Raw genomic sequence first — 144179 nt, forward strand, 5'->3', positions numbered from 1 at the left:
GCTACATATACTTTAAGAATATATCATTAGATTTATAAAATTTATTTCGAGGACTGTTATATATCATAAATTTGAAAAATATCAAATTTTAATAATTTGTCATAAAATTTGTATTATATCGTGAATTTCAAAAATGAAAATTATTTGATATCAGAAAGACATGCTTCGTATTCAGAATGCAATTCGATACGTCTGAGGTGCTCTCATGTCCCACAAAAATACTGTCGACACGCCATAAACGCTCGTTCTAGATCCCTTTTAAGGGATCTTGAATTTGTTTGACTAATAATGAGGACAAAGAGTTAAATTGACCCTTGTGGACTTGAAATTTAAGGGGGTCACAGGATTCTTGAGAAATATGCTAGTAGTTAATGATGGCTTTTTTGTACGCTAGGTCAAAGGTCACGATGACGTCACTTCCGGGTCAAAGGTCAACCGAGGTCATGGGTCAAAGGTCACGATGACGTCACTTCCGGGTCAAAGGTCAGCCGAGGTCAAAGGTCATGGGTCAAAGGTCACGATGACGTCACTTCCATGTCAAAGGTCATCAGGGGGTCAAAGGTCGATTTGCATATTCATGAGATGGGCGTGGCTAATTTGAATATGCATGAGATGGGCGTGGCTAATTAGCATATATGAATATTCACGATGGGCGTGGCTAATTAGCATGTATGAATATTCACGAGATGGGCGTGGCTAATTAACACGAATATTCACGAGGTGGGCGTGGCGAAACGTGACGTCATGATGTTGACCAATATGATGAAAGAGTCGCTTTTATTTTAATTTATTTCATTTGAATCAATTGATTTTCATTTTAATTCATTTAATTTCGATGTAATTTATTTCAGTTTAATTTATTTCGTTTGAATTAATTCATTTCGTTTGAATTCATTTATATCAATTCGGTTTTTTTTCATTTCGTTTTAATTTATTTCATAACGATGCGTATATGTGCTAAAAATTTTTTTTAAACTCGCATGACGTCATGATCAAACTAATTTACATATTCATGAGGGGGCGTGTCGATGCATATTTTATGAGGGGTGCGAATGTTTCTAAAATGTTCTTTTCGCGTTTTAAAAATATTAACGAGACGCGACGTTTCAAATACGTGAACGGAGTGTATAAATAGGAGCGATCGAGTCTCGTTAACATCACTTTTCCTGAGATTTCAAGAGGATCGGATCGCAAGCCACGCCTGTTTACGGAGATCAGAGTAACGACTATCAACTGACTAAAATGACTTCGGAATGGGAAGAGGAGAGTGCCTTAGGAAAAGATATTAAAGCGTGGCGTAAACGGGAAAAAGCATCGCCGTATAAGAAGCCACACCCCATGGAACAGCGCCCGATGAGACCAACTGTATTATCCGATGAGATATTGAGGGTTCCCATTTCGGACAGCGATCGTTTCGTCGTCGTGCAATCTTTTAAAGGTAAAATGTACGTGAACATCCGAGATTACTCCAGACACCCCGTTACCCAAGAATGGACGGCCGGATTTCGACGAAAAGGGATAAATCTGACCCTGGATCAGTGGACGGCTTTGAAAGATGCCTCGCCCAAGATTGACGATGCCATACGGGCAATGGAGGATAAAGAAGGAGATAATAACGAATTAGAAACGATTCTTTAATAAAAAAAAATTAAAAATCAACACGGTTTTGTCTTCTTTGTTGTTTATTAACTATCTACAATGATTACACGCATGCATTTTAACTAAATTCTATTTCTTAAAAGGTCGTACAATCTGATTTACGATATAATCCCCGTCGAGTACGTGTTGATTATCATCGTACTGTAAATTCACAAACTCGTTGACCAGAACGTCGTTGATGTCCGCGTCTTTATGGAACATGCGGGTAATTTCGCGCATATCGTAACCGCGACATCGATGATATAGGTAAAAGAGGCAGAATTGTCCGCATACGGTACTGAAATCTCCCTGCAATCTTTTATCGTTGTAAGAATAATTTTTGACATTGTTTTGTAGAAAATCCTCAAATTCCGCGGCTAACGATGGGGGAGAATTACCGTAAGAGTCGAAAAAGTCCCCGTAATCTTCGTTTTGGAGGTAAAACACCACCCAATGGCTACCCTCTTCTCGGCTACTGTCCGTATTGACGATGAAGGAGACGGGAAATGTTTCGATACGGTCGGGTAGTTTGTCCCTGGGTAGGACCCCTCCGAAAGTTCGACGAACGACGTCGTCCGATTCGACGTTGCGAAGCAGTTCTACCGTATCCATCCTTAACGTTCAAAGTCGGCGATGACGTGTCTCGATTTGTTAATTTCCACCATGGAATCCCACTCGGCGTACACGATGAGATTGACGGTGTTGGGCAGCGGGTTCTGAAATTGTAGCTCTAGACGAATCGAACCGGTCTGTATAGGGTTCAAATGAGCTCCGTCGGAAGCGTCGGGCGAAAGGTCGAAGGCGAACAAACTGTATCCGTCGGCAAACTCTTCACGATCGATAGGTACTCCGTGGTCCTTGTGCAGGATGTTAGTACCCTGAAACAAGGTCTGGTCGCCATTATATGATCCTTAGCGTTGGGAGTGTCGAAACGAAGTCTGAGAGGTTTCCATGGGATCGTCTCGCCGTTGCAGTGCAATGCAGCGTAATTGAGGTCGAAATGTTTAAAGTGGTACGGGTTCTGGGGGTACGTTCCGTTGTAGGCGGTGTTATCGACCATACCGAAGACGATACTTCTCGGTAATTGTCCCGTAAAAAGGCTCTCTCTGACGAAAGACAAGTTCCCCTGAGGTATGGAGAAACTTTTGACATCTACCCTTCGTATAGGGTACTTGGCGGTGACTCCTCGTTCCAACTCTTTGGCGTGCTGCATCGTCAGGGTAGGATTAAGTTTGGCGGATCGAACCAGCAAGGTAGCGTCCATAATCTGAACCTTGTATTCGGGCTGGGCATCCAAGTCGTCGTCATTGGCGCGCAGGAGACAGAATGCGTTCTTGCTTCGGTGAAGTTTGAGTTTGAGTTCCACGCCGTTGAGCAGAAATTTTTCCTGACAGAAGATGTCGGCGTGCAGCATTCCAACCATGTCCACCACTCGACTTTGTTGAGTAAATTGGTATCGTTTCTTCAAACCCAAGTTGGCTTGATTATCGGCAGCGGTTGGATTTGCGACGTCCATCCGACCAGAGGTGTCCTTGTAGAAGAGCGAACTGGTCAGTTGAGATTTCATCGCGTCCGAACCGTACGTCAACAGCGTCTCGATCATGGCGCGGTAAGGGTACGTGTTGGAAGCGACGCTCACCATCCTATCGTTCAAGTAGACGTCCACTTGATTGAACAAAGAGTGGAGAAAAAGGTTGGCGGGTCCGCACAGGGCATTGGCGGGTAGATTGGTTCCATCGGGATTGACGATTTTCACTCGCAAGTACAGTTGAGTCTGGAAGAGATCCAAGTAGTTGTCCGGGGATCCGGGTACCGTAAATTCCAGGGGCCCGTCGCCGGTCACGGAATTGAGGGGTTTAAATTCCACAAACTGACTGCTCAAGATATCCATCTGCGTGGGTGGCACGCTGAACAGGTCCGTTTCGGACTTGGAACAGGGGCAAGAGTGATGATTAGCGACTGACATGTTGATTAACGGTCAAAGATATCCGGAGTTCTTTTAGATCTTTTCGCGATCCCGCCTCGCGAGGAAATGGTCGATTTTCCGTTCCGCTTGCGTTTTGTACCTTTTTGCCTCGATGGCTTCTTCCTGGCGATGTTCTTCACCGTTTCGAGACCTCGACGACGAGCCGCTTTTTAAAATTCTGTCCTCTCAATACGTCTTGACCGATGTTCACGCTAGTACGTAGGGCTTCTTTTCCCAACGCTTTGGCCCCGCTCTTCAGGAAAGGAATAGCCGTACGGAACATACCGGAAAGGATGCTTCCTAACCCGTATCCTCTTTGCATCCTGGAACCCCTAAACACCGGAATTTCGCTCCCTCCCCGAACGTAACCACCGTACTGCCTGCCCACCATGTCACCTTTTAAAGTATTTGGTCTTGACGGGTCTGAAACAAAGTTTGGCGACGATCTTTCCGCGTTGAAACCGGATCTTCTCACCTGTATCTCGTCTGACGCGTACGGTAATAGTATCGAAATGTTTCATTCGAACTTTTACGAAATGCGGGGATTGGTAGGTCCGCGTGACGACGTCTCCGGAACCTTTTTTATCCATGTGAACGATGCGTAAAAGAGGCGCGAACGCGTCGCCAATGATCTGGTCTTCGATGATGTCCGTGTACAGGTAGAGGGAGTACATACCGGCGTTTAAATCGATCGGTAGATTGGCCTCGTGAGTACGTAGGAGACGAAATGACAGTAAACCGTGACCCTTCTCCACGAATCCTAGCATGGCCGCGAGTTCCGGGTGAAATTGTATGAAGGCGTTGTTTTTAGTTTGACGCTGACTTTTGAGTGTTCTTGTCCAAAACCAGTTTAATGTTGGATTTTCCGAGCGAATTTAAAAGTTCGTGCACCGCTAAGGACAACTCATCCAGATCGTTGTAATAACCCGGCGGCACCCGTATCGTGTCGGAGTTTAATTCCGACCCATCCCCGCTGTAGAAGATTTCGTTGAAAGGTTCCGTGATGTTGTAGTAGGAAAGGGGAAAGCTGATTTCCGTCAAAGCTACTTCCCATTCGCCGGATAGATCGATGGGTTTGAATAGTTTGGTGGTAAAATCGCTGAGAGTGTTGGAGGGGTAATAGTCGAAGCTGCTGTTACTCGGCAACGTGACGTAAAACTCGTCGACCGCCATGTTATCGTGTTGAAATGTATTAGTCGATATCCTGAAGATCCACGACCCAACTGTTAAATTTATCAGGCCAACCTAACCACTTGACGAAGTATTCGGTCGTTCCGTTCCGTTTTCTCTTTCTGAGAACTTTTTCCACCTTGAATAAATCGCCTTTGGCTTTGATTACTTTTTGAATCTCCCAACCGTAAAATGTACCTTCGATTTCCTCCTCGTTAAAGTCTTTCAATACGTAAACGGGTATTTTTCTATCGATTCTCTCGGATACGACGAATAACTCTTCCGACCATTGAGGTAGATATCCTTTTCTGAATGGAAGTTTCTCCGTGGAAATACGTACGATATCGTCGGGATTGAACAATTTCTCCTTTTTACGTCTTCTTCGAAGCAAGTGTCCGTACATGGTCTTCCACACGGCGCTTTCGTTGTCCTTGTTGACGCTGGCTGGGGCTCTTCGGATAGTACTGTGATAGGCGTCGTTATACCCGCGCACCACATCTTGCAAGACGCGTTGATATTCGGATCCGTTCGTTTTCGTCAAGTGTCTAAAGATTCGACTTTTCAAAGTCCGATTAAACCTTTCCACGATGGAAGCTTTGGTATCGGGATTCTGAGTGGTGAAAAAATGTATTTTCTTTTCTTCGAACAATGCGCGCACGTGGGTGTTCAGGAATTCCTTCCCTTTATCGCTCTGAATTTGGGTGGGTTGTCTTCCGCGATCGAAAATTCTTTTCAACGCCGCGGCCACGGTCTGTCCTTTCTTGTCTTTCGGAGGTTCTACCCAGGCGTATTTGGAAAACACGTCGATACAGGTCAAAATGAATTTATAACCGCGATTAAACTTAGTCAGTCCGGGAAGCTCCACCAGATCCATCTGCCACGTCTGATCGATGCCGTCCGAAAAGTAACTATTTCTGGGAAATCGTCTTCTCGCCGGCTTGTGTAAAGTGTACGCGTCTTGAGCGAGGAGCCATTTCTCGACGTCCTTACGCGTTAAACCGACGCCATCTTCTTTAACCTTTCTGTACAATCTATCGATGCCCCCCAAACTACCGGAACTAGACGGGTCGTAGTATATTCGTTTCAAGTAGGCATCCATTGCGAATCGCTGAAAGACACATTTAAATTCTACTCTACGGATTATCGCTAATCTTACTACTACTTTAAATAAATATCGATTAATAAAGTTCCCACAATTCCTCGTGAGGGAAAGTCTGACGACGCTTCTTGGATTTTCTTAGCTTCCGTTTCGGGGTGCTTTCTTCGACGATCGATTTCCGTTCCCTCAAAAGATCGCGTCGTTTGGTATTGGCGATTAAAGATTCGGGGACGTTGTTGAGCGCTATAGCTTCGTTGAACGATTTCCACCCTACGGGATCTTCGTATCCTTTACGATTTCTCAGAGAGTCGTGGATGAGATCGACCAAGTTGGAGCCCTCGACTTTACTTCCCGACGCGATGATTTCTCCCGAAGGGGTCCAATCCAGATAGCCTTTGGACCGATTTCGTTTGAGATTGTTCATGAGAGACTTGGCTTTGGTCTTGAAGGAGGCCGGGACGGTTTCCAAAAGTTCCCTTTCCATCGCTTCGTCGACGTTCTTGACAGCTTCTTCCTTAATTTCCCCTTCTTCTTCTTTTTCTTCGTTCTTCATCGGTTTGACCGTAATGTTCAAAGGTTCTTTCGATCGACGTTTATCTTTTTTAAGGAACCGTTGCAACGTCTGGTGGTAGAGTCGCATCATATCGTGCGTGGAAAGATCGGTGCGGTCCAGTGTGCGCTTCATGTCCTTTTCCGTATCCCCTATTTTTTCATCGTCATTTTTTGGACGCGGTCATTGACCCTCTCCAGTTCCCGCGGATCGATCAGAATCATTTTCTTGGAGTATTTTAAAGTGGACATCTTTACTTGAGAAGCAGAGGTACGAGCGCTCTTAAAACGGGAGCGAGGAATGCTCCGACGAATCCGCCGTGTTGCGTGAGAATGCTCTTCTTCTTCTTGCGCGCGACCTTTTTATTAGTTAGAGCGCGCAGGCGTTTTTTGTGCGACGAGAGTTTCTTCTTTTGTTTCGGATTGAGTCTGACGTGTCCCTTCAGGAGATTCAACGCGCATTCGCACAAGGAATCGATGAGACCGTTGTCGGCGTGCTGTATGACGGCTTTCCTCTGACGAGGATTGCATATACTCAGAAACCGAAGAGCGTCGGCGTTTTGCTTCATTCTCTTCGACATGTTAATGCTCGAAGAGTTATTCTAATCGCGACCGTCACTTTTATACTCTGGGAATGTAGACTGTTTGTTTCAATCCTTCAAAGATGTCGGTACGTAGTCTTAAATCTTCGGGAGTCGTAGCTCTCAGATCGACCAGTAGATATCCGTACCGCTGTTTGGTAGCGTCCATGAAACTCTCCTGCACGTACTTGACGCGTCCGGGAAAGATCTGTTTGGCTAAGTGAATAATCTGCGAATTATCTCGGGGATTCTTGAAGAGAACCATGTAGTGCGCGTTGAGCGAGATGGTGCGGAATTGTTTGGACGCTAAGAATAGATTCTGTACGATAAAGATGACGGACATGTTACGATGATGACTCGTCTTGGTAAACATGTTCATCACCCTGGTATCTCCGGACAATTCGGCCATGAGATCGTCGATGACGACTAGATTCCTGAAGTTAGGGTCGATCAGAGATTCCATATCGGAGGGAAATCCTTCTATAAATTGAATGTTCTCGAAAGATTTTCGCATATCGTCGTACGCGGATTGGTATTCCCCGTAAAGCCATATAATTTTATCGGGCGGACCGTCTACCGTCCTATCCCCTTCCGCGATGAGTCGTTTGACGAATTGAGTTTTCCCAGAACCCGTAGGTCCAGAGACGATGGCCGTATAGGGATGGGCGAGTCTCGCGTCCATGATAGTTTCTCGATAGCAGAGTCTACGAAACTTACGTTCCTTTTCAACGCGTTCCACTGATCGATAGACAGGTAAATACCTCGTATAGTAGGAAGAATACCTTCCTTCTCCACGTCACCTACGAACCGTCTGATATCTACGCGCACACTGCCGCGGAAATGACACACGCTGAGGTATATATCTTCTCCAAGGTGAAGCGCGTGTTGAGGGAGACAGTGCGTCGACTCTTCTCGAAATTTAACTTTATCGACGTTAATCGATTGGTAAGACGCGAACGGTAGCGTCAAGTTGTGGCACAAATTAAAGGAAGTACCCTCTCGATGTTGAGTGACGGTCAATGCAGCGTTGGTGACGAGGAGTAGAGCCAGTCCAATCATGGGAAAGGTGGAGTATTTTTTCAGAGAATCTTTGCAGAGACATTGTTGCGAGCGTGCGTTCTCGACCTCCATCGTGACGCGAAACTAATCGCTTTTGACAGCCTCTTTATCTACCCCGTAACCGTAAGGTAAGGTGTCGAATCCGTCGGAGATCCACCTCTTGTCGAACACGACCCTGTAATCTTTCTTGAAGACGCGACTCTCGATGTTCTTGGTCTTGACGTTACGCACGATCTTGCGAGGATCCGTCACAGTCACTCTCTCCCCTTCACCGTGTAACGTTAATCCTTTGACCATTCGTTCCAACGTCGAGGCGTTGACCAGTTTTGAATTTCGCGCGTTGAGGGTGATACCTCTCACTTTCATGGTAGTTTTACCAGTATCCGTGGTATAATAATAATTTTTACAACCGCCGGACACGAAAGCGGTAATATGGTTCCCGTCGTGCGGGGCGACCTCGTCCGTCAATTGACCGAGATAATCGCCGGTCGGGGGCTCCCAATCTCCCGGGCGACTGAGGAATACGACGCTATCTGAAATGACGGAAACATGAGAGTAGTTAAGAAAAATATAATTTGAAAATACGGATCATAAACAAAATAAAAACTAGAAACTTACCCGTATCTTGGTACATGGCGCGATCGCCCAATTGTTCCAGAACTTCGTACAATTTGAGTCTGGCGTGGCAGGTCGTAAAGGCCGCGATAACGACGTTTGTTTTAGGGTTGATCTTGGCGAAAGCTCCTTCTTCTTTATACGTCACTTCCACAACCTCTTCGTTAACGAGTCTGATATTATCGACCGTGATGGTATCGTCCGTCAACAACTTGTACACTTCGGAAGGATCGTCGTGTATAACCGTCTTACTCAGGTTGGATCTTTGGGCAAATTTTCCCTGTAAAAACAATGGAAGAAAATCACGGTAAGAATTTGTTTTTATCTATTTAAAAAAAAAAGTCACATGCCTGATCAGCGATGATACTCACCCACATACCATTCAGACACAGCTTGGCCAGCGACCTCATGCCGGGATTCTTAGCGATGTTCTCGGGGTCCAGTTGGATCCCTTCGTTTTCGTAGTACTCTTCGACGTATCGCTCCTTGTCTTCCGGCGTCACGCACCAGTCGGGGTACCCGCTAGCTTCTTGTTTCAATCGGAGGAATCGGTCGATATACTCGGTAAACAAGCCCCCAGTTTTGTCTCTTTATCGTACACAGCGCGTCGTTCCCAGTGCCAAACCACCTCGGTACTCACGATCCGGTAGCCCATCTCCACGGCCTTCTGGACTTCCAAGGTTACCCACGTTCCTCGGATGATTCTCTCTTCGTCCGAATGAGGACAGTAGGCCCGCCGTTTCTCTTCCATACACGTACCGCACAGAGCGAATATCAACTTGCCGTGACATCGGGCGGGTAATACGGGATGAAACAACCATCGCGGCGGCAGGACCGTGCATCGAATCAGGCCGAAGTAAGACGATACGTCGTCGAAATCGTTGGTGTAGATCTTTGGGAAACCGACGATGTACTCGCTATATTTATTCGTCCATGGATAGAGGCTGATTCAAAGAACAAAAATAAGATCGATAAAATTAAATACATTAAAAAATTAAATGAATAAAAAACAAACAATTACAAAGGTTATTTTGAATCGATCGATCGACTTACCTCGTAAAGTCCAGGTATCTGATGATCTCTCCGTCCGCGACTTCGTGAAAGAGTTTGTTCGTCTCGGTCCTACCACCGTACAACGCTTCTCTACAATCCAAAGGTTCCAGATGGCGGGAAACGTCGATCCTTTTTCTCACGTCGTCGGGTAGATCTTTCCACGCCTTTTTCCAGTCGTGTTCAAAAATTTCGACGATCTCGTAATCGGGGTAATTGATCTCCAATTGTTTCCTACGTAACAGAGTCTTCCTGTACAGCTCGGCCATTGGTTTCCCCGAGATGGGATTGATGGTATCTTCGTCGAAACAGGACCTGCATCCGTGAAATAGGCAACCATGATAAGAATAGATCTTACGTTTTTCGAGATCAATACCATCGGCAGTCACTCTTGAGTATAGCCGGGCTTCCCCGCCATTCATGGCGTGTAGGATATAGCAGTCATCCTTCATCGCTTCGTAATTCAACCATACTATAGAATCCCTAGAAAAATTCTGGCCGGGTCCGTAACCGTGAGGAGGGATGATGGCGATGGTTTGGGGTTGTAAAAAGTTGCGGCGTAATACCAAGTTGCAGGCTGCTGCGATGGTGATGGGGTCTTTCAAAGGGTCTACCCCGGGATCTTCTATACAGGTCTTGGTCACCTCCATGAACATGGTCCGGAACTGCATGCAACATCTTCGAAGGATATCGACGTCGTTGATACAGTATTTCAATAACTCATCTTGCAGAACCCATTCCTTTCCTTTCTTCTTTTCGTCTTCGTACCATTTTACGAACTCTTTCTTCCCCGCTTCGGACATACCCTCCGGATCGAAATCTTCCATGTCCGGTAGCTTCCCTCTGTAATTCTCGTTGGCTTTCGTGTTCTTCAGATGCGGGTAAAATCCTTTACAAAGCTCTTGGATCCCGAAACTTTTCGGAAGCTTGGAAAGAGCCATGGGGAAGAAGTTTAAACTGTCCTTGAAGACGATGCCCGATTCGGGTACGGTGATGGACATGACTTTTGCCCCATTCATGATGACGTCGGGTTTGACGTTATTGTCGTACAAATACTGGAGGATAAAGTACCCGTCGTAGCCCTTTAAATTATGAGCCAGACATCTGGCGCCTTTATGGCGTTCATTCTTGAGAACCCATAGACAAAATTCTTCCATACAATCTTTTCCTCGGAAGACGACTTGCTTGTCATCGCCGCAGAAGTCGCAGGTATCTTCGATCGGTCGCTCGGCGCACGTTTCGCATACTTTTTGCGCGACGCAGAGGCATGGTTTGTGTATTCCCGTCTCCATCTGAGATTCCACGTCGAAAAAGATGTAACTGAACGGGTTCTCTTCTTTTTCCTTAACTTCCACTTTTTTGATAAAGCATCGGTGACCCACCTTAAAGTTTCCAATGCAGACGCGACACCAGATATCGGTACAGTCGTGTATTTTACCTTTTTGGAGGTATTTTTTGTTGACGACTCTTTCACACTTTTCGCATTTGTAGTACTGGATGCAAATCGTACCGAACTTCTTGATGCTGGAACCGTCCGCTTTATGATTCTCGTAACATTGGGGTGATTTGAAGTACCGATTACAGTCGTTACAATACGTCCAAGCCTCGATCTCATCGCTCGACTGACAATTTCCGGAGTGACATACCTTACAGGTTTTTTCACATTCGTGACGCGTCTTGTTACTGTATGCAACCTTGCACTCGTGGCACCAATAATTCCTGTTCAGATAAGCCGACATGGAGGTGATGAGATCGAAATGGTGGTTGTTGTACAACAAATAGATTCCTTTAGATTTATACGGCCCTTTCCATATAATTTTGTCGAACTGTTCTTTGGAAACGACCACGAGTTGATAGTCGGAGACGACTCGCTGGAAAGCTTCTACATGCTCTAATCCGCACGCTTCAAAAGGCATCTTGATTTCCTCGTGGAGAGCCGTAGCGCGTGTCGTTTGGTGGTGTCCACCTCTCCTAATATCTCTCCAAAGCCGTCCCGTTGATTTCAGTTCATGGTTCGCCTTACCGGTTACGATAGCTCGGGCCAAACACATGTTATCGCTCTGGTTGGAGATGGGTACGATACAGTACAATTTTTTCTTCTTCTCCTCCCAGGTCTGAAACATCGGTCTATCCGATCTCCCCCCTTCCGGCATTTCCATATGCACGAAATTAATGTCCATGTCGCTGTTCAATTTCACGTCCTTGTTCGATTGAAGCACGTGCTCTACCCTAGCCATGAATCTATCTATAGTGAGATCGTCTTTCTTGATGAAAGGTAGGGCTATAGGCTTATCTAAACCGGGAGCTTGCAGGATAATTCGCACCATATCTCTGGGACGGATACCGAGAGTCAGGTTCTGCAGTACATCGTCTATAATCCCAGACAACAGAGGTAAGGCATCCAGAGCTACTTCGTCTAAATTTCTCAGTCGCAGTCGGTAATCCGTTGCCGAGGCCTTGTATTTTTGACGCGTTTCGTGTTCACGGCCTCGATGTTGTAGTATCGGGACAGGTCATCCGACTCTTCTCGCTGTTCTTCAGTCTCACGCAAATCATCCACACTGTTTTCGGCGGGGCGTTTACGACTCCCGGTTACAACGATCTAATAAAAACAAAACAAAATAGTTGATTGCTTGAGTAATTGTCTTGGACTTTTTTAAACGTTGAACAACTCATTCATTTTACGATTAAACCGTTAAACGCGACTATGGGACCCACGATCCTATCAGAATCTTAATCAGTTGAATGGCACGCAAAACAACGACACGAATGACCCGTGCTAAATAATCATGAGGAAGTTTAAATAAAATGCCGAAATAATGTTCTTATGACATAAAAAAAAAGTAAAATCAATCGATTGGAAATAGAAATAAAGACCTATAGGCCTAGGCCTAATAGTAAAATAAAAGTAGGCCCCTAATAAAGCTATGATTTTAATCATAGAGGATGCGCTTTAATTAATAACAAATAACAAATGTGATCTGAAATCGTGAAGTGAGTGCTGAAAATAAGGATACTTTCAGAGTTAATCACGAATTTCGCGAATTTGAACTGTACGTACACGATAAGCAACATTACATCCATGTTTTCTCAAATTTTCTATGTGAAGTTGTTCTATCGATAAACTATAGTTACCGTTGAGTCACGCCGTGTGATAGTTACAACATTAAGTATAGTTCGTATAATGATCAAAAAATTTTACTTGTTAATCGAAAGCGAGCCCTCAATATATAGGCCTATTATTTATCCACTTGTAACGAAAGATGGCGCGCTATCATAGTCCATTAATTAGTCCATACGTGCATAGGGTAGGATACACGATGCACGCAGGGAGTGTGATTAATACAATAATCATAAGTTTACAACCTCTACTTGGTAAATAGGATATGTTATATCCTATTTAGCAAGATGAAACAATTAAGAGAAAATAGTAGACCTACAGTTAGGTCTAAATTAGTGTAGGACTATTTATCTTAGACCTAGTATTTAAAAGAAGTTGAATACACTTACAGTTTCATCCACATCAGGCAGTACAGGCACTGGGTTTTCACCACCCGCCATAGAGTCCATCGGAACATTCCCCACAGGGTCTGTGCCATCCCTTTCCATTTCCCTGAGTTGAAGAATTCTAGTATTATATGCCAAACGAGTAGCATCCGTTTGCCAATCATCCTCTTGTATGATAGCGTTCAGTATATCCACATTGTCAATCCTACTAATTTCGTCCTCAGTCATAGGGTCCATGGCCCGGGGGGTACTCAAGTTTGGTTTTGGTAGGGACGTGCCGCTGAGATTTTGGAAGTGGACCCATAAATATACCAATTTTTCAAGAAGTTTGGACCCATTGATATACCAAAAGTCAAAATTTTCAGCCGAATTTAACCAAAATTGTCTTAGTTTTTAAAAATTTTCCCAAAAGTTTGGGAAAATTTTGAAAATTTTGGCTAGATTATGGAAAAATTGAGCTGTTTTCCGAAAAAATTGAGAACATTTTGAAAAAGGACCCATTCATATACCAAAATAGGCTTTGAAAAAGGGGTCATTGATATACCAGAAGGCCGAAAATGCTACCCATGTTTGCGGCACGTCCCCGTATAGTCATTTGTACTGAGTACCCCCCCCCCCCCCGGGGTCCATGGTTCCGTCCATTCCACTGCACCGGTAAATCCAAGATCATAATGAAAAAATCTTTTGGTTCATGCCTTTATATAATGCAACACAAGCATCGGTTTTTGCAGATACGGACTTATCTTTACAAGCAAGCCACCTAAATTGTCATTGGTTTACGTTGAAAAGAAAAACCCGTGAATTAGAGTATCGATGAAGCGGCCAATTCGCGTGAAGCATGATGGTTAATAAACACTCAGATACGGACATGATTTACTCGCAATTCGTTAGGGGTGGTGCAATAATTATGTGTACCCCGGGGGTGAATTATAGGGGGGCAAAGATTTTTGGCAGGCCAAAAGGGGGGCAAGCATTTTTGGCAGGTCAAAAGGTGGGGTCAAGCGATTTTGGCAGGTCGAAAGGGGGGGCAAGCAATTTTGGCACAGATATTTTGGGCACCGTTTCTATATTACGCCCTAAAAGGCGTAGGAAAACGTTAGGAACACGTTCAAATATGCAAAATTTCCTGCTCGCTGCGCTCGCACTATATGATAAGACAATTTAAGGTTTTAAATTCGGGTTCCCAAAATCTTGCATGTGTAAAGAGGGGGGGCAAAGATTTTTTGGCACATCAAAAGGGGGGCAAAGGTTTTTGGCACGTCGAAAGGGGGGGCAAAGATTTTTGGCACGGTCAGAGGGGGGGGGCAAGCGATTTTTGGCAGACCATTTTGAGAATTCACCCCCCGGGGGTACACATAATTATTGCACCACCCCTTATTGGTTTACAGATTCGGACACGCTTCACTCGCAAGCCACCTAAATTGTCATTGGTTTACGTTGTTAAAATAAGAACCCGCGAATAAGAGTTCCGATGAAGCGACCAATTCACGTGGTGCATGATGGGTAATAATTGCATTGGTAGTTTGTAACACACTGGTATCACCATAGATGAACTCCTGGATGGGGCAGCTTTAATTAGCATGAGGCCGCATTGATATGTAAATAGCGTATTCTTATTTAAATTTGTGCCCAGACGTATTGAGGGCGACAGTCATGTTATCCAGGCGGAGAATGGCTGCATATATGCCGGGCATGTCAATTTGCTGAGTGAAGGCTGATAATCACCTTTCTGTATAGGTGATAAGCTAGTATATTTCGTGTACCAGTTGGTTATAACAAAAAATTAGTATCATATTAAATGTATAAACTTTGAAATTTACATGAATTTGAAGAGCAGAGCTTCGAAATCTAGCTAAGTCAGGTGATGTGAAATTCTGCTGCGTGACCCCCTCTGCGTGGTAGAATTATATTCATAAAACATTGAATTTAACAGATATCATGGGCAGCCAACCACGATTTATCAGCATTGAAAATATATGTTAATTAACAAAGATAAATAATAAAGAGTACAAATGGCAATTAACTAGTAAACAAGCCTGAAATCTTAAAATGTTGCCACGTGTTTTCCCGAACATGTGACATGCAACATGTGACCACTATTCAGATTTACCGTAAATATTTGGAGTATGCTTGCACATCATGCACATACACTGTGCATTTCTTTACCTCCGTATAAAATCAATAATTCATGCTGGGAGCCAAGTAACATTGTCTGCACAGTACAGATTGGTATTTTATTTTACTTGAGAGCATAATAGAAATACATCAGACAATTAAATCATGGCGCCATGATGGAAGGTCAGGTCGGGTATCAAAGGTTATTATAACTTAAATACTACTTGTATTTCCCACCTTGCCTCTGTCACATATTTCCTTCATATTATTGACAGCAAGTCCTAATTTTGACTTTGCTATTGCAAAATGTCATTTCATATCAAATTAGTAGACTTTCTTTGAAAAAACATACTGGTGCCTGATGGGAATACCCGTCCGCCATTTCATTAAACTGGATCGTTTTCGCGTGATTTGTGCCCAGATGTATTGGGGGCGCGCTATACTCTCATTGAACAGGCAAAGTTCGCAAAACTAACAACGTTGTCATTCGCCAAACTCAATTAACATGATCCAAGGGGTCGAACATGAATTATTCATAACGAGCTATAACGGATCGATAACTGGCCTCACTTTCTAGCTAGTAAACCAGCTGAATTTTTCATAGATTTTGCGTTGCTAATAGAACAACCGTGAATTTAGTGTCACCCCCTTGGTATCACTTCACAACTTCTGAAGACATCATCATGAGCAGCACGCATTGTACATAGTAGGCCTATATGCATGTACATACTATAGGATAAAGTGGACTGCGTTATATCATGGAAGTAATTTATGGTTATAATAAGCTTTAACTGATGGATTTGTACACGATTAATAGGTGGGATAGTACTGATGGTGAACATGCATGGATAATAATTATGGATAATTATTTCAATTCATCTTATTAGCAACTTTAATAGAGTTACAGGAATACCCGGGAGGAATACAATGTTTTGACGTCATTTTCTAGGGGACACACGGTATGTTAAACTAATTTTATATATCTTATCTATTATAGGCCTATAAATTATACTACTACTAAAAACAACAACAGCAACAAGTTGCGTTTGTTTTTTTCTTTTATTAAAAAAACAAACCTTTATTTGTATTATTAGGCCTAAGTGTCGGTAGACCTATACTGTATTTATGTGAAATGTGAAACTTAAAAATTGAGTTTGGTAAAGTTAAACTTTCTTGCTGGAGTTATATAAATGGTCTCTATGAGTTTCTATGCACGGAAAGATCGCCGATCATGCTGATATATCATATAGGTATACTTATAATTAAGTTAAATGAACCTAAATGTTTACATTACTTGTTGTTATATCAAACAAGTTGTGTTTGTTATATGTGACGTATGTACCTGCAGGTAATATGGGACCATTAAGGACGTTTAGCTTATTTGCATAAAAACTAAAGAAGATATGCCCACAAGAGATTGTTATGATGAACAACCTGTCCTTTAAGATTAATAAAACAGGCAATGTTACCTTGTTTTTATGTTTGTTTGGACGCTATGACGTCAAAATTACGTCATCGTCAAGTGTCCCATATTACCTGCATGTGCAGGTAATATGGGACACTGTGTTATCTCTATGGTGAAAATCAAAAAGTTCAGAAAATCACTCTTTTGTTCTAAAAACATTTTTGTTACATGATTTTGAATGTTAAATGCAAATTTCTACAAGAAAATTCAATTTTCTAAATAGTTTTGCTTTTTGCATTGACAATGCACACAATTTCCTATGTGTCCCATATTACCTGCACCCATTCAGTTGAAAATCAGAGAAAATAATCATTTATAAAAGGAAAGTGCCACTTGTCAGTGGAATTTTACCTGCTGATAAGCTTAACCCATCACCTAAAGATCATAAAAATGACAAATGCCCCTCAGTACCAGAGTTTTTGGATACACAATCATAAAATGTGACGTCATTGATTTTATATCAGGCCAAAAAAACGACATAATTTTTGGGCAATTTCACTCTTTTGGCATTGATTTCCAAGAGTTTGATACACAGACTCCAAAACTGCATTTCTAGAAGCACAATTGATGTCTCTAAACACTTAACAAATCAACTTAAAGTGTTTACCTTCTCTAAGCTACTTTTTGTTAAAATGAAAACAGGTGTCCCATATTACCTGCTGTCCCATATTACCTGCACCTACCCTACGTGACGTATGAGCTGTGTAAAGTTAGAGTTACGTAATGGTCACAGGAAACAGGAAACTGTCCAGCATTTGATATCATATAATGGTCAATAATTTTCGCATTAACATTTTATTTGTTTCATTCAGTTTAACTTAATTGTCTATTTTACTAGGCCTAGGCTTCGATTTATTTATATAATTATAAATTAACATATTAATATTTATTAACAATTTTATAAATTGAATTGGAATAAAATGCATTGAATGAACTGAAATGATTTAATTCGAATGGAATGAATTTTATTAAAATAAAATCAATTCATATGAAACGAAATAAAACGAATGAATTAATAAATTCAAACGAAGTGAATTCATTCAAATGAAATTAATCAAAACTGAATTAACTTACATTGAAATCAGATGAACTAAAATGAAATGAATTAGTTCCAGGGTTGACCGGTCAAAACCTGCTTTGTCCGGTTTAAACCAGATTTAAACCGGCCAAGACCGGACAAAACTGGTCAAATCTGGTCAAAACCTAATTTGTATGTTAGAGTTAAATGAAGTTGATGTATCATGTATAACTATAACATAACTATAACCGCTACTTGGATAATAATAGAATAATATGATTTATTTATCAATTAATTAATAAATAAATCATTAATTAAGAAAATATAGATAAAAAATGTCCCTTCAAACGCCAAGTACTTAAACAGCAAATGTTAATGAATGATATGAAAAATTACTAGTACCGTTCCTCTAATTAAATTAAACTATGAGGATTGTGAACAGTGGGGTATATTTTACATGAAACTTTGATAAGAAATATTTTGGAACTGTAAAAATTGAAACTTGTTCTGTAGTCCTTTGAAGAGATTTATGCCAAATAACTTAGTCTCAACATGGACATGTTAATAAGAAAACTAAAACCAACTGGGGGGTGACATTGCTTTTAAACTTTTTATAATTAGGCTAATGGATTTAAACTCTAGCATCGCCACTATATGGAGTATGCCTAACAGTGACATCAATTTGTTTGTTTGTTGCACTCGTATGATACTGGCACTTGTATTTTATGTCAAGTGGGGTAAAGTTTCCTTAGTTTAATTTGATTTTGTAGCATCAAAATGGTTTTGACCACTTTTTAACCGGCCAACCCTGATTAATTCAAATGAAATCAATTAAACTGAATTAAAATACATTGAAATCGAATGAATTAAAACGAAATGAATTAGTTCAAATGAAATAAATTTAACTGAATTAAAATACATTGAAATCGAATGAATTAAAACGAAATGAATTAATCCCAATGAAATAAATTAAAATGTAATGAATTAATTGAAAAGAAATAAATGATACTGAAACTAAATTACATTGAAATTAAATTAATTCAAACGAAATTAATTAATTAAAACGAAATGAAAAAAACCCGAATTGATATAAATTAATTCAAATGAAATGAATTAATTCAAACGAAATAAATTAAACTGAAATAAATTACATTGAAATTAAATTAAATAAAACAAAAGCGACTCTTTCGTCATATCTATCATATTCGTGACGTCACGTTTCTCCACGCCCACCTCGTGAATATTCATTCAAATTAGCATATGTGAATATTCATATATGCTAATTAGCCACGCCCAGCTCGTAAATATTCATATATGCTAATTAGCCACGCCCAGCTCATAAATATTCACATATGCTAATTAGCCACGCCCACCTCATGAATATGCAAATCGACCTTTGACCCTTGATGACCTTTGACACGGAAGTGACCTTTGACACGAAAGTGACGTCATCGTGACCTTTGACCCATGACCTCGGTTGACCTTTGACCCGGAAGTGACGTCATCGTGACCTTTGACCCATGACCTTTGACCTCGGTTGACCTTTGACCCGGAAGTGACGTCATCGTGACCTTTGACCTAGCGTACAAAAAAGCCATCATTAACTACTTATGCTGCATACATGACTGTGAGAAATAATTCTTGTTGCAGGGCATGTGTCAGGTGCAATGCGTTTGATGATAAAGAGCAGTAAACTGGGTTTTTGATTTGTTTGACTTGCTTAGGGTTCATTTTCAAAATATTTGTAAATTGAGTCTAACATCATCATCATCATCATCAGTCGGCTGCGGAGCAGGCGACTACAAGCTTTCTCCAACTAATGCGATCTTGGGCAAGTGAAACAATTTTGTTTGGCTGCAGCATCCCTTCAGTATCTCCCAGGAGGTGCTGGACATACTGTAAGTGTGCTAAAGTGTGCTAGCAGTGTGCGCGGCCGTCCCGGTTTCCTCTTCCCATGTGGTGGAATATAAAGCGCATATTCTTTCACAGGCTCGCCATCTTCAAGACGCAGTATATGGCCGAGAAATTTGAGTTGATGAATCTTGACTCTGGCAACCAGTGGAGTCTAACAAGGGAACATTATTTTAGCTAAAACCTTGTTTAATATCAATTTATTTGATAGGTTTTTAATTTAGAGCCAGGGATGTACATACAATGTTGTCTATGGTGTAAAAGGCTACCTATTTGAGAGTAATTTACATGAAAAAATATTAACGACAGCAATCTTATTGTAAACGCTTTCTGATGAAGATAGCAAAGCGTGGAGTGTTACCGAAGATAAGTTATTGCAAAATGGTAGCTACTGACGATAGCAAATTTCTATAAAATGCTATCTACTGAAGATAGCAAAGTTGAATCTTATCTACTATCTTCAGTAGATAAACATTTAATGCAAAATGTTATCTACTGAAGACAGCAAAGTTACTGTGAAATGCTATCCACTGACTGAAGACACTTACGTTATTGCAAAAGCTATCTACTGAAGATAGCAAAGATACTGCAAAATGCTATCTACTGAAGATAACAGTTAAATGCTATCTACTGAAGATAGTAAAGTTACTGAGAAATGCTAACTATTAATAATAGCAAATTTACTGCAAAATGCTATTTACTGAAGATAGCAAAGTTACTGCAAACTGCTATCAATTGAAGATAGCAATTTTACTGAAATGTGACCCGCTCTGACAAAACCAGGAACAAGTCGCATATTTGACATTTCATGGTTTGAATAATAATGTAAGCACTATAAAATGAGCTTTTAAATGATACCAAAATTATATAAAAATTATCAATACTTTTCAAGATATGGATAAATTTGATTTCCCACAGTCTAATATCATGAAATTAAGAATTTCAAAATTTGATTTTTTTTTATGGGAATGTCATCTTTAAAGGCCTAGAACTCAAAAACATGTCTAGGGACTTGTTCCGGGTTTTGTTGGAGCTGGTCACAAATGCTAACTACTAAAGATAGCAAAGTTACTGAAAACTGTTATCTACTGACTCAATATAGCAAAGTTATTGCAAAATGCTATCTACTAAGTTTCTGCAAATTGCTATCTGTTGAAGATAGCAAAGTTACAGAGAACTGTTATCTATTGAAAGTAACAAAGTTACTGTGAAATGTTATCTATTGAAGAAAGCTATTAGTTACACTGTGTATACTTTCAGTCATCTGGGATTTGATCAATTAGTAGATAATTAAATCTGGTCAACCAGAAAAACTCACTTTTGGTTAGATGGAATTAAGCTCCTTCAACAGGAGGGGGCGTTATAGTTAATGTCACATGGTTGGGATCGGGTCATCAAGCAACTTCCTCATCGATTGACCTCGGATGACCCTAAATCATCCACCCAGCTGAAGGCCAAAGGTTTTGGCCGAAACATCGGTGATTCCATCTAACCAAAAGTGAGTTTTCTGGTTGACCAGATTTAATTATCTACTAATTAAAAGCTATTAGTTACTATTATCTATTGAAGATAGCAAAGCTACTGTAAAATATTATCTACTGCAATGACAGTCTTGACAGAGTAACTGCAAATGCTATCTACTGTCTGAAGATGGCTAAGTTACTGCAAAATTTTATCTATTGCAAATTGCAAATTTACAGCAAAATGCTGATTGCTTGCTGTGAAATGCTCTCTATTGAAGATAGCTATTTACTGCAAAATGCTATATGTGACCCGTTCTGACAAAACCTGGAACAAATCACATTTTTTGACATTTCATGATTTGAATAAAAATATAAGCACTAGAAAATAAGCTTTAAAATGATACCAAAATTATATACATAGCATCAATACTTTTCAAAATATGGAAAATTTTGTAAATGATACCTTGATATTTTTGCCAAATTGCTATTCTGAGTAATGGGCTAATTAGTTTCCTACCTTACACATGATTGAAAAGGGATTATCATAGTTCAACTGTTAATTATTGATTTTACCTCTTACTATCAATGATTTGAAAGTCCACTTGGTTTCACAGTCAAATACCATGAAATTAAGAATTCCAAAATTTGATTTTTTTTTATGGGAATGTTATCTTTTCAAAAAACACTTGTTCCAGGTTTTGTTGGATCTGGTCACATATATGCCTTTGTATTGGGGCATGGAATAAGAATTCCCAGTTTCTCATTTTGCAACTCAAGGGCCAAATTGTACAGTTGATTTGATGGGAGCGGCCTTTCTTTTCTTTGCTCTTTTTCTTCACTTGGTTTCTTTCTAGCTTTCTCTTCATACGGGCAGGGCTAGAATGTTTATAGAAGCTTTTAAGCTTGGGTTGATCATTTTGCTTTAGCCTGGCCCCAGACTTACAGGAACTTGTTGATACGATTTACGTGGCATTATGATGGTAAGCAAATAAAACTTTCCAAAAATATTCTTACATAAATGTTTTGGGTCAGCTCCAGAAGTCAGTCATTTCAGAACAATTTTTTTGGGGCTTAAACCGTGATAAAATGGCAGCAAGTGCCAATGCTTGCAAATAAAACAGTGTACTACTTTACAATCTTTATTCATTTTTAAATTGGTCCTTTTATTTTACTTTGCAGTCAATGCAGTGATTGGAAATAAGTTTATTCACATTTAGATATTCTATTTCCGCATACATAGGCATATTTTCAGAAGCTATACACATTGTTATCCATACTAAAAATTACATAATAAGTTCCAAGTTCCCCTTTAATATTTTTTCAAATAAATCAAGAAGTTTTTAACAAAGTAAAACAATCATCACCGATTGGTAGCTTTTATGTTTTACACACCAGGGCCAAGTCACCCATCCTTGCATTCCGCCACAATGACTCGTTATGTAAGAAAACATGCACTTTTGAAAGAAGCTCACTCTGGTTCATACAGCCGTCAAACAATGCAGTAGGCCTGACTTATTATATTTCTGCATGCTTTGTGAGAGTTGAATAGACCAAAGTGTTACTTTTAAAACTGCAAAACAAAATAGGCCACTAAAATGCTTTCTCATTTTAGAATTTAATAGAGTATTTGCTGTAGAAGTGACATAAGGCTACCATAGCAATAGACAAATACAATTTTTGAATAGATCAGCACTACAACGTTCATGCGGTAGCTATGCATTGAACCATAGATGTCAAAGAAATGATAATCTCTCGCACCTGTAAGATAAGTATCTTTGAAAAGAGCAGTATTGTATTCAATCTATGATTGCAGACATACACAGGTGATGAATGCAACCTGCTTGTAGTGCAGGGCGATCTATTCAAAAATTGTATTCATCTATTGCTATAGTAGTTAATCCAATTATTATGTCACTTCTACAGCAAATAAAAGTATAAGGGGAACCTTGTGAGAGTTGAATGGACAAAAATGTAACTTTCGAAACTGCATGTTTTCCTACATAATGATTCATTGTGTCCTAACACAACAATGTGTGACACTGTAATTTGGACCAGCAGAAAACAAAATAGGTTACCATTATTTTGTCTGAATTTTTGATTTCATTACAAATTTTTTGATTTATTTCAAAAAGTATAAAGGGGGAACTTAGAACATGTGATGAGCCCTATATATTACTGTTCACATCAACAAATCATATTTTGTAGCCTCTAAATTACAAGTCATATGTGATGTAATCTAGCAAAATCAGTCTGAACTCAGAAATATTGATTTTAAGATATAGCCAAACAAAGGAAGTATTTCATTTTCTTTCCTATTGTTTTGGTACCTCTTTAAACTGCTCACATCTTTTGAAATGCTTGTCCAAATTCAACATGGGGTTTGTAGCTTTGTAAATGCTGTTTACAATCATAATAGTATCTGAAAATTGAATATGTCCAACGTCATGCCGGTACTGATTTTGCTTGATCACACCACATTTGTCCTGCTATATAGTAGTGGGTCAGTATAACATCCACACGTTGAGGCAGCAATTATGCACCTGCACCAATGTAGTTCCTGTAAACGTGTGTGTGTGTATACCAGTGTTTTGCGCAAACTCCCAGTATTTGAAATGTGCAAGTTGCTTTAATACGACTCACTGAGAGTAAAAAATACTATATTGAACATGAGTACAGTGCCAGCACTGGACAAAATGGTTGTTGAAGGTACCCTCAGCAGTCTACCATTAATAAGATCCAGTCCACACCAGCATATTTTCATCATCGTGTCGTAATTACCCGCTTCACGATTATGATAAATGAATGATGAGAGCGTCCACATGGTCATCACCTCATCATCGTGTCATAATAAATTAAATACACACGCTACGGTAATTATGAAGTCCATTGAGTAAACATAAATGCAACAAAAAGATGCGTACACACGGGTAGTTTTCATCGGCAATTACGACACGATCATGCTAGAAACCAGCCCAATGATGGAAATTCTCATCATTCGCAAATGATGACACGATTGTAGATTCCCGACAACATTGAGCAGATACACAATACTAATATCATAATACGATTTAAAATTAGTTTGTCTCAAATCTCCCATGGGCATTACTAAAATCATGGCGTTAGTCACACTTAAATTATCAAAAAGCCATTAAAGAACAAACTTTTATTATTTGCCTAAGGCACCAGAACCAAATTGTTTGATCAACAGTCTATGATGCTTCTATGCCTGTTATTAATGAACTATCACATTAATCAGAAATGATTGTAAAATTGTATAGGTCAATATCATTACATACATAGATTTATATCAAATCACAATATTAACAACAGTCAAATAATTAATTTCATAAATAATAAGATCCACCAAGCATCGAAGGTCGATAAAATGATCAAACTAATTTGGTTCTATTGCCTGATAAGCGCCATTTTTAAAGGCCTGACTTAAGCAACCTGGATGCTAATTAGGTTGATTACGGTACGTTCTTTTCACTATCCCTGAAGTACAAATGTATCACTAATATACCGCCACGTACATCATGCTGGGAATCGGACTTGGCAAGAATCAGAGGAGAGTTAATTTTTGCAAAGATTCTCAAACAACTTGGTTTTGCAAGAATCAAAATTGATTCTCCTACCTAAAATCAAGCCAATCTTGCATGCAGTAAGTTGCATCAATAGAGGTTATCCACTTTACTCATGTGTGACTTCTAACAAAAGGCACTGGTTCCCGTAGTATTCCTCATTCAAACCAATTCAATGCACGACCTCAGGGTTACCTGTATGACTTTGGCGGGCTACTTTGAAACAGTCATGGTTGCACATGCAGGTACTTCTTTTGAAGGTCCTAAACAAGGTATAGCAGTCGCTGATAGGATTATAGAACATGGATAACCTCTATCAGTTGATTCTCACTACATGTAGGTTTTTGTTGGATGACTTTGATGGAATCAGTTTTGATGCATCTCATTCTTCACCAACTCTCACACATGAGAATCAATGTTGAAATCCACACTACCCCTGAGGAAGATTTTGGAAATATCTTCCTCAGGGAGAATTTGTTTTTTCAAATGTAATTGGTCAGGATTAATTATTTTAAAACCCATGGCTTTACCTACATGTATATCTTCCACAACTGGAGTGAGTATTTCAAATGGAAGTTACCCAACTTTCAATTCTATTTGAAAAGTTATTCTCCCTCTGTAGAAGACTTAAGCTAAATCTTCCACAGGGGTAGTGTGGATTTTAAATGGAATAACCCAATTTAGCTTCAGGCAAACTGTGACAAAATCCAGCCTCTCTTGGCCATAATCTAGTTTTCATGACAGTAAAATCTTTCGTCATGACTTTGGCAATTCGCTATTTCTTCTAGTTCTCCTTATCGGGCTAGTAGTGCTGCGCCTGGTAGCACCATTCACATTAGCACCTTCAGTATCAGTTTTAGGTCCTTGCCACTGTGCTTGCAGTTTACGGTTGATATCAGCTAGAACTACCATGTAAACAAAGGCCTCGTCTGGTGGAATATTGGCATATACATCTACATCTTTCTCCTCAACTGTAGGAATGGAAACAAAATGATAGGTATCAGCTAATGATGAATAACATGTGAAAATAAGACTCTGGGTTGGCAGACCTTGGATTCAGCTGAAGAGCATCAAAATTCACACCCAAAAATGTATCTGTTGCACAAATGCGATGTAACGTTTTAAAGTATTCTATAAATTGCATTTCATAATCTCATTTTCAAATTTATGGCATTGCACCTCAACTTCAAAAGCATAGTACAATTTGAAAACACAAGTTAGAAAAGTTAATTTCAAGGCCTGATTTGGATGTGGGATCCCTTTTAGAAGTGTTCCCTTTGCTGTGTGTAGAGCCGGACGTGATCATATATCGGCTAAACTTTTGCACACACACATCAGGTATTCTAATGGAGTATTTCATTTGAAATCCATACATCCCTATGGAAGACATGACACAGGGAGTGTGAATTTGAAATGGGATTACATGAATGGGTGACTCCACTTGAAAGTTCCACCTTGTGTGGGAGATTCAAGTCATGTCTTCCATAGTGGGTGTGGATTTCAACTGGAATAACCCAATGTACCAAAGCATTAAAGTGTTTATAGCCACACAATTCTTCCAACAAATCCTTTCAAAACATATTTTTACCAATATTTTTGTTAAAAACAAATACAAGGAGTGCAATTGAAAGGAGTATTTCGTGATCCAAGCATCCTCTTTTTATGACATTTTTCCAATAGATATCCACGAAAAAAGCTTGTTCCCAAAATTTCAGTTGATTCCGATTTTGTGTTTGTGAGTTATGCATGATTATGTGTATTATGACTGCTCCAAGGGCCACTGTTGTAATTACGTTCTGGTACACCAGAGCGTAATTCAGCGTAGATATTTTTGCTAAACGAATTAATCTGCAAGAAATGTTTTGTACATAAACATTATGTTGCCAGCTACCAGAGGTTTCTAGTGGTATAAAAAAACCTTTTTTTGAAAAAAGTGGAGGCAATAGGCTGTATCACAATATACCCTTTCAAGCACTAATTGTTCACTTAATCCGCCAACATTTTCACGATTTGCCCAAAATTTTGGTAAAGACTCAGTGTGCCAAATTGCTTTTAAATTTTACAGAATATTTAACCCCCTTAGCACTACCTGCCGATCTAACATTGCCTTTGATTGGTCAATTACATGATATCTTCACTTTAAAAATCATGCACCAATCAGAATGGAGCTTTGCAAATAATTCACCTCAATTTTTTGCGTGGTGAAATTATTCTAACAATGTTGCTGATTGGTCCAATTGAAAGTGAAAACTTCTTTTTGGCCAATCGGCAGGTACATTGTAGTTCTTATAGTGTTAATGTATAAAACCAACCTCTTTCCTCTTGTGGTTTTTCCGCTTCTTTCTTGAGTGTTGATCTCCTAGCTGTGTTACCATGTTTCCTAGGTCGGCCACGTTTTTTCCTTGGTGACGGTAATTCCACACCTACTGCACCCTTCTCTGATGATACGGAAGCTCTTGATAGCTGTGAATTTGGGTGTGTGAAATATAATAATATGGTTCAATATTTATCTGTGATTTGATGAATTCCTTACATTTTTAGATGTAATTAAATGCATAGCCACAGTAATACCCGGAACAATTTTCTCGCTGGAAAATTGTGATACCCAGGTACAAAAACCAACTGCTTGATTATTTTGATATCTGAAGATCCTGACCCAGTTTGTGTGAAAACTTAAAGTTTGCCTAAAAAGTGAAATGACCCCATGAGTTGATTAAACTTGGTCCCTGTGGTCCTTATTACAGGCACAAAATCCAATTTATACATGAGGCCAGTGTTCAATGTCAAACAAAGCTGTTGTGTTTAACCTGTTTACCTTTTAAAAATATTTTGAACATAATATGATTTCAACAAATATAATTGCTACATACACACAACTGTTTGGAGACGATTTAGAAAAATATGGCCATTTGTACTGCGGTAGAACCATAGATTTCAAACGAGCCTATTTAGTGATTTGCTTATTCTGAAAATCATAAAACAAAAGCAGATAGCCGTGTATCAATTTCGACAAAATGGGACGTTTTAAATGAAATTATAATATCTACACATATTGAATACAACTTTGTCAATACTGTTGTTTCCCTAGTTTTTTTAAACCAAATTGTTCCTTTCAAAAATGCCTAATTCAATTATAATGACTTATCCTTCAAAAGCAATTAATGCATAATTAAATTTTTAGTAGGATCACATACCTGAATCGGATTATATAAAATGTTCGTAAACAAATCCAATAAAAGGTGATGTTAACATACCTCAATGACGCATATTTATGATCAGCTGCTAACAGCGCCACCTTCTTCTGCTACCAAGAAGCAACAGACGAGAAAGGTCAAAGTCGATCATTCAATTTGAGAAAGTGCTGTGATACAGCACGAAACGTCATTGTAACATCACCCTTTATTGGATTTGTTTACGAACATTTTATATAATTGTATTTGGACAATCCTGATGAATCTATTGGCGGATACCTGAATGGGCTTTTAAAAGAGGACAGCATGATAGAAAATGGTCACAAATATGAAACTAAATTTATAACAATACTGCATTTTTATGTTAGAGGGCAGTTTGGGAAACTTACTCTTCGAATCTGGTTTTCATATTCACTGGCACTGTAATAATCTGGTCTCTCACGCTTGGTTCTGCTTGTTCTACGGCTCTTTGTAGCGCTGGATCCACCTATGATGTTATCACTTGAGATTTGGCTCTTTGTATGGACCTCTGTGACAAGAAAAATGATAATGGAGTATTCTATTTGAAATCCATACACCCCTGTAGAAGATATGGGGTCATTGGGTGAGAACATGACCTTTTTTTTTTTTAATGGAACCTTTGGGTGAGAGCCGAAACAGCACCACAGGAACATCAATTGAATTTCTAGTTCTAAATGGCTTCAAATGTCTTTGTTTTTTCAAAATAAATAACAAAATCAGTGATAAATGAAAATTGCTGTTCAAATTGAAAAATAAGGGTCTTGGGTGACAGATCAAATGGAAAAATAGGGGGTCTCCGGGTGACAGAGCATGTGTTCTTAAAAAATATATGTGTGACAGCGATGCTGAAAAAGGGGGTCTTAACAGCCTTACATACACATCACCTCCAAAGTGGGAGTGCCCCTCCCCCCCGGGGGTATGGCAGACTTCAAATGGATTTTGTTTGCAGATATTTTTGCCCTTATCTCAATTTCAAATTTGCTGCCTTTGGCCCCCATGGACCAGCTTGTGTCACACATCAAGTACATGTACTGGTACCTAAAATATTCAGTACCCTGACTCACCTGCGCCACTAGTCTTATTATTTGGACTGGTCTTATTACTTGGGCTCACATTATCTGTACTTTTCTTTTTCTCAAAGAAACGAAAACCGCAATAACAAGCTTTGCATGCCACTGGAACCTGTAGGAAGGGGAAAAATGGTTTCAGAAGTATCAGTTAAACAGTTGAAAGAAGCAACAGTTGAGATTAAATGCTTTGAGAACAGTTTCAGAAGCATCAGTCAAACAGTTGAGATTTTAATGCTTTGAGAATGGTTTGAGAAGCATCAGTCTTTAACAGTTTAGATTAAATGCTTTGAGAACAGTTTCAGAAGCATCAGTCAAACAGTTGAGATTAAACTTGTACTATGAGAATATGGTTTCAGAAGAATCGTTTGAACAGTTGAGATTGAATGCTATAAGAGGTCGCATGTCAAAAGTTGGATGCAAAAAGGGTGGAAGGATTACACTTTTCTGAAAATTGCGATACAAATTTGATTGGTTTTCCATAACCCATATCCTACAGCAGTGGTTGATACCTCATTTTAAGCCTAATTTTATACTCTTTCAGTCTACTGAAGCATATACATGTAATTATACATTATTCAGTAAAAAAAATCATATCAGTTGAAATGAAAAATGCTAGGGGTGGAGAAACAGGTGGATGTGGAGTAGGCGGATGCGGGAGTGTGCAATAGGGCCTGGGCCTATGTGAAAATTCACATGTCAGCATGTCAAAACTACTGGTTACTCTTTCAAATCTAGTGAGGTACATGTACGATGTAGGCCTATTGACAGCTTTGAATGTTGAATGTGTACAACTAATTAATTACTGACTACTTAAGTTAAGGTACGTACGTACTACACCCCCTGATAAATTTTGTGACTAATTTTGCAGTTTTCTCAAAAAGTAAAGCACAATGAAAACAAAAGTTATGTATTTTATAGCACATAGATGTGATTATACAAAATGTAGGGGCAAGGAATCCAATTACTTCACTGAAATTTCAGTGATTCAAGACAAGAGGTTCATTATGTTCATTACGTTTTAGAAATGAGGTACATTAATCTAGCGGTCGATACCTCTTTTCTTATCATAAATAATGTACCGTTTGTCTTGAGTCACTGAAATTCCAGTACGGTACTTAATTGGATTCCTTACCCTATACATAAAACTTTTGTTACCAGTGTGTTATTATCTCCGATCAATCGATTCAAATCTCAACTTCACTGCGATATCGCTTGACACGTGAATGCGTCAACCAATCATATACAACCATCTGGTTATTCTGGATCTATTGTTTTGCTAATTAATTTACCTTTCTCGATTATTAATTTTTGGTGATGAATTAATTCAAAGCAATAATTATTGACAGCAACTGATGTTTTAAAAATGTATTTTGTGGTATTTAGAATATTTTAATTGTCGTCTGCAATCGCTATCGCCGTGATAAGTATAAATTATGCAAAAGCGACGAGCAAAATTCGGCGATTGCCCATCGCTTTTCAAAAGCGTTTAATCGCAATCGCTCGGCGATTGAGTATAAATTCAGCTTAAGTCTCATGACGATAGCAGCTTTTTTAATGGAACTGCTATCAAAATCCCTCTAAAATTCCATGTGCGAGTGTCGCATTGATCACCAAAAAAATCATATATTTGGGACTTGGGTCAAGTGAAGTATAGACATATTTATGTAGGTTTCCTTGAGCTAGCGGTTCTTTTAAATTTCTATGTAAATATACATTGCCGGTTTAGGCCATTTTGACTGACTAGCATATGTGTTAACTGAGGTTTCCCTCTCATACCTATTTGTAACATGGTATTGGTAAGCTTACCTGCTGATCACAATCGGGGCACGATTTATGAACCATGATTTATTGCCCCAAACGCCACGACAACGTCAAGAAATCACGGGACACAATTGTCACAACATCAGTTAATCGTTAAATGTCAAACAGAATATTTCTTATGTATGAAGACTATAAAAAAATCACCGAAATTTATGGACATTCACAAGACATTCAATTGTAAACATAACTGAGCTTCCGGTCGAGCCAGGTCAAATTTTTCGCTCCCGGATCCCTGTAGTTTATACTCCATTGCTGAAAGCGATGAGTGATTGATTCCTAGCCAATGAGATGGCGCCCTTTTTATTGCCTAGTGGAAAGTGCGCTAGTTTATTAGTTAAATACCAATCGCTGGTCACTTAGCGATAGACTATAAATTTAGCTTTACAAACTTTGACCTATCAATACTCGATATTTAATTGGATTACGACGTATCGATTTTTACTTTCACAATATAGGGTGTAATAATTATGTTCATGCATGTGTGAACGTTGCGTTTACAAAAAGCTGCAAAGATGACCTATCGATCATATGACTTGAACTGAAGATGAAGCTGTAAAGATGAAGTTGGGCCTATTTCTTTAGAGTTTGTGCAACTGCAATCATGAGCCTCACCGGGGAGTACCGGTAACATTTCCAGCTCGCCAAAAATCACTTGCCCCCTCGGCCCGCCAAAATTGCTTCCCCGGCCTGCCAAAATAAGGGCTGTGCAATAATTATGAGCTCCTGGGGGTAAATTTCAAACGGCTGGCCAAAATCGCTTGCCCCCTCTCGGCCCGCCAAAAATATTTGCCCACCTTGTAGGGTAGGTGCAGGTAATATGGGACAGCAGGTAATATGGGACACCTGTTTTCATTTTAACAAAAAGTAGCTTAGAGAAGGTACACACTTTAAGTTGATTTGTTAAGTGTTTAGAGACATCAATTGTGCTTCTAGAAATGCAGTTTTGGAGTCTGTGTATCAAACTCTTGGAAATCAATGCCAAAGAGTGAAATTGCCCAAAAATTTACGTCGTTTTTTTGGCCTGATATAAAATCAATGACGCCACATTTTATGATTGTGTATCCAAATACTCTGGTACTGAGGGTGCATTTGTCACTTTTTATGATCTTTAGGTTATGGGTTAAGGTTATCAGCAGGTAAAATTCCACTGAAAAGTGGCACTTTCCTTTTATAAATGATTATTTTCTCTGATTTTCAACTGAATGGGTGCAGGTAATATGGGACACATAGGAAATTGTGTGCATTGTCAATGCGAAAAGCAAAACTATTTAGAAAATTGAATTTTCTTGTTGAAATTTGCATTTAACATTCAAAATCATGTAACAAAAATGTTTTTAGAACAAAAGAGTGATTTTCTGAACATTTTGATTTTCACCATAGAGATAACACAGTGTCCCATATTACCTGCACATGCAGGTAATATGGGACACTTGACGATGACGTCATTTTGACGTCATAGCGTCCAAACAAACATAAAAACAAGATAACATTGCCTGTTTTATTAATCTTAAAGGACAGGTTGTTCATCATAACAATCTCTTTTGGGCATATCTTCTATAGTTTTTATGCACATAAGCTAAACGTCCTTAATGGTCCCATATTACCTGCAGGTACCCTACATGTTAAATTTTTGGGATCCCAATTTGCAAACCTACATAGGCCTACATGCGAGCGCAGTGAGCAGGAAAATTTGCATAGGCCTATTAAGCGTTTCCGTACGGTTTTCCTATTTAAAAGGCGCCCCAAGAATGTGTGCCAAAAATCACTTGCCCCCCTTCTCGGCTTGCCAAAAATTGCTTGCCCCCCCTTTCGGCTCGCCAAAAATTTCTTGCCCTCCCCAATTTTACCCTCCCCCAGGGCTTATAATTATTGCACAGCCCCTATATGAAAAAGTTTGGCCACAATATGAGCAGAAAAGTGGTAGGCCTAGCATTAAGAGCAACATTTTTTTACTGCATGACCTTGTATTAGGCAAACATGGGAAAACCCATTGTGCTCCCCATTGTTCACTCGTTATGGCTGATTGATTTCCATTGTTAGGAATCCCTGTGCACATCGAAAAAATGAGTTTTGGTGATATTTATTATAATTTTGGATCAAAAAGTGCCACCATTTGCTATCCACTAATAAACATGAATTTTATATCATCAGAAAGATAACTCTCTCATGTGTTTATTGCAATGCGAAGAAAAATGTTAGCATGTTCCAGTGAAATGTTCTGAAATTATTTATCAAATAATTTGCTCAAAAAACTTGAAAAAGAAAGAAAAATGTCTTATTTCCCATTGAAAATTGAAAAACGTACAACTCTCTGTGTAAAAAGTGCCACCTTTTCCCAAAACTCAATGGATTTATAATTTGTATTGTTTGAAAGTAGACATAGCAAAGTGTTTAATAGCGAGCGAAGATATTTAAAAACATTTTTCATTTTCCTGTAGTGGTTGAAGATCGATAGAAAAGTCAAAATTTTACTAGAATTTCCTGTGTTAAAAAGACCTTTTGAAAGTGGCGTGAGCAGATGCACCAAAGTTTTCCAAATCTTTTGCCCCCCCCCCCGGCCTTCCTGTGCCAAATTTTTTGCAAACCTTTAATGGTCCAGATACAGTGAGTGCACTAGCAGGAAAATTTGCATCAAGTTTAAAAGTTTCTGTAGCTACCGTAGTGTTTTCCTATAAAGCCTTTTTAATAGAGCGTTTTATTTAAAAGGCGCCCCATGAATACCTCCCTTGCATGAATGTCTTCAAAAATTGCTTGCCCCCAATGACCCCCCTCTCGGCTTGCCAAAATTGCTTGCCCCCCCCTTTCGGCTCACCAAAATGTCTTGCCCCCCCAATTTCAACCTCCTGCTACTCAAAAAAAAAAAATTAAATGTCCCCCCTCTCTCCATACATTCCCCCTCATCATTTGCATAGCCCCTAAAGCAGGCTTACTGCTCAGGCCCGGGGCTCAGGCTAGGCCTGCACAGTGACCAACAGCGCCGCAGGGCCGGGGCATGGCCATGGGGAAATGCCCCCAGGTCTCACCCCCCAAGGGCGGCGGAACGATTTTGAAACTGGGGGGGCCAGTCCGGGTGATGCAAAAAATCTAAATAATGGCCGCAAAGCGGCCATCTCGTCGCGCTTGCGCGACGCAGGGGGGTGTCTGAGGGGGATGTGCCCCCTCAGAAGTGAAAAACTTTTGCAAACTGAAGGCCCAATTGAAGCCATTTGGTGGACCATTCTGGCACTAGTCATTGTGTACAATTTTTGTTTGAAAAATCCGAAAATAAGTTTTCACTATAATTGTATAAATTATTGCTTTTAGTGTTGGGTGTCCTAATACAGGGGAGTTGGAAAATTTTGCAAAATGAAGGTCCAATTGAAGCCATTTCGTGCATCATTTTTACACTTTTTTAAGCATGTTAAGGGTCTAGAATAGAGATTTGATTTCACCAGGACATGTTACACACAGCACATTATGGGTTAAAAGTGGAGGGGCCACTGGCCCCTGGCCCCCCTGGTTCCGCTGCCCTTGCCACCCCCCAAGTTAAAATCCTGGCGCCCGCCACTGGACCTGCAGCTCAGGCAACTGCAGGCTGCAGCTTTTCCCACCCTGAATCAGGCCTGACCCTGAATGATTTATCGACAGGTGTCTGTCATCGGGATAGGTCACGTGTCAATAGTTCAAGGCCTTTTAGGACAAGTTCAGATTGTATGCCTTCGCTGGATTGTATTTGTAGACAGTCGTATTTCATAAACAAACCTAAATGTGCCTTTGATTGATTAATTATCTGCTTGCAGGATAATTACTTTTCCCCTTACTGTGTACTTTTTTATTCGGGGCATTTTTCGGGTTGAAATTAACTTTGGGACACCCTTTTATTTACCGCAAAGTTCGCTTCAAAAGTTCATCGCGCGAGGGCAATCTTTACCGTGGAGGAGGCCTCTGCGCAAGTTACACCAAGGATTCTCGAGTACTAATATACTATAGGATAAGCCACTCGTTTGCGCAAATGAAGTCAGTCATTCAGCCTATGCGCTATAATGCATGTAATGGCATAGAACCCCTGTACGTGTAGGAGTGTATTACCTTGTGGAAGAGATGATGCAATGTTTACGTCATATCGTCATCGTTTCCAAAAAAAATTAAATGGCGAAAAACGGCGAACATTTGGTCGAATCTTTCTATTACTATCATATCGTGAAAAACCAAATAGCTGAGGAGTTAGCTCAATATGCTAGGAAAATATTATAACCGAATACCCCATGACGAGACTGGCTAAATAAGCTGTATTTTTGCTGGAAAGGGTCCGAAAAATTGGCAGTCGATGGGCGCCATCTTGGAAAAATAGCTCGAAATAGACTTCCTCGACAGTCGTTCAAGATTGAGGAGATTTTAGCCTGACGATGTTAGACTTGATCAAGACGGACTGTCGTTTGTACTGTAGCGGTCTAAATGTGCATTTCATACATAAAATTAGCTCGAAAATCAATAAAACAAGTAACGAATGCGTCTAATTTTCTCTCTACTAACACAAAATGTAATGAAAAGGGTATATCTTTCCTAAAACAAATAAACGTACTTTCAAATTGCGTTACAATCGTATGTGTACTTGCACGTCTGGAACTAAGACTAATTTGCGCACTGAAATGCTCAAGAACTGTCAATCATTGACGAAGCTGTCAATGCAATACAGGTTAAGTTCCTTTGGCCGTACGCAAATTAAATACGTGCACAAGTACGTAAGTTTTAGGCTGCGCACTGGATTGCATAGCAACCGGCATAGCAACGTCAATCAATGTCAATCAAACTGCCGGCGAAGTGACTTCACTTTTTATACAGGGATTGAATACGAGTGTCACAGCCCTGTTACACAAAATGCAGTGTCTGAATCTTGCACGTACACATATAATCAGTCGGAGAAGTGCAGTTGACAGCATCCTTCGAAGCTATTCTTGGTCTAGCAGAAGTAGAAAATTCTTAGGAATCATGGAGAATTGTGCAAGTGAACAGAGGCAACCGAGAAGGAAATATGAGACCGTGCTTACGGTGGAGAATATGAACCCGCATATTGTCAAAATGGAATATGCAGTGAGAGGTCCAATTGTACAGAGAGCCATTGCTTTAGAAAAGGAATTAATACAGGTACCGGTATACATTGAATAACATTCAAGATATTTGTGCAAATATTATTTTGCTTTTATCAAGAACTTGTGTTTTGATAAATGCCTTAAATAGTACATGAGTAACTGGTTTGCTGTAAATTCCTGTATTTTCCACAGCTCAAAAATGGCAGAAAATTCGAAAAGTCCAAACTTAAAAATTGTTAAATTTGCAAAATGAAATGTTTTTTATAAAAGGGCATTTCATGAGACAGCTCTCACCCCCACTTTTCTCAAAAAAAGTTGAGATTTTTATACCACTGAAACCTCTGGCTACATAATGTTTATCACAAATGCAGAACACGATCATGTCAGAAATTAATATTTTGTTCTGGGTCTGATTATTCGGACTAATCTAATGTTTATGTACCAAATATTTCTTGCAGAATTTGAATTTCGTTCTGGTATTCACTCAGTTAGGTAGGCCTATGTCCACATAATTGCTTATTATAGGGCGACGTTCAACTCAAAAAGCTCAAAAAGTTGCGACAGATCCGCGAAATTCTTTTTTTTTTAAAAATTTTTTTCTGTGCATTTGGAGAGTCAGACATATTAACCCGAAATCTATTACGAAATTTCAATTGAATGAACACAGCCTTACATTTTGGTATTTTTATTCCAGATTCACTAAATTACACACAACTGTAAAATAATTTTGGCAAAACCTGTCATACAGTGCTAAGTAAAGAACGGCTCATAATTAAACTTTTTTCATGTTTTTTTTAAAGGAAAAAAATTGGTTTTAAAGATAGAATTTAGGGTTTTGAAGCTGTCCACATTGTTTTTGTTGGTGGCAGTGTATCACGATCAGGGTTGTAGCTAGGATATTTTTAGTGCTGGGTGGCATTTGATGAAAATCTTGCATATTTTGCAATTTGTTGTCAAAATTTATCAAATTCTTGACTAATTCAACAAAATTGTGCAATTTTGGACTCTTGGCCTGGGCTCCAATGCCAAAATTTGCAGCTGAGTGGTGGGCTCCAAATATGAGTGGTGAGCTCTGCCGCCCACCACCGCCCACTGTAGCTACAATCCTGATCGCGATAAAGAAAAAAAAAAAGCCAATCAAAGTGAACATGCCTGGCTGACATACATCTATATTGCTTGTACACTAGGCCTACACTGTGTGAGTGTGAGCGATCAAAGTGTGATCGATGTTCACTTGCGCAAGTTAACTGAGCAAGTATAATGTATACTGTTTTCTCTCATTTGGTGACAAAAAACTCATTTTAAATGTTCTAGGGGTGGCCTAAAGTTGGCTTTTCATGCTGCCCCACCCGGCCCCAACTCACCAAGGGGGGGGGGTGTTGACACCATTACATGTACATGGATCTTTAACATCTTTTACTAGATATCATTAAGAAATGAAAAACTTGTTTCATTTTCGCACAGCGTCAATTTAGGGGAAGTCAGCATGAAAAGCTTAAATTGTCGTGTGACATCGACAGTCCAACTTTTCTAGGACATTTCACCCAAACTACAGCCCCTAGAACATTTAAATACCGTACTCAAATCTGAACTCCAATCCAATCATATACATTTGTACGTTTATATGAAAAATATTTCCATTCAAAGGGATTTCAAAATACACATCAAAGTAATTTGTTGTTTTGTTTACCTGCAGGGTGCCAAGAAGCCATTCAAAGATGTCATCAGGTGTAACATAGGTGATGCTCATGCCATGGGACAAAAGCCACTCACATTCCTCAGACAGGTATACATGGAACAATTTCTTTTGTTTTGCTTTGTTTGTCTTATTCATTTTGTTTGTTGTTGTTCTGCTACACAAGCAATTCAAGGCTTCAAACCTTTGAAGAGAGTGTATACATTAGCCCGACACATCATGGCCCTATTATTGGTTCCTTCCTCGCCATAGGGCCATGACTTCCGTACTATAGCAAAAAGCGGGGCACCTGTGGAGGCAGCGGCCACCACTGAACTCATGTCACAGTTTATTTTTGACTTTTTATTCCTAGAAGTTATTTCATGGTAAATAATATTGTGATCTTAAAAGCTTATCTCTAATATTTTTAATGACAATCTTTGTCGACAATTAGTCCATGCTACTTCGACAATAGGGAAAATTGCTTTGTCAACAATATTGTCAATTTAACATCCTTGTCGAAAGCAGCCCTTCATGTATACTGGTATGGAAGCACTTCTCATAGTTAGTGCATTTTTGTTTGGCCTAGAATGCATTTTACTTAAATTACCGTACCGTAAAACGGGGTGAATCGGGACAGTTTGGGCATGGCTTTAATTGTATTTTTTTCTTTGTAGCTTCAATTGCCACAGTCATTGGTGCATTTTATGTCCACACATGAGATCTACATACTGGTAATGTTAGATTGAGTGGATTTCAAGTGCTTTACCTCTTTTAAAAAAAAAAAGTGATTGTCCCGATTCACCCCGAGTTTGGGGTGAATCGGGACAGCAGAGTAAATAGTATTTGATGAAGGTTTGAATTAGTTTTTGTACCCTTTATCCCCACAAATGAGGTGAATTGGGACATTAAACAAGTATTTAAATACTTCTCTAATAATTTAGAACAATTTAACAACAATTGATGTCATGTTTACTGCCATAACTTGGATGTTCTTTGGTACCCTCAACTGGACTGTACTTGTTACGGTAAAAAAAGTAATAAAACTTTTGACCTTCACATTTCATGTTAAAACTTAAGTTTTCATTGTTCTTTTCTTATCACTATTTACATAAGGTAATACTACAGTGTTTCTTACCAAATAAATACTGCATTTCTCCCTAAACATTAAAAAAAAAATACCGATAATCATGTGTCATTTTTAAAGGAAAAAATAACGAGCGAGCTGTGACTTTCAGTCAAAAATGGACAACTTCGCACATATTGCAGACAACTGTTAAATGTTCTTGCTACTTGCATGTGATTTTCCATCAATAACAATTGTCGGCTGTATTCCATAGTGGCGTATAGTGATTTTGGTCATTTTTTTGAAAATTGGCACATATGTTTTTAATGATGTTCTCTTTCATTTTTTCTAAGTCTCATCAGTCATAATTAGCTAATTAATTAGTAATTAATTACTTAAATGTGGCGTATAGTTACAAAGTGACATTTTTGTATTCCATAGTGGCGTATCGACCATACGCCACTTTTTATACACATTTTATAATTATGAAATATCGGCAAAATGAAAAACATCGTATGTCATAGTGGCGACAGCGTACAGATCGGACCTATACGCCACTATGGAATACTTAACGACATTTAAGAGTAACGCCATAGGGATTACACGGCGACCAAGGTGGCACTGTTAACGTAAGGTTAGGGTATTATGCGTTTTGTTCGTTTTCCATAGTGACGTATAGTTTTATTGTCAGTTTGCCAGCAATAGTATGTATTTATTTCTTTGGAAAAATATATAACAATAAAATCTATTTAGTTTACTACAGAAATTTCACATCATTTACAAAATATAATGAATGTCTGATTTACACAACTCGATTTTAAATTGGCATTTCTTCAAACCCGATTTTCTCGAAAAGTTGTTTATTCGCGGCGCCCCACTATACGCCACTATGGAATACGGACGACGAATTATCATGTACATACAGCCTAAAACAAAACAACCTTTGGCCAAACACATTATGGGCAATTTAGCAATACCATACTGGTACCAACTTGCAACCAGTGCCATTAAAAACAACTCACGAATGATTTCTATCAGTCCAACAAATTGAACATTGGCAAACATTTTCCAACTCTAACAGCAATATTCAAAGCATAATTAACTCAATAATTACTGGAACTTCAGGATAAGACTAACAACATTATAGTTCAAATGGTTGTCCTCCAAAACTTTTTTGGGTTAAGGGTGGGTGGCTTTCAAATTTGTTTTTCTAATTTTCTAATTCTAAGTCAAATTATAGAGCTACCCAATGACCTGTGCCCAATGAAGGTGCAAATAGGTCTGTTTTACCAATACATATCTTAATACAAGTTATACCATTAAAGATACAAACAAATTAATAACAATATTTTAAAAACAAAAAACGTATTTATTTAAAACCTGAAAATCCTGAATTCTGAAAATTAGGTGTGGTAAAATTTTGTACCGGGACAGTAAAAACTCACTTCCTGTTTTTAAAATTAGTGGTGGGTGGTACCGGGTAGAGGACAACTAACTATTACAGGCTTAAGGTGATGCCACATAGAGAATAATCCAAACTTAATACCATTAAAGCTACAGTACATTGTGTCCCAATTCACCCGTTCTCAAAAGTTCAAATCTGAAAAGTACAAAATCAACAAAATTAAAAATTTCTTTGGACTAACCAAATTTTCACTTTTACAGCGCATGTATGACACTTTTTGTGAGGTCCCTGTGCAATTCCAGCTCATTTCTTCCAATGGTTCCACTGGGAGGGATAAAGTTCTGACCACATCATTTTTTTGGAGCAATTGGAGGAAATTTTCATTTTAGTGTCCTGGGCTCCATATTTCCTGTATCGCATGTGCAAAGCCACCATTCTGATACTGACAGTCCATTTTTTAACATGGGAAGAGAAACACACAAAACAATCAATTAGGTTTCAAAATTTGGTGTCAAAAAACTTTTTGTGTTTTGTCCCGATTCACCCCGGTGTCCCGATTCACCCCGTTTTACGGTATTCACTCCATTAACCACCCACACCCCAACATGAATTTAGCGCCCACCCAGCGACTTTACTGCACATGATCCCCCATCATTATGTGCAGGAACCAACTAATGTACACATAAACATGGAACCATCTATACAATTAAAATCAATATTTTGGGCCATGTTTACATTTGCAAAATTTATGTAAACAATGTCAAAAATAAGCCGCCACCCAAAATGACTTTTTAAGCATCCTGGGCGTATTAAAATGGAATGAATGTGGTACATTTTTTCAAGCAACACAAACTAAACATTGGGGATGTATTCCAGGAGCTATATGGTCATTGATTTTTTGTTGCCCAATGTCAAATGTTGGTTGTCCCTGGCTGCCATCATAAGGCCTGTTTGGATTTATCTACGTGTGTAAACACCATCATGCTATCAAGCTGATATTCAATGTTATATGGCACAGTTTGCATTTGTACAGACAGAGGCCGACTCTAGGGTATCGTTTTCAATTGTGAGTGCAGGAGTTGATTCAAATTAAATTAATCTCATCTAGATACAAGTTAATATGAGCCACAGATAGAAACTCAACACCTGGCTGGGGAAAGTTGTTGAAGACAAATAAATTGTTTGATTGTCATAACCCGACCGACCCTAGGCCGAACCCTCCTAGATTTTTATTTTAAAAATAAAAAGTGTTTTTTTTTTAAAGTAAAAAGAGCATAGAGAACATAAGAGCATACATGTATGTACAAATGTAGAAGTCTTCCACAGGGCTCCTCCACTGGCATCCTCAGTATTTTTCTGAGGAAGCGAAGTTGATGCTACCTTACAAGGCCGATGAGAGGCTGGGTATCTGTCATATCCACGATACATTTGATAGTGACCAGTTAAGTGGTCAACACACTGACAGTTATGGTGTTGATACTAATTATTCCATAGTCTAAGCAAACCGGGAGGGGCAGGCAAGGGGGCTCAGTTCCCTCAATAATTTTGGTGCAGGGGCTCAAATACCCTTAATCCTGCCCCCCCCCCAATTATTCCAGGTGAAGTGAAAAACAAAACAAAAACGATTACATACATGTACATGTACAAGAAATTAGCATTTTTACCTTTATTTTTGCACAATTTCCTGATTTTTGAACAACTCACGTCTGGCGCGTTTGCATATATAGTTTACTTCGCTTCGGGCCCTCGCGAAGTAAACCACGACACGGCTGCCTCGTTGTTAAAGGGTGATGATGAACAACGGTGAAACATTGAATCCCAAAATGCAGGAAAAATGATCATGGTGATTGCAGGCAGTCAGGCATGCAGAAAGCCAAATCACAGTGTTGAGTTGCACAGTTACCAAGATAGAATTGCTTTATTCTGTGTGGTAGTAACTGGATAGCTGACCAAGATTCTGCTTGCTGCCTCAGACACCCATGTAGCTAGACTATTAAAAGTTGGGAGCTCTGCCAATGACCTCTATTCCAGGTGACCCAATTCAGCTAATTCATCAGGTATTGATACTTGACACAAGACTAGACTTCAGAAAAGTATCACTGAACTCTGACTCAGCAGAATGTAGATTTGAAATATTTCTCGCTGTACATCTATATAGGTAAAATATATAATTCTCGATCATGAGAGCCAGCTTGGGTATGCACAGTACAGATGTTTGCGTGGAGCGTACTACACAAAGACCGCATGCTTCCGGAGCAAGCTTTTAAAAATTTACCAATCACAGTCTTTGAATACGGTCGTTGCTAGGTAAGGTCAGGGTTCAGTCATGTACAGTAAGTCGCACGATCATATTATTCCATGAAAAGTACGCTGACGCAACAGTATGCAGAAGGTACGTCCTCTCATGATCGAGAATTAGATATTTTGCCTATTTTTCAGGGATGCCAGAGAATAAAATACTTTTTCTTAAATTTCACTAACTTTTGTAAAACATTTGATAAATAGCATCAACACTTTTCATGGATTACTTTGTAAATACCTTGATATTTTTGCCTTAGAATCAGTAATCATTATTCTGAGAAATGGGCCAATTAGTTTTTCGATTTACACAAGATTCAATAGGGATTATCCTAGTCCAACTGATAATCCTCTTTTCTGTATTAGTACTTTCAAGGATTTGAAAGTTTACTTTGTTTCTCAGTCAAATACCATGAAATTATAACAATTTCAAAATATGGGAATGTCATCTGTCTGGCAACTTGTTTTGGTTTTTTTGGGAGTGCAGGTTATACATGTAGGCCCTATAATTATGTTTGAACACAATGCAGTGGACCTTTTCATTTTGTTTGTTTGTTTGTTTGTTTGTCTGTCTGGGTACTGGAACATTGCAATGTGTACATTGTATGTACAAACAATATGTAGGGGACTTCTCTCTTGCTATTATTAGCCTGGATATCATAAATAATGGACTGACTCAACAATTTAAACACGAGGCTACATTTTGGTTTGTTGATCATTGATGGATTGATTGATTTCCTGATATACATTTTGTACATTGTACAATGTACTGATACAACAAACACACAATTATTTTTTATCCTGTAGGTTATTGCACTCTGCGCATACCCAGCTCTGCTGAATGAGTCCAACTTTCCTGAGGATGCCAAGGACAGAGCCAGACGTATTCTATCAGGGTGCAAGAATGGAAGCATAGGTCAGTACATGTATGTTGTATAGGCCTACTGGAAATGTCATATAATACATTTAGGTTCAACCTGCAAATGTTTCAACCAAAGTTTCTATTTGGAAGTGTGTGGTTAATTTAATGAACTGGGTCTAGGGTTTGAGGTTATTTGATGGGTAAAAGTTTGTTGAGTTACACTGGTCATTTCCATAAGGCTGAGTTCACATTTTATACTGTATACATACAGTATACGGTATTCGCTATATACGCTATTCGATCAGGCGAGTGTGGGTCACTTTCCTAATTTTAAAACTGAACCTTTGTCAAATCAAATGCTTGTAACTTTACTTCTTGAGGTCACATTGCATTCAATGAGCTATCATAATGTGCAGAATTAGATAATGCATCTACATGTATTAAAAATATAAATTTACCCATATGGTGTAGTTTGAAAATTAGGACTGTATACGCTGCACTAAAATCGAACGCGCACGATTCCCACTATACTATACTATACGCAGGTATACAGTCTATTCTTTTATGTGACCCGGTATTATGAAATTACCTTGTTTGATTTAAGCTATACGTGTGATCCTGCAAAACGTGCACCGTATGCCAGAATAGTATACTTCTACATGTGAACTCAGCCTTATGCACAAACATGGGTCATTGAGTTCCAGAACCAGATTGATTCCCTCAGGAATCCTATTTTGCCAAGTGAAACATATAGCAAAATCCTATATCCTTTTAGTTAATTCTATCTGACAATAAAAGTCCAGTTTTAATATTTGCAATTTGAGGGAAATGAGCCAAAACATGTAATTTTGCATGTTTTCTAATTGTAGTCACAAAATTCTAAGTCTTGGCACAAGTCTAACACAAGTCTAAACATTCTAAATCTTGAGTATAGGCTAAGAATTACATGTAGCTCATTAAAAATTATGTTGTTTTAATTGGTTATGAAAAAGATTAGATGTGTTTTCCAAAAATTACAGTGCATAATTAGAAATTAGTCTTCGCACAAGGCTTGATTGTCACAGTATACGAAAAACGCCCTTAAAACACATTACATCCAAAGTACATGGTATTGGCCATTATTTGCAAAAATTAACCCAAAATTAAAATTTGACTTTAGTTTCATTGCCAGTTAGAACTAACTAACTTAAAATGAATTAGGATTTAGGTATGTTTCATGTTTCAGGCAAAACCTGATAAAGTATATTTTTAATCCAAAAAATTTATGTTTCAGGAATTGTGAGTAGGCCTACACTTTCATTTCCAATGGCATAGTTCAATAAACCTCCGTTCAACAATTATAGCTCAAAAGTTTACCTCAAGTTTATGGGATATACTATGTACTACAATAGCCTCATCCAAATGGTATAGTCCAATAACCTTAATTACATAATCATAGTGCAAAATTAACCTCAAGTTGCAGAGTATGAGTTTTTGTACCCAAATCTTCAAATGTCATTCAGTGAATGTACATGTACAAATGTATTGGGGTTTAAGGGCTATTTCATTATAAATGACACGTTCACAAAAATGGCTTTTATCATATCTGGTTGATATAATTAGGGTGATAATGCAGTGTTATTAACTTAATTCTAAGTATGCCACAAACTACAAGCTACATGAGCATTTTTACAGAATTCTGTCTATTTTTGTATAAAAAAATTGCCAAAAGGTACATTTTAACCCAATTTTGGAGTCCCATTTCATTTTGCCCATGTATTCTGAATTAATTCTTTGAAAAATTAGGTACATTCTATGGCAATGTGCTTGTTGCAATGAAAATATGATATGTGTGGAACATCATGCAAGTTGAATGGTGAAAATTGGTGCAAAAATGTTAAAATTCCGTAGATTCTTGCAAAATTGGCATTTTGCGTTAAATAAAAAAAATGAGTGTCCTCTCCAATTCATGCCTCCATTTTTGTTTTAAAACATTAAAGAGGAAATATAAACCCTTACCCTACCTGTATAATCTGTGTTATATTACCAATTGATGGGACAGGGCACTGATTGAGGAATTCATTTATTTTACATACAGTAGACCACTTGTTCTTGATACCACAGTTCAGCGTTAAAAATTTGTCCTCTCCAGAACTGAAGTTAATTACTAATTGTTGAAATAAGAAGGATTATATCATAGAATGTGAAATTTGTAGAGGAAGAGTGGTCTTCCTTCTACCAAGGTGGCACATGATTTGGTATTTGTTGCATTTTTGCAAGCCTGTATCCACGATTCTGTTTGCAATTTAACAAATGTCCTCTCCAGCACAATTATGTCATTTCCATGAATTGGTAAACAAACTAAAAAATAAAAATTTCAAAGAGCCAAACCCACAAGAAATTTTTGCATTTTATTGCAAATTATGCTTACAAACCACTTTAGTGTTCAAATTATTGTCCAGTTGTTGAGAACACATATGATATTATTCTGCATTGAACTTCGGTTAGCTAAAAATTGCAAGATTCCTAATTTAACCAGAATATTAACCCTGTTTGTAGTGGATTTTAAATGCTGGGGATCTTTTATGCAATAATATTGATGCAATAATATTGATGCAGCTATTTCTAAAGTTAAAGTATGCTTTATTATGTGTTAAAAATGTGTCCTATCCAGAACAAATGACACAGGAGGGTCTTTTATTTTAGGTTTTCCATGACTAGTACAACAGATTGACGAGAATACTCACTTATGCATCAGTGTAGCTATTGGGCAGGACAAAATGACTATTTCATGAATTTTTCATGTGAAGATAAAGTTTATCCTTAAAATATGTAGTAATTTTGCACCATTTATCTGGATTAGTATCAATTTACTAATTGTTTTATATTGAAACTGGCATATTTAAGACACTGAAGTGTAAAGGAACATACCGTAAAACGGGGTGAATCGGGACACCGGGGTGAATCGGGACAAAACACAAAAAAGTTTTTTGACACCAAATTTTTCAAACCTAATTGATTGTTTTGTGTGTTTCTCTTCCCATGTTAAAAAATGGACTGTCAGTATCAGAATGGTGGCTTTGCACATGTGATACAGGAAATATGGAGCCCAGGACACTAAAATGAAAATTTCCTCCAATTGCTCCAAAAAAATGATGTGGTCAGAACTTTATCCCTCCCAGTGGAACCATTGGAGGAAATGAGCTGGAAATGCACAGGGACCTCACAAAAGTGTCATACATGTGCTGTAAAAGTGAAAATTTGGTTAGTCCAAAGAAATTTTTAATTTTGTTGATTTTTGTACTTTTCAGATTTGAACTTTTGAGAACGGGGTGAATTGGGACACAATGTACTGTAGCTTTAATGGTATTAAGTTTGGATTATTCTCTATGTGGCATCACCTTAAGCCTGTAATAGTTAGTTGTCCTCTACCCGGTACCACCCATCACTAATTTTAAAAACAGGAAGTGAGTTTTTACTGTCCCGGTACACAATTTTACCACACCTAATTTTCAGAATTCCAGAAATAATTTTTTGAAAGGATTTTCAGGTTTTAAATAATTACATACTTTGTTTTTAAAATATTGTTATTAATTTGTTTGTATCTTTAATGGTATAACTTGTATTAAGATATGTATTGGTAAAACAGACCTATTTGCACCTTCATTGGGCACAGGTCATTGGGTAGCTCTATAATTTGACTTAGAATTAGAAAATTAGAAAAACAAATTTGAAAGCCACCCACCCTTAACCCAAAAAAGTTTTGGAGGACAACCATTTGAACTATAATGTTGTTAGTCTTATCCTGAAGTTCCAGTAATTATTGAGTTAAAATTATGCTTTGAATATTGCTGTTAGAGTTGGAAAATGTTTGCCAATGTTCAATTTGTTGGACTGATAGAAATCATTCGTGAGTTGTTTTTAATGGCACTGGTTGCAAGTTGGTACCAGTATGGTATTGCTAAATTGCCCATAATGTGTTTGGCGAAAGGTTGTTTTGCTTTAGGCTGTATGTACATGATAATTGTTATTGATGGAAAATCACATGCAAGTAGCAAGAACATTTAACAGTTGTCTGCAATATGTGCGAGTTGTCCATTTTTGACTGAAAGTCACAGCTCACTCGTTATTTTTTCCTTTAAAAATGACACATGATTATCGGTATTTTTTTTTAATGTTTAGGGAGAAATGCAGTATTTATTTGGTAAGAAACACTGTAGTATTACCTTATGTAAGTAGTGATAAGAAAAGAACAATGAAAACTTAAGTTTTAACATGAAATGTGAAGGTCTAAAGTTTTATTACTTTTTTTACCGTAACAAGTCCAGTCCAGTTGAGGGTACCAAAGATACATCCAAGTTATGGCAGTAAACATGACATCAATTGTTGTTAAATTGTTCTAAATTATTAGAGAAGTATTTAAATACTTGTTTAATGTCCCAATTCACCTCATTTGTGGGGATAAAGGGTACAAAACGAAGTCAAACGTACATCAAATACTATTGACTCTGCTGTCCCGATTCACCCCAAACTCGGGGTGAATCGGGACAATCACCCCAAAAAAGAGGTAAAGCACTTGAAATCCACTCAATCTAACATTACCAGTATGTAGATCTCATGTGTGGACATAAAATGCACCAATGACTGTGGCAATTGAAGCTACAAAGAAAAAAATACAATTAAAGCCATGCCCAAACTGTCCCGATTCACCCCGTTTTACGGTACAACAATTATTACAGACTAAATATGAATAAGTATGAACCCAATGTTGGTTACATATACTCTTTCAAAGTTGTGTATTAAATTGTTAAAAAAAATGTCCCCTCCAGACGGCAGCTATGTTTTACACAGCAAAAATTCAATTTAATTTTTTTAATGGTTCCTGAGGGTTTGACGCTCTAATATTTTGAGAATTATTGACACACCATCTGAACTTTGAAATGATAATGAATTTGCATGAAATAAATGAGTTTGAATTTTGACCCCTTTTGGGACTCAATGTTGTCATTTATAATGAAATAGCCCTTAAGAACTGTTTGGATTGATATAGAACGGCGTACACCAGTGCTGTACGGTGCAAAACCTGATTGAGGAGCCAATGGCTCCTAACTTTATAAATTTGGGCGCCCATATAATTTGCTCCCAGGTAAAAAATCTGAGGTGCCAACTGAACAGCCATGTGCATTGAATGTTCATAGCTGCTGTATTCAATCTACATATTCCCATTGAACGCTACATACTCCATACAGCATGTAGCCTACAGTGTAGGCCTACATGTATATATGTTTTCCAGGAAGTCCCCATTGAGACATGATAAATGCATATATATTCATAGCAGGTCGCATGTCATAAGTTGGGTACAATTTCCATTACATGGTCAAAAATGACAAAAAATGAATTTTTGGATATGTTGTATATATTGACAACATCTAATAATTAACACCATTTTAACCTTATCACATGCTTAATTTGAGAGATAATGCTTAATTACTAATTAATTAATACACAGGTGTGTATGTAAATCTCAATTTTCAAATGCGTTTTTCTCAAATCGGACCTCAATTACAAAAATGACTGTAAAATTTTTATTTTATGCAAGAATGTCATCAGATTTGGAGGATATGGTCTCAATACATTAATGCTTCAAATGAACTATTTAAAATAATTTATGCGTATGCTAATTACATTGTGAAGGTCAATGACCTTTTTACGAGTAATTAGCGAGGCGGTTATTCTATTATTAAGGAAATGAATATCAAAAAGAAAAATGTACATTAGCATGTTGCTAAAAATACTGAAATTCAACTAGGATTTCATTAAAAATTTTAAAAAATGGAACATTATAACCATTTAAGGTGGTACTACACCCCTTGATGAATTTGTGACTATTTTTGCATTTCTCTCATTCTCTCAAAAAATAATAACACATTGGTAACAAAAGTTATGTAAATTAAATTATTATACTGGAATTTCAGTGACTCGAGACAAGCGGTATACTTTATTTATGATAAAAGAGGTACCCCTAGAATGTACCTAATTTTTAAACTTATATAATGAACCCCTTTGTCTTGAATCACTGAAATTTCGGTGAAGTATATTGGATTCCTTGCCCCAATAATATACATAACTTTTGTTACCAGTGTGTACACAAAATGTAGTAATTTTGTAGTTACTTTTTGAAAAAAATGCAAAATTAGTCACAAAATTTATCAGGGGGTGTAGTACCACCTTAAGTAGTCAGTAATTGTTTTAGTTGTACAAATTCAACATTCAAAGCTGTCAATACATCAAACCCTCACTAGATTTGAAAAAATAACCAGTAGTTATGACATGCTGACATGTGAAATTTCACATCTAGGCCCTTAATTGCACACTCCCGCATCCGCCTGCTCCACATCCGCCTGCTCCTCCACCCCTGGCATTTTTCATTTCAACTGATGTGCTTTTTTTACTGAATAATGTATAATTATATGCTTCAGTAGATTGAAAGAGTATAAAATTAGGCTTAAAATGAGGTATCAACCACTGCTGTAGGATATGGGGTTACGGAAAGCCAATCAAATTTGTATCACAATTTTCAGAAAAGTGTAATCCCTCCACCCTTTTTGCATACCCAACTTATGACATGCGACCAGCATATACATTCTACTCTTGAATGCTACATTACAGATACATGTTTTGCATTTGCTGGTGATTAAAAGCTTCAATAGTTGGTCGCCATTGGCGCCAGGGATTGAATATTTAGTCGCCATTAGAGAAAATCTAGTCGCCAATGCGCCTAAAATGGTCGCACCGTACAGCACTGGCGTACACACAGCTGGGCGCAGCAGTTACGCGAACTGCGCTTTGCGTTTTTGCGTGAAGACGTGTGCTTTTGTGAATTTACGCGTGCGTAAGTTGGAATTTTATTGACAGTCGCGCAGTACAAAAACCGAATAATTTCCACCTATTAAGAACTGATCATAGTATAGTGATATGAGTTTGTTTACACATGACATTCAAAGCTCATTTCAGTTATGTACAAATATTTTAAGGTTAAAGCACTATATGTACTGATGACAGATGATATGTTGAGATCCTAGTGTTACTAGAAATGTCATTACCACATGGGTTCCACTATGGAATCAATGTGTGATAGAATGGTTCAACCAAAAGTTCCTATGCTATGATAGCAGCTCATAGTACATTACAAGTTAGTCTCAAGTTACGCCTGCGCAAATTCACAATCAGTGCACCTCAGTCATATATATGCAAAGCACCATTCTAAATGATGGTATGATATGAGGCCTGCCTATTAAAGAGTTACATAGTAGAGTTGGAAGTGTGTGAGTTGTTTAAATTTGAGTTCACAAGGTGTGAGTTACCCATTGGATGCAGATCTAGTAAAATGTAGTCTTGGAGATACATCCTGGTGCAGAAATGTATGCATAGAAAGTGAAAAAGGTCAATAAAGTGTCTGTATGACAAGACCTGGTAACATTAGTCTGTTGTAAGTTACAAAAAACAACAACAAAAAAACCCAAAAAACAACAAACAAAAAAACACCAAAAAAAAACAAACAAAAAACACCCAGATAGGTCTTTGATTGATCCATATTAGTATTGCGTCCTCAGTAAGTTGATTTTAAACCCTTTCATGTATTTTTCATTGCAACACAAATTATGATGGATTTTGCAACTTAAAGAATTGCAACTCTTGTGATCTAGATCATACACTTAATTTTAAGATCGACATTCTGATTAAACTTGCCCTTGATCAATTGATATTTTGTAGGTTCTTACAGTGAGAGCACAGGTATAGATATCATTAGGGGAGATGCTGCCAAATACATAGAGAGGCGAGATGGGGGTATTCCGAGTAACCAAGCTGATATTATGCTGTGTGCTGGAGCCAGTGAAGGAATTAGGGTAAGTGACACCCCATGTTATTAGGGAAGATGTACCAAATACATAGAGGCGAGATTGTGCTATTCCCAGTAACCAAGCTGATTTGCTGTGTGCTGTATTGAAGCTGTTAACTGCTAAGAGAGGACTAGGTCAGGTTTAAATTTTGCTTCATTGATGAAATGATTGATCAATTGACTGATAGATTGATTGATTGATATCTCTATTCATTGATTGATATATCTATTAATCTCTTTACAGGCTGTACTGAAGCTGTTGACTGCTGGTGAAGGGAAGACTAGGTCCGGTATTATGATCCCAATCCCACAATATCCTCTCTACTCTGCAACAATAGCGGAAATTGATGCTATACCGGTAAGTAAGTTTACATGTAAGTCACCTCCTGATAAGCAGAACTGCCATGTCAGCTACAAAAAAATGTACAGGTATAATATTAGGCAGTGATAAAGGTCAGGGTGTGTACTATATGTATATGTTGCACAATAAATGTTGTACAGGTGCGCACTGAATTCAAGGGATTCATGGTATGAGTGATCTTGCCCACATTCATAACTCCATATGTGATGTGATCAAGCAAAATCAGTCGGGAACTCGCAAATATTAAATTTTCAGTTTCTTATTGGATAGTTAAAACATTTGCAAAGCTGCATTTTGCAGAAAACCCCATTGAAATTGAACAACCAGTTCCAAAGATATGAGCAATTAAAAGAGTTTCCAAAACAACAGGAAACAAAAGGAAATATTGCCTTTGTTTGGCTTTATCTCAAAATCAATATTTCCGAATTTCAACTGATTTTGCTTGATCGTATCACATTTTGAGCCTGCCCTCATCGTTGCTCACTTTGTGAATATTCTGTATCAAAAGAATTTGATCATTTCAATCATACCTGACAGGGTGAATAACATACCTGAATTGACCCCAATTACATTTTTATACACTTGTCATGTGAGCGTGATCAGTTTTGGTTAGGTAAAATTAATGGTCGATATAAACACAAGGCAAGCTGTGGTACCAAAATCAAACATCATCACCACCCCTCAAGATTGGGTGTCACAATGAATTTGGCTCTCAGTGATGATAACAGTGGAGTGGTACGTGTACATTTGAGCCCTTACAGTGTCATATTTCTGTAGAAACCTGAGAGAAATGTAACTACATTGTAAAGCAATACAAAACCCCAATCATTCATACATGTACCTTGTGCAGTGATCCGGGCTTCCACAGATATTGTAAATGCAAATTGCGCTAACTCTACCCTTGTCTGCTTACTGCGCACGCTCACAATCAATTACACAGCTTCACTTCCGGGTTTAATGCACTGGGGTGCATTCTCCGGCTGTGTCATCAGCTGCAGTGCTAGTTACATTCTTTGATATTTTCTAAATCAAGTGATCCAAATATGTTAAATTTCTAATTTGTTCACCGTTCCTATTAATGTGTTTCCTTTCATTATTGTTAATGATTATATAAAGGTTAGTTACTATATGCATGAAGAGAGTGGTTGGAGTCTACAGATCCCAGAGCTGAAGAGGGCGATAGATGAAGCAAGAAAACACTGTAAACCAGTTGCTATGGTAGTCATCAACCCTGGCAACCCCACTGGTTAGTACAGAGATACTACATTTCTGAATTTTTCCGGAAATCTGGATTTGTTAAAAAATGTAAAACTTGTTGGCTGCAAAACAAAATCATTCATTTCCAGAACAAGTCCACAATGGTTATAACAAAGGCTGGACCCTTACAAAACAACTAAAAATTATTAAAGAAAAGTGGAAAAAATATTTGAAAAGTGAACACTGTATTTTCACCAAACTGTCCATACTTAATAGTTTTTAAATTTTAATTAATGAAGACATTCATATATACACCCCCTCGTGTAATAATATACACCCCTCGTACACCATACCAGGGAAGCATCTTAAGTTTGGCTTCCTTACTAAGTGCTGCTTTTAGTTGCTATTACTTATTATAACTCTGAACTGTGTAATAATATTAACATGTCAGATGATATGAATATTGAATAATGTGTATGATTTTGTTCCACAGGTCAAGTACTAAGCAGGCAGAATATTGAAGATGTTATCAGATTTTGTCACAAGGAAGACTTGTTTCTAATGGCTGATGAGGTATGTTGGCAAGAGCTCACTGTGTGTCCGGCTGCCCAATTTGACATTCATAACAAGTAAAATACCAATGCCAGTGCAACTTGAAATGTCTAACTTAAAGCCTCCATTTCTCCGTTTTACAAAATCAAAATTCCGTTTTGCAATTTTGCCATTTTCCGTGATTTTCCGTTTTACTCATAAATCCCTATACTCATAAATCCCTATAAAAACACCTTACAAAGCAAAATGACAACATGAACATCTGACCGCCGTCAACGTAAAAATCCCCCTTGAACTGCGCTTCATCTGCTCTGTATTTTGCTGACAAAGTAGCACCTCCAAGTTTAGCACTACCCCGACCACTAGCCGCCATTTTCATACAGAATAAATTTAAAAATTCCTGATAAAAACTTCCTACCAATCAGCGAATTGACTAAGAACGTTACACAAACAAATCGCACATGGCATGCATTCAGTCAATCACTACTGAAAGCGCACACTCCGTGATCCAGTTTCAGCCAGTTCACTGCTAATTATATGCGCCACGAGGAGGTCATACGTAAAGCACGGTACGCTTGCACAGTAAACCAGTACAGCACATGTACAATGTACATGTACAGTGTAGTACACAGTGTAGTGTTTGCGGTCATGAGCTGTCATGATCGACCTGGCCCAGTTATTTTCCAACCATGTGATGCAACATCAACAGCGCACATGTACTGAGACAAGGGGTTGTATTGGGTGATTTAAAGTGAGTTGTTATGCTTGGAAATTGTATTTTCAGCTATTTCATGTTTGACAAATTGTTGGATAGTTTTAAATATTTTTTCAAGAAAATTCTTACTTTTCTGTCAATTTTAAGCTTACTTTTTCAGAATTTTTCATTTTCGATTTTCCGTGCTCAAATTCCAATTTCCGTGATTTTTTCCCGTTTTCCGTATCGCGGAGGAATGGAGGCTTTAGTCTAACTGTATGGATGTGGCTTAGGTTGAGTGTGGTGCACTATTAAGAAAAATACAACACTTTCTTTGCTAATAGCTTTTAATGTGTTCATATGCATGTTTTCATTTTCTCAAAGGTAGCCAGTTTTTCAAAAAAAGTTGGAAAGAGTCGAATGATAAGTTCTCTATTTTCGCTTTCCCTGCTTCTAAAATACTTTGAACTCTCTGCACACGCTGTTAAAATTCAATGCACAATTTTTTTTTCAATATTATTGAATTACTGTAGATCATGTTTAGGAATAAACAGGATATCTAAAATATGATATACCCTTCCCCTCTCCCCATCTATCAATTTTGGGAAAAGTGCTGAAGACATTGGCATTTTCTCAAGAGAAGAAGGGAAGAGGGGCTGTCAGTTTTCCATTCTTGACACAAAAGTGTGTTCTAAGACTTTTTTTTACAAGATCATAGGTTTTGATGAGTTCTCGACGTTTTTCATTTTATCACAGGTGTACCAAGACAATGTATATGCAGAAGGTAGTCAGTTCCACTCCTTCAAGAAGGTGTTGAGGGAATTAGGTGATGAGTTCTCTAATCAAGAGCTGGCCTCGTTTCATTCTACGTCCAAGGGATACATGGGAGAGTAAGTGGTTTGGATCATTCCAGTTGAAAAAACACCCTGAATTAAAAGACATGACCAATACTCTAACCCGTAAAAATCTTACAAAGGAAACCACTGCGCATGCATGCATTGCATGTGTCGGGCATGACATAATTGGCCTAAGTCATATACCCCAGGGAATCTCTGGCCGGGCCAGCCAAACCCCTGTAGCTACAAGTCTGTGATCTTGTGCGTGGCACAGAGGGGTCTAAGGTTCGAATCCCGAGGGTGCCAATTCAAAAATTTGTTCATCTTCTCTCCTTTTTCGTTCCCCCTTTCCTTTCCGATAGCCCAAAACCACGTTTAGCGTTAGGGTTAATCTTACACAAATATTTATAATCTACAGCTGTATGTGCATGTTTTCCGGGGATGTATGGATTTCAACTGGAATAGCCTATTCATTAACAAACGGTATAGTTCAAGGTTTTTGTTTGCGCAGCAGAAATTTTGCTTCTCTGCATTTTTTGTTTCTTTTCCGCAGTGACAAATGTGTTGAGAAGAACAAAGTTCTGAACAAAACTAATTGACTTTTGATCAATATCACAGCAGAAAAAGGAAAATTGCAAGCGAATTAAACCTTGCTGCGGAGCCAGAATTGCAATGTCTGTTGCATCCAAAAATGTCAGACTACAGCTAGGTTTTAGGGGGGAGCACAATGAGTGAAAAGTTTTTACCTAATTTTCATCACATACATGTATTATTGTCTAGGATGATAAGGCAGAAGACTATGTAATCACTTTTCCGTTTGGCTGTATGTTTGTGTGACTGTTCAACAACAGAGCTGTAACCAATTTATTTGTGTACACTCACTTGTACATCAAAATCCAGCGGGCACTCATGTATAAAAGTTGTGTAAGAATCCACATGAAAGAAAATGCAGATTTAGGGTGGTTTTGAAAAGCAAAACGAGGATCCGCGCGGATACGCGACTAGGGTATGAAAACACTCATTTTGCAAGAACGGGTGTTTTTTTAAGGACGATACTTGCTTAGGGTAGTTTTTTAAAATTACCCAATTAACAGCCATTATTATTTATCAAGTATTTTGGCACAAAAAAACTGTTTCCAAGAGATTTTACAAACCAGATTTTTAACAATTCGGAGCCGATTTCAACAGTCAATTTATTTTAAGCTTTATACCGATACCGCTGTCACTAAATGACACTCATACTGACACACGCAATGTCTATCCTTGTGTAGAGGCAAATTTCAAACTAAATCCTCGCTTAGGGTGTTTTTACAATGTCTATTCGTGTTTAGGGGTAAATTTCAATGCCTATGGTGTATTTATTTGAGTAAAATCCTTGTTAAGGGTTAGTTTCACAAATATTTTACAATTCTTACAACTTTTATACATGAGTCCCCCCCCCCCCCCGATCAAAATATGTTGCAACATGCCATGAATAGTTCAGTGTATATTTTGACTTAGAGGTACAGTCCATAGACATAGATCCCGGGGGAATGTTGACGCCTGTATGTGGGTTTCTGACCAAATTAACCTCATATTTGGCTAAAGCCATATTATAACATTTGCTGAGGAAGACGCCCTCACTAAATTTTTAAAATTCCTTTTTTTACACGATTAAATTGTACTTTATTAAACCAATATACCCTGCAAAAATCAAGACTCGAGGTGCTGTAGTTTTGTCAAAATCCGAGATTTTGAATAGAACGCCGGAACCGGCGCTTTATTATTACGATGGAATTATTAGTCGAACGCATACACAATGTTCATAACACACAGTACGTACACGGCATGCGGGACGGTGATATACACAACAAACATATTGGCGACATGTGCGCTGGTAGTAAATTCAATTTTCTTTGCTTTGCCGTAGTTGTTCGGCTCAAAAATAAAAGGGATATATCTGACAGTAAAAGCTAACATTTTATGGCAAAGAAATGCTAATCTATTTTGTTTGAAAATGTTATAATATGGCTTTAAGCCCCAAGAATGACAATTTGAATGACTTATCCTTCACTTTAAGCAATTTATACACAATTAAACTTTTACACTTGCGCTGAGATCACTGAAGGGGTCTTTAATTTTAACATGGATTACTACTCATTTACTGTCCTTACAGATGCGGCCAGAGAGGTGGTTATGCCGAGTTGGTCAATGTAGACAAAGGTGTGCAGGCCATGTTGTATAAGCTGATTTCAGCCAAGCTTTGCCCTACTGTCACTGGTCAGGTAAGCTTACAAAATACAATGTTGGGCTATTCCAATTGAAATCCATACACTCCATAAAGAAGACATGACCTTAATCTTTCAAATTTGAAATGGAATTTCCTGAATGGGTAACTCCATTTGGAATCTTAACCCATGCGTTGGAGATTCAAGGTCACATCTTCCATATAGGGGTAGATTTTAACTGCAATAACCCATGAATGCTGAGTATAGAGTAGATATGTGTACTAAATATGTGTACCAGTACATCCATAAGAATGCACTTGTAGGCTGCTACATATTTCTCTTTTTACTTAAGGTCGGATCGTCGGCTATCGTGTCATGCACCGAATCCCCTCAAAATTTCCTTAATTGTGCCCTATCCTGTAATATATATCATCCCCAAATTACAGATCGGGGCATCATTTAAATCGTTCAGAATCCGCAAAAAACGAAATGTCAATTTTCACTAACTTAGGCGTTTCATTGATATTGCGCAATCACAATAGTATCGTGCATGTATGAATAAAATAATAACATTGCGTAGCATAGTTTCATTGAACATTTTTGTCTGATTTTTCTGGGAAATTTTTAGAATGCTATAAGTTGTACAGTAAGAATATATGAAATTCTCAGTGCTTTATAACATTTAGCGAGCGACAAAATTCAACACACTTGTGCACAGCGGCTCCCCGGGCCCTTGAAATTCCCTTACCAAAGTGGAATACATTCCAGCTGTATTCCAAATTTGTATTCCATCTGTATTCCTGGACGTGCTGGAATACAGATGAGGAATACACAAAATAGAGGAATACAGTGCATGGTTCTTAACAAGTATATGGGCAGGAATACAATCAAGGAATACAGATCTGTATTCCGAATGCATTCCCACAAGCCTAATTATTTAAATGAGATGAGTATACACCCCAGGAATACACCCCAGGAATACACCTCAGGAATACACTCCATGAATGCATTCCATTCCAGGAATGCATTCCACTCCAGGAATACAGATCTGTATTCCGAATGCATTCCTGTGAGCCTAATTATTTAAATGAGATCAGAAAGAATACACCTTCAGGAATACACTCCAGGAATACAAATCTACATTCCTGAGAGCCTAAATATTTAAATGAGAATACACCTCAGGAATACATTCCATTCCAGGAATCATGCACCAGCATGACAAAGGGTCTATTGCCATTTGGTCTAATACCATTTGGTCTAATACCCATTTAGTCTATATCCATTTTGTCTATCACCAGAAAGGCTAATTACCATTTAGTCTAATTATCATATAGTCTAATATCCATTTAGTCTAATACTGTTTGGTCCATTGACCATTCGGTCTAAGAACCATTCAGTCTAATAACCATTTCGTCTAATATTTTTTAAATAACCATTTGGTCTAATAACCATTTGGTCTAATAACCATTTGGTCTAATAACGGTTGGGTCTAATTATCAGTTAGTCTAATATCATTTTGTCTATTTGCCGATTCGTCTAAAAAAATTGCCATTTCGTCTACTACTGGTTATGGGTTAAATTGATATTTTGCTGGGCTATTTGTCCTTCGGCAGTCTTTTCCATGTCTTTTCTATAGCTACATCAGCGGGTGCCATGGGTGGTACATGGGCCAGTATACCTATCAATTCAACAGAAATGTGTTTTCCTGTTTTTGCAAATTTAAATGCTAAATACTACATGTAGTAGGGCCTGGGATGGTAATATATGTCATGAAACCCCGACAGACGCCATCCTTTAGAACCACTGTGAGTCCCCCCGGAATATGACCTGTATGATTGTACTGAAGTTTTGAGCCGCACACAATGGTAGCCTTACATGTGCTATTAGACCAATCGGTTAGTAGACCAATCGGTTAGTAGACTAAATGGTTGTCGGACCAAATGGGTATTAGACGAAATGGTTATTAGACTAATTGGTTATTAGACCAAATGGAGGTAGACCGATTGGTTATTAGACTAAATGATTATTGGACTAAATGGGTTTAGACTTATCAGTTATTAGACTAAATGGGTATCGGACCAAATGGTTATCGGACCAAACGGTTAAAGGACTAAATGATTAGTGGACACAGTAGATATAGACCAAGTGGGTTTAGACGAAATAGGTTTGGACGAAACGGTTATTAGACGGAATGGTATTAGACCAAATGGCAATTCCCCTGACAAAGCACTTTTAGTAACTTGCTATATATACTACATCAAAAAAAAATTATCTACAAAATAAGAAATTATATAGCTGCATGATTTAATGCCAATGTACTCCTCCCTCCCCTTGTGCTAGACTACTCCCTACTGAGACACTACATGTCTATAATACACAATATTAACCAAAATACCTTAATTTGCAAGATGCAATCATATTTTTAAGCTTACCTTAAACAAGAATCTATATAGTTACATGGTTTACATACATTGTTAAGTAACATCCCAATTTTAGTGAAAAACAAGGCCTGTAATACAGCTGGAAAATGGTGAAATATCCCCAAACAATGACTCCACATCTTCTCTGTAGTCATGCCAATTTCAAAATGGCTGATTAGAGATATATTCCCATCATGCACCTTTTTGTCAATTGACCTTTTCGGTAAATCCCATAACCCTTTGCGAGTACACCTGAGAACTCGTCATTTGACGTCACGTCGACTTGCAATGCGCAGTAACGATGTTCGATAAACGATGTGCGCATCGGCGCTGAGCGGCGTGACGCAGAATGACGAGTTCTTAGGTGTACTCGCAAAGGCTTATGGGATTTACCGAAAAGGTCAATTAAAGCTGACCTCATATGACCTTGATTGCAAAGAATACAAATGAGGAATACAGGTTTCAGGAAGATGTATTCCAAAATGTTCTGAGGAATACAAATATTGTATTCCTTAGTTTCCAATAAGTGTATTCCTCATGAAGGAATACATTCCTACACCATAAATCCAGCAAAATTAGGCCAGGAATACAGATGGAATACAAGTGGAATAATAATTTGTATTCCACTTTGGTAAGGGTTGTCACCAGGAATTCAGCTGTGAGCATTCCCTTTACTCATACACACACCGCTTATACGGAGCTATTTGGCTCCCAAGTTTCACTAGTTTCCGTGCACAATTAACTTACCAGTCCATTTGGTAAATATCCAATACCTCAATGTCATAAATAAAGTGGAGATATGCATGTTTCTAAAACTGAACCATTATTATTGGGTTTTACATGTCGGGTATATTTCATGATTTCGCCATGGACCTGTTCCATTAAACGCTGTACAAACTACAACCAAAGGAGCCAATGCAGCGCTGGGCATCGCCTAAATATTTTTTTCCAATTGCGATAACACGCATCTCGTGAGCAAACAAAAAAGAAGATGGCATCAAGCAAAATTACAACAATATTTAATAAGACTCCCTGTTTAGTGGAAAAAAGTTTTGTTTACCCTTGAAGGATTTATCTGAATAGTGTTTTCCCACCCAGTGAAAGTATTAGTGTTTGGTCAGAGACTTTTGAAGTAGCAAAGATTAATTGTTATGAATAGATCTTTCTTTATGAATGAAATTTGCCACCTACTACGTAATATTTGGACACATACACACGCAAAAGTGTTTTCTGTAAAAAATGCCTAAAATAGGGGATTTTCAGAATTATTGTCACAAAAATTGACTTAATGTAGACATTTTTTTAAATTGAAAGTTAAATACAACAAGATTACCTAAATTCTCTCGCCAGCTTTTGTTACTTTTCAGCTTCTTTAAGCAGAAATAAATTTTTAACAACATCAATATTTTCACAGACTAGAAACATGTGCTATTACGTAATTAATGGACTTAGGCGAAAAAGCTGGCGAGAGATTTTAGATAATATTTATTTACAATTTTTCCGATAGTAAAAGTTGGAATCAGATAATTATTAGTCGTAAAATTAAGGTTGAACTAATTAATTGATATTTATTAATTAATGCAAATTAGCAACTCAAATATTTTGTGGTTTCAAGCATTGGGGTGTTTAGTTTACTCATAAAAATCAAGGGGTGTGCACTAGGAGGCGGAATATTTTTTATAATTTTTTCCTTGCCGACGTGTGAAAACCGAGTTTCCTACCTTAATACCTTGGAATAAATACCAGACTCATCTCAAATGGAGGTCACTTCAAATCAACTCCAAGTTGCATGGTTTAGGAATACAGAAAACATTCCTAAACCTTATAACTTGCAGATAATTTCAAGTGACTGCCACTTCAGATGAATCTGGTATTTATTCCTAGCTATTATGTAAAATGAGACATATAGCTTGCAACAAGTGCATTCTTTTGATATGGATGTACACAATTGTAACAAAATATACCCGGAGACCAAATGCAAAATAAATATGAATTTGTAATTAAAACTAAAAAATATCTTTTGGTTAATTCCGAGAGTGCAAAATATAAGAGAAGATAGTCCAATTGCTACAACGTATCAAGTGACAGTGCGTAGACATAAATTAAGCTAAGGAATACTGGTTTTGAGTTAACCTTGTATTTTTCAAATCTTTTCTAATTTTTATTTCAGGCTGTAATGGACGTAGTAGTGAATCCTCCAAGAGAAGGGGAACCATCTTATGAGAATCACATGGCAGTAAGTTTGTTTGTTTGTTCATACCAAGACTATAAGAGACACAGCCCTTTATTACAACAACTTTTATCTGGGGCACCCTCAGTTTAAGGCTAACTGATTTTAATTATGTAAGCTGAACCTATCTACAATATATTAACCTGCATTTGTAGCTTTTACATTTGCTATGTATTACGTATTCATGGCACTGTAGGTTAATCAAGAGCTGTAGGCATTCTTGTATTGTTTGTAAAATGTTTTGTCAAATAAAATACATTTTTAAAATATTATGTATTCATTTATCTTATTTTTGTCTCTTTCTGTTTGTTTAAAGTAATCAGAAAATATCATAAAAAAATATTCAATAAAGATCGAATCATCGTATCGTGTCCCTGCTGGTTTGATTAATTATTAATATAGCGCCACCACTTTTCCCGATCGAATGGTTCACAATCACTATTATATACTTCGACCTGACAAAGATGAAAGACGACCGAACTTCATTACGTATTCATGATATCTACTTAATATTCATATTGACATTTCGAGATAAATATTCATATTAACATTGCGGACCAATCAGAACACTTCAACGTAAATCAGTCTTACCAGTTCTGAATGCATAATTAGTGCTTGATCTCTTTAAAATGCGGAAATAAATACTATCTATGAATAATTCATCATTCATCGATCATGAATATGCATGTTATCGTCACGTTAAAATCATCCGATCGAATCGTATCATGTTTATGGCGCTTACTACTTGTATATAGTGTAGATTTGATCCACCAGTCCTTCAACTGCTTACGCACGGTTATCGGGTTGTGCTTTTCTCAGGGGAGCGGGGCAAGTAAATGAATACCATTTAAAATGATCATTTACTGTGTGGAATGAACAATATTTTGTGATATCTTCTAATTATAAATTTATTAAAACATCAGAAAGGGTAAAAAATCAGACAGATTCACACTATATATTTGTTAAAAACGCATTTTATTTCACACATTGTACAAATATCACAAATAATACAAGAATGCCTACAGCTCTTGGTTCAATCATAAAAATAAGTTCTGATAAATCTCGGGGATACTTAGTAGTGCCACTCACATTACCAAATGAAATAAGTGCAGCTTACGTAAAATCGTAAAATCAGCAAGCCTTAAATCGAGGACGCCCTAGGTGGTAAACATCCATGGAGAAGGTGGCCAGCCCCACTGCTTCAAAAGTGTGTTTCTTAATATTATTTCTAACCCATGGTATGATGTTGAAGATAAAGATATATTTAAGAATCATCATTATTACATCAAGGAAAGCCCTTTTTCATTATCAGTCCAATAACATTCCTTGGTGGAACAACTTTGCTACATAGATTTATAATAATTGCATGCCATGTCTGATAGACTGCAGATGTGCTGTATCAAGTTGAAAAATTATCAAGTTTCACATCGAGGACATAAAATAATTTTAAAAGTTCAAACTGACTTTCAATATACAAAATTCAACTTGCCTTAAACCTGAGAGATATGCAAGTACGGAAGCCAAACATTTTTGTCACCCCTCCCAAAATTTGATGTGCTTCATTCCCCCCCCCTCCTCCTCAGAATACTATTCGGGAATAGATAATGTAACACTACAGAGATCTCTAGGCTACCATTATGTCTCATTTTGTCAGGTCCATAATTCGTCGGTCGCAAAACATAGTGGCGTAGAGTGATTTTCCAAATTTTCCGTTTCACATAGTGGTGTATAGGTTTAGAGCCAGCTATTATCCTACATGTATAATATCCTATATATCATTCCTTGTTAACTATTAAGGGCAGAGTAATGGGAGAGAACATGGACATTTTCGAGCATCATTATTTTTTTAATTATATGTCCAAAGTATATAAAACTATACTTTTTTGGAAAGGAAATGAGTCAAGGAGTCTCATGGTGACGTCAGATTTGTTTAAAAATCACTAGTTTTTGAAAAAATCACAAAAACTCACTTTTTACCCCAATTTTTTTGTGACCACTTAGAAAAAAATCCGTTCGGAGTAAAAAAAATTCAGTTAGCTTTTCATGAAGAAGAGATATGAACTTAGGGATGGTTTTTTTATTTTTTAGAAATTTGTCTCTTTTTTCGAAATATTGAAAAAAAACATGTGAAAAAAGCAATTTTGTCACTCTATTAAGTTAAAAATTGCACGTAATGGTGTATATTTTTGTTTAAAATAAATATTTTGAAAAAATGAGAAAACCTTCCCTAGACTTTGATGTACTCTAAATGATAGTGCAAAAAGTTTTACCTTTTGCTTGCATATTTTTCGAGTTATCTTGTCACAAAAATCGTGCAATATTGTCAAAAGTGAACTCTGAGAAATCGATGTTTTTGTAAAAAAATGTCAAAATTATGCACAAAACGTCCTTATATTTTAAAACGGTAAGACTTTCACGCTTGTAAAAGCTGTAACTGGTGCATGGTCTAAATATGCATCTTTTGCACCAATGAATCTATAATGTCTGCTTTCAGTGCACCAAAATTCAAAATAATTAAAAAATCTAAGTGGCATTTTGACTCCAAATTTTTGTTTTGTTTACACCACATTTGCTGGCGTTAACAACATACTGAAAGCGCCTTGACTGCGTTGGACATACGCACAGAGTCGCGCCGCGTCACGCCACGCGAATCGCGCGCGTAATCACAATATTTTGCATTCGCGCATTTCTGACTCATTATTTCCCGCCAATTTACTAAGCTGTCTTGAGCCATGTGACTTTTTAGAGTTGAAACGAGTGAAATAAATCAAGCAAAAATACGAGTAAATATTAGCAAGTTGTATTTTATCAGTTTCAAGTGAAAGAATACATCTTAGTGTTGATAAATATCAAGAAATCTCAAATTCAGGCGTGGATGGATGTGTCTTCCATTACTCTGGCCTTTAAAAAGATACAGTTTAATAGTTTGAACCTTAAACTTCAATTTCAAATGGAATCAGGCCACTGAGAGATAACAGTGGGGGAGTATCAACTCAGTTACTAGTAGCATATCCTTCAAAAAGCGTGTAGCTCGGAAGCGTATTTTGTCCTTCACGTCACGCCACTATGTGTTGCGGCTGACAAATTGTAATATGCACAATATTGTTTTTACTATCCCATTTAGGAAAGGAAAGAGGTGCTTTCAAATCTGGCACTGAAGGCCAAATTAGTTGCTGATGGCTTCAATGCTGTGGAGGCGTGTCGTGCAATCCAGTGATGGGGCTATGTACTCCTTCCCTCAAATTCATCTGCCCAAGAAAGCTATTGCAATAGCCAAGGTAAGTTCCACCAATAATTCTATTGGTTATATATTTTTAACTCTTGATGGCGTTGGTATACTGCACCAAAAAAGTATCCTTACACTTGGAAAAATAATCACAATTTCAAATCTGAACTATATTGGGGTAAATTTGTTTTTGTAGTAGACGCACTATCTAATCCTACACATTATGACACCACATTGAATCCAATTTGACCTCAAGAAGTAAAGTTACAAGCAATTGAATAGATAAATGTCCAGTTTTAAAAGTGACAAACTGGCCTATGGTGCAAAAAGATTCCAACAAGCGCAACAAAGAGACAACACAGTTTCTATAATGAAGCTTTGTTTAAAGCAGTATGTTTCCATTTTTACTTCTCTGTACTTTTCATAATTTCCATTTTATTTGTCAGCTCTTTTGTTCCTTTTGTTTTAAATTAAAGGCACGCACAAATTAGCCATTTACCATACTCAAACCAGATGTGTAGTCTGTGGAGTTTTGAATAGGCCAGTTTGTCACTTTTAAAACTGGACCTTCGTCTAATCAAATGCTTGTAACTTTGCTTCTTAAAGTCACATTGGATTCAATGGGTTGTTATAATGTGCCGGATTAGATAGTGCATCTATTAAAAAAACCAAATTTACCCCAATATGGTTCAGTTGTGAAATTGTGATTATTTTTCCAAGTGTAAGGATATTTTTTGGAACAGTTTATTTTAAACGTTCTCCTTCCCTCTAATTCATATACCCAATCACAAAAACCAAGTTGAGTTCCACCAATAATTCTATTGTTAATTTGTTTATAGATTTTGTAACCCTGCTTATGGAGTATCTTCCAATTCTGTGATGGTAGTTGTGTTTATCGGCTGTTTATCATGGATATCAGAATCATTTCTCTTCTTCCAAATCATGTCTGTACTTAGATTGTGATTCTAAACAGCACTAAGATGGATTGAGACAGAGAGTATTACCCTACTCTTTTCAAACCTAGCTACAAGATACATGTACAAGTATGGCGTTCTGTACAAGCCCACAGGCTTAACACCCCCTCCAAAGGACGTAGTAATTTCATGGTTCATTTACCCAATTTTAAATGCACCATGGGGAAGTAGAAGTCTACATTAAAGCCATGATTTCTCCGTGTTACAAAATTTAAAATCTGTGTTACAAACTGGACGATTTCCGTGATTTTCCGTTTTCCACAATAAAGAACTCAAGAGTTAAAACAAATCATGAAATATGTTTTAAAAGTGTAATAGATTTTACTGTAGTATGGCCAGAATCTGGCATCGAAGGCCTAGAATTAATGCTAGAATGGATTGTTTAATGGTTGATTACTGCTAATCACTTTTCTTTGTTCTATTTTGCAAACCAACACAAAAGGTAGACATTTTGCACAGTTTTTCACTTCTTTGCTGCATTTCCAAATTTCTGTGAGCGCAACCCGAATTCCGTGAATTTTTCCGTTTTTCTGTATCACGGAGAAATCATGGCTTTAGTCTACATTTAATCTACAGATGGTGCTATTTTAATTAGACACTTTATTTTACATGTCTGATACATTGATATGCCTTTCAGTTCTTGGAGAAAGTTGGTGATGTGTGATGCGTTTTAATGATAGCCCCCTTAGTGGATTCATTTGTATCATGTGTATTTGAGAGCTGCTCCCACAAAACCTGGATAAGGTCGCCAAGGCTTATTTGAGATACAGTCCATGTCAAACATAAACATGTCAAAAATTGATAGATAACAAAGAAACTTTTTAAGCTAAAGATGTATTTTTGAAGGGCAAAGGATTAAGTAATATGTGATATTATTTTAAAGCTGTCAATGTGAGCATTTTAAATTTGGACATATCTCCAAATCATAAATTTTGTGACATTATCTGGGATTCTGGGTTTGGTGGGAGAAGTTGTCATTTACTAGCTGACATCCATCGCATACTATAGTCCGCTCACAAAAAGATAGCATGTGACCTTTGGAAACTACATGGGGTGCCCAGGGAAAACACAGATCAAATGGTATACAAAACTTTATGAAAATAAGTGGTAGCTTTAGTAAATGTTGGCCACAACTTTATAATATCGCTCTGTGATGTATAATTATAGTTATTTAAGTGGAAAAGAACAGGGTCATGTACCATCTTATACTGAATAGACTTAACTTATATTATGTCGCATATACATTGTGCAGTATTATTATAATGTTATTGTCCATAATTGTGTTTCTATAGCAAAAAGGTATGGCCCCTGATGCATTCTATGCCTTTGAGTTCTTGGAGAAAGCAGGTGTGTGTGTTGTCCCTGGCAGTGGATTCGGACAAGTAGAAGGCACATATCATTTTAGGTAAGTGTGATTTCATAGCCTGGGTGGGTTTCCACAGGAGCCGTCTCTACCTGTCATATCTGTAAGATGGATTGCAGTTAAAGTATGTTCGGCCAAAACAAGTATGTCTCCATGCAGAATGGGTTATTTTTCCCCACTTTTTAATTTTTATTCCGACTCTCACTGTGCCAAAATAAGCTTGAAATGCTGGATGAAAATTTCGCTTTTAAATCCCAGTTACCAATAAACCAGGGAAGTCCTATCAACACGACTTAGTTTTTTACATGAAAAAAACCCAAATCAGGCCAGGTCAGGCGATGATGTACTGCTTAGTTAACAAATGAGGTGTTCCATAGGTTTTCATGATGTGGTTCAATCAGCCAATCAGAAGCACACATCCTTGTTTATACAGTGTTTGTGCTACATTGGCCAAAAAGTGCCAAACCTGTCTGATAACTAGTGTATATCTTGCAAGCCTTGCAAGTAACATTTGACCAGAGTAGCCAACATCTGTTTTTGTGCAGCAACTATTACCAGCAGTTTAAATGTATGCTAGGATTTGGAAAGATGACCATGTCCTTATGGTCAGGACCCTGAGCAGTGACTTTAGACACTTCAATATAATGGATTATTTTTCAATTAAATGTTGAGCTTGTTGTAATATTTTATGAATAATCCAGATATGTTGTTTCTCTTTAACCCTGGTCTTTGTTCTCATTCTCTTTTGTTAGGATGACAATTCTACCGTCTGTAGAGAAGATCAAAGACGTCATGGAGAGGTTCACAGCTTTCCACACAAAGTTTATGGAGGAGTACAAAGATTAAACAAACCCAAATCACAAATATTTTATGATATATATGTAAAATAATTGCAACACTATTGCTGTTCGAATAATGGCCCCAATATTTTTGTAAAACCTGAAGAGGGGTAAAAATTGTTGCACAACATTTTTTTCACACACATCACTGTGATCTTCAGGCCTGGGGTTCAATCCCTGCTGAATCCTGCTTTTGTTTCTCTCGTCTCAACTTAATTATGTCAGTTTGCCCGAGTCTCATGAAGTCAAAATTAACTGTACAAAGTTCAAATTCACAACTTGAAAGACTACTGTATTTGGTCAGGAAGATAAAAAACATGACATAAAGCAAAAAAAAATTGCATGTTGTAAACTGTTGTGAATACTAAATACTAGATATTGGGGGTGGGTGCTACACTCCGTGGACTTTCAGCTGTAGAGACACCTAAACAAGATCAATGTTATGGTGTGAATTTATGAGTAGTGCCACTCATATTATCAAATGAAATAATTATAACCTGTAATTACTTATGGACTATAAAGGTGTATCCATATTTGGGCATTTTACATGGGAAAGTTTTTAAGTAGCAAAAACAATCACAAAAAGAGTTACACAACTTTTCTTTTTCTTTACCAGATCAACTGCCCCCTTTATTTTTGTACCAGCCAACAAAGTTTGGAAAGGGGACTAAAATGAACTCTGATGTATATGTCTAGGGGGTGGTCTGTATGTTAACCTGTTAACCACTTTGTTAACACATATACATGTACACTCATCAGGCCAAAAAAAAGAAAGTTTTGTCTCAGGTCTCACATTGGTCTCAGCTCAGGTTGGAAATGCAGTGCGGTATGCAGGGTTTTCTTTATGTCTGTTTTTTCCTGAATGGTCTTCAAATTATTTTTGGGATTTTTTTAAAGGATTTTGGTAGATACTTTCTTCAATTTTTTTAAAAATCCAAAATGTGTAAAAAAGATCACACACATATATCACACAGTCATCCAGAGACAAGCATTTATTTTTTGGCCTTATAAGAAAGGGGCTTATATATAAAGTTTGATCAAAATTTGTTCATTATTAATTACAACACTAATTGCATGTTATTTGTGTCTTGAATATTTTGTGCAAGAGTACAAGTCACTGTATAATAATTGCTGTGAATGATAAAAAAAAAGGAATTTCCTTATTAATTTAGAGTCTGAAACAATATATTAATATACCTCATACCTAGCATGGATCCAAAGTATTCTAAAACATCCAAATTGATTGCTACATTAGGTGTTCTGGGAACAAATGAAGAGTTGAGATGCTTATATCGCATTTTGCGCCCCGACTCTTCAAATATTTGAGCATGTTTTAGATACTTCTAAAAAGATGTAGTATATATTTTCTCCACAATGTAGTGCTATTTCATAGTGGCAGTACCAGATTACTATGTCCCAGTATTTTGAGCCAGGAGGATCCACTTATCCCTCGACCCCTATGTTGGTCTTATCTGGGCCAAGAAGCAAATTGATAAGGTGTCTGTGAAGACATTACACATGGTACCAAGCATAGGCAAAGGCAGTGTCAAAACAGGGTCTCACTTGACTACAAGCACAATATACAACGTTGCCTCTTTGTTTAAAATACAAACCAAGAAATTTATTGGTAATCTGGGATTGGACACTATGCAAAAACCATATACAGACCAAGTAGAGAAGGACCTCTCATTTCATGTTTATCATGATTATCACCTTGGTATGTTTTTAAGTCTTATCTTATTTAAGTCCAGATTTATTGTACATGTAGAACAGAAAGCAATATTTGTATAAAACCAGTTGCAGAATATAGTGTGACCTGTCAATGAATGATGATTCTTGATGAACCACCAATACTTTCATTTGATTAATATGGTCCAAGGAACATGTTGTAAACTTTTTGTGAAGAAATTGTTAATCCAATCGCAATTCCCACATAGGCTTCATGGTGTCTGTGCTGAGGTGATACCCGAATCTGTTTCACTCATGTGTAGCTGTCAATCACACAGGCTGTGTCAAAATGATAGCTCTCCATCCGTTTTTGAAATTCATGAGTCTTCCAAATGCCCCCACTGGATCCACTTGAAATACCAGACTTGTAAATTTGATGTATTCAGTAAAGTCTGGTGCATTTGGAAGAGACAGGCTGTATGAAAATGCCAAAAACTGAATGAAGAATGATCATTTTGATACACCCTGTATCAAGTGAGTAGCAATACATCAGCTATCAAATTGCACTGTTTTAAGTGTTAAAGATGAGGTTTGTCAATGTACAAAAAACTAATTTTATTTTGACACCTCTTTGTTGATAAGAACAGATCTCTACTCTCTAGTGGCTAGTGTAAATTGGATATATTGGTATAAATTATCTAGGTAAACCTTGCCTCTCTTTAAAATATAGTGAAAATAAAGTAGATTCAATCATTTATGATGTTTGTCTATGCACATGATGCATTTGAAACCAGATCTCTGTTATTTGGATCTACCATCTGAAGCATAGTGATTCAAATTGAATATATATGCAATGCAGACTGCACAAATGTGAACACATCAATGTCCAATTTGAATGAAATTTCATGAAAATTATTTCTAGATGTTGATTCACTTGTTGTATGAATAATGACTCTTGTGTAGACATCCCAGCTTCCTCAATGTAGATCACAATGATAAACAAATATGTTTAGGGTAATGCCATAAAATCAGATTTTTGTCTTCTTAGAACTAAAAAGTACTTAAAACAGTTGACAATCCAATTGTTTCAAAATGTGAAATTGTTAAAAAACTAATCCTTAGCTATATTTAGATCAAAAATGATAAACAGAATGCGCTATTCCAGTTGAAATCCTTCGGAGGACATGACCTTTATCTCCCACATAGGGGGAGTAGATTTCAAATGGAGTCCCCCATTCAGGTAATCCCACTTAAAATTCACACTCCCTGTGTGGAAGAGTAGTAAGCTCATGTCTTCCAATGTCCAATGCAGTTGTTAGATTGCTACATTTTAGGCTGCATATGAGAAATGGCAAAACAGATCATCACTGTCTTGTAACATCAACCCTCACCCAGATCTGAAATTAACCCTAACTGAACCAAACCTCACTAAAGCTCAATTCACAAACCCATCATGCTAACACATGGGCATGTAGAGCTTGGATGCCAAGGTAAACCCCCATGTAAGCAATCCATGTGCGTGTGTTTGGTACCCGAGGGATCCGTTGTTCAAAACCTGGTTCAGTTAAGGTTAAGGCATTTATTAAAGGGCTCTAAAATTTACCTTTATATTTGCCTTTGTGATATCAAAGTGAGAAGCATATTTGTAATACAACTTTGTCATTATTTTACCTATTTCTATTTCAAAACAGGTTTTTTGAAGGTAGAAAACAGTCTGACCGTAAAGTTCTCTGGTATTAAGGGATTGTTAAAGTACAGTCGTGATCCTTATGGATATACACAGTGATTACTTCCATCCAGTGCTAAGCAGCGATATAAAAATGCTTATTCTTTTTGATCAAAAATAGCTTTTCCTGTAGTGTTTCAAAAACAAAATATTTTTTTTCTTTATTTTGTAAATAATGGCAAAATTATTATGTCACCAATGAATGCATCTATGGTATAAAATATATTTGTGTGGTGTTTGAACTATTATAATCAAGGTACTTGAAAATGTACAGAAATATTACAATGAATAATAAATTCTTGATTAATTATGAATATTCGTGTTTATTTATTATTAAAGCATTGTATCACCAGTCCAGAAAAATGTCAAATGTGGAACATGGGTTTTATTATTCAGTTCCGCTTCCAAGCAAAGGCACGGAGGAGTTGGTCTGGTCATGTCCAAGCACATTCACAGATGTGTTGAAGCTGTTTCCGAGAGGATACTATTTGTAACATTCCATGGCAACCCTCAGCTTAACATCACTGTTGTATATGCACCCACTGAGTGCGCAACATCTTCTTACAAGGAGGAATTATATTCATCTCTATCTGACCACCTGGATGGTATGAAAAGGCACAACATCCATCTCATCCTCGGCGATTTTAATGCCAGAATAGGAACAGATAGTCATCTTTCCCATCCTTGGGTCATTGGTCCACATTGCTACCATGATTCAACAAATGACAATGGTGAGCGTCTGGTCAAAACCTGCCAGGAGTACAATCTCAGACCGGCCCAGATGAGATTCCCGCAACCCAGGAACCGTCTCTGGACTTGGACCCATCCAGCTGGATCAACCCATGCACAGTTAGATCACATACTAATAAACAGCAAGTGGGTAAATTCTCTCCGCAACTGTCGAGCATATGTAACTCAGTAGAAGTGGACTCCGATCATCGTATTGTGAGCATCCGTCTAGCTATCAGTCTGCGTACTAGCAAAGGAAAACCTTGCAAGAGACCAAAATTCAACTGGAAGAAGTTGCAAGATCCTGATACAAAGGAGGAATTTCAGCTGGAGCTATCAAACAGATTCCAGGTCTTGAGCATGGATGACACCACACCCATCTCTGATAGGTATGAGACCTTCGAAACAGCGGTTCATGAAGTTGCTGAGAAAGTTATTGGAAAGCAAGAGCCATGCGGACTACCAAGTTGGGTATCAGATGCAACCATCAGACTTAAACTTGAAAGGGATGAGGCCAAAAAGCGGTACTCCATTTCAAAGCCTCGTCAATCTAGAGAAAGATGGAGGAACTTGAACACCAGCCTTAACAACTCTTATAAACCTGATGAGCTTGCTACCCTCAATAAACAGATGGAAGACCTGAAGCTGGCTGATGAGATGGGGAATTATACCACCACCTGGAAAAGTATACACTCGCTTTCTGGGAAGAACTCAAAGAAAGGGGTGAAAGTCAAAAAGAGAGATGGATCAGCTCCAACCAGTGACCATGAACTGCTTGAGGAATGGAAGGAATATTTTAGCTCAATCCTTAACAACGACAGTGGCACAGCAGCTTCAGAACTTCCTGCACCAGCTGTTGAAGATCTTCCTATTATCACTGAGCCCCCAACTCGTGAAGAAGTAGCCGAAGCAATAGCAGCCATGAAGACCAACAAGGCAGCAGGATTGGACTGTGCTATAACTGCAGAAGCACTTCAGGGAGGAGGGGATAGCATGATTGATATGATTCTCGAATTCTGTATAGAAGTATTCTCAACGCTGACACCGCCACGTCAATGGGTTACGAATGTAATCATTCCTCTACCAAAGAAAGGTGACCTCTCTCTCATGACAAACTACCGTGGCTTATGTCCATTGCCGCAAAAGTGTACAAGATCCTTCTGAACAGGATCCGACCTCACATTGATCCTTTACTGAGAAGCAACCAGGCTGGCTTTAGATCGGGTCGCAGCTGTGCTCAGCAAATACACATTTTGAGGAGGATCATGGAAGGCTTCAAGGAGTACCAACTTCCCTTAACAGTCACTTTTGTGAACTAAAAAAAAGCCTTCGACTCCATCAACAGGTCCGTCATGTTTTCAGTGCTGCGGCATTATGGAATACCAAAGGTTGTGGTCAATGCCATCCAGGTGCTCTACAAAGACTCCAATAGTGCCGTTATGGTAGATGGCAGTATCTCAGAGCCTTTCCAAGTAACAACTGGAGTGCTTCAGGGTGATGTGTTGGCACCATTCCTGTTCATTATCCTGGTAGACTACCTTCTGATGAAATCAACTTCTGGAATTGACGCTGGAATTGTTACCTACCCACGTCGGTCAAGCAGGTATCCTGCCAAGATGTTGAATGACCTGGATTTTGCTGATGATATTGCCCTGCTGGAATCTTCCATAGCCCGGGCCCAGTCACAGCTTACTAGGACTGACCTCTCTGTGTGTGAGTGAGCATGGTATGTGCCATGAGATCATCCGCTTTTAGACTGCCTCCACGAGTGGCCTACGCTGCGCTATAGTTCTCACATATAAAATCAGAATTTTTGTCAGTTTTTGAGCTCAATACGCGAGGTTCTTTCGCAATACGCAAGCTAACGACTATCATATCCTTTCAACACATATATTCAAGTGCAAGGACAAAATATGGCTTCTTTAGAATAAAAAAATTACGGGAGATATTCATCATTTTCTACCCCGGTATCCAAAGATTTATCGTCTGAATATCAAATCGTGCATAGCACATTCACGTGTATCGATCCCGGGTATTGATTTTAGTGTCTCTGCTGTACCAAGTAATTATTAACCAGGTGATGTCGGTGTCAGTAAGGTTCTTTATTCCATGTAGTCCAAAGGTTCACTAGTCCTATGGTTCACATATATAGCTAGTTAAAATGTGACATTTAGTATGCCCAAACGACTTAAGCTAATCGTAGATCCATCCTGTGCACTCATAGTCGGATTGTACAAAGGGTATTGATGGGGATCACTATTTACATATATCTAAAATTTAATTAACCCAATAGTATGAGTTATTCCTTTTATTTTGTGATAAAAAGTAGTTTTCCTTGTTATATGTTACTCATTTTTATGATGTTTCAATGCCATTATACAAGTGTCTACCCCTTGTAAAAATGCAAACAAGGTTTGAGATAATAGCGCCATCAGTGTTCAACTTTGCTTAAAATGACTCCGTTTTACATGCCGTCAAACAACCTTCCTACAAAAAAATTTAGTTCCTTTAAGCTTAGACGGGCGACCATATTAGGAAATAGCGCCTAATGCGCGCGTACATGTTAATGTTTAAAAAATGGCAAAACATAACCAAACCCGTAGTAGCACATTTTACACTCGTAAATTAGCTTCACAACATGATATGTTAGCTTTGAAAGGCGGTGTCATTATATAGCTGTACTTCATGCTGTATGGTCAGCTGTGGATCTCATAATTATAAAGAAAGTTGAATTTGAAGGAGTATATTACTATTTTTTTAAATTTCAGTGGACTTATCAATAAATTATACAGACCATAGAAAATGTATGGATTGATGTTATATGCTGCCGTACTTATTATTTTATCAGCAACTTACAGCGATTTGTGTGATGCCACAGTATCGAATGAAGGTAAGTGATTTCTCGGCTATGACGATTAAAGTCTGAGATTTATTATTCAATGGGAGTGAACAGTGAATTACTAATCATAATCACATATGCTTGGATTTAAATGGTAACTTGATGAACCATCATTGCTTGGATTTAAATGGTATCTTGAGGAACCATCATTGCTTGGATTTAAATGGTAACTTGATGAACCATCATTGCTTGGATTTAAATGGTATCTTGAGGAACCATCATTGTTCCTATTTCAACCGGTGACCGGTATGGGTATTAAGCTAAAATTTGCAAAACTGAACAAGCTGGCTAGCTCAGGCGCAGTGTCATCGCCCCGATATCTTCATGGCAGAAATCGCCATGGTAGGTTAAATCCACCTCCACGCATGGCCATTTTGTATCGACCTGTTTAATAGTTTTGAGTCGCATAATAGGCCGAAGGACATCTGACTAAGGCTACTGACAATAGCCCCGATTAGCTCGGTGACTGACCTCGCTGTATGAGTCGAGCATGGATGCCATATGATATCCTTTCAGACTACCTCAACGATTGGCCTATACACTGCGCTATATAATTTGGCACATATAAATCAGAATTATTGCCCGAATTATTGTCAGTTTTTGACTCAAGACGCAAGCTACTGTCTCAAGACGCACGCTAACGACTATCATATCTGTTCAAAATACACTTATTCAAGGGCAAGGAACCACATCTGGTTTCTTTATACGAAATCATTTACGGGAGATATTCATCATTTTCTATCCCGATATCCAAAGATTTTCTTCTCATATCAAACTCGTGCATAGCAATGCCCCTTGTATCGATCCCGGTTATTTATTTTAGTATCTCTGCTGACAAAGTATTAACCAAACAATGTCGGTGTGCCGGGCTGTTGTACTTTTTCACATTTATCAAGAGCCCGCAAAATGTTACTAATATCATATACATACCTGTTGGAATTATCCAGTTTGCAAACCTGTGAGGTACTCTGAGAAAAAAACGGGACATTCTATTCTCGTTATTTACCAGTAATTGAAAAGTATGGACGCATTTTATTGGTTGTAATGTCATTCTGGCTAATCTGCAGCCTGGCATGTTAATCCATGACGTTGTTCATTTCGTAGAGAGATACGAGGTGACACGCACATAATAATGATAATGCTTAAAAAATCTCATGTTTATTTTGCGATTCAATTTCGTTATAGATAGGAAAAACACTGATAGGGAAAAGGCATTTGATAGTAATAACAGACCTCGGATGACAAACCATTATGAATTTGTTAAAATGTTGTTGCTTTTTTGTATTCAAAGTTGGTTCTTTTTGCCAGTTTTAGTATGAGTAGTAGTATTGTTGAGTTGAGTGCCAGTTGAGTAGTATTGTATTTATTGACCCTACATGTTGTGCTTCATTTATATTTATTACAATAGGCGCTGTTCAAGTATTTACCAATAAGCATTGTCATTGTCAAGAATCAGTCATTTCCGTTAACTGGTAAAGGTCAAAATCCCGAAGTCGAAATAGTCTTTATTATTGTGCACACTGGTGTAACCATTTCTTTTATAAGAACACTATTTTTGGAGTAACCTTTATTTTTGTATTATTATTAATTGACGCGCTCACTAACTCTATACTAATCAATTAGGAGGTGATCAATAATACTTAATTCCGTTACCTATTTCGGACAATAGTCGAGGTCCAATGCCCTTTAACCTTTTCCCAACGCTATGTATTATGGAATCTGATATACAAATCTAGAATCCCGCGTTGTATAGCTGCGTTGTCTTTAAAAGTTTATTCATCTCGGGTGTTTCCATAACCTGACCACCTTTTCTGACTCCCTTTTCTGACCAGCTTTTACAGTGAGCCCTGTGATATTTGATTCTTATTTTACACCATAATATTAAGTGCTGGGTGATAATTTGCAAGCTTTTCTCTGGGACTTGTTAATTCAGCATCGAAGTGGTTACGTAATTCTCTTGGTTACCGGATCACGCTATTTTGATATCCTTCGAGTACCATATACTTTGTGTGGTGATTGTTTCGATCATAGTTCATTACTCTGGCGCGTGATCCCGTTGGCATAGTAACATTACGTAACTTCGATACTGAATAGACAAACAACATTTTTAAGGGTACATGGTTGTGCTTGTCGAGTATCCTTTGATTTTGTTTTGTTTAATACAGTTTTGTTTATATATTTAATGTCTTGGATGCACCATCGGATCGAGTGCCACTGATGTAAAAGCAATTTCCAAATAAAAAATTGAAACTTAAAAACTACAACACTTTCATGGTAAATGAAATTATTTAAAACAAATAAAATAAAATTTTGCACACACATCCAATTTTCCTGACTTCATTCGAACGAGTGCTCCCTAGTGTTACCCTCAGCACTTCCCTGTTCTAGTCCTTCGAGAAAGACCTCGGCTATGGGGGGGTGTTCGAAGAACGAGGCAGAAGGCCGAGAAGTGAGGCCGAACCTCGCTATTAATAGATTTTAACCTAAGCCGATAGTCATTCTTGAAGGACTGCCCTGTTCAGACTTTGTCTGATGGACAATTAAGGGTATACGATGTATTGTTGGTCGAAGCACCCGCCAAAGCAGCAGAAAACAAAGTAGTTCACAGCACCTTGCAAATGGTAGTGATCGAGCTTTAATAGCAAAAATTGCATTGCTCAATAAGCCCAATCGGCATTGGAAGTTTGCAATGCATTGTGGGACACATTTTGCAGTTTTGGGACACTTTGTCCTTTGACCTATCGGGAAAATTCAGAAAAATTGGGGTTTTGTGCGTACAAAATATAATTTAAAACGTGTTACTAGAATAAGTAAAATAAGTAAAAAATTTGATTATTGTATAAATTAATTATTTTATTATTTACTAGCGGGAGACCCGCGCTTCGCGCGGGTCCCCGCTAGTTGAGTAAACGGGGCGGTTAGTACACGGGAGTGGTTAGTAAACTTGGTAAACGGTGATGATAATCATGGTGTCTTAGCTCCTGTCATATTAAAGAATTAAGCCAAATAACTCCAGACCTGTGATAATGTTGTTACTCACTCAATCCCTCAGATTTCTTTTGAAACAGCTCGTGACAAAATGGTTGATTTTAACTTTATCCCAACAAACATTAATGTTAGAAGAGGTTGCTATAGAAAACGTTTCAATTTCGGGTTATAATGGTATAAAACATGTAAGCAACATGTTTAAAAGTTGCAGCAAAACATTTTAAGCGAGCCCGTGTTAATAGCTAGGCCAACATTATAGCCAGGATTTATTTGCGGAGGTCGCAGAATTTCCAAAATGTGGACTTTCAAGTTCCACTAAAGTGGGCTCCCCTATCATTTAATCTTTTCGGGCTATACTGAACAGTTGAACGACTCTGTTTGGCTATATTTTAACATTCCATCTGAAAAGTGGACTTTTTCTTGCAAATCTGTCACCCAATAACCCCCCCCTTTTCATCAGCTTACACCCAATGATCCCCCGAAATGGCTTCAAGGCCTTTGCTTTGACCCAGTTTCCAATTCTGAGGGGACACAGCGGCTAGCCGGCTGCACGGCGGGCGACACAATGGTGCTTCGTGGCCATTCAAAAAGGTGGCGACAAAAAACTTCCTAGTGTGCCCCCACCCCTTCCCAAATTCCTGGATCCACCACTGTCTCAGAGAAGCAGTCAGTCACTTGCACACCCATGCAGACAAACATACGTAGGCCTACGCGCGGTAAGCCAACATTAAATGCGTCCATACCATGCGCCGCAATGCGCGTGAAACCACGGTGTCGTGTACTCGCAGGTGCGTGACTCGCCACTTACCGCGCGTGTTGGACACCGCTTGCATATGACGCGTTTGCTGTAATGACCTGACCCATAAGGTTATTGACCTCAACGGCCTAGCAACCGAACATTTTTTTTGTTATTTCCATAGTGACTGAATAGTTTTGTAAAAATGAACGTCAGATGGTTTAATGGCAATATGTACCCGATCAATGTACGAGTGTCCCAAAAAACCCGAAAGTTACAATGGCGATTGGGCTTATTCATAGCGAGCGTGTAGAATAATTCAAATATCACAGATATACTTTTGTAGGTCCTGTGGTTCTTGAGTTATATATGTTGTAGAGAGGGCTGAAACAACAACACTTTTGTAAAATGTAGCCTACATATTACTCATTAACAATAAATTAAGCAAGTTTTCCCAAGTATATGATTTGTATAATGAACTTCTGCAAAACACCAAAGTGTTTATTTTTCAATAATATATTGATTCAGATAATGAAAATCTGCTTAGACCAACAATACCTCGTATACCCTTAAACCCATATTCACATTCATGCTGCACCCTTAATATATCAGGGCATGTATGACAAATACCATGAATATGACCTTGTGAAGTGGCAAGTGTGTTTACTTTGTTGATTATTGACCCAGCACCTGAAATGATAATTGTCTCCTCTCTAAACTGATAAGTTAACTGCCCTGTGAAAAACAAAACAAATTTCACTTGATAAATTTCAATTTTATGTCACTTAACTTCCAGAATGGTACAACATTATTGTGCAAACGATAATAAAAATGAAGCAAACATCAAAATAATGTCAAATAAGATGGTCAAAAAAGATGGTCAGAAAAGGTAGTCAGAAAAGGTAGTCAGAAAAGGTGGTCAGGTTATGGAAATTCCCATTAATCTCAGTGGGATGTGAATTCCTTTACATTTTCCAAAGATTAGAAAAAACCCTGATCTGATATACTGTAATATTTTCGTTATAATTCAGTCACAATGGCAGTGAGTTTGTTACTTGTTACTATGAGCAGTGTACCTTCTTTCCTGTTTTTCTGTGCATTGTTTTCAAACATTACCTATAAAGTTACTAGTTCAATGTTTCGTCTTTTGAGAATCTAAGCGTGTTTCTACACAAATTAATACGGTATGCTCCGCGGGCATGTGTTTGTACAAAATACTTCAATGCCAGATAATGTTTATAACATCTGAACCAGGCTATTAGTAATGTTTATTCAAAAAAAAAAAAAAAAAAAAAAACCGGGCCAGAAAAATCAAATGTAAGTGAGTTGTTGCCCTCCCCAATTAACCCCAGACAAAACAATGAAATTGGAAGCAATGATTTGCGTCTTTGTCAGACGTTCAACAGACATATATGATTTATTTCCAATAAGTATGTAACAAAATAGATATCATGCATATAAGGAATCAGCACCCAAAACCTGGACTTATTAGCAAAACGATATTTAGATTTACAAAGGACCCTGATGAACTATCAAAAGTCACCACCCCAGTAACCTGCACAGTAAGGGCTTATAAATATCTTAAAATAGACAAGAATATTTTAGAGGACCTAGATGAAACCTATCTTAAGTCACCACCCTCGTGACCCCTAAAGAGGGAGCTGAATAATATCTTGTTAATATAAAATATAAATATAAAATAAGGAATATTTAATATAGCACCCCAGATGACCTATCTGAAATCACATCCCCAGTGAACTACAAAAGGGAGATTATAAATATCCAAACAAAGAGCACAGCCAGTAATATAAAATGATATGGGCTGAAACCTTTAACAATATTTGTGCATGCAAAATATATAATATATATTCCTGTCAGATGGTTTCCAGGAACCGTACATTCATATAGGGGAATTCCCTGACAAGTTAAATTGGATACTTGGTCCATACTAAAATGTCTACATACTTTAATTTGTGTGCATTTCTTATTCATACTTAAATAGATATATGTTTCAAATTAGAAAATCTCTACCAGCGGATTTTAAATTTGTTTAAATTGATGCTAATGCTTTAGCATTGCTCACTTCAAATGACATGGTTAGACATGTGTGCATTTTTAATCAACTACAGCTATCTCGTCCTTTTCTTTAAATTTGTTGTTTGAAAAGCTATAACATATGAGATAACATTTAACTACATACTTATTAGCCCAAGGAGAGAAATTCCACCGAGTTATACATTTTACATTTTACACACGATGAAGTTGAAGTATCAGCAGGAAGTTCTTGATTGATAGCAAAGGAAGGCACCTATCAAGAGTTTCATGATTTGAGCAATTTACCGCTCTCAAAAGGAATAATACGACTGCACCAAAACAATCTCCAAATCACAAATATCGTGACCCAATCTTTGCTCTATCAATTACGTTAGAATTGCTTCTTTAACTTTAAAATTGTCTTTATAAATTTTTCCGCACCACCACTACCATACTCTTAATATGAAAAATTGCAAAGGGAGTGGTGGGTGGGAAAGAAAATTGTTTAAACACAACCTAGTCTTGTTGAATCTGACAAGATAATGACAAAACAAGAAATGATCGGAATGCAAAACATCGCTTGTGTACCACGCCACTTAGCAACAGTACACAAACTCACACACTAGTCCTTACCAACGGGGACCACAGCATTAATTCTGCAGGGGTTAAATTGGTTTTCAATTGATGGGATTGAAAACATTATTAAAAGGGCATTCAGAGATCCATAATCTCAAAGTACACTATTACCAACACATGTCTTTTTGTCATTTTCAGAATATTTACCTTTGTTCTAACTAACCCCGACATTTAATTAGTAGTGTAGAAAAACAAAACACATGTCAATTTTTTATACAACCACTAATAAGGAATTTAGTGAAATAAGCGATCCCCTTAGAAGAAAATTTAACATTTTGTTGGTCCGCGACTGACATGACTGATAGTAATCATGGTAATTACTACGCTGGAGAGGCAGGTGTTATAAGAAATGTGACACGATCTGGTCCATGGAGGCCAAAGGCGGCGAACTTGAAATTGAGATATAGGCAAAAATATGACCAAACAACAAAATACATAGGAAAATGGACATCACCAAACTTCATAACTTTGAAACCTAGTATGCTAGACCTTTGGTGTTTTCAGTATAATGGCCTAATGTTTGTATAAGGTAATAATTAGGCCTATGGTAACTTTTTTTAGTAACTTCAAATTTCAAAAATGCCTCTTTTGGCCTCCACGGACCAGAACTAGTGTCACAAATGTGCGTGAAACGCAATGCTCTGCATTTTCAGGTTATTTATACAAATATTGGTATATTTGTTTTTAAACCAGTTATATTTTGGTCTATTTCCGATTTTAGGCATCATTTTGTGCAAATAGGCGTTTGTGAATTATAAAAAGTTCAATTTGATGCCTTATATGGTCAATCTCTCAAAAAATAAGGCCAATATCAAAAAAATAAAAAAACTGTTTTTGGAATGGAGCCTCAAGATTGAGCTAAAAACAAAATAAAATATTTTGGAAAGAGTGTTTTTTTGTTATGATGTACCTAACAAATATTGCCAAAAACTCACTTTTTTGTGATTTTCTTCATAATTGTTGTTTTTACCCCAAATCTGTATTTATATTAAGATTTATTGATGTCTTGCCTTCATAAAAATGTATAATTTTATATGTCTTGCGCGAATAATTACAAAGTTATTGCACTTTTACTACATGCATGTCTGAGAGTACACAGCCTCCTTAACTATTAATTTGTATATAAATAGTGGCGTATGGTGGATATGCCACTATATAAAACATAAAATTTAATTAATTAATCATTAATTGATTAGCTATTTTTGGTTACTGAGACTTTTGAAAGAGAACATCGTAGGCCCTATGTGCCAATTTTCAACAAAAAAAATCACCATACGCCACAATGGATACATGTTGTTGTTGTTTTGTTTTGTTTGTTTGTTTATTGCAGGTATTGTGTTGTATTGTCAACACAATTTACGTATTTGTAGTTTGTTTTCAGTGGTTTCAGCCGTGAAAGGTACATACTACAGTATTAACATGATTAATACGACTTAGTCGGTAACAATAATTGCAATTGAATGAGTCAAGTTCAGTGACCTATAGAAATTGATGATGATAATCAATAAAATGCATTTTTTTGTTAATATATAGGGGAAACGTTCAGTTTGTACTGTAACCATGGTAACTCGTAAAGAAGTAGTTCATAATGTCAGAATAAATACAGCAGGGAATTTTCAGTACGAAATATTTTGTACTAACTGTACCACCAGACGATCAACAATTTTGATTTAATTTGATTAAATTACATTTTTGAATTAAAGTTGGCCTACATATTTAAAAATATGTAGGCCAACTTTAATTTAATCAAAAATGTCATGCCTATTACATAAACATTCCAAATATTTTCCTGTGTAAGCAGGGGTATAGCCGGGGGATAGCAAACTGCCCCCACAGAAAATTCAGAATGTTTACACATAATAACAAAGGTGCATAATTCAGAATTTTGATGAATAGTATCAAAATCGCTAAATAGGCCTTTGAATAACAATGGGAAACGAAACGGCGATTCTATCTCAAACGTAATCTGGTCCCGGAAATCTGATATACCCCTGGGGTACGCTTTAAGAATTTGTTTGAACTGACCAAACTAAATAAGTTAGCAAGATTTAGACTGGCTGCTTTCGCTAGGCCTAAAATAAGTTTCGCTACAAAATAAAAAGCGTTCGCTGGTCCGAAAGTTACAGTATTGTTTAGCTTTAGGCATAAGGTTAGAGTACTAGCGGACCTTGGGTGGACATGCGACCCAATAAGACGAGCGGACCTTAATTAGGATTAGCAGGTGTCGACCACACTGATAGCCAGAATGGAGTCAAGTGACTCTATAAATGGAGTGCCCTCTCCAAAGGAGTCACCTGATTATCACAGGAGAGTCATCTGACTCTACCTGTGGGGTGAATTGACTCTACATTCAGAGTCGTCGACGGAGTCAAGAAATTTATGACTCTTCAAGGGAGTCTGTCATTGCCTGGCTCTTGACACTATGGAATGTATATTCTCCCATTCCAAGGGGGTGGTGGTCAAGCCAAATTTTCTCGTCTGACAAGCGCCTATGGCGTGAAACACAGAGTAAAGTCTCCTATTCCGATAGGTCTATATTTTGAAATTTTATCTTGATGTTATACATCTATGTGTATCATTATTTTGTCTTTTTACGGACTGTCGGAGTGACCCTGTAATGGAGTCAGGGTGGGTGACTCTATAAATAATGGAGTCTGGGTTACTCTAGGAGCAGAGCCCAGCCACTACGCGACTCTATGTCTTAAATGACTTTATAATGGGAGTCAAATGACTCCTGTGTAGATTAACATTGAAGGAAGGGAGTAGTATATATATCCTTGGTTGTGAGGTTTGTAGATTGAACAAACCAAGCATATGTGGTATTTTGGAGGGGAAATAGGGAGTGGTCTTAATCGAGGAACTCAAGACCTCAACCCTCACTTCTTTGAAAAGAAATCTGGTGTAGAACAGCTTAAGGGATCTGATATTAACGTTTAGCGACGTTTTCACGTATTTTTGTGGAAGCTTAGAGTACACCAGGCATATCGAATTGCATTCTGAATACGAGGAATGTCCCCCTTCTGATATCAATAATTTTGATTTTTTTGAAATTCGCGATGTAATACAAATTTTATGACAAATTATTAAAATTTGATATTTTTAAAATGTTTGATATTTAACAGTCCTCGGAGTAAACTTTATAAATCTAATGATTTATACTTAAAGTGTATGTAGCTGGGATGAAAAGCCGACGATCAATTGAAATTTTTGACCTTTCGTTTTGAAGATAAACGGGTTTTTTTCCAAAAGACCTAAATTTTGTTGGTGTTTTGGAGAAAAAATCCACATCTTCAATATGAAAGGTCAAAATTTTCAATTGATCGTCGGCTTTTCATCCCAGCTACGTACACGTTAACTACACATCACTAGATTTATAAAGTTTATTCCGAGAATGGTTAATCTAAAATATCAATTTTTAATCATTTGCCATAAAATATGTATTATATCGCGAATTTAAAAAAAAATCAAAAATATTTGATATCAGAAAGACATTCTTCGTATTCAGAATGCAATTCGATATGTCTGATGTGCTCTCATGTCCCACAAAAAATACTGCCCAAACGTTCATACCCCACCCCTTTAATGTACAATGAAAGAAAAAGTTCAAATTAGATAATGCAGCTCAATCCATATTGGAGTTGTTGCTCTTCAGTCAAAGATACTATTTTTTACTCAAACACGTTATTTTTAATCTATAAAGTTCAATACCCCAATCCTTTTATATAAAGACGATAAGACTAAAATAGCGGAAGAAGAAATTTAGTGTCAAGAAAAATGGTTCAATCTCTGAAAATTTTGAAAGGGTATTAACCAGTTATTTCAAACAAGCCAACATGAATGCCCGAAATGAAATGAAACTTATATTACTAGCATGAAAGTTCATCTGTGTTGGTAGACATCATAATTTATGATTTTAAACTTTTGATCTCAACAAAAGATTAGACATACCTCAAATTTTCGGTCGTAACTTCGACCTTCAGGGCGTAAACCACCAAATAACTTCTCCATTGAAAAGCACGTAGAAATCAACTTTTTTAAGCGGCGTTTTCTACCAGGCGTGACAATTTTTTTCACTTTTTAACGTCATCCCTGTATTAATTAAGGACTGAAATTTCATTTAAGCTTCAATTTTGGGGAACTTTACAGATTCAGTTTTTATTAAAAAATGTTGAAAAGCGACGCCGCTATTTCAACGCCAAAACTAGCATTAAAACTTGTTCCGTTAGCAGTAATTCGGACAGGGCCTACTTTTCTTGTGAAATCGATTTGTATAATTTCATATCTATTTTAGTCATTAATAGGTTAGCATCTTTCATTTAAATCAGAACATGCCAACCTCACGAAGAACATGGTCCCTAAGGACACCACATTGTCTCCAGTAGCCATATACTTTTAACCGGAACTCATCACCATTGCACCTTTCGCGCAGTGATTTGGTGTCATGCGCCCTTCATCGGGTCACTGATCCCAAACTTGGGTTGCCAGTCTCCCGATGAAGGTCGAAGTTACGACCGAAAATTTGAGGTATGTCTAATCTTGTGTTGAGATCAACAGTTTAAAATCATAAATTATGAAACTTATATTATTTCAAATGTAAGTAAATGAAACTTGCGACAGATCACAAAATGTATTCACCAGAAGAAGTCTTGCGGTGTAGTGGATCTTATTCTTACCTTTTTCAACAAATAACGTTTGATTGCAAAAATTATCAAGAATTTCTTTGAACTAAACTTGTACACTTTAAGCCTTCTTCCACAGAGAATTTTAAGGAAGCCTCAATGAAAAGAAGTTGTAGTCCAGTTCCCTTCCGGCAAAGGAATAAAACCAAAACCGCTAATCTCTGAAATTATTCACTGCTGCTCCACCCTTGTTATCAACATGGTGTGGAAGTCTTAAGGAAGCCTTAAAAAAGGACATTATAGTCCAGTTTCCCCTCCTGAAAATGAATAAAACCAAAGCACCAATCTTTCAATTATCCATTCTGGTCCCCAATTGATATCAACATATATGGTGTGAGAGTATCTCAACAGGTTTCATAATAACATTAATATTACATTACATTTTTTCTAACTATTGGTTTTATACACTGTGGTTTATCAGCTGTATGTAAAATTGGCCAGGGGGTAATTCCTAATTGTGCTTCGTTTTGTTATTTTTTTCGTAGCAAACTCCAACCATAATAAAACATTTTCTCATAAGTACGAATATACTCGGGGAGCTCGGACAATTTTCTGTGCACCCCACAGGACCAAACCAAACCAACTTTTTTAGGTTCCTAAGATGACCCTAAAACATAATCAGGATGTTCCCCAAAATATAGAGTGGCCCCAAGGGGGGAGGGATAAAAGGTCATCGAACTTTGCACAAGGTTAAATTTCAAAAACTTGCTCAAATTGTGTGAAAAACAATTAAAATGTATTCCTCGTCAAAAGGATTCAAAAATATATATAGTTTGACTATCTAGGACGTACCGTTCTCGAGTTATAACCAAAAAGGTCAAAGGTCACGTTTTTGCCGCTATGGGGTCGAAAACATCAAAGTGTTCCAATTTTGCCAAAAGAGGTGTCAAAATGTTCGTTTTGATGAAGCAAATCAAATAAGGATAGGATTCTACCATCTTGGATGTTCCGTTAACTAGGTAACACAGCAAAATAGGTCAAGGTCAATACCGGTAGGCCTCAATGGTACTTGACCTATTTTGCTGCGTTACCTAGGTAACGAAACATGATGGTACAATCCTATCCTTATTTGATTTGTTTGACCAAAACTAACATTTTGACACCTCTTCTGGCAAAATTGGATCATTTTGATGTTTATGACCATAGAGGCAAAAACGTGACCTTTGACCTTGTTGGTAATAACTCAAGAACGGTAAGTCCTAGATATGTCAAACTGTACATTTTGAGGATGTTTGAAATTTGACCCTGTGCAAAGTTCGATGACCTTTTACCCCCATTGGGGCCAGTTTATATTTTGGAGAACATCTTGATTTTGTTTTAGGGTCATCTCAGGCACCTAAACAAGTTGGTTTGGTTTGGTCCTGTGGGGTGCACAGAAAGTGGTCCTAGCTCCGGGAGTATACCAATTATGTGTAATTTAGTATAATAATCCTATGGTATAATAAACGGGTGCTTTTTGCTAGAGTAAATTTGTGGCGTTCTACAAAGATCGATATTTGGTCCAATACTTTCAATACTTTGTATAAATTATCAGTTTGATACGTCAAAATGCTTGATAGTATTGTGGTTTTCCACTCCTACGAACTAGTGAACTCGCTCCCATTCAGTGAAGACACAGCTTATTTTGCTCTGAGTTTGCTGTGTTGTTTGGTACTTAGTTCAATTTGAACTTGCCTTCAATTTTTGACTTTAATTTGTTTTAAACTACAGCATGTAGTTCTTGTTGTTTGCTTTATATTTTGTTGTCTGTCCCTGAAGAAGAGCAGTTTATCTGCTCGAAACGTCAGTTGTTTTATTTTGTCTGTTTGGTTTTGTTTAACTGCTATGTACTCAGTGATTTTCATCACTTCCAGTGTACTTTTGTACTGTTGCCCTGACACTCTGTGGGCTCTGGAATTGGCCATTTTTGGCCATCGAACTTTGCCTGTTTTTGTGCCTACACTGGTTGTTTGGTTTAGCGTGTCTGTTTATATGCACAGTGATTTTCATCACTCGTTCTAGTACACTTTTGTATTCCATTGAGCCTTGTTGTCTTTGCAGGTTTAGCACTTCCGTGGGCCTTGGAACTGGTAATTAACTGAATTTTTTGGCTATCGAACTTTGCCTACTTCTTATGCCTACATTTGTTATTTTTGTCCCTGCATACGGCCTAGACTGCATTTTACTTGTTTCCCCACATCAAGTTGGTGTACCATGCTTTTTTCTTTCCTACCAGTGTGTAGTTATTTTTTTGAGAAAAATGCTAAATTTGTCAAAAAAAATATCAGTTGGTGTAGTCCACCTTAATTGTACAGCATCATCATTAATTGTTATATATATTTAAAATCATATTGCAGTGGAAGATGGAAATTTCCAGTTGCAGTTGGTTGATAATTTAGTGGCTAAGTATGGTTCCGGCATTGTGAGACCTGTGTTCAACACATCAACAGTCACTACCGTCATCTTTAGAGCTAAGATACATGAGGTCATTGAATTGGTGAGAAATAGTTATTCGTTACTCTTTGTTATTAACCCTAACACACAACCCTGCTTTTTGCTATCGGAAGTTAAATAAGAAACGAAAAAGGAGAGAAGATGAAGAAAGAAGTCACTTGGCACCCCCGGGATTCGAACCTTAGACCCCCGCATTCCAAGCACACGATAACGGACCATCAGCGATTCCGTGACCATATAACACTTAGCGTGATTGTGTCATCGCAGACTCTGGGATTCACGCATGTGCAGTGGTTTCCATCGTGGTATTTTGTGGTATGTTAGGGTTAATGTACAGATATAGATCTTGTCAACTTCAGTCTTGTTCAGACTATTTTATATATACGATGCCGAACTTCTTGAACAAGTATTCTTCAACAAGAATTTGTTATTGCAACTGTTCCAAGTCATTTTAATTGTCTATGTTTGTTGATGAAAAAAGTTTATAATACACTTGATTTCATATTGACTTCCTTCATTTCCTCCTCTTCGCCTTCCTTTTTTCTACCTCTCGGAATGGACGCTTAACAAAGAACATATTCCGGATTTTCGGCCTTTCTTTCCTACATTCTTATTTTTCCTACATTCTTCTTTTCTTTCTTTCTTTCTTTCTTTCTTTCTTTCTTTCTTTCTTTCTTTCTTTTTCTTTCTTTCTTTCTTTCTTTCTTTCTTTCTTTCTTTCTTTCTTTCTTTCTTTCTCTTTCTTTCTTTCTTTCTTTCTTTCTTTCTTTCTTTCTTTCTTTCTTTCTTTCTTTCTTTCTTTCTTTCTTTCTTTCTTTCTTTCTTTCTTTCTTTCTTTCTTTCTTTCTTTCTTTCGTTCTTTCCTCTCTTCTTTCTTCGTTTCGTTTTTATTTCCCTCTCTTATGTTTATTTACTCCTTTATTTTTTATATTATATGACTTTCATTGGTTCAAATGTTTTTCCCTACCTTTATTACTAGGATGCTCGAAATCAACGAATAACTGTTAGTGCTTTGTTAAAGCAGGTAATTATTATTATTATTATTATTATTATTATTATTATTATTATTATTATTATTATTATTATTTATCATTATTATTATTATTATTATTATCATTATCATTATCATTATCATCATTATTATTATTATTATTATTGTTATTATTATTATTAATGAATTAAATTAGGTCAAGATTGATAAATCTATTTATTTTGTAAATATTAGAGATTAGAGAGGTTGTGATTTCCAAACGCCGTAATCGTACGCCCGTGTGCCTATACAAATCACTTTACTGTGACGAGCGAGGTCGATTATTAGCTAGAATGTAGATTCTGCAAGTATGAAACAAACGCACGGACAACGTAGAAAATGCACATATTATTACAATATAATCAACACCGGCCAGAATATTGAACATATGAAAGAAAGACTATTATGATCCATTTTGTTTGTAAGCAATATAAAGCAGCATTGAGGTGTACATTTGACTTCTGTCGGTTCATACGTCGTGCAGTATATCGTTGTAATGCGTTTGAGATAGGCAATATAAAAGGAGATTGCGATTTACATTTTTGATACAAACGCACGGATTAATGCGACAATTGACAATTTTGTATTGAGTCATGCGGGTCATGCAGAGCGCGACTAATTTTCCCAAATAAGAAATATCATTTGGAAAATAAAGCAATGATATGTATGTAGTTGTCTTTAATCTACCAAAATATTTGATTTTTTTTCTTTTTTTTTTTTTGCAACCATAATATTCGGGAAGCACTGAAAAAACAATTAATTTTAGGAAGCACGATAGTACCGTTTCAAAATTAAAATCAGGCAAAGTGTAAAATAGAGACCAAAGATAGTATCCAATTGTTTGTCGCTCCCTGTGGCCAGCACAAGCGTTTGTTTCGGAACTAAGACAAGCGGTATCATAAGTGCGTATGAACGCCCGTATAAATGCACGCACGTATGATACATCGCAATCTCTCTATTGTCAATAATTTAAACCTCCAATTTAGCTCAAACAGAAAGGCGTTGCGATGCGAGTTCGAGCCACGGCTCAGTTTCTGGTTGTTCTTGCAAGCTAAATTGAAATCCCCTGGGCAAGGAAGGTGCTGCTTATTTGGCTTGCTTACGCATGCGAGAACTCGGGGAGCTCATTCAGGCTAGACGCTTGCATAAAGGCATTAAAACATAAAAACAATGAGTAAAATATAGCAAGGAAATTTTTCAAACTACCTTTTATCACGAAATGAAAGGAATAGCTTATACTATTGGGCTAAATTGAATTTAAAATATAAATTTGCACACAGTTTATAGAATAATATTTCCATAAAAAGGTGAAAAAAAGAGGAAAGAGTTGATAAATAAAATAAAATATAAGTTAAAAATAGCTAAAAAAATATATATAATTAGTGTGATAGCTGTTTGTATTGTAAAGTTTCAGAATTAAAAAAAAATGTTAGAAACATTAATAAATGATCACATCAAACAACCGTGGGATGCGATGGTTTATTGTTGTATGAATAGGGTGTGTCGTGTGCGCTTCTTATATCTATGCAAGTCCCCGATTTTTTGTTTAATTAAGCTATAGTGTGTATTGTATTGGTCCACAGTGGTCAGCGAATTCCTGTATTGAGCCGAGGCGTCTGGGTTTATATCTAAGCGTAGCGCAATATAAATCACTGCTTAGCTAGCGCTGCAGCAAAGTTATATTGATTGTGCAGCATGCAAAGTTCGTATATCAATATACCAAATAAACCACCTTTTACGATCACTATACATCCAAATGTCCCAGAAAGTATTGAAGTGACTGGAACAGATGAGATAGCATGGAAGTGGTAATGTAGCGATAGACATGTAGTGTAGTCACAAACCTCAATTCCGTGACCATTCTCTGGCTAGTAAGGTTTGAAGATTGATTTGACTTCCAAGGACTATTAAGAAAAATATTAGCCCCATGTCCCTCGCGAAAATCCCGGCGTTTTTCGCTTGAGGCCAAAATCCAAAATGGCCGCCGCCACCATTTTGAAAAAATAAGTTTTGAACCTGAGCACCTATAATCATGTAGAAAGACACTTTTTCGGGTATATCGAGCATAAGGATTCCGATTCTGACATTAGTTTGACATTACATTATTTTCACCCAGAAATCCAAGATGGTGTCCGGCACCATCTTGAAAAATTTAGTTTTGAACCAGAGGACCTAAAATCGTGTACAAAGACACTTTTTTAACGTATTAGGGAACAACCCAAAAGTTCGATGAAGTCCTATAAACGAGAGTCCTTTCGTTAGAAGGCTAACCCCCTCCCCCTCCCCTCTAACGTAACTTACGTAAGTGTCAAATATAGAAAATTCCAACCCGGTTATAGGATACAGTGCCGTCGCTGTGGTGGATGGGGTGCGACAATGCTAGGATATTGATCACGTTTATGGAAGAAACAAATATTCTATTTTATTTTAAAATATTTTTCTTCATACTTATTGGCACGAAAAAAATAATTAGGACTTGCTGGATTTTCGAATAAAAAATAATCAAATTGCGGCACAGCTGCTTAAAATTAACTGATTCCGTAAGTTGCATTTTGCGATTACTGCACTCTATATTGATTTGAAATCATTTTGAAGTAAAAACTGTAAATGTCAATATCGTACTTCAGAAAATACTAAAATTCTAAAATTCTATATAAAAATGCTTAATAAAAAATCAACGTTGACCGATGTTTTAACTACTTTTTTACAAACGTAATCGGACTTTTCGATCCCCTCCCTCCCTAACGAAAAGACTTTCGTTTATAGGACGTCATCGAATTTTTATTTATCATCATTATTATAATTTATCATCGTTATTATTATTTACCATCATAATTATTATCATTATTATTTTTATCATCATCAACATAATCGAAGGTCTGGCGTGATGAGTTCTTGCAGTGGAATGCCAGTCAATATGGCGGTATCACCAAGATTCAACTCCCGTCGGACATGATTTGGGTTCCAGATATTACACTTCATAGAAAGTAAGTACTCTAAAGCTGAAATTATACTTGGGATAGGTATTTGACCAATGAGCTTTTCACAACGCGACAAAAAGCTTACTACCGTCATTGGCTGATACCAGTCGCTCGTCGCTAAGCGATAGGGTATAATTCAGTTTAAAACTGTCACACTCATACGCTTTCCCCGATTCCACCATCTCCCCTAAAAACTTACTTAGATCCATGCATTGATGTAGGAAGTGATTTCTGAAACTTACTTAGATCCATGCATTGATGTAGGAAGTGTTTTCTGAAATTTACTTAGATCCATGCATTGATGTAGGAAGTGATTACTTTTTCAGGAGCAGTTTTCTATTTTCGTTTTCTCCCTATCCATTTTCTCCGACATGGACTAATTTCCTCAATTTATAGTCATTTAGTTATTGCGTGGTACTCCCCACTACCCCACTTTTTGCATCTTTCCATATATGGGGCACGTTCACACACACCCATCCCGGCCCACAACACACCCACACACACACCCCACATACATGTACAAAAATAAAAGTTTTGTATATAACACCAAGGCTTATATAACATACTACTGACATTTTAATAGTTTGGAAGCAAAAGCCACTCAAAGTACGTTCACGTTAATTGTAAACCGACATGCTCATGAATACGATATGCATGTTTAATATGACCACAATACAGGGTGTCCCAGAAAAAATTACTGGGCGAATAAATGTGGACGTAAGTCGAGAAATAGACATCAAAATCCAAAAATCTAAACATCAACGTGTAGCCCATCTTTTTCTGCATCTTATACGCAAATTTTACTGGAATCGGTAGACTAATTGCGAAGAAATTAGCGATTACATAACGCATGCGTCAATTCACTTCATTCCAAGTTTGAAAGAAAGATCATTCAACACAATACGCACTATAGTGGTTAACTGTCAATGGGCTTCATATTTTGTTCTGTGAAATCCTTTTCGATCTTTTTAAACAATCTGTTTCTTGCAAAACATTTAATCAGGTTTTGTTCATATTTGAAAACCTGCACGATATTGACAATGCAAGCTTGCATGTAAGATGATGTTCGGTACTTGTAAATATCTGTTTTCATTAATATTGATATAAATTTTACATAAAGAATTATTGCATAAAGAGTTTCAGCTGGCTTAAAAAAATTCTCACATACATTAATGTTTTTGTAATATTTCCAAGAAATTGTAATTTTAAGTTTAAACTGTTAAAACTTTAACATTAATGTTGCATGGTATCAAAAATCACACGTAAAGTTGTAAGCACTTGATCATTGTCATTCTTGGCTAAAAATGTTCTTGGGAAAGTTGAAATATAACATATTTGCACAACCTAAAGAATTAAAGTTAGAAAGCTTCCAAGTGCAAAACTCAAAGTTTTCTCGGACAAACTGTTCATCTTCAGTGAAAGCATGAATAACATAACACCGTTGGATTATAAAATAGATAATGTGGACTAAAGTTAATGAGATACACAAACTGAGCGAGTATGAAAAAAGCGCCTGTTTATCAAACTTGGAATGAACTGCATTGATATGGGCATTATGTAATCGTTAATTTCTTCGCAACTAGTCCGCCGAATCAAATACAATTTTCGTATGTGATGCACAATAAAATGGGCTATGCGCTACGTTTTTAATTTTTTAATTTTGATGTCTATTTCTCGACTTACGTTCAATTTTATTCATTCGGTATTTTTTTCTGGGACACCCTGTATTACTAGAGGAGACATTGTATTTAAAACTACCAACGTGATTTATACCAATTTCTGCATTGATTGATATGCAGAAAGAAATAATGATATATTTTTGTTTACATACACGTGGCCTATATACTAAAATAGAGCTGTTAGTAATATGAGTAGGAGCATGAAATTCCCCTGGTTTACTTAGCACACTCTTGTTCCCGCACTCCTCTGAAAGCGTGTGCAGTAAATATGTGCTAACTATCGAGCGCTTTTGAAAACATGAAATTGTACCAAAGTCAGGCGTTTTATCAACTGAGCTAATGGGGTTGAGATACACATTTGCAGGTTTACATGTTCGTATACAACTATCTACCAAAAAAACGTTGACAACGTAAAGAAATCAGCAAGTTTAAAAACCCCACCTCGGCTCACTTTTTGAAACTTGGTCCCATTTGTAAAAGGTACTGATTTAAACATATTTATATAAATTTTAAACATATCCAGAAGTGTTATGTATCTTTAATGTGCAGATGCGATATTAATTTGTAAGCTTTCTGGAACAACCTGAAAGGTTATTATCTTGTTCTTGCATGGTAAGCCAATATCCTATTATTTATAATAATCATAATTAATGATTAAATTAAACGAATAACAAGTAGGCTTGTAATCTTGTTGGAAACGCCGTATTCTGTTGAAATGAAATAAAAACACTGATTTGCTGTTGGTGTTCAAAATGGGACCAAGTTTCAAAAAGTGAGCCGAGGTGGGTTTTTAAACTTGCTGATTTCTTTACGTTGTCAACGTTTTTTGGTAGATTTCTTTTCTTTTTATGAATGTAGCCAAGCAGCTCCAAACTTGGAAAGTCATCAGGTTACGAAGTGCTCCATAAAACGAAAAATAGATATTTGAAGTTGCTATTCTTGATTCATGACAATAAATAGGCCCTAATTAAACAAAACTTTATCAGTCGTTTATATTTTAAACTTGCTCGTCACGCGTGACTGTAATGTTAAGAGGCGTATACAATGATCAATATACATTTTAATACTATATAGTATACTTTAATTATTCAAGGCAACGTAAATATGTAAAGAAAATATAAATATGAACAACACACACCCAATGTTGACAATGCCTTAGAGACACAGAGAGTAAGTCTGATTTAGGTCTACTTCAAGTCGGAACTGGTAAATGCGCATATATTTAAGCCTATACTAAATGCCCCGACTAGGCAAGATAATCGTGTTTTAATGTTTGTGGTTCTTTGTAGCCCTGCGGGGCAATCTACTTGGCTATCCGAATTTCGCGGTTTGTGGTTCTTTGTAGCCCTTCGGGGCAACCTAGTTGGATATTCCTATTAAGCGGCGGTTGTCGGCGATCTTTCGTGGTTTGTGGTTTTTATCAAGCCCTGCCCTCTATCGGGAGGTAATTTATAGTTTAAGCTTGTTAGATATCCATATTTCGTGGTTTGTGGTTCTTTGTAGCCCTGTGGGGCAATCTAGTTGCATATCCAAATTTCGTGGTTTGTGGTTCTTTATAGCCCTGCGGATATTAATATTGAGCGGCAGTTGTTGGCGATCTTTCGCGGTTTGTGGTCTTGATTTGTTGGATATCCATATTTCGCGGTTTGTGGTTCTTTATAATCGATAGGCCTGTGGGCAATCTAGTTGGATATCCAAATTTCGCGGTTTGTGGTTCTTTGTAGCCCTGCGGATAGTTGGATATCTCTATTAAGCGGCGGTTGTCGGCGATCTTTCGCGGTTTGTGATTTTAATTTCCCTTATCAAGCCCTGTCCTCTATCGGGAGGTAATTTATAGTTTAAGCTTGTTAGATATCCATATTTCGTGGTTTGTGGTTCTTTGTAGCCCTGTGGGGCAATCTAGTTGCATATCCAAATTTAGCGGTTTGTGGTTCTTTATAGCCAAGTTGGATATCAATATTGAGCGGCAGTTGTTGGCGATCTTTCGCGGTTTGTGGTCTTAATTTGTTCGATATCCATATTTCGCGGTGCTTTATATTCGATAGGCCTGCGGGCAATCTAGTTGGCTATCCAAATTTCGCGGTTTGTGGTTCTTTGTAGCCCTGCGGGGCAATCTAGTTGGATATCCAAATTTCGCGGTTTGTGTTTCTTTATAGCCATGTGGGGCAATCTAGTTGCATATCCAAATTTCGCGGTTTGTGGTTCTTTTTATCCCTATTAAGCGGCGGTTGTCGGCGATCTTTCGCGGTTTGTGATTTTAATTTCCCTTATCAAGCCCTGCCCTCTATCGGGAGCTAATTTATAGCTTAAGCTTGTTGGCTATCCACATTTCGTGGTGTGTGATTCTTTGTAGCCCTGCGGGGAAAACTAGTTGGATATCCAAATTTCGCGGTTTGTGGTTCTTTACCCTGTGGGGAAATCTAGTTGGATATCAATATTCAGCGGCAGTTGTTGGCGATCTTTGACGGTTTGTGGTCTTAATTTGTTGGACATCCATATTTCGGGGTTTGTGGTTCTTTATAATCGATAGGCCTGCGGGCAATCTAGTTCGATATCCAAATTTCGCGGTTTGTGGTTCTTTGTAGCCCTAGTTGGATATCCCTATTAAGCGGCGGTTGTCGGCGATCTTTCGCGGTTTGTGATTTTCCCTTATCAAGCCCTGCCCTCTATCGGGAGCTAATTTATAGTTTAAGTTTGTTGGATATCCATATTGTGTGGTGTGTGATTCTTTGTAGCCCTGCGGGGCAATCTAGTTGGACATCCATATTTCACGGTTTGTGGTTCTTTATAGCCCTGTGGGGAAATCTAGTTGGATATCAATATTCAGCGGCAGTTGTTGGCGATCTTTCGCGGTTTGTGATTTTAATTTGTGAGAATTTATAATATTTATTCCAAATTTAATTTCAGTCTGAGCTGTGAACAGAGCCACTGATATATGTGTTTTAAATGACGAAGATGTCATGATAGTCAGGCATGGTGAAAGCATTTGGATGGTGAAAGTAGGCCCTAGGCCTAGGCCTAAATGTGTATAAAAATCAAACATGTTTGTTTGATGGAAAAAAAATATAATATCACAATAGCAATGGATGTTCAAAATGGTGTTATTCTTGATTTATAACAATAAATTGGTTAATAAAACATTAAAAAAAACAGTGGTGGGAAGTTTCGAACTTGAGCAAAAATTCACAAATGGATTAAAAGTCCATGGCCTTAACCGATTCACCACGGGGATGTCCCGATATAACGACGTGCGAAAGTGGAGTATTTATTAATATGAATGTATGCTGTGGTCCGGAAAGAATAAAATAATTGTGAAAAACTTGATTTTTTGGCGAATGGGATCCAGAATTTGTATGTAGGGTATCTAGGAAAATGCTAGGGTATATTTGAAAGTGAATCTCAAAAAGTAGTGCGCCAGTGACAGCCATGTATGGCTGTAGCAGTGACGAAAGATTCTGGATATCAGTATGATCAGCTATGATTTGCCACTAATTTTGGCTATGAAATACCGCGTGAAATGAAGCAAGAATGTTTGTTTATTATCAAACAATCGGATTGACTCTAAGATTGGTGTAACTTTTTGAATTAATGAGTTATTAAAATATTACACTTTGGACAGTAAATAAGATTTAGCATGGTTTTAGATATATTTTGTACCCAGCGAAAAATATCATAGAACAATAGCGTTTTGTTTCGTGTAAATATAGTCCCGCGGTGCATCTGTTTATTCTTCTTTTCAGTCGTTTTTAAAACTTGCTGGTCATGCTACCGCGTGACTCTAATAGTCCCGCGGTGCATCTGTTTATTCTTCTTTTTCAGTCGTTTTTTAAAACTTGCTGGTCATGCTACCGCGTGACTCTAATGTGTATCGAGGATTTGCTCAAAACCCTTTACACCTTTGTGGATGGGGCTCTTCATGTTTACATGTTTTAAAAGCGCTCGATAGTAAGCACATGAAGTAGGTCACCCTATATGCCAATGGAAAATGATAATATTCAAACATTCAACGTTTGTGTCATTTACCAAAATTGTATTAATATTAAAAAATTGTTGCCCTAAGGTAAGGGGAAGGGTACTTATGTATATCAATTAGAACCTTAAAGTTCCTTTATCGATTAAAATATCCAAAAAATTGGAAACGCAACACTTCAGTTCAGCATTGAAAATCATGCTTTGTTTACTTGTTCGACTGAGTTGATTAAAGAGTTCAAATGCACCATTTTTATGCATGTGTCAAATGTACCATTAGTATGTATGTGAAATGAGAAACTTACTTCTGAATCATACGTAAATAGTATTCAACAATTTATTTTTCTTGAAAATAAAAAGCAATGAATAATATTGTCTCCACATTCATTTTTATTAGCATTGACAGCGATTTTGAGAGGATCAAAAACACTAGGGTTGCCATACAGAGCGACGGCAAAGTCACGTGGTACGCGCCCGCCATTTTATGAGCTCATGTCGGATAAAGGTCCAATATTTCCCCTTTGATACACAAGTCTGCATACTACAATACTCGTCCTGGGCATACAATGGATTTGAAGTGGATTTATTTCCCGACAAAAGCAACGATTCCGTTCAGGATAGGTAAGTTTCACTGGAAATATCAAAACCGCCCCACAATTCCTTGCGAGCAACGAACATAAGAATATAATATCCCATGATGCTAAATTTGCTCAATGGCGTGAAAAATTTCTTGCGCTACGTGCGCAGACATTGTAGTAAAATTGGGCCGAAAAAATGCTCAATGCTCAAAGTTTTCCTCCCCTGACAAAAAGTTCAGGCACGCGTTGATCCCCTGTTTGTTCATGCAATACGAAAGATATCACTGGTTTGAGGTAATAACTAACTAACTAACTAACTAACTAAATAAATAAATAAATAACATCACAATTCTAAAATAATCAAGTTTTACTCCAAACTCTCACATGCATGGTTTTACAGTTTCCCGTCATACGACTACCGCCTGACCATGCAATACGGCGCGCTATTGCCAACGCGCGACGCACAATTATCGCGTGACGCGAGGCAGCGCGTAATTGCAGTCTCTACCGCATATATGCGATTAGCACGGTTACAATACTCCGCGATTATGCAGACCCGCTAGTTTGCGGTGCTGATTAAGAGCTGATTAATATGGCTATATTGTAGGGTAATTTATGAAAACTAAACGATACGGAATTATATTATTTGGCTATTAACCAATGAAATGCCGTTCATAGTGCAGTTTTGTCCACGGCAAATTCACCGTGACCTTTTCAGCCATAAACCCGCTTAGTGAAGATTAAACCGAAATATGCAGTACTAAACCATTATAGTAATCGATTGTCCAATGCACATTTCTTACCACGTGATAATATTAATCCAATGAGCGATCGAATTGTCCGCTACGGTCGACTAATCCAATCGATAATGACGCTATTGACATGCACGGGCGGAGCTCCACTGACTGAGTTTGGGGGATTCTTCACTGGTTTGCTATCATTTACTCATCAAGGCGCTCCACCGTTATTATAAGGACTATGCTAATATTTTAAAGATTGACATGCAGAAAATAAACAGAAAGTACTAAATTTGTATCTATTACGGTTTGGTGGTACCCCTCTCCCAAACGCGACCAAGTCGGGCGGCCCGGTGAAGCAAAATGTGCACTGGATTAACACGGGAGTTTGGATAAGATGGTAGATTTCCTTTCTCATATAAATGCATGCTCCCCCGTTATTAAAGCTTGTACCGGATTACAAATGCAGATATTTTGAAAAGAATAAGTAATTGAAACATAGGGCAAGTACTAAAATCAGAGCTTTTATACTTTTTGATATATGACGCTAACTAGTTCATCTCATATGTCTACAACACAGCGCTACCAGTAGGGCTCAATTGCCTATTGTGAGTGCCCCTTTGTTGTGTGCATACATGTAGTTAACAATAACTGCATGATGTTTTCATGTCTACTGAATGATAAAGTGTTGTACATAAAAACTTGGGCATTAATTTCGACTCCATTGATATGCAAAAATATCGACTACTCAGAGCCAGAAGGTGGTAAGTACAATAGCTACCCTATAAACATTTGGCAATTAATTCGATATTCTGTCGGTCCAGCTTCTAGTCTTGTAATCAACACGGCTGTTTGATGTGATCATTTATTAGTTTTTCAAACAAAACATCATGCACAACCCAATTTTAGGCTTAAACAGCTAAAAGCGATGTCATGCTAATGTATACAGATGCTTTTGAGTCATTTTATGTTATGTTATGTTCAACTTTTAATTTCTCCTTTTTTACAAAATTATTCACTTTTACAGCATTTTTTTAAAGCTTTTTGGATATAAAATGTATCTGTTTATGACAAAATTGGTGGCGCTATTTAGTTAGAAAAGTGAGAAACCGGCTGTGAAGGAGAATATCGATGTTGTCACTCCAGACTGGAGTGACAACATCGTCAATTTCGGAAAAACCAACACTCGACCATGGAATTTAATTGTCGGTTTGTCATTATATAAAACGATAAATCAAGTAAGTAACTTCCATTGTGAAAACTTAGAAACTTGTTTGATTCCACTGACTATTTGCGATCGAAATATACGCAACACAAATGACAGAAATCACCAACACAAATCGAACCAAGGACTTGTTTTTCAAAAATTTTGAGTCCCATCATCAACCGGAAGTGACGTGACACGGACCGACAGAATAGTTGATATAGGCTTTTCCTAATTTTGCAGGTTTTCAAGAGAACGTCAATAGGAAAATAAATGTCCATATAAATGTCCGGGAAAGTCCATAATCTAGAACTAGCTGAGTAAATGGTTTGCTCTGCACAAACGGATCTGATTCATTTTGTATGAACAAATGCTTTAAAACTAGTTGGAGATAATTCAAAAAATTTTGAACAAAAACATTTTTGCTGATATTGTCTCTGATCGATCCTTTTGATAAAAGAAATGTGTGTATAATATTAAAACATTCATTTTATAGCCAGAACCATAAGCGGTACTTGAAAATCATGGTAATTGGCTTAATTTAAAATGTATAGTGTAGAAAATTTGGGTCAACTAATGTTAACTAATTCGCTACTTACCTCTACGCCCCAGGATAGGATTTCCCACACAACAACAAAATAGGTATTTGTAAAGTTTCGACAACTTGTTTCTGACTCAATTATATCTTTAGTGGTTAGTTTGGAATATACCGGGTGTCCCAAAAAAGTTACATGGGATTTTTGAAAATAATCTAAGTTAATGTTAACAAATATAAATATTCTTTTCATGACATAATCTATGTACCCTCTGCTAGTACCCCTGTGAATGTCAAATTCACAACTTATGTACATGTTCTAAATCCGCATTCCTGAGCAAGCTCTGTACGTGACATAATGCAACACGAGGTTCATTATACCACCGTCACAGCCACCGTACATTTGGCTGGGCACTTGAATAGGCCCAGCCATATCATGGCAGATTTTATTCTGATAAACAAAGAAAAAAACTTCTTCAGTTTTATTTCAAGAGTTCCGTCAGAAATGTAAAAACAAACAGCAGCGATTTCAAGTCAACAAAACCCAAACAAGGCCTAAATGCAAAAGATTGTTATTCATTTCACCATGTTAATGATATGAGAAGCAGCGTGCAGAACTGATTTCACCAAAAACGTGTTCTTCTCTAATGACCACCTCCTTTATTTGTAACCAACAAGAGTCAAGAAGTTCTAAAACTGATTTATTTTCAGTGTACAATATTCTACTTCTTTTGTTCAATAAGTTCAACAATGAAAAATAAGAGAAACATAATTATATAAAAGGTAATAGAGACCAAATGGGAAAACAAAGGTGTGCGTGTGTTAAACTTTCTTTGTGCGATATTTTGATGGTTAGCCACTCTTGACAACCCTGTCATCTTGCGCTCATAAGTTAAGTTGCTTTTAAGATACAGAATTGACACTTGGCAAACCGTTACAAGAAGGATCAATAAAAAAATCTGAAAAAATGACATTGTTTTGTTGTACCATCACAAAATGCGCTTCATTTTCTACATGTAACCTTTTTATGGGACACCTTGTATAATGCTTCAAAAATGAAATAATCTACAAGTTAAGTAACTGTTACAAATGTACAGTGCAAAAATGTTCCGAACATTTTAAACAAAAGTGATTTTTGGAAAAATTAATTACAAAATAAAGTGGTTGATACTTATTTTGTTCTGCGTGGCATGAATTCATACCTAATGATTTTTTTACGTCAAGACATATCAAGGCATTAACAGCTAATATCGTTGCGATAAAACTGACGGGTTGGCGCCTAGATAGCTATTAACCTCCTTTTTGAAGCTGCTCCGTTTCGCATTCCAGGAATGTGAGGCGGGAGTGCATTCCATGTGCGGGCTGTCGCGGGATTTGGCACGATATGACTTTATTTCCCCCAACTTATAGTAATTTGAATGAAAAAGAGAGTTTTCAAAAGTGACAAATTTACATTTACTTTTTCCTCGAAGCACACAGATTATATCCTAGCACGCTGTAATGATCCCGTACGTAATAAAAGTCATTAGTCTGTGCACTCATAGAAATTGTTCGTTGGCATTACTCAGTAAGTTGATGTAAGTCGTAAAATGAAACTAGGTTAGCATAATTTTCTAGAGGTGTGCTATAGTATACAAAATTTTGCACTGATTACAAAAATAAATATTTGAATACTGCTAATTGTGCAGAAAATGATCAAATTACGTGAATTAAGTAACAAAGTACCAAATTGGAATAACTCAAAACAATAAGTACAAGTAACTTAATATGAACGAGTTACATCAACTTACATGTTGAGTTACAATAACTCAACTAATTGGTTCTTTGAACCTTGTCTATTTTTCTAAGTTCCCTGAACTTGAATTCAGAAGTTGGCATTACTTAAAAAGTTGACGCAACAACTTACATCAACTTTTTAAGTAATGCCAACAAAGTTGATTAGTTGACGAACGTTTTGAGCTTTTTCAGCATTTTTAAATTCGGATAACTAAAATGAATTTTGTTTTGGCAACTTTTACAATATTTTTGAGTTGTCCAAACTTACTCCTTTTGAATTGTGCCAACAAGGCGAACAAATCATTTCTATGAGTGTGGAAATCGCCTTGAAGGAGGAAATATCCAAATTTGTCACTTTCGATACTCTATTTCTTGTCATTCAACTGCGTATAGCTTGGGGAATAAAGTCGCATTATGTGGGATGTGATGCTGTAGTCAAGGAGACAGAATATCCAGGTCTCCCATGTCCCTGATCCCATGTTTTCTACCATAGTGTTATAATAATTATGTATTATTCTCCCTCTGTATGTAGCTATTTAGAAAACGGCGTATGGGATCTTCTAATGGTACACGCAGATAGGATGATTAACGAGTATGCATGTTGTCCAGAACCCTACCCAGAGCTAGCCTACAAATTGGTATTAAAACGACGATCGAAATACTATATTTCGTACCTCATTCTACCGTGTTTATTTCTGTCAGCGCTGTCAGTCTTAGTGTTTTACCTCCCTGCGGAATGTGGTGAAAAGTTAACATTAGCTATTACAAATTTGTTAGCCCTGGTGGTGTTTCAGCAGTTGGTTGCAGAGTCTATGCCACCAAGTGGAGAAGACCCACCTCTGATCGGTAAGTGCAATGTTAGAATCACTTGTCCAAATTCTTGGATAGATCCCAGCAATTTCTGACCAAATATTTACAAATGTATGGTTTCCAATGAGGGATCTGATTATGCACGGTTAAAGGAATAAAAATCAAGTGTTTTTCAGTTGGCTATGACTGCTCATATGTTCGAAAAGTTAAAATAACCAAAAAAATTTCAACGGAAACTGAAGGCTATATAAATAAATATTTATTTGCTAATAATCGATAATAATCGTTACAATCCTCATTTTAGTAATGACTGACTGATGATTTAGGTGTTTTAGAACGCCCTCTTGAAAAATAAGACAATACAATACAATACAATAAACGGAATTTATATAGCGCCTTAGCATAAGTATGAACAAAGCGCTTTACAATGGTCTTAAAAGTACAACTTACACTACATCTTAGGCTACACTTAATGTACAACTTAATTAAAAATAAAAAAACTTAGTTAGGAAACAAATAGGTTTTCAGGTTAGATTTAAAAGTGGCCAGACTATGTGAAGTACGAAGTTTTAAAGGTAATTTGTTCCAGAGAGCTGGCACAGAATTGCAGAAGGCATTATTCCCATATGTTGTGTGAGTTCTTTTACATTCAAGCAGACTGCCATCAGCATGTGATCGTAGGAACATACCATCAGAAAATGTGTGAGATTTTAGGAGCTTTTGTATGTACAGTGGTGTTGTTTCATGTCTACTTTTATAAGCGAAAGACAATAATTTTGAGAAGATCCCGGCCCCCATCTTTGTTTAGATTGCCTCGTTTCTCCTGTCTGTTGGCTCTCAATTATTCATCCAAACATCCAGTAATCTACACATTTTTATATGCTATACTCATTAAACACAATACCTTTAACAAAATACTTTTAAATGTCAGGTTAAAAAAAGGAACACATATGGAAAGGTTTCTATATAAAAACGATTCTCTTATAAACCATCATGCGCACAGTTTCCACCTCGATACGCCTGAGCACACATTTTCGTGCAAGAGCTCTCAAAAAAGCAGTGATTGTCTCCACTACGGTCTTTGATTACACTACACGGTTGAGTGCGTAGCTTCGAAGAGCTGCAGAGCTTCTAGCTGAAAAATGGGCCTCTTTGATTGATGTTTGTAGAAACCTCAAGTGTTCCCTTCATCCAATCAGATTTTTTTAAAAATCAAACAAAAGCTAACACTTCCCCCTAAAAACACTTTTCGTCACTAGGTCAACAGATAACGCAATTTAATGTTATAGCAAGGCGAATTTGGTAAATCTGTTAAAAACTTCCTATCGAAGCACATTTTTTGACCAAAATGTAGGTTTTAAAAGTCAAAACCTAAAGTGTTCCTTACAATATTTAAATTTTATGTCATTAAATGAAAAAGTACACTTATACTGTCCATATGCTAGCTTCACTAGAATGAGCAATGGCCAATTCTCTTTAAATTGCAAATCTTGAGCAAAAAGTTACTATTTTCGTGTGTTTTGTCATACGGTTGTAAATTCAATGAACTGTGAATTTGCTATAAGAGCGCTTACAAATTGATGTGTATACAACTTTTTAATTACATTCAGAAAACTTCCTGCAAAACATTCCATAACATTACGTTATTAAGCGTTGACAAAATATTTTGCACAAAAGTTTGCCAAAAACATGTTTTTGTAGTGTTTGTTCATAGAAAAGGTTTAAAAATGTTTTCATAACCCAACATTTAAATCAGGCGGCGAATGGCATGATCGAGCCGGCGACTTGTGAAACCGCCCGGCCGTATTGCATCTTCCATATACTTGGTTTGTTTTGTGGGGTTCATTATCGAACCCCAACGGTTTTAGCTTGCATTTATATTATTTATTAACATAGGCCTATTTGTTTGTGAGCGTTTTAAAATTTCAAAATAATCCTATTCAATTACACGGTTGACGATGAAAATTTACTGAATTTAGAGAATGCACGGCGACCACCACCTGATTTAAATGTTATTAAAACGAAACCATAACGAGTTTATAACACGATTATAACTTTTTAGAAAAAAGAAATTGAGGATAAAGTTCCGTGAACGTAACAGTAGTATTTACTATATGCAATGACGTATAGCAATACAAATTCCTTGTTTATCCTTATTTATGCGAGTTCGACGATGTGATAATTTTCGAAATGCATGTTGGGATTTTATTATTTCTGTCATATTTACCAGCTCTGCAAACCTTTTTATCCTGTAACATGTAGAAATCGCTATTATATTTTTTAATTATTTAATTCAATAACAGTATTTTGTTGACGTTTTTTCAGGTGATTATTTCCTCGCTATGATAACGATGGTGTGCGTGTCTGTAGTCACGACAGTTTTTGTTCTCCACGTCAGCTCGAAAAGCGGATCCGTTCCTTATTGGGCACAACTATTATTCCTTCGATATCTCGCGAGATTTACGTGTATGTACCACGAAGAATACGACCATCCGCCATCAAAGTTGAAGCCCCGCGATTCGTCAACTGCAGAAATTTCTTTCAAACTACTCAATGCGGATAATAAACCAGATGCTAAAGGAATCCCGGATACAAATGACGTCAATCAAAATGGCTGCCAAATACCAACTGCAATGGCGGATGACTTGCATTTTATACGAAACGATCTTGAGGATAAAATCATGGAGGATAATACAATGTCGCAGTGGAAACACATTGGACGAATTGTGGATAGATGTTTGCTCGTTGTGTTTTTGGTCTTTAACACAATAACATCACTTATTTTGATTATAAGGGCAATGGGACCTGCAGAACAATCGCACGCAGTGGCGTAGATAGGGGTAGAGGATACATAATGGTGCCCCTTCCCCAAATCTTGAAACAAGTGCCCGAAAATTTACACAAATAGGGCCTATCACGCATTCATTTTGGTTACAATGAAAGTTCCATATCGGTCTTAAATTTATCTTTCAAATGATTTTGTGCTAAATGCGCACGAAGCGCGCGACAGTTTTGACTTTCAACCCTAGGTGGGGGCGCAGAATCGATACTGTATTCGTGCCCCCTCTGCCTCCACTGCTAAAGCTGAATAATTTAAGATCGCTTTTGTAAACCGCTTCTTCTTATTAAAAATTAATGGTCGTCAGCTGCATGAAATCTCGGTATAAAATATCGCCATATAAAAGTTGCCATCGAAGCACGGTTGTTTGATGCGATCATTTATTAATATTTCTAGCAAAACATTACATAATTTGCAATTCTAGACCTTTTACAATACCAACTGCTATCACACAAATATAGATGAGTTGACATGTGTTTACATTTGATACGCCCTCTGTTGATATGAGAAGAAAACTGCCAGGCAAAAAACACTATAGTTTACATGGAAAAAGTTTATTTTTCTTCATAAACTTTGGTTTCAAATCAAATACTACTAAAAATGTGATCCAACTTGTTTACAAATGCATCAAGCTAATACATAGTATCACACAAAACTTCAAAGGTTTTTAAAAGTTGGGTTTTGAAGAGATTTATGTGGTCTGCCATAGAATGTAAACATGTGACTTCATAGGTCAACTCATCTATACACATAAATTATTTAGCCATTGTATATGCGTGTGTAAATTGAGGGCGCTATTTACACATATTTTAAATTTAATATAGCCCAATAACATGAGTTATTTCTTCCATTTTATGATATAAAGTAGTTTGAAAATTTCCTTGCTATAATTTGTTACTAATGTTACTAATTTTTATGACATTTTAACAACCATTGTACGACTGTCTACCCCTTGTAAAGATGCAAACAAGATTTAAGGTAAACAGCGCCATCAGTGTTCAACTTAATACAGTTCTACATGCCATCCAACAACCGTGGAAGATGATTGTCTTATTGACAACCTCGTCCCACGCTTTGGTACCAGTTGAAATTTCCATTTTTAACCTGTGTAATTTAAGGACTGAAATATATTTAGCCTAGATTCTGTAGCGAAAATGCCCGGCCAAAATGTGTCAAAACTGGATCAACTTGCTATTTGCACGGTGTTATATGGGCCTCAAAATTCACATCTTGGCTTAGGGGTCTTTTTATCTTTTCAGTTTCCGTAACTCTATTGTTCAGATACGAAAACGCAAGGGATTCAGTAAGTTTACTGTAATCTGACTTCATTGTTAACTCTGAAGTACCAATCAGCTTATTTCAATAGAGGTAATTGCCTGTGTCAATAAAGCCCATAAAGGCTGGAGATAAAATAGTATTGAACACCGGTGTCCGACCGCTGTTTTAATGGTCTAGCGCCCTCTCGTGTTTGACAGTGATAAATTGATTCACATTATTATGACAAAATGCCAATCCGAATGAAAAGGTCCACTTTTTTCTGTAAAAACGTTGGAAATAAGCCCTTCAATCACAAAAGGTCCGCTTATGAGCCTGTCGCGCCCCATTGCACTTGTGCAGGGCCACAGTGTCGCCCTTCCCTCGTATCAATGTCTATCTCCCTATTTTGCTTCCTCCCCCCATGATCAGTCTCCCCACTCCCTCCCGTCCCCGGTCCCTACTCTCTCCTCTCGAGTTCTTCTCTTTCTAGTCTTTCCGTCTCTCCCTCTCCTCTCTTTCTTCCTCACCCCTCCCACTCTCGCTTGTTCAGTCTCAACTTAAGTATCTCCCTCCCTCCCTCCCCCTCGCGAAATTTATCAGTATGATCCATGACTGAAAATAAGCTCTGCAAAAATAAACATTTAAAATAAACCCGAGTCTTGCATATAGGCCCAACCAATTATCAGATTAGCTTGCCGTGAATGGAATACATTATCTTTGCTCCAATGCAAATTCTTTTGTATTGCATTTCAATATAAAACATGATTACCAAATCACCACTTGTACGCGCCTCATTGGGAGATATTTGACTATTTTAGACGCTCGTTTCATCGCCAATATGAAAGACTCATTGCTTATAACTTGGCAACATGGTTAGTATATATTTCAATGCAATACTTTTTTTACGACCCACTGACGTCTAGGCGTAAGTACATATACACCAAACACAAGTCAATTGAAGCCGTACAATTTACCGCGAATTTAGGACCGTAAAATTTAGACTCTTCTTTTGTCTAGATTGGCACCCAACCGCACATCTCAAGGTTTTATGTAAAAAATCAATATAACTTACCAAAACGAAAACTGAAATTCACGAGCTTCAAATTTTCAGTAACTAACAAAGGGCTAGAATAAAAGATTGGTCATACCTGGGAGACTACCACTTCAGAATAACAATGACTTACAAAAACTATTACGGATACGGAAACAGAAACTGAAAAGATAAAACGACGGTAGGTACATAAATTCCTTATCTTTTACATAATTTTCTAAATCACCAAAACATAAAAATAAATTAAGAATATCTAAAGTGCATGACACTGTACTTCAGAAACAAAACCCACCCTTAAATTGGTAAGTCAAGTTAGTCACCGCTCGAGAAACTTTACGCTATACGTTTGCATTGCCATGGTATATAGCTCAGCAAGAGTAAACAATATTGCACTCACGCACGCGGAGGGCAATAGGGTTATTGCAGCTACCCGCTTAAAATCGCAATTGGCCAAACAAATGACAAGATTTTCGTAAGCCTGAAATGGTTAATGCAATCAGGTAATCACTGTTAGAAAGAGTCGGGTTGTTCAGTCGATCTATAGTCCGAACGCCCTCCTGAAAAATAAGACAATAATGCTAAAAAGCATGCGAAAAATGTGCTTTGAACTACGAATGCAATCTCAGTACGAATTTATTTATTCTGGTACTTATTGTTTGTAAACGCTATACGTATATTTACATAAATACGAAAGTGTATAGGTATAGATTATTTTAATACAAACAAAGGATAAATTTAAACGTGATATTAATATACTAGTATATGTTATTTATATTACACATTTTATATTAGAAACGAACAGTGGTGGAAAATATAAAGGAGCAGCTAAGTTATATATAGGGACCTGTTTTAAAATAAAATGAAAACACGCAGAAAATTATTGCTTATTGTGTCAATGCACGTGTTTCTTTGAGGGCGTTGTGGGTGTGTGTAGAGGTGAGATGGGGTGCCTTTTGTAACGACCTATAAGGACCTAAATCTGACTTTTTACCGTCTAAATGAGGACATCTACGGCTGTTGGAGTCAATGGAATGTTAAAGGGGCATTGAGAGATATCGCGCACAGAACGCCCTCAATTTCGGTCAAACTAGCTCAAAGTCTGGTTTTTTACATATACGTAATGGTTATACATATACAAATCTTAATCTTAAAATTCCCGTTGATTTTAGGTTAATGCGTGCATTGCATCATGGGAATGAGCCATAACATTTACGTTACGTTGTTGATGTTGATGTTGGCACTTGGCAGATGATGAGTTGGCGAGCGAGTGAAACAGTGTTGTGCATGTTGTACATGGTGCGATACACCCAGGACGATATGTAACTATTCGTTTCTTTAGCTTCAAGGGTCAGTTTGCTTGCGCTTCAGTTTAGTCATCCTCAGGAACCAACTGAAGTTGGAAAACTTTACATTTCAACCGTTGCGTGTGATGACGATGTATGTACTGTGTTCAGTCTGATATACCGGTAGGCCTACCTACGCACGAGTGCAGAATTCGACAGCATGCACTTCTTCTCTCTGTTCAGCAACTGGATGCATGTTCAATATGCATTGCAATTTCATTATTTGCAACATCAACTACTAGTACCATGTATGTATGTAGCCGATCCTGTGTAAGTGAGGACGCGATAAACATTCTGATGAGCCTATTAATGGTGAAGTACATCAATACTAGACTAGTCAGTGCTATACCGTAACTATTGCACATGAATTAGTAGTGATCAAAGCATTGCTTCACATGCTGGGCAAATAGGAGCAAATGCATGAATGGGGTGCAAATGTACATGATAAAAACATGAAAAGGGGGGAACATCATGGAAAATCAACGGAGCATTCAAGAATGATTTACTCGAGTCTAACTCTAGCTTCCATGGCATGGGATGGCGATAAACTGGAAATGACTTGATGGCAGCTGCCAGCCATGCCAGCAGGGACTCAATTCAAGAAGAAATGCCATTGCATGATCGATAGCTCTTTTTTGCGATGTGACCCCGGGGATGTGACACCTGATATGAGACCTTTGACTGACATTCAAAGTTGATGAAATGTCATCGTATTGTTATGTAGTTGATCATGTACTACATACAACAAGTAGTCTAGTAAATGGTGTTCATTAAGGTGGTACTACACACCCCTGATAAATTTTGTTACTAATTTTGCATTTTAAAAAAATAGCTATGCATTGGTATAAAAAAATAGCTATGCATTGGTAACAAAAGTTATGTATATCATAGGGGCAAGGAATCCAATTACTTCATTGAAATTTCAGTGATTCAAGACAAGTGGTTCATTTACATTAAGAAATTAGGTACATTCTAGCGGTACCTCTTTTCTTATCATAAATAACGTACCGTTTGTCTAGAGTCACTGAAATAATTATTCCAGTGTAGTAACTGGATTCCTTGCCCCTATAATATACATAAATTTTGTTACCAGTGTCAGTGTGTTATTATTTTTTGAGAAAAATAGTCACAAATTTATCTAGGGGTGTAGTACCACCTTAAGCCATGGATTTTCAGGTAATAAATTTGTGCCCGGGTACCCGACTCATTTTTCGGGCTGGTAATATGGTACCCAAAATTTTTTAACAAATATTTTATTCCTTTTTCGGTTGTCTCTGGACCTACACGTAGAGCTATTTTTTATAAATGCTAGGATCATTCATGGGACTTACAAAAAAAAAAAAAAAAAAAAAAAGGTTTATGTTTTTAATATACAAATTGATAATTTGTATTCATGTTCCATTGTTCATACTCTATTAAGGGGGTACTACACCCCTGTGGTAAATTTGTGATCATTTTTTGCATTTTTTTCAAAAAATAATAACACACTGGTAACAAAAGTTATGTATATTATTAAAGGAATCCAATTACTACACTGAAATTTAATTGACTCAAGACAAGTGGTTCAGTATATGGCCATGCGTTTTGAACTGAACACCCAAAAAGGGTGGTGGTGTCACACTTTTCGTCATGATCGTTTTGTTTTTTAAGCATATCTTTGAAAATAAAGAAGCTATGGCAATAAATTTGGTACCAAATGAAAGCTAATTTATTAATGATGAACTATGGAAAGTTACATGCAGGTATCTTGAACAGAAGCAGAATGGCATTCAATCCAATGACCGAAGTCAGGGGTGGTGGAGGCAGCGGCTCACGAGGCAGCGGCTCACTATGTACAAACTCAATGGGAAATTTCATTTTTGGTGCCTCGCAGTGCAAAAATGTTGACATTTTCTTTAAAAACTAGTGTATATCAACAAATTTGGTATCAAAAGAAAGCTGAAATTGTTATCTGAACTTATATTCTGTAAAATAGTTGAAACAATAAACTGCTTTGAGCTATTGATAGGGGCATGTGCTTTGAACTTGACATCTAAAATGGGTGAGTGATATCACATTTTTCACTGTGGTCAATTAGTTTTTTTAATGTATCATTGGAATAAAAATACATTTGATAGTAAATTTGGTATCAAATGACAGCTAAAACACCAATTATTAAATATGGAAAGGTATCTTGAACATCTATAGAATGGGACTCAATCCAATTGGCCAAGGCAGGGGTGGTGGAGGTAGCGGGACACTCTGTACAAAACTGTAAGCCAAGTTTTCATTTTGGGAGCCTCATAGTCGGTGTGCAAATATGTTGCTATTTTCCTTTAAAATGAGTGTTTATCAATAAATTTGGTATCAAAAGAAAGCTGACATTATTATCCACACTTTTATTTTGTACAAAGTTAAAATAGTTAGCTGCTTTAGGGTATATGATAGACCAATGTTCTCCAAGACAATAAGAAAAATTATTTCTATTTCGGTCACTTTTTGAAGGGTTGTATCATTTTATGAAAGTGATAACCCCCATACATTTATATATTGCAGGAAGGCCCTCACTCTGATCTATTAGAAAATGACATAAAATAAGATGCAAGGGTAACACAGAAAAGTTAGTGACATTATACCCCTGTACCACTGTCAGTTGATGTTTTTTCTCATTCACATAAATGTAGCATTAGAACCTTACATCTGACAGTGTTTCTGAGCCTCTTATTGGATTCCTTGTTCAATTTCCTTTCAGGAAATGTATACTTTTATCATGTTGGGGGGTATGGTTTGAAAAATATGGGCATTTGAAGGTGAAAGAGTGTCGCAAATGTCAAAAATCAGTGTGTGACGAAAAGTCGGCGAGGTTAAAACGCATGGCCATATATGATCGGATACGAGGTACATCCCAGCGGTACCTCATTTCTTATCCTAAATAACGAACCGCTTGTCTTGTGTCACTGAAATTCCAGTGTAGGAACTGGATTCATTGCCCCTATATTATACATAACTTTTTTTACCAGTGTGTTATAAGTTTTTGAGAAAAAGCAAAAATAGTCACAAATTTACCACAGGGGTGTAGTACCCCCTTAATGATTTCAAAATGCATTGAATTTGTATACAGCCTGTCTCAAAAAAAATTGTGCAAGTGAAAAGCGCCCTCTATGGTAATTAGAAAATACCATTGTGACGTGATGCTTTCATTAACGTCAAGGGCACAGTCTTAGCTCTCGAATGCCATTTGTTCTGTTCAATTAGCTTGTTCTAATCTCGAGATATGTTTAGTTAACAACGAAAGGGTAAAATCACAATTGTGCCACTTTTACTAGGGAAGCGGGCTGCACATGTAAATCAATGATAGCTGATGTTGATGCGTCTAATGCACTCCCTCTTCGGAGCTCGTGCATAAGACGCATCATTTTGATGATGATAAGATGCATTATTTTGTCTAATTTCTCTCTTAACAAATAATACGTGTTCATTAACCTAGTTTGCAATATAGTGACAAAGAAAACAGTATTTACCATGATAAAATCATTGACATGCACATGTATTTAATTTTACAGCAGAATGTGAAATACTAAGTATCTATTTCTCTTTTAATCTGTTTTTAGTGGGAAAAGAGAATCATATAATACATGCAAGTATCATGATAAAACAGTAAAAACAGTAAAAACTATTTTTATTGTTGTATAACTGATGCATTCTTTTGATTTCACGAAGGAACTCTTGATAAACTTGATGCTATCATTGATTTACATGTACTGTCCTCTTGATCTTCCCTAGTAAAAGTGGCACAATTGTGATTTTACCCTTTCGTTGTTAACTAAACATATCTCGAGATTAAAACAAGCAATTTGAACTGAACAAACGGTATTTGAGAGCTAAGACGACGCCCCTGACGTTGATGTAAGCATCATGACACAACGGTATTTTCGAATTGCCATAGAGGGCGCTTTTCACTTGCACAATTTTTTTTGAGACAGGCTGTATATTGAAATCGAGTACCGGTATAACATGAACACAAATATCACTTTGCATAAAAAAAAAAACACAACAACCATGAATGATCCCAGCATTTAGCTCTAGGTCCAGGGACACACTCCAATACTGGAAAAATAATTTTTTGTTGACATTTCGGGTACCTGGGCAGGGAATTTCCTGCCTGGGTAATGTAATCTTGGGCGGGAACCCGTGAGCAGTGTTCATAAGCATAAAGTTTTAAATTATGAAAAGTTTAACATAAGTTATTATTTGTAGGCCTATTCATGTCATTGGTCTATTGACATATTTCAAAATGGATACAAATCCAATGCATTTTGAAGTGCCAATTATAACTTTGCATATTGAAAACACAAAATGTAACTTTTTTAATTTTTTGAAAAGTCAACCACGGCTGATCCTAGCATTTAGCTCTTTGGTCCAGGGACACTCCAAATCCAAAAAATAAAATCCAATTTTTTGGACAATTTGTCAAAAAACTAGGGGTGGAACTTTACTCAAACATGGGATTTACTATACTATACTATACTATACTATACTATACTATACTATACTATACTATACTATACTATACTATACTATACTATACTATAATACTATACCCATGTTCTGGGAAAAGTGAGGTGTTTTTGTATAATTATTGTAATTTACAATGTTATATATTAAAAGAAAAGGAGCAGAATAAAATAAAAGAGTAATTAAATTTATTTCCATAAAAGACTTCAATTTCTTCAATACTGTGTCCACTTTCCATGTTCTTATATGTTTGTAGCTGTACCAGTGGTTTGATCCTGGATCATCAACACATAGTGTTCATACAGTACATGGCCCATTCACTCTGTGAGTGGTCCAAGAGAGAAATTATTTTTGGCATACACATGCCCTGTGTCTTACATGTAGTTGTACGCATTGACTGACTGGCTATATAATATGGGGATATTATAGTGTGCATGCAGTGAAGGGCCTGTGGGGCTATTTTCTTTGGAAAGGAATGGGGGGGGCTATCAGTGACCAGATTGCATTGTTTTTTGTCACCTACATGTATCTGAAGTGAAGTTGATAATATTTATGACCACCCCCCCTCCCCTTATCCATATCAGCAAATATAAAGTTATATGGGCACTGTCAGTTAGAAGGGACAGAACCCTGTCCCTGAAATTTGAAAGTAAACAAGGTTTTTAAGCATTGAATAGGTTGGAGGGCCATGATGATACCTCATTGACAATCTTTTTCATTTTTCAATTTCAATTGTAAAAAAAACCCTCCATGTTCCACACATTTAGTGGAAAACAATTTGACCCCTTTAGTAGCCTATGCCAAACCCATCATGATCCTCCACTTATTTGGGACCCCTCCTAAGAACTGGCAGCACCCTGATGACATTGTTGAGTTAAAAAAGCTTACCCAAGCACTGAATACCAGTATGAATGTTGAGTCCACCCCAGACCCCAGTTATAACAAGTCACCAAAAATTCAGGGCAAGTCAAGTCATTTCAAGTCACTTGATTGAAGCGTAAATGTAAAAAGCAAAAGTCAGAAGTGTAAAAAGCATGTCAGAATTTTAGAAAATTATATTTGCAAGTGATTTATGGATACTTTTGTGTGTGGGTATGCACTTGTGTTTCTAGGTGTTTGTGCTTTGTGAAATTGTTTAACCAACAAATGCAATTTGTATAAGTTGAAACAAAATTCTGACTTAGTTTACACTTCTGGCTTTTGATTGTGTTTATTGGTTAGGGTTAGGATGTGGGTTTGAATACAGTATCTGTGGTTTGCATAAAGGGTCAATGTGTTACTATGATCCTGATTGGATTTTCTCTAGGGTTTTCTGATATCGTATGACCCCGCATTAGGGAGCTGTCACTTTCTTCGGAAGGGGGTCCCAAATATACGTGGGGGGGGTGGTCATAAATTTCCGGACCAAGAAAAATAAGGGGTCATAAAATTTTTGATGACCAAAATGTAGGAAGTCACAAGATGTCCACAGATAGTGTATTTATGTTATTCAAAAAGACAGATTTCAATACAATTTTAGCCTGCCGGGGGTAAGATGTATTGGTGGTGGACTGTGGTGGTGGGGGGGTGTTTGGGTCATAAAATTGTTGTCGAAATAGGGGGGTCGAAATTTTATTGATGCTGACTTTTTGTAAATTTGGGACTGGGGGGGCAAGGGGGTATTTCTCTTGCCCCCCCATTTTTTAGGCAACTTGACTCCCCCAAAAAAAAAAAAATCACACATTTCCAATTTTTGCTGCAACTTTTGCTACAAAATTGGTTGATCCCCCTGAAATTCACTTCCCCAAGTCCCCCTCCCGAAAAAAATCCTGGGTCTGCCACTGATTACACGTAATCGTCATGCACTGAGGGAAATTGTATACATAAGCTTACTGGAATACTTCCTTTACATGTACGTGCATGGTTCTTCATGTATAAGCTGTTCTTATTTGAATTTTATAGTGGGAAATTAAACACGATAGTGGACAATATATTGCCGGGATATATTGACAAGAAATCATTGGGCGAACTTCGCTATTCCGAAGGTTCGCTATTCCGAAGGTTCGCTATTCCGCAGGTTCTCTATTCCGAAAATTAAAAGGTTCTCTATTACGAAGGTTCTCTATTCCGAAAACAGAAAAGGTTCTCTATTCCGAATATGAAAAAGGGTTCTCTATTCCGAATATGAAAAAATGGGTTCGCTATTCCGAAAACGAAAGAAGGTTCTTTATTCCGATATAAGCCACCGTGTTCTCTACTCCGAAAATGAAAAAAGGTTCTCTATTCCGAATATGAAAAAAGGGTTCTTCATTCCCAAATCTGGGGCCCGTGACCTTTGATCTCTGGGGCCAAGATGGGCAAAGGATAAATCTACGGGATAGGGCCCGTTAGTGTACCACATATGGGCTCTGGGGTCTTTGTAGTTTTAGCGCTAGCCTTGACAAAATGATGTGTTCGATGACAGAGGAAAAGGCCCTAAAGGAAACCAAGTAAAGTTGTTCGGTTAGCCATGATGTTACGAATTCCACTGCATTAAACATATTCGGAATAGAGAACCTTTTTTCATATTCGGAGTAGAGAACACGGTGACTTGTTTCGGAATAAAGAACCTTTATTCGTTTTCGGAACACAGAACCCATATTTGAATATTCGGAATAGAGAACCTCTTTTCATATTCGGAATAGAGAACCTTTCTGTTTTCGGAATAAAGAACCTGTTTGTGTTTTGGGAATTTTCGGAATAGAGAACCTTCGGAATAGAGAACCGTTTTTTCGGAATAGCGAACCTTTAATTACATTCGGAATAGCGAATGGTAAAATTACACGATCGGAAAAGCGAACCTTCGGAATAGCGAATCTTCGGAATGGCGGACCTTCGGAATAGCGAGAGGACGCCAAATCATTTATCTTTTCAAAAGAAAATGAATATAATTAATAGTACGGCGTAATTTGCTGTTTACATAGTTTGTACACATGTCCATGTGCGGATGTGCCCGATCGACGGTCAATTGTTTACGTATCGCGAGTTGTCACCACAGCTGTCAAATCGTTACCGATTGCCTTGGCTCAATCCCATAATGCAACGCGAGTGCAAAACTCAAGATCTAGGCACGCTAAACGAAACGCTCATAAAATGTCGTTTATTTTACTATTTACTGTTTTTTTTCTTGAAATTACCACTGCGGTAGGTTTCTCTGGATCCCTTTTATCAATATAAAGTGAAATGTTCTCATTCAATTTTCCTACGAAATCTCTCACTGCCCCTTTAAAGCAGCGTTAAGCTAAATCCACGAATGTTAGTGGGTACCCTCTTGGTATGTAAACACTCTGGTGTCTTTTGGGGTCGGTTGGGTGGTTAATTTCGGTCCGTGGGAGTCAGTTGGTTTGTCAACAGTCCGGTGTATGCGGTGGGTGTTTTGGTTGGGTGGTTAATATTTGGCCGTAGTTGCGTATTGTCCATGGTTGCAGGCTTTACAAGTATGAATGCATCAGTAGGTTAGGGGTGTCGTGTTCTTATATACACTCTTAAATTTTGAATAGAAATTTGTCAAATTTTACAAGAGGTTCTATTCCGATGACGATATAAAAGATTTTTTTCTTCAAATAAACAGATTTCTCCTCAAAAGGAGTTCGACATTCTCATCAAAATGACAAGAAACTCATCAAATTGTATGATTACGATTATTTTACAAAAATGTGAAAATTGAATAGTGTATATCTGCACAATTTTATGAATTCGCAGTCATCCAGAGACAAACATTTATTTTTTTTGGTACTTATAAGAAAGGGGCTAATATATAAGGTTTGATCGAAATTTGTTTATTATTAATCCCAACACTAATTGCATGTTATCCCAGCAAACACAAAAACGTTTTTAAAACGTTTTAAATAAGTTATATTTTGGGTTTTGGTTTAGGTAAAAACGTTTTAATAACATTAAAATGTCGGGTTATATAAAGGTCATGGAATCGTTTTTTTAAACGTTTTGTATGAAAACACACTACGACAATATTTTTAAAATGTTTTCGAAATGTCATTGTAAACTATTTTTGCAAACATTTTTTGCCAAATATTTTGTCAACACTTAAATAACATTATGTTAAAATATTTCCATCCAGCAAACATAGAAATGTTCTTAAAATGTTTTTTACTAAACGTTTTGATAACATTTAAATGTCCGGTTATATAAAGGTCGTGAAAACATTTTAAAAACGTTATTGTAAATATTTTGGGCAAACATTTTTTGCAAAATATTTTTTCAACCTAAAAATAACATTCTGTTTAGAATGATTTGTACCAAGTTTTCAAAAATGTTTTTGGAATGTTACTAAAACGTTTTTATACCCTTTATATAACCCGACATATAAATGTTTTCTGTAAAACATTTGTGTTTGCTGTGCAGTAAATTACCAACAACGTGCTAGCCATGCGCTCCAATAGAAAAATTTCAAGTTTTGAAATATTTTCTCAAAATATCAAGAGCTATCTTAAGAACTACTGAAACAATACAAGGCTTGTTTGTACTCATTTTAATGCATTTTTCATGCTGATTCCAAATATGGTCATGAAAATTTACATTTTTGAAATTTTTGAATTTTGAATTTTTTAAAAACTTGTCGTCTGCAGTCGACACCCGCGTGAAGAGAGTTAATGTTATGAAAACGTTTTATACCATTAATGTACCCTTTATATAACCCGACATTTAAACGTTTTCTGACAACCTTTTATAACCTTTTGCGAATGACGTTGAAAACGTTCTGTGTCTTGAATATTTTATGCAAAAGTACAAGTCACTGTATAATAATTGCTGTGAATGATAACAAAAATAAGATTTTCCTCAAAGATTTAGAGTCTGAAACAATATATTAATATATCTCATACCCAGCAAGGATCCAAAGTATTCTAAAACATCCAAATTCATAAAATTGATTGATACATTAGGTGTTCTGGGAACAGATGAAGAGTTGAGATGCTTATATCGCATTTTGCGCCTCGACTCTTCAAATATTTGAGCATGTTTTAGATACTTCCAAAAAGTTGTAGTATATATTTTCTTCACAATGTTGTGATATTTCATAGTGGCAGTACCAGATTACTATGTTCCAGTATTTTGAGCCAGGAGGAGCCACTTATTTCTTGACCCCTCAAGTCAGTATGCCTATGTTTGTCTAATCTGGGCAAAGAAGCAAAGCAATAAGGTGTCCGTGGTACCAAGCATGGGCAGAGACAGTGTCAAAACAGGGTTTCACTTGACTACAAGCACAATAATGTTGCCACTTTGTTTGTTATATATAATACAAACAATACAGTTATTGGTAATCTGCGATTGGGCACTATGCAAAAACCACATGATACAGACCAAGTAGAGCAGGACCTCTCATTTCATGTTTATCATGATTATCACCTTGTATGTTGTAAGTCTTATCTTATTTAAGTCCAGATTTATTGTACATGTACAAAACCAGTTGCAAATTACATTCTGACCTGGCAATGAATGATGAACCACCATTATTTTAGTTTGAGTAATATGGTCCAAGAAACATGTTGTAAATTATTTGTGAAGAAATTGTCAATCCCATCGCAATTGCCACATAGCTTCATGGTGTCTGTGATACCCGAATCTGTTTCACTCATGTGTAACTGTCAATCACACAGGCTGTGTCAAAATGATTGCTCTCCAACCGTTTTTTTGGTGTTTCTGAAATTCATGAGTCTTCCAAATGCCATGGATCCACTTGAAATTCGATGTATTCATTAAAGCCTGGTGCATTTTGAAGAGCCAAGTTGTTTGAAAATGCCGAAAGCCGAATGGAGAATACACCCTGTATCAAGTGTAGCAATACATCAGCTATCAAATTAAAAAACAAATTTTATTTTCACAACCTTTTATTGATAAGAACAGATCTCTACTCTCTAGTGGCTAGTGTTAATTGGATATATTGGTATAAATTATTTAGGTAAACCTTGCCTCTCTTTAAAATATAGTGAAAATAATGTGGATTGAATCACTTATGATGTTTGTCTATGCACATGATGCATTTGAAACCAGATCTCTGTTATTTGGATCTACCATCTGAAGCATAGTGATTCAAATTGAATATATATGCAATGCAGATTGCACAAATGTGAACACATCAATGCCCAATCTGAATGAAATTTCATGAGAATTAATTCTAGATGTTGATTCACTTGTTGTATGAATAACCCTTATGACTCTTGTGTAGACATCCCAGCTTCCTCAATGTAGATCACAATGATAAACAAATATATTTAGGGTAATGCCGTTCAAAAAAAAATTTTTGTCTTCTTAAAACTAAAAAGTACTTAAAACAGTTGACAATTGTTTCAAAATGTGAAATTGTTAAAAAACTAATCCTTAGCTATATTTAGATCAAAAGTGTGGAAGAGTATTCCAATGCCCAATGCAGTTGTTAGATTGCTACATTTTAGGCTGCATATGAGAAATGGGAAAACAGATCATCACTGTCTTGTAACATCAACCCTTACCCAGATCTGAAATTAACGCTAACTGAACCAAACTGCACTAAAGCTCAATTCACAAACCATATGTAAGTGCAGGTATCCCGTCATGCAATGTAAACCCCCATGCAAGCAATCCCTGTGCGTGTGATTGGTACCGGAGGGATCCGTTGTTCAAAACCTGGTTCAGTTGGGGTTAAGGCATTTATTGAAGGGCTCTAAAATTTACCTTTGTTATACAAGTGAGAAGCATATTTGTAATTTAACTTTGTCATTATTTTACATATTTCTATTTCAAAACAGTTTTTTTGAAGGTAGAAAACAGTTTGACGGTAAAGTTCTCTGGTATAATAATATTATATTAGATAATGTAATCCTGGAAAGGTTGAATAAGACCAAATTTCTTGGAGTGACAATTGATGAGAATCTAACTTGGAAATTTCATATTACCAACATCTCAAAGAATATATCTAGAGGTGTTGGTGTAATAAACCAACTGAAACATTTTGTTCCCGAGCGAATAATGTATTCACTATATTGTACTTTAATACTTCCTTACATAAACTACGGTATCTTAGCATGGGGAAATACTTGTCAAAAATATTTGGAAAAGATTTTCAAACTTCAAAAAAAGCCCTTAGAATGATATCGAATAGTCACTTTTTAAGTCACTCAGCCCCTATTTTCAAGAATTACAATTTGCTTAATGTTTATGATAGTTATGATCTCGAACTAAGCACTTTCATGTACAAGTATAATACCAATCTGTTACCAAAGGCCTTCAAACAACATTTATTTTCATTTTAGACGTTTTTATAGTCTATATTTTCTTCATTTCAGCTTAATTTAGCAGTAAGTTGTCATGGTTGTGTGCAAATTCCTATTACTATTAGATACGTTGTAATAAAACATGATTTTAAACATTTGTATATTACTTTTCTCTGAGGGCTTGCAGCAAAATTGATATTTTATTTTCCTTGGTATGGGTTTGTGGCTAGTAGTCAGGTAATGATGATGATATGATGATGATGACGACGACGACGACGACGACGATGATGATGATAATGATGACGATGATGATGATGATGATGATGATGATGATGATGATGATGATGATGATGATGATGATGATGATGGATAATACAACTGATGTCAGATGATTATTAGAGTCGTGATGGTGACGATGATGGCAGTGATGCAGGATTTAACTTAGTATGAGATTGTCACCCCCCCTCCCGCACCCACCAGTCAATGTTGTTTTGATACTGAGACAGGAACGGACAATTGGTCTAGTATTGGCTCCAACATTGCTTGGGAAGTGTTGCAAAGCAATATGAAACATTAATGTTTGCCTCTCATGTTACTTGCAATGTTTAAACAAAGAGCACGTTTCTATGGTATCAGTTACAGCAGAGAAGATGTAACCTGTTTACTTCTCATATATATGTTTTTGCTTAACACGTGTGCTATGACCCAAAACATACATCATCTCCAAATACACAGTTCAGTGACCTCGAGGCCTCCATTCAACAAGAAAGTTAACCAGTTGTTATAGAAGATCATGCATTTATACCAAATACACTCAGAGGTCAATTTATGAGTGCACAAACATTATAGGGTCAACAAACTGTGTCTTTATAATCCGAACAACATGTGACATATTTTTTAAGGCCAAATCGACTTTTACAATGTTTATTGAAGAGATAACATATGCATAATCTCAGTTTGCGAGTAGATAAGAGGTCAAATTTTTCCATGTTAAAAATAGAATTACATGCTAGACATGTTTGTTCCTCTTTTTCGTTTGTGTATTCATCATCATCATCATCATCATCATCATCATCATCATCGTCATCGTCATCATTATCATCTTTGCTTTGATTTGATTTGATTTGTTCATCATCATCATTATCATCATCATTATCATCATCATCATCATCATCATCATCATCATCATCGTCATCGTCATCATTATCATCATCGTCGTCGTCGTCGTCATCATCATCATATCATCATCATTACCGGACTACTAACCACAAACCCATACCAAGGAAAATAAAATATCAATTTTGCTGCAAGCCCTCAGAGAAAAGTAATATACAAATGTTTAAAATCATGTTTTATTACAACGTATCTAATAGTAATAGGAATTTGCACACAACCATGACAACTGCTAAATTAAGCTGAAATGAAGAAAATATAGACTATAAAAAGTCTAAAATGAAAATAAATGTTGTTTTCAATAGTTATTTCGTTGAGCAGAGGAATCACCTCAGGTATCACACAAGAAACGCTGAAGATTACAAGATATGTCTTACAAAAACAGAGTTTGCTAACAAAACAATAAGAACCGCCGGGCCAAGAAAATGGCATTCGATTGACAGATGCGCCAAAACGGCTACATCAGTAAAACTCTTTAGATCCCAAATTAAAACAAACCTTATGGAAATGTACACTTAATATCTCTTAGTTTTGATTTACTTATTTTTATTTTTATCCCTTTTAAAACAAAAAATCGATTAAAATTAACTGATCTCCTATATTCACAAAATGTCAGCTTTCTTTTGCGATATACGTGAACATATGTTATGAAATCCTAATTTGTCTTACACTTATATTCTGCATGTTCTTTATTCATCATTTTTTTTCCTGCTTAGTTCGTTCTACATGAATGTATGAAAGATGGTGGGGATGGTCTTTATGGATATACACAGTGATATACTTCCATCCAGTGCTAAGCAGTGATATAAAAATGCTTAATTCTTTTTGATCAAAAATAGCTTTTCCTGTGTTGTTTCAAAAACTTTTTTTTTTCTTTATTTTGTAAATAATGCCAAAATTATTATGTTACCAATGAATGCATCTATGGTATAAAATATATTTGTGTGGTGTTTGAACTATTATAATCAAGGTACTTGAAAATGTACAGAAATATTACAATGAATAATAAATTCTTGATTAATTATGAATATTCGTGTTTATTTATTATTCAACAACTCCTCCTATACCTTTGTACAGGAGCCAACCGTTGTTAATCCGTGATGAATCCACACTTTTACTGTATACGCGACGCGAGCGAGACTACGCGTTACGCGAGAGCGCGTAAAATTCGTCATGCCTGGAAGATTTTGCGTTTTGGGAGACTTTTTAAAATTTTAATTTACTCAAATCATTTAAAATCAGCTGTTATTGCCCAAAATGAATTGATTTGGACTGAATTTTTTCTGAAAACATTCAGAACATTAAATGTTTGCAAAAAATCATCAAATTTTTTTCAAGATTTCTGATTATGATTTGGGGTCATTTTAGCCTCCAAAAAAAAAGAAAGAAAAAAAATCCAGACCGACCGACCGACCCTTTTTGAAAGTTTTTCAGCCCGTAAATTCTCAAGCTTGTGGATCAAAACAATACTGGCTTTTGCCTTTCTGATAAAAATGCATTTTTCTTGATGTGTGCAGTTTGCTACTAGATCACTATATTTCAAGCATACACTGCATAAAATTAACTTGCAGGATTATGCAAAGTGCCTCGTTACTTTTCAGAAGGTAAAGGGTCATCAGTAATATTAGTTTAGGTTTAAACGCTATGTCCGATTTATTTTAATCACTCAAGTTGGGTCACTTTTACCATGTTGTTCGCACATCACTTTATACCGCCTGAAATGAACTCTTATGCGTATTGTCAAAGATTTCGGAACATAAACAAAGGATTTTTTACACAATATTATTGACATTAGCAATAAATATGATAGTTCTTTCAAATATAAAAATTTAAATACCACTTCAAATGCCCCATTGTTTAAAATTACCCATCTTTAAGGTTTGGAAAAGTTTAGGCGGTACTGCCCGAAAATTTTTCTGATAAAATTATTTTTTTTAATCGCAATTTAACAATTAGAATTCATGCCTTTTAGACACTTTGAAAGTCTGGATTCCCAGTAATCATAACCAATAAGTCAGGAATTCTTTTTTAAAGACAGTTTTTGTTGGTATTTTATTTCAAGTAGCGCAAAATCTTGTTCAAAGTCCATGTTTATCAAAGCTTTAATATCAAGTTAAAGATGTTTGTCGAGGTTAAATCATCGTTAAATAATCTTGGTCATCGGCTTTTGTAAATTATCCGCTATGGTAAATAAACTTTAACATGACTAGGTAAGAAAATGAGGTAATCACATAAATATTAAAGCAAGTTATTAGAATTACGAAAGGAAACGTGTGAGCATCCACTCATCTATTTTATTATCTCGACTTACATGACTTAATGCACTTCATGGGGACTGAAAGAAAATGAATTCTTCGGCAGCATGGCTTTTCAAAAGGATGTCAAACTTGGTCGCAACACAGACAATGTCAGAGACAATAGCAATAACAGAATTTACGATACAGCTCTAAGGTAGCAGAAAGCTGCTGAATAGTTTTCAAAATACAGTGGAATCATATAATGTTGTAGGTAAGTCTTAAACATGTTAAAGGAGGATTTCGTGATCTTAGCATCCTCTTTTTAGGACCCCTTTTCAGTAGATATCGACGAAAAAAGCTTATTCCCAAAATTTCAATTGATTCCGATGTTGCGTTTGCGAGTTATGCATGATTATGTGTATCACACTGCTCCATAGTCCACTGTTGTAATTTCGTTCTGATATAGCAGAACGAAATTCAAATTTGACAATATTTGCTGAACGAATTAATCTGCAAGAAATTTTTGGTACATGAACATTATGTAGCCAGAGGTTTTCGGTGGTATAAAAATCTCAACGTTTTTTGAGAAAAGTGGGGGAATGAGGCTGTGGATCACGAAATGCTCTTTTAAGGGCCTGGAGTGCTTCCTTTTTTTTTCTTTGTTACTTGGGATTCCTTAAAGCAACACCCCGGCAATCACATCATTATGCCGGACTGTTCCTTTAAGTTAGGATTAGATGAATAATTTGATTATGATTTATCATATTGATCACATATTTTGTGTAGGATGAAAGTTAGGAATATTTTTTCATGAAGTACCAAGACTAGTCTGAAAGGGTTTTGTATAAAGTACGTACAGGAACATTTATTGGGGTTTGCCGTGCAAGCTTGTGCTAAATTACTGTTTGGGTAGAAAATGTACTTACATGAATTAACATATTAAAAAGTACAACACAAAAAGAAAGTCCGCACTTATGAAACCCGTCCTACACACAACCTGATCTTGTTATGACAATTTGATGTACACAATCTCGTTAGCTCCAACATGTCCAATTTGATACCACATTTGTTACCAAACACTAATTGACAAAGATCGATACCGCCACCAGTATATGGAATTTGGTGCATTTGTAAAAATTGCAAATTAAAAAAGAGCACATAGACCTGTAGAGGTGAATTGCTGAGCGGAGTGAGCGCGACCATTGACATAACCCGAAACAACAGCTAGGTTATATCGATCAAACCATGCCCGCGTTTACAACAGCAAAGCATTGTTACAATACGTTTCAAATGAACAATTCGCCGTAGAAGTAGTGATGTAACAGGATTGATTACCACAGCAATGAGTTTACACTATTTTTGAATGTATTACCCCGCACTATAAGCACTGAGGATGCATTCATCACCTGTATATGTGTGCAATGATATATTGAATTGCCCCAGAGGCGTACATTTCTGTTTGACATTCGGGGGATGAGACTGGTGAAAAGTTCTTGAAGTAGATAGAATCCATCATAATGGTACAAATGCGGAAAAATGAGGCATTTTGAAGCCTACGTGGTGGAATATTAGACTGGCCCCCAGTCTCGGTTCGGTTCCATCTCTGGATAATGTACATGTAACAATAAATAATTGAAAATAATGAAAAAAATGCCAAAGTCCTGTAACCCCCCTTATACTCCTCAATGCCAAAAATCCATTCCTCTTCATCCACAAATCGACGCCACTGATTACACACACAGTCAACCATGCAGCAATATAGAAATATACTCGTATTATAAAGTGAACGCGAAAGTCCATTGAGCGCTGATTCCTCGACTGGTCCAATCTGTTGGAGATCTCCCTTCCAAATAATCGTTCAACGAAGCAGGTGATTCCGATGTCAATTATGAACGCCCTGCCTCAGTTTCCATTCAAATATGGTAGCACAAAGCTATGCCGCGGGATGTGACGCAAGATCGGATGGGACACTTGTCAACAACTGAGAGGTATTGAGCTCAACTGGCACGCGTCTGATAGACCCATGGTACGCGCAATAATAAAAGGCAACCACTCGACTCCGACTTAGGCATATTGTCCATATTGCGTATATTATCGCGTGCGGTTTGCAAATGTTTGCACATTATTTAGCTAGGGAAGCCTCTTCAAATATCCCCGCGCTGCCAAGTTGCGTTGATTGGTCGGATACAATATCGTTGTTTTAGTTGCTTACACAAACGTTAATGTAGTGCCCGGTGTAGTGAGAACACGGACGTGGTATGTAGAAAATGCGCCTGACCCAGAATGGGTAAGGGGTGGTGCAATAATTATGTGTACCCCGAGGGGGGGTGAATTATAGGGGGGCAAAGATTTTTGGCAGGCCAAAAGGGGGGGCAAGCATTTTTGGCAGGTCGAAGGGGGGGTCAAGCGATTTTGGCAGGTCGAAAGGGGGGGGGCAAGCAATTTTTGGCACAGATATTTTGGGCACTGTTTCTATATTACGCCCTAAAAGGCGTAGGAAAACGTTACGAACACGTTCAAATATGCAAAATTTCCTGCTCGCTGCGCTCGCATTATATGTTAAGACAATTTAAGGTTTTAAATTTTAAATTCAAAAAGGGGGGGCAAAGGTTTTTTGGCACGTCGAAAGGGGGGGCAAAGGGTTTTTGGCACGGCCAAAGGGGGGCAAGCGATTTTTGGCAGACCATTTTGAGAATTCACCCCTGGGTACAACTAATTATTGCACCACCCCTAAGTAAACTCCCACAAAATGCTGGGAGCTGGAAGGCAAATTGCTTACAGACTGGGAGGGTCCATGTATTGAGTTGATTTTTAATGCTATGTAATCTACATTACCAGTCGTTCTCCATGGACCCGAGGGAGGGTCTATGTGGAATATATGACTCTAATTGGAACAAATTCGGGCGAACTTTGAGAAAATTGGCACTTTTTAAAGCTAAAGGCTCAAATATCGGCTTAATTTTGTTACCCCCCCCCAAAAAAAAAACACGCGCGGGCGTCAACATGGGGAGGGATTATAGAGATGATTGCATGGACTATACCTCGCCATCAAAACGTTGAGGGATGTTATCCCAGATTTACACCTATAAATTGCCTCCTTCCAGAAAGACATAAGGTTGCTACACTGGGGAACTGGTGCTCAATTTCTGAATTAATGAACGCGTTTTAATTAATCACTTCGTGCGGGCTAATCAAAAGTGTCATGTCCATAAACCATTTAATTTAGGCCAGTCTACGCTATGTTATTTGAAGTAAACACTGACTGACCACGCTTTATCGTCGGCGATGACCCAACTACACCGGTTTAATTTGTGGTCACCCTTGTTGGTTTTTACATTGAACATGATTTAATTTTCAGTTTTAGTCTTGGCACAGGGGAGGCACTAGGGGGAGGGCAAACGGACATATCCCACCCCCCAAAAAATATAGTTTTCCTTTTCTCCCAAGTTTCCCCAGTAAAAAGCCAAAATTGGTTGATTCCCCCACACGGAAATTCACTCCCTCCCCTCCGAACAACTTGAAATTCCTGGAGTTGGGCAATATATCAAATTGATCTACACCAGGCACAAAAAGAAACTCGTCAGTTATATTCATCCTTGCTGTTCAATAACTTGATAATTTTGGATTATTCTGAAATATACATTGTGTTAATTGGACTTTGCTTTCTCATTTGACACCCTGTTTGTGAAAAACGAACAAGAATTGACCAAGATATGCGCCTCCAAAGCCTCAAACCCCAAAATCAAAAGTTGCATTTTCAACGATTTTCAATGGGAACGCATCGTTGTATTGCACACAAGCACCACAGGCCAATCAATAAAGCACACAGTGTAACAGGCACAATTGAATCGTTAAAATTGCAACTTTTCATTTTGGGGTTTGAGAGTTTGAGGCGCATATCTTGGTCAATTCTTGCTCAATGTTCACGAACAGGGTGTCAAATGAGAAAGAAAAGTCCAATTAACAAAATGTATATTTCAGAATAATCCAAAATTATCAAGTTATTGAACAGCAAGGATGAATATAACTGACGAGTTTCTTTTTGTGCCTGGTGTATACCAATACGTTTGAGCTATTATACTAAACTATATATCTATATTTACCAATTATAAACACAACACCAACTGAAGCAAGTCCAAACCTTTACCACATGGCAGGAGTAATTACAGAGAATTCAACCAGTACCGAAGACATCAAACGGAGGATTGGACTGCCAATGGGAAGTCAAAAGAAATCAGCACTGTAAAAGATCATAGTGGTGGTTGGGCGGGTGTGTTAGTTTTTCGTGGTTGAAAATGGAAAAAAAAGATTGTCCAGTTATAAACAAGGACCATTATCTCTGTGAATGTTTTTGTGAACTTGCCTTAAATATTTTCAATGGATGGTCTTAAAGTTTTAACTGCTAGAATGTTTCTAATGGTGTATTCATGAAGGATGAACAAGTGGTTCTTGTGAAGATTGCAGAAGTTTGGAGATAATGACTATTTATTTGAAGAAAAGTAAAGATTTGAAAGACATTTTAAAAAGGACAGTTATATATAGGTGAACCAGGTGACCTTTGAACCAAAACAAAGGACATATTAATGCGAATTGGGGGTTCTTATGGAACAAGTTTCTTAATCATAACAGCCCGGCATACCAGCTGATTTAAAGGAAAAGAAATATTTTTAAGGCTTCATTATGCCTCCGAGAAAACATTTATGAGTTTAAGTCTAACCACTTATCAATGTAAGTTTAAAAAAGTCCAGCAGTGCTCCTTAAAATTGCCTCAAACTAAGAAATAACCCAGACATTATGTAAACCTGCTGAGTTAATAGCAGTATTCTCTTATCACCATGGGGCATTGCTGTCTATTGTCCGTAGTGTCGTAACTACTCTCGTGATTGTTAACATGAGAACGACTTTTCATAATAGCTTATTTTTACTTGGTTCATTTACTTTATTCTCTTCCCATCATGCAACACCGTGCGCACGGTCTACATTCACTATTCCTAATGAGGCCCATACACGTTCAATTTTATTGGGTAATATCAAAGACCCCAGACGTCCCGATTCTCCCATCAAGACCTCCAAAAAAAATCAGATTCCCCCTAAAAAGCCCCACTCCCCCGACATATATATTGAACGGTCAAGAAGGTCTGCTCCTCCATGTAGTTCTACTCGGGTTCACTAGTCTGCATAATAGAGGAATGGTGACCATGTGGAAGATAAGTTTGTCAATTACCATGATTACTGTAAAGAAAGTAAAATATGCGATTTTAATGTTCTTTCGTGCATTTGCGCAACTCGGCACTCAAAAATAGCCACTGAGTTCTCATCATTGGTCACACGCCAGTGATTTTACAGTTATGGAAGGACTAGATGTTGGTTCAGCTATCAACTAGAACATTTTGAACAAATACCTCATAATTTTTAATGTAGTGACATTTTTCAAATTGTTTACATTTTCATAAGCACTTAATATCGTTCTTTGAACAACCGAATTTCTAATTCAACGTAGTTACACAATTCGCTTTTATATAAAACAGTATTTTGACACAAAAATAGTTAAAATGCAATTTGTTTTTCAAAAAAGGTTCCATGTGATCGATTGACAAATGGCAATCCTCGTTTAAATTGAGACACACAAAAGAACCCGGCAGGTGTAAAAGACAGAATGCAGAAACGACAGAAACATCAGAAAAGACAGAATTCGAAAAACGTTGAAGAATTTAAGTGCGAGTTGATAGAGTTATATGTATTGATTTTATACAAAAACCTTAAGTGATACATTGTGGAAATACCACAGATTCTAAGGCTTAATTCACCCACGTGTAAAACAGAACACCCGGGACAGAACAACGTTGGTTTTAATTGCCTCGTGTAATTTAACGACGAAAGGAAGCATTGTTAAAAGTGCGCAGTGCAAACACATTAAAATGTGTACACGTTGCAAAATCTTCTATTGAACAACATTTTTTAATGTGAAATAGAATCTCAATGAAAAGAAAAATCGATTGTTTCATTTATGCAATATTTTATATCAAAATTACCTAATGATTAAGATAATTGATGACCACATTCAAATTCAAAATTGCTCTGTTGTCATAAAGACAATTAACACATCTGGCTGATTCCAAAAGTGTAAGTCGGGACATGTTTAAAGATTGCAAATCCCTGCCAGAAAAAAAAAACAAACAAAACAAACAACAACAACAACAACAACAACAACAAAATCAGGTGTTTTTTTTATTATAATATCGTTCACTTTGGCTTTAAGGAAAATACACGAGTTAAAGTCTAGCCAGTGATTAATGTAGTTTGAATCATAATTTCAAGTTCAAGTTTAAAAAAAGGCCATGCCACTTAAAATTGCCCCAAACTAAGAAATAACCGAGACATTATGTAAACCTGCTGAGTTAATAGCAGTATTCACCTATCGCCATGGGGCATTGCTGTCTATTGTCCGTAGTGTCGTAACCACTCTTGTACCGGGCTCTCGTGATTGTTAACATGAGAACGAGCTTATTTTTTACTTACTTCATATACTTTATTCTCTTCCCATCATGCAACACCGTCTGCACGGTCTGCATCCTCTAGTCGTAAGGGACCATTCAATATTTATGCCAGGCGTCCGATCAAAATTTTCGGATTCCCTCCTTTTCGCCAGTAAAACTTATGACATCGCCCTCATGGTTCATGTACAACGTTCAGATTATCCCCTCAATACCCAAAAAGGTCAATAAGGTCCCCTTCTCCATTTAGTCCCATGTAGTTCCACCCAAGGTTCACTAGTCCTATGGTTCACATAAATAGCTAATTAAAATGTGTCATTTAGTACGTCCAAACGACTTTTAGTAATTGAGGTAATCGTAGATCCATCCTGTGCACTCATTTAGTCGAGTTGTACAAAGGGTATAAAACGTTTTAATAACATTCTAAATACTGAGGAAAAACATTCTAACATAACAATATCTTTTTTTTTAAATGTTAGTGTTAATGGTAGGGTTTTTTTTTTGGGGGGGGGGTGTTTTTTCATATGTTTGAGGATAAATACCACTAATTCGTGGTTGTTTGATGTGATAATTTTTATGTTTAACATTTCATAATTTACAATTCTAGACTTTTACAATACCAACAGCTACATCACACTAATATACAAATAATTATCTTTTTCGGCCTTTTGTGGTAATTTTTAATATATAAACTGTATTATGTGTGTGCCAATTGAGGGCACTATTTACATATATTTAAAATTTAATTTAGCCCAATAGTTATTCGTTTCATTTCATGATAAAAAGTAGTTTGAAAATCCCCTTGTTATATGCTACTTATTTTTATGATGTTTCAATATGCCATTATGCAAGTGTCTACCCCTTGTAAAAATGCAAACAGCATTTGAGATAATAGCGCCATCAGTGTTCAACTTTGCTTTAAAATGAATACAGTTCTACATACCATCAAACAACCTTCCTAGATCCTTTAAGCATAGACGGGCGACCATTAGGATATATCGCCTAATGCGTATGTTAATGTTTACAAAAGAATTTTTTCTAATTGGCGTAACCCGACCGACCCTAAAAATAGGCCCGGTCCTAGATTTTTTTGCAAAAAAAAAAAAAAAAATAGTAAATAAAAAAAATTGCCGACCGACCTACCCTAATTCTTTTTTTATGTTACGCCAATCAAACATTTTTTTCTAGGCCTTAGTCATACTAGTACATAATATACAATACGTGATATGTAATTATAAATTAATGTATTCCAGATTTAGATTCATATTCACATTCCTTTTATTCAACCTGACCTTTTCCCGTAATTCACAGTGCATTGTGGGATAGAATTTTTTGCTTCTTCTCTGGTCTTTAACTGAACAAAAAGCGCTTATTTAGGTGTAAATTTTCAAGCATTGCAATTTGTCTCATACAGTCTACTAAAGGATACAACACAATTAATAATTACTGTCTCGAGCTTGGGCTCAGTTGCAGTAATTGATGCATGAACTGATACATTAGCTTTTAAATTTGATTGAATTTTGATCTCCAGCAGCCTGATGACCACTAGTGGCCAAACATTATAATCAGTGGCAAAACCGTAGTTGCACATTTTAAGTCCGTACATTAGCTTCACAACGCGATGTTAGCTTTATATTATAAGTTGTAATGATGTCGTAGCTGCACTTCATGATGTAATGGCACCAGCAGTGGATCTCAAATATATAGAAAGTTGACTTTGAAAGTGTGTATTACCATTACAGACTGTTTAATATCTTTCAATTTCAGTGGACTTGTTAATCGACCATAGAAAATGTGTGGATTGATGTCATATGCTGCCGTACTTATTATTTTATCAGCAACTTACAGTAGTAATGTGTGTGATGCCATAGTATCCAATGAAGGTAAGTGATTTCATGGCCATGGTATGGCGATTAAAGTCTGAGATGTACTATTCTAAGTTAATCACTAATCAGAGATGATTGGATGTGTACAAATGGTAGTTGAGGAACCTATTTTAACCGGTGACTGGTATATGGATATTGATGAGCTAAAATTTGCAAAACTGAAAAAGCTGGCTGTCACCCGGTCTGTCACAAAGATTAATGTGTTTGTTCACATTTATCAAGAGCCCGCAAATATGTTACTAATATCATAGATGGCAAAAAAATAGACGATCTATGCTACTGTATGCATTGCATACCTGTTGCAATTATCCAGTTTCCCAGCAAACACAAAACGTTTTCGACATCATTCGCAAAAGGTTATAAAAGGTTGTCAGAAAACGTTTAAATGTCGGGGTATATAAAGGGTATATTAAGAGTATAAAACGTTTTCATGATAATCTACTGCTCAGCAAACAAAAATGTTTTTCAGAAAACATTTAAATGTCGGGTTATATAAAGGGTATACAAACGTTTTTAAAAATAACATTCCAAAAACATTCTTGAAAACTAGATACAAAACATTTTAAACATAATGTTATTTTGGGGTTGAAAAAATATTTTGCGAAAAATGTTTGCCCAAAATATTTTCAATAACGTTTTAAAAACGTTTTCATGACCTTTATATCACCGACATTTAAATGTTATTAAAAGGTTTTGAAAAAAACATTTTAAGAACATTTCTGTGTTTGCTGGGTTCAAATATTTTAACATAATGCTATTTAAGTATTGACACAATATTTGGCAAAGATGTTTGCAAAAATAGTTTACAATAACATTTTTTGAAAACATTTAAAAATATTGTTGTAGTGTGTTTTCATACAAATTGTTTTAAAACGTTATCATGACCTTTATATAACCCGACATTTTAATGTTATTAAAACGTTTTGACCTAAACCAAAAGCCAAAATATAACTGATTTAAAACGTTTTTAAAACGTTTTTGTGTTTGCTGGGTTGCTTGCCTGTGAGGTACTCAGAGAAAAAAAAAAAACCGGGACATTCTATCTCGTTACTTTAACACTAATCGAAAAGTATGAACGCATAATGTTAATTGGTTGTAATGTGATATTCTACTCAGTCTGGAAGCAGCTTCGCATGTTAATACATTATGTTGTTAATTTCGTAGGGAGATACGAGGAGATATGCACATATTTTTTATGACATATAATGATACGTATGCTTACAAAATCTCATGTTTATTTTACGATTGTACTTCATAGGAAAAGCACTGATAGGGAAAAGGCATTTGATAGTAACAACATACCTCGGGTGACAAACCATTATAAATTTGTTAAAATGTTGTTGCTTGTTTTTGTATTGTAATGTATTTATTGACTCTATATTTGTACATTTTTTTGTTTTACTTTATATTAATTACAATAGCTAGGCGCTGTTCAAGTATTAACCAATAAGCATGGTCATTGTCATGAAATGAGCGTCATTCATGTACGTATAGGTCAAAATCCCGAATTCGGAATAGTCTTTATTTTTGTGCACATTGGTATAACCATTTCTTTTATACGAATAGTACTAGTCCGTTACCTATTTCGGACACAATAGTCGAGGTCCAATGCCCCTTAACCTTTCCCCAAAGCTCCAATGTAATAGCCGAGCTAGTCTAATATATAAATCTAGAATCCCGCGTTGTATAGCTGCGTTTTCTTGAAAAGTTGATTAATCTCAGTGGGATGTGAATTCCTTTAAATTTTTCCATAGATTAAAAAAAACAAAAACCGTAATCTGGGATACTGTAATATTTTCTTCACAATTCAGTCACAATGAGTCAGTTTGTCACCCGGTTTGTTACTATGATCTGTGTACCCTGTTTCTCTGTACATTGTTTTCAAACATTACCTATAAATATGATAAAGTTATACTCGTACAATGTTCGTCCTTTGAGAATCTAAGCGTGTTTCTGCACAAATTTAATACGGTATGCTCCCCGGGGATGTGTTTGTACAGAACACTAACGTTAGACTAATGATAATATTTCTATAACATTAGCACCAGGGCATTAGTAATGTTTGTTTTCAGAAAACTCGAGCCAGTTAAAAGCCCGGGGGCGGGGGCACTCACATGTTAAGGTGGAATGGGTAGGTGCCCAATTGAAAAATAATTATACGCGTAGATGAATGGTTGCCCTCCCCAGTAATTAATTAATTAATAAATAATTATTCATTAATTAGCTAGTTTTCGCTGCTGAGACTTCGCACAATAAAAGAGAAAATCATTAAAAACATAATGTGCCAATTTAAAAAAGAAAAAGACCAAAAATTACCGTACACCACTATCTGACTATGGAATAAAGCCGACGATTTTTTTTCTTGGCTAAAATGCAGTGAGCTTTGTAAGCAAACCAGCTATTTGTTGCAGCTATTGTGCTGCATTGTCAACAGAATTTACATATTTGTAGTTTGTTTTAAGTGTGTGTATTTTTACCGTGAAAGGTATATACTATTAATACGACTTGGTCGGTAACCATTGAAATCGAATGAACCTTTTTACACGAGTCAAGTTCAGTGACCTATAGAAATTGATGATAATAGTTTTAAAAGAAATGCAGTTTTTGTTAACATATATTGGAAAACGTTCAGTTTCTACTGTAACCATGGTAACTCAGCAGTGATTTTAAAGGGATTTTTAGTGTTAGCATGATACTAACAAGGTAAATAAATATTTAAACGGCGCAAGTTACTATTTATGCTGGCTACAGTATCCTCATGCCTAATGTTTGGCGCTGAAATGTTGACCTATGACCCAGTTGGAGTGTCGTCACAAGTGATACCGTACGCGTAGCCAGCATAAATACTAAAAGCAGATGAACAGTAAACAACAATATTTTCACTTTGATGAATGTTCAAAATCGCTGAATAGGCCTTTCTATAACAATGGGAAACGAAACAGCGATTTGATCTCAAACGTAATCTGGTCCCGGAAATCTGATACTCGGAGGTACGCTTTAAGAATTGAACCGACCATACTGCTGCTTTCACTAGGCCAAAATACGTTTTGCCACTAGTCTGAAAAATAAAAAAGCGTTCGCTGGTCCGAAAGTTAAAGTTAGGGTTAACTCCATCATGCACTGCAAACGTGTTATCACTAGAGTTTCAACTGCCACTTTACTTTTCAAGTCCCATTGATTTCTGTGCAAAAGATGTTGCTTAAGAATTGTGCGTGTGTCATTATTACTTGGTCGATTTCAGAACAAAAGTGATGTATGCATAAAGGATAATTCACACCTTCTGTAGGTAACATAAAATGTGAAATCGACTAGCATTTTGAATGCGTTTTTATTGTAAATATATCAGTCCAAATTCAAATTTAACCATGCCCGTCAATGCAATGTGCGAGCATTGGTGTCATGTTCACTCACACAGCTGTGTTAACCGCAAGTCAACACAGTGGCATGGTGGGAAGTGCTTAAATCATCCTCTGCTTTAAGCCTAAAGCTTTTCAATCTTTGAAGTAACCAAACATCCTACGTGGACAGAGTGAAAAACGGATACATTTCTTTAAAAGGGCATATCTTCAAAAGTTATGAGCCGATTGAAATAATTGTTTCGGATTATTAAAGCTAACGGGTAAAGGCTTCTTATATCATATCAACATGTACTTGATCAACTTTTCTGAAATAGGAGAAAAAGAGGGCGCAATGAGGGGCCTCTTTTTTTGGGGGGGGGACACCCTGTATGTAAGAATCACCTGTTTTCAATTTTTCGTTCATGATTTCTTAGACTTATGGTCACATTTTTCATAAACAATTAAAATTGTACCCCCCCCCTGCTCATAACTATTTCTCAGACCTATCGGTCCAATTTCTCGAAGCTTGGCTAGTGGTCAGGCTTCATACGCCAGCAGGCTATCCCTACCAATGTGGATCCACTTTCAAAGTGATATACGACGTGATATTGTAAGCACTGGTATACAGGACTAATTGGGCTGAAGCAACGGCTTATGAAGCATATAACCACTAGCCATGCTTCAAGAAATTGGCCCTTAGAGAATAGCTATCTATAACAGCTTTACCTGAGTAACAACTGTTTTTGTAAGTTTAAGATTATTTAAATCACTTAGGTGGCTTACGAAGCAATGGAAGCATAACCACTAGTCATGCTTCAAGAAATCAGCCCTTAGAGAATAGCGATCTATAACAGCTTTACCTGCACAACAGTTGTTTGTAAGTTTAAGATCATTGAATCAGGTGACTTACGAAGCATAACCACTAGCCATGCTTCAAGAAATCGGCCCTTAGAGAATAGCGATCTATAACAGCATTACCCGAGTAACAACTGTTTTTGCAAGTTTAAGTTTCAAGTTTAAGATTATTGAATTCACGTAGGACTTGTTCGATTTAAAGATAGCAATTTATTTTGTAATTTTCATAATGTTATTTTTAATACCATAATTTATGTAAATAACACACAGTAGTCACCATAGTAACTGAAACAAAAGCAAGTTCATATTTGAGGTATTTGGGTTTGTTTGTTTGTTTGTTCGTTCGTTTGTTTATTGTTGTTCTTTTACAACTCGCCTTTACAATGTATACCCAGGTCTTGCTCCATAAACAGTCATGAGTCAATTCACATTCATAAAAATGGTCAACGCACCATTATATTTATGTGAGCAGCAGTATTTCATCCATGCCTGTCCTTGTCCCTTTTTCTTTAAACTCTTTTAAATATGAGATGAGATATAGGCCTATTAAATTTTCTCACCATGATAATACATTAAAAAGCGAAAGATTGGCCAAATATTACTAAATATCAATATTGAACTTATCAAGGTACGCCTTAAATTTACGCGAGATATATGCTCAGTTGAGTGACAATAATTTGAAATGGTTAGCGGTTTGAAAGCTTTCTACCCAACCGTGCTTAGAGCATAACATTAAAGGAATGGAGTAGTATATCTTTGGTTGTGAGGTTTGTAGATTCGCAGTGTTTCTTTTTTTTTTTTTTTGGGGAGGGGTAGGGTGTTGGGAGGGGCAGGGGAGGGGCAGGAGAGGGGTCGTGACAGATGAGTTCAAACCCTCTCCCCTGAATTATATGAAAGAATGTTACTGCTTATTGAAAGTAAGTCTACAGAGAAACAAAATTTCAAGTTGGATAATGCAGCTCAGTATTTCTTGCTCTGCAATTTTTTCTACTATTTTTAGTTCAGTACCCTAATAATATTACGGTATATGAAGACTGCAGAGTGGTCCAAAAACAACTTCCCTATTTCAAAGGTTGATTTCTCACAGTTGAAAAACCTGTTTGAAGTCTTTATTGCATATCCTTACAGAACAGCTTTCTAAAAGTATTTGGTGAACAATTGACTGAGAAAGAATGTAAATTACATTTTTAAGGTAAAGGGTCAAAATAATGTTTGTCCACACGTAAGCTTTTTCACTTGTGTGAATAAAATTTGATACTCACAAACGCATCATACTCATCTTGCAAGAATCAAGAGATTCAACTTTTAAACTTACTGCGTTTGAAATAGGGATGAATTTAGGGGAATATAATTTTAGAAGAGTTGTCGCGTCACGAGAATCGATTAATCTGTATCAGATCGGTTCTCGCAAGGACTAAAATTATTCCGACTCATGCCCTGATGTTATTGTTGGGATTACCAAGAGTTCAGCTTATTGCATTAAGTCTGCATAAAATAACGTTGTAAAATAAATCATGCCCAAAACCTAGGTCCGTTCATACTACCACCGCATTTGCGATGCGTTGCTTTGCGATGCCGATATATCGATTACTTTTGCCGCAACTCAACGCAACTCGTCGCATTTACAAGTTAAAATGTATTTAACTTTATTGCGATATCGCAATGCAGTACTTGCAGTATGATGCAATGCGACAACGCACCGCGTCGCAAAGCAACGCATCGCAAATGCGGTGGTAGTATGAACGAACCTTAAGTCTTGTACATATTAACAACTTGCCGTGATGCGACAGTCATATGTCAGAGGGAATGACGTACATGTGAGCCATCACGAAGTAGAGATTTATCCATATTTTACATCCCGTTCCGGAATTCCATCTGAAAATTGCAACGTGCCTGCGTACCATCACGTCCAAGGGGGAAATTAAACACTCAATGTATAATGTACTGTGACGCTGCAGCCATATGCTTACGCGTGGATAAATTCAATTTTATCATAAAACAAATTAGGCCAACAAATTTTTCAGTTCCGAGTTATTTTCATTTAGATCATGTATTTTCTCACGGAAATAGATGTTTACAACTTTGGTTAAAAACACCTAACAATAGTTACATATTTTCTACCAGAGTTTCCGTGTTCATAAGAATGGAGCAACAAAAACTATTATGATAGTAACCCGATTTAGGGCAATTCAAACGGATAAGCCATGTTAATATGTGTTAAGATTACTAATTATGATTATGGTTCATACAATTTAACAAGATAATCCACGTGTGATATCAGGAATCGGTCTATTCATGAATTTATATAACTTGTTATGAAGGACGAATATTCTTAATTTGGTAAACAAGTTCCTATGGCACTAATGTTAATTATGAAAATGTATTAAATTGTTTTGAACGTACTTAATTTATAAGCTCCACGTCATCAAATTTCATAACCATAATTTCTGCTGAGTAATGGTTTCGTAACCAATATTTCTGCTGACGTGGCAGACTCCAAAAACACAAAAATAGAGGTCCCAAACCCAGGGAAAGTCATTCAGACCGTTGGTCTCAACCGAGAGAGTAGCTCTCGATAGCTTTACCGATTCATGATATTCAGGTGAATATCAGTAATACTTAGAGAAAACGTACTGCATAGGCCTGCGTGCCGAAACTTAAGAGTTACAACATTAAAAGGAGCTGTGGGTATTAACGTAAAATACTTGCGTGTATTTTTGTCTGATTAATTGTACTTTGCAATTAATTCCCGTAACCCAGTTGTGAGCCCCGCACGACCGGCGTTATAGACTTAATACTGCAGCCACATTTGTAATTCAAATTCTTTTTCGTTCATTTTTTCACCGAAAACTTTAGAAAGATGGTCGTTAAGAATTTGCAGCATGCGGGAAATGTATGAAAATTGCGGAAAAATTGTATGTAATTATGGCTCAAAATATTACAAAATGCTACGTAAATGTGATTTTTTATAGATGATCTCAACCTGAAATGAACAGAAAAAAATTAAATATCAATCTCTAATTCAAATGACGTCCTCTCTCTCCCCCTCACATAATATTTGACCACATATTATAAATAAACTTCTTTCTTTTCAGCACAGAAAGTTGGATTCATCAGCTGAATGTTTGTGCTCTACTACTATCACCATTCCAAAAGGCAGCACTCTCCATACTTTAATTCCCGAGAAAATCTAAAATACACAGCAGTACCTAATTTCAGGCTGTTATTTCCCTTAAGGAAAGCGACTCATTGTCAGCCAGTGACCGTAAACAATTGAATTTATACTAAGGCTATTACGTAATCAAGTGTGTGATATCATTTTTGCATGTGTTGTTTGAAAGACAAAGGTAGGCCTACAGTGTTTATGTAATCACCATGAAATACCATGAAAATGATCCATATAATGGGGTTGGAAGTCAACTTTTATTACATACTGACCGACCCTCATAGTGGAAGAAGAAATATAGTGTTAAGACTTAGTTCCAATTAGTTTCTTTTTAAAGAGTTTCTTAGAACTTATCTGTGATTTTGAAATTTTGAAAAGCGTCCTCAGCTGTGACCCTCTGGTACCTTCCTAATAATACTGTGACTTATTTATACTTACTGCCAACAATACTAATTCAAAATCTGGTAATTTATTGATTATTTTAAGCGTATGCATATGATTTTTGTTGGATTTTGGCGGCCATTTTGAAAATTGCCCTCAATTAATTGTGACCTCTTGGCACCTTCCGATTAATTCCTAGACATAATTATACATTACTGCCATCAATACTTATCAAAATTGTGGCCATTTTGAAAAAAGCGCCCTCACATTAAAATTCTCAGGTTACAGACTTTTTACCTCATAAGTTCTTGTTTCCCATTCAAAACTGGTCCAGAAAATCCATATGAGAATCTCTCCTTTTCTTAGTGGGGCTTCCCTCATTTCATTTTTAACCAGTCTAATGCAAAACCATTAACATTTTCAGCGAATGGTGAGTTTTGATGACCAGAAGTGTATACCTTAAAGTCATCCATTGTGTTTTTATAAACATGGTTGGGCTTTAAAAGTATCTCAGATATAATTTGGGCAACAAAACTATACAATCTCTACAATCGAACTCTAGCATTACTACGATTGGATCAGGGAGATGTATTTAGCATGTTATTTTCAACTGAATCAGATCGCATTATTTACACGTCACGTGATGCTCAAATTCTGTACATGCTCAAGTTTTTCTTCTATCATCTGAAAGGGCATAATGAAATTGTTATATTTACCAAGAATAAAGAAAACTAATTCCCCTCGAGGGCGGGTGTAAGAATTTAAGGTGATCATCCAAAATTCTTGTTTTTTCAACTTCTGAAAATGTGAAATTTCAACGTGGCAACAGGGTATCAATCTGGCAACACTGACTGATTAAAATTGGGTAATTGTAAGACAACTGTGAAGTCCGTTTTGGCAAAAACATCTACCAGCTTTATGTGCGGTTTTTGCAGAATTTGTACTTTTTCACGAGTGAAATCAAAGAAATTATGGTGTTTTTTAAACTAAAATCAACAAAAACAAGGTAGGTCTGTTACCATGGCAACAGAGGGATGCTGATTTTTTTAAATATCTATTTTTGTATTGGGCCCCAATCTCCCAGACTTGGAGCAAAATCCTAGAGATGACGTGTCCAAGATTTTGTCAACGTAGAAAAAATTAGGCCCCATGTCACATGGAAAAGCGCGGTAAATTGCCCCAAACCGACTATTACTGGAAATTACTGTAAAATGCCGGAAATTATGCTAAATTATGACCGGTCACTATGAATCGTGTTAGATTTTGATAAATCACAGCAAATTCAGGTACATTTTACAAAATTGTTTCAAATTTTTGTCAAACGGCTAATATCGCTAAGAAAGCTTAAAATCTACATAGAAAATGCCATGAAATCACAGTAAATTGCTGAAAATCATTTTATGCTAAATTGTGCTAAATTTTGATCAAGCGAAAATAGACAAAAAAAATCTTAAAATCCCAAAAATGGCGATAAATTTAGCAAAAATAATGTGCGATTTACCACGTTTTCTCATGTGACATGGGGGGGGGGGGGCTTCAATTTGTACACTGTAGAATGTACAGCAATCAGCAATCACTATTAACTGTTATATTTAAAATGATATTGCAGTGGAAGAAGGAAATTTCCAGTTGCAGTTGGTTGATTATTTAATGGCTAAATATGGTACCGGCATTGTGAGACCTGTGTTCAACACATCAACAGTCACTACCGTCATCTTTAGACCTAAGATACACGAGGTCATTGAATTGGTGAGAAACAGTTATTCGTTACTCTTTGTTGTTTAATTAAACAGATACATAATGTGATGCTATTAAGCAAAATCAATCGGAACTCGAAAAAAAAAGTTTGAGAAAGAACCAAACAAAGGAAATACCGTATTTCCTTTTGTTTCCTGTTGCTTTAAAAACTCTTTAAGGGGGTACTACACCGCTGTGGCAAATTTGTGACTATTTTTGCATTTTTCTCAAAAAATAATAACACAGTGGTAACAAAAGTAATGTATATTATTGGGGCAAGGAATCCAGTTACTTCACTGAAATTTCAGTGACGCAAGACAAGCAGTTCAGTATATATGATAGGAAATGAGGTACATCCTAGCGGTACCTCTTTTCTTATCATAAATAACAAACCTCTTGTTTTGGGTCACTGAAATTCCAGTATAGTAATTGGATTCCTTGCCCCTATAATATACATAACTTTTGTTACCACTGTGTTAATAGTTTATGAGAAAAATGCAAAAATAAACACACATTTATCGAGGGTGTAGTACCCCTTAATTGCTCATGTAGTTCATCTTCAATGAGGGTTTCTGCAAAATGCAGCTTTTTACTATCCTATAAGAAACTGAAAATTTAATATTTCCGAGTTCGGACTAATTTTGCTTGATCGCATCACATACAGGCTGTATCAAAATGATTGGTACCCATCAATTTTGATGTTGATTGAAAAGGATGCCTCTTCCACATGCAACTTTGCATGAATACTCTCGAAATGTACAGAATGTATAGTTTATGACTTGTTATACAATTAATCTACACATTATTTGGATCTTATGTTGCGTGTTGATGT

At 36.9% G+C, this 144179-nt stretch overlaps 6 protein-coding genes across 6 annotated transcripts in view; 3 read left to right on the forward strand and 3 right to left on the reverse strand.

The window, feature by feature from the left end:
• Positions 1–2398: 2398 nt before the first annotated feature.
• LOC140142982 (uncharacterized protein F54H12.2-like) lies at positions 2399–3604 on the reverse strand. The gene has a single exon (XM_072165012.1). The coding sequence runs from the start codon at positions 3602–3604 to the stop codon at positions 2399–2401; it is 1206 nt and encodes a 401-aa protein (XP_072021113.1).
• Positions 3605–8146: 4542 nt separating this feature from the next.
• Positions 8147–12054, reverse strand: LOC140143000 (uncharacterized). The gene is made up of 4 exons (XM_072165030.1): positions 9731–12054; positions 9318–9621; positions 8681–8957; positions 8147–8595 (listed from the first exon to the last, which is right to left on the reverse strand). The coding sequence occupies exons 1-4, from the start codon at positions 12052–12054 to the stop codon at positions 8147–8149; spliced, it is 3354 nt and encodes a 1117-aa protein (XP_072021131.1).
• Positions 12055–22344: 10290 nt separating this feature from the next.
• On the reverse strand, positions 22345–31110 carry LOC140146608 (uncharacterized). The gene is made up of 5 exons (XM_072168478.1): positions 30876–31110; positions 29064–29181; positions 28368–28507; positions 27100–27250; positions 22345–25758 (listed from the first exon to the last, which is right to left on the reverse strand). Exons 1-5 carry the CDS (start codon positions 30909–30911, stop codon positions 25544–25546), a joined length of 660 nt encoding a protein of 219 aa, XP_072024579.1. The 5' UTR covers positions 30912–31110; the 3' UTR covers positions 22345–25543.
• A 4633-nt stretch (positions 31111–35743) lies between these two features.
• On the forward strand, positions 35744–71751 carry LOC140146607 (alanine aminotransferase 1-like). Its single transcript, XM_072168477.1, is given in 14 exon segments — positions 35744–36014; positions 37656–37745; positions 43211–43319; positions 51018–51151; positions 51389–51502; positions 52622–52751; positions 53196–53275; positions 54705–54838; positions 56940–57048; positions 61582–61647; positions 64766–64855; positions 64857–64919; positions 67134–67246; positions 67957–71751. Coding segments are annotated over 14 exon segments (1593 nt in total). The 5' UTR covers positions 35744–35747; the 3' UTR covers positions 68051–71751.
• Positions 71752–74711: 2960 nt separating this feature from the next.
• Positions 74712–106945, forward strand: LOC140146609 (neuronal acetylcholine receptor subunit alpha-10-like). Its single transcript, XM_072168479.1, has 6 exons — positions 74712–75056; positions 88475–88614; positions 89551–89595; positions 92479–92588; positions 103593–103906; positions 106196–106945. Exons 1-6 carry the CDS (start codon positions 74969–74971, stop codon positions 106702–106704), a joined length of 1206 nt encoding a protein of 401 aa, XP_072024580.1. The 5' UTR covers positions 74712–74968; the 3' UTR covers positions 106705–106945.
• A 26455-nt stretch (positions 106946–133400) lies between these two features.
• The window catches only part of LOC140146611 (neuronal acetylcholine receptor subunit alpha-9-like), a 17003-nt gene continuing 6224 nt past the window's right edge, over positions 133401–144179 (forward strand). Inside the window, exons 1-2 of the mRNA XM_072168481.1 lie at positions 133401–133867; positions 143220–143359. Coding sequence (XP_072024582.1) covers positions 133777–133867; positions 143220–143359 — 231 coding nt within the window. The 5' untranslated portion in view covers positions 133401–133776. The remainder of the gene's footprint in view (positions 133868–143219; positions 143360–144179) is intronic.

Source organism: Amphiura filiformis, chromosome 2 (assembly GCF_039555335.1).
Source record: "Amphiura filiformis chromosome 2, Afil_fr2py, whole genome shotgun sequence".
NCBI lineage: Eukaryota > Metazoa > Echinodermata > Ophiuroidea > Amphilepidida > Amphiuridae > Amphiura > Amphiura filiformis.

Coding starts and splice junctions, on each gene's coding strand:
- LOC140142982 (XM_072165012.1), bottom strand. CDS start 3,604: ATGTCAGTCGCTAATCATCACTCTTGCCCCTGTTCCAAGTCCGAAACG.
- LOC140143000 (XM_072165030.1), bottom strand. CDS start 12,054: ATGGTGCGAATTATCCTGCAAGCTCCCGGTTTAGATAAGCCTATAGCC. Junction 9,622..9,730: donor AGATACCTGGACTTTACGAG/GTAAGTCGATCG, acceptor TCTTTGAATCAG/CCTCTATCCATGGACGAATA. Junction 8,958..9,317: donor TGGAGATGGGCTACCGGATC/GTGAGTACCGAG, acceptor TTGTTTTTACAG/GGAAAATTTGCCCAAAGATC.
- LOC140146608 (XM_072168478.1), bottom strand. CDS start 30,911: ATGGTTCATAAATCGTGCCCCGATTGTGATCAGCAG. Junction 27,251..28,367: donor ATGAAAACCAGATTCGAAGA/GTAAGTTTCCCA, acceptor CCAAATTCACAG/CTATCAAGAGCTTCCGTATC. Junction 25,759..27,099: donor AAAACCACAAGAGGAAAGAG/GTTGGTTTTATA, acceptor CCATTCCTACAG/TTGAGGAGAAAGATGTAGAT.
- LOC140146609 (XM_072168479.1), top strand. CDS start 74,969: ATGTATGGATTGATGTTATATGCTGCCGTACTTATTATTTTATCAGCA. Junction 88,615..89,550: donor TACATGAGGTCATTGAATTG/GTGAGAAATAGT, acceptor CTTTATTACTAG/GATGCTCGAAATCAACGAAT. Junction 89,596..92,478: donor TTAGTGCTTTGTTAAAGCAG/GTAATTATTATT, acceptor ACATAATCGAAG/GTCTGGCGTGATGAGTTCTT.